This window comes from Somniosus microcephalus, chromosome 2 (assembly GCF_052327205.1).
Source record: "Somniosus microcephalus isolate GS21.2 chromosome 2, FLI_Smic_1.0, whole genome shotgun sequence".
Taxonomy (NCBI): Eukaryota; Metazoa; Chordata; class Chondrichthyes; order Squaliformes; family Somniosidae; genus Somniosus; species Somniosus microcephalus.
In genome coordinates this window covers 88108136-88252314 of record NC_140988.1, presented here as the reverse complement: position 1 = coordinate 88252314, position 144179 = coordinate 88108136, and the positions used below count along the sequence as shown (strand labels likewise).

Genomic DNA, 144179 nt, shown 5'->3' with positions numbered 1-144179 from the left:
GGGAGAGGAGCTGGAGCCGGCGGCTGTGGAGGAACCACAGGCTGTGACGGTGACAGTCCCAACCCCCGGTCCATCAGCCCCGGGAGCCCAACCCAAAGCGGCCCCTCGTAGGTCGGCTCGAGCGCCCCAGCCCAGAAAATTTTGGCCAGATTCTCCCCATTTTTCCCAACCACGGTTTAGAGCAGCCCCAGGAAGGCATGGTCCCCGTTCAGCAGCGACAGGCTGCGGGGGATCAAAGCCAAAGATCAGTGCAGCCCCACCGTAGGGTGTGGCGCACGACAGAAGTCACAGGGATTAGGCAAGCTGCCCCGCGGAGGGCGGCGCTGTACATAAGTTAAGTTAGATAATTATGGCGATAATTTAAGGAAATGTATATAGCGTTAAGATGTGTTGAGTACAATTTTCAAAGTCTGCCCGATATGTGTGTTTGTTTGGGAGCGGGGTCCAGGAACCCGCGCGTCCATTTAATTAGGCCAGCACCTATTGGGAGCCCGGCTACATCATTTTATTGGTTACAGAAACCTGGGATATGATGGAAAAGATTCTCATCGCGTTCATGGCGATCGGGTGCGGGTGGGCCTACCGAGGCCGCACCAAGGACGTCATTATTTTCGGGTGCTCCGGGGACACGGCCCCCATCGCAACGGATGGGACAGGGGAGCGAGAGGTTGAGGAAACCGCCACCTACTTCCACCAAGGGAGATGGCCAGGTTGGCTGGGAACGAATTCTACGGAATATTCCAGCAATTTCGGTTTTGCCTACCAAGAGACTTCGTTAACGTGCCCTCGGGTGAGGATCCTTGCACCCAGAGTCAGCGTTACCGTGGGAAAGAGGATTTGTCTGGTGTGCAATGGGAACGTACCACTAAGGCGATGGTGGTGGCTACGAAAGCTGGGAAAGGACATGAGAAACTCTACGGTCGAGTGGGAGCGACTGGGTAATAATACCCATCGGACTATTACGGGGACTCACGGACAATTGCGTGTGTGTTGGGACAAATGGTGGGAACCAGATGAGGGAATATATGTCTGTATGTGGGGTTCGAGACACGTGTGCCCCAAGGGCGTATCCATCTTCTTCCAGAGGCAGTGGCAGGATGAAGGAAAGGGGATGAGATGGGATGTCAGCACTCGAGCGTGCGGAGCACCATACTCCCCTATTCCGGTAAATGCCACTGAACTTATCACCCGCCCACGCAAGCCCCTACCCATGCTTCCGGTAGCACTAGCCCAGAAAGAAGGGTGCCCAACCACCACCAAGGGACCCGGGAACGGTTTAGTATTGGTACCCACCGGCCAGGTGCTGTACCAAGGGGTACACTACGTGGTGGCCTCAGTGATTTTAAATCTCACTGAGGTACGATTGCCGGAGTGGTGTCCCAAAGAAACGGAACAATTATACCAGGTCCTGTTAACCCGAATGTTTAGACAATTTTACGAATTTGACTTTGCCGACATCGACAAAGACAAATTATACACCACACCGCCAGAAGTTTTGGATCGAGTCAGGAGGCAAAGAAGGGGTACTGTAAATGATATATTCACTGCTTTTAATACCGGGACATCTGTCGTCAACGCTCTAGATAACGTGGAGCTGCAGACACAGATCAACGGTTTAAAAGCCCAGTTAAGGAACATACTGACAGACGAAAATAAGGTAGTGGGTTCTGAGTTGCATGAGGACCAGGCCATGACACTACACTTTAAGGATATAATAGCTGAGCTGGAAAGACACGCGAGAACGGTAAATGCACTCATTAAGGAGGATCGGAATGCGTCCGATCAAGCTGCGCAAAACGAAGCCTGTGTGCTGTACGGGGCGTGGTTACTGGGCGAGGGCCGCAGTAATCTTGAGGATTTTAAACAGGGTTTGGTCCCGTCCTGGATCAGCAACAAGCACTTGCTAGCGCTTCACCCTTTTGAGAATGCATTAAGCCCGTGCCAGCTCAGACTAGCTGCAGAAGCGTACCCAGTCCCAGTGGACTGCGGACATTCGAATCATACTATCATGGGAATAGTAGTAAGAATGCTGGTGTTGGGTCCTGCAGCAAAGCCCGCCCCGGTATACAGAGTAGAGAACATTGGAGTCATTCAGGGGGGCGCACACATTCGTTACGCAGTGGTCCCGCCTTACGTCATCAGATGGGAGCGTACGATGACAGGCACCGACCTCTCGGGATGTCGGAGCCGGGGAGCACACATCATCCTGTGTCCCCAGCACTTGAATGCCTTTTTGAAACCACAGTGCGGGTTCAGAACTGCTAGCGCGAAGCCGGTAAATTGCACCATGGAGGCAATGGCAGAGGACCATGTGCCCCCGCAGGTAGCATATATCGGGGGTGGGACATACTGCGTCACCACTGCAGCGCCTCAGTACCGATACGGACAACACGAGTGGTGTTCGATCGGTGATAGCAGTTTCTGTTTCAAACCCACGGCCGTGGTTCAAGTGGCACAACAACAAATTGTCCCCATTCCTGCGCCCTCCACCATTCACATCACTATCAAAGAGAATTTCGCAGACTTGCAACGATTTGTCGCGCATTTTGGTTATGTCATTCCCCCTCTGCCCGAACACCTCACAAAGATTTTAAAAGCCGTTATAGTTTCACAGAAACATTTCTACACACTGGAGCAGAAGACTTTAGAGATAGGAAAAGACATATTGGACATAACCATCCCACCATGGTGGGACTTGTTCACCAACATAGAGGTCCCAGCCTGGATTAGAATAGCATCCCACATCCTAGTAGTGTGTCAGGTTTTAATTGTGATATTTTTGCTCTTCGTGCATTGCAAAAGAGGCAAACGCCTCCAGAGGCACGAGAACACAGGAGAATGGAGAGAACGCTATGTGCGAATGGGGGAAGAAGACATCCCACTTTAAGCTGCTAGTATAAGATTAAGCGTCCCTCCATTTTTAAAATTTTTGACCATTCGCATTTTTTGGTGTTTGTTTTGGGTTATAAGGAAATAAGTATTGTTATGTTATTAGTTGTTCTTAAGTTTTTTGGATTAATAAAAGGTGTATGCAGATGGCGCAAGAGGGTATCGACCCCTGCACATCTGACAGATGAATGTGTTATAGTTTAAGATGTGCTGTCTGTGATTATCCAAATGTGAAAAAGGTAATTTTTGTTTTCTTCGGAAATGGGAACTGCATGTGTCGTAAGGGTCATAGATAGTTAAGTGCCAGGAATGTTTGGATGTGGGGAATCGGGGAAAATTTGCTATCAGTATCACAGGGGGGCCTGTAAGATTCGAAATTTTCAGCAAAAATCCCGCAAGAAAACTGGATAAAATAAGACTGTTTATTGACCAAAGTAAGCTTGCACAGAATAACCTTTGATAAAAGGGCATACAAAATGGCCGCCAGGCCCCGTGATCAGTTTCTGAACCATTTTATTTCTGTTACTGCAAGCCAGACAGGCTTGTGGATTGAAGACAGTAAGCCCGCGAAAGCCAATATCTGGGAACCGAAACTCAGAGAAACAGCATACATATTCAATGAATTCTAAGTACAGGATGGGGCCCATCAAGATATGGGCGGACAATGCAAAAACACTTATACCCATTTATTGTACAAAGGAAAAACCGTTTAGCGGCCATCAAGGAAAATCTCCGGACCGATCAATATGCGAACCGAGCCGCGATGACAATGTAAAAGACATTAAAAGACATTATCGGCCAGGAAGGCCAGTTTAAGTTATCACCGGCTCCGTTACAAGACAAAGCGCCCCTGCAGAGATTTCTGCCCGCCAAAATTAATACAAAGACAGGACTATGATTTGGCGGGAGATAAGACTGTCCCAAAAGAGTATAACTATGGATTGAAAGTCCATCTAGGGGTGGGCAACAACTTCGAACTTGACTTCACGGCTGCTTCTTCTTGGATGACTTCAGACTTCCATTTTCTTCAAGAACTTCTACAAGGGACGAACGAAGGACGGACGGTGCCAGGATCGGCGCCACTTCCACTTCGGTAGATGCGGAATCGATGAAGACGTTTCGTTTTTTTAAAGACGGACGACTTCGGTAAAAAGACAACGTGGTCGGTGTTCAGCCGAACAAGGCTCGGCCACGACGAGAAGACGACGAGGGTGGCCCGGGTACTGGGGTCGGGAGATCATCGACGACCCAGGCCGACGGAGAAGAAACCCTCTGGAGAACCGGCGATCCAGGCCGGAAAGATTCTTCCATGTGCATGCACTTCTTCAGCAGCCTGCAACTGAGGTCTGCTCCATGAACCCAAATCCACGATAATGGATCTCAACCTTGACGAGCGCTCATCGAGGCTGTGTCTACCCCACCGCCTCGAGGGAGAGAGAATATCGACTGCGCCAGAAGCTTCCAAATCCACGTGACGACGGAAAGCGGTGCCAAAAGGCTGCGAACCCCCTTTTTCGCGATTTCGAGAGTGGTGAGCATGATCCCAAGTTCCCCAGGTCGAAACTTAGTTTAGGTATAGGGGAGGGAGTTAAGGGTAACCGTAATGTGTTTCCCCTTTTACGATGTGCCGTGTGTTCCCCATTTCCATAGAGTTAAGTTCATAAATTTGTGTATGATTGTAGTAACTTTAATCTGTGCCTATGACATGTATATTGTAATGCTTCAAACTGTTTAAAAATAAAAGCATCCATTTCGTGCTATTCAACCTGGTCTATTGAGTTCTTTCTCTACACTACTGTTCTCTGCATCTAAGTCCAAGGTCTAGAACCGTAGGGGGAGTGGGTCGAACCACTCAAGGGTAATTATTGCACGAAACCTGGCAGGAGACCAGAACGAGCAAGAGAAACCCCCTACAGGTGTCCCTCATGAATCCTTTTGAGCATGTCTTGACGTAGAGCCTGTTCTGTTTTAGTAATAGTCCACTTGCGACACTCAATTCTGACCTGATGTGAAAGTACTTTGGACAGGAACCTTTTGGCCAACCATGGTGAATATTCTCTATTACTGTTTGTAACACTGTATCTTTTACTGTTTCTTCTGCTATTTGCTTTGATTTTGTGTCTGACACAGGCAGTGCAGCAGTGACCATACTCACATGAACATCCATGTCTTCTTCAGTAGAGCTCACACGACTCATTTTGGGTGCTCGGGATAGTGCATCTGCTAACGCTATGTGTTTGCCTGGTGTGTAGATCAGTTCAAAGTCATATATTTGCAGCTTCATCATGAGTCGTTGAATCCTTGGAGACATCTCATTCAGGTTTTTTTTGATGATGGCAACCAGTGGGCAGTGGTCTGTCTCAACTGTGAAGGTGGGAAGTCCATATATGTAGCCATGGAACTTTTCTAGTCCAACTACCAAGCCTAGACATTCCTTTTCAATCTGGGCGTATCGACACTCAGAATCAGTCATAGACCTGGAGACATAGGCAACAGGCTTCCAATCTTCACCCTCTGCTTGTAGCAAGACTGCGCCTAGCAAGACGATGCATCCATTGACACTTTGATTCTCTTTGTTGGGTCAAAGAAGATGAGTACAGGTGTGGTTGTCAGCACTGTTTTGAGGTTCATCCACTCTTGTTCATGTCTTTCTGTCCATGCGAACTCATTTGTCTTACGTAGCAGGTCTCGCAGACAAGCTGTCTTGGCTGACAAGTTAGGAATGAACTTTCCAATGAAGTTTATCATCCCCATGATGCGTAGCACTCCTTTTTTGTTAGTGGGTCGGGGCATGTTGAGTATGGCGTTTACTTTTCCCATATCTGGCTCTATTCCTTTACCAGATAGATTATCCCCTAGGAAAGTGACTTCCTGGACGCCAAACTGACACTTGGCTTTGTTGAGCTTCAGTCCATTCCGGCGTATGCTCTGTAGCACTTTAGTCAGTCTCTCATTGTGTTCTTTCAGTGTGGAGCCCCAGATGATGATGTCATCAACATAGACCCGAACTCCTTCCAGACCTTCAATTATGTGTTCCATCGCTCTATGAAAGATTTCAGATGCAGATATTATCCCGAAAGGCATTCTGAGGAAACAATACCTGCCAAATGGTGTGTTGAAGGTACAGTATTTGGTGCTCTCTTCATCCAGTTTTAGTTGCCAAAATCCTTGTGAGGCATCGAGCTTTGTGAAGTATCTGGCACCTGACATTTCACTGGTGATTTCTTCTCGCTTGGGAATCTGGTAGTGTTCACATTTTATGTTTGCATTTAAGTCCTTTGGATCCATGCATATTCTTAGATCATTGTTCTTTTTCTTTACACATACCATGGAGTTAACCCAGTCTGTTGGCTCTTCAACTTTCCTGATGACTCCTAGTGTGGTCATTCTGTCCAATTCTTTCTTGAGCCAGTCACGCAGGGGTGCTGGAACTCTCCGTGGAGCATGTACCACTGGCTGAGCATTCTCCTTTAGCTGGATCTTGTAAGTGAATGGTAGAACTCCAAATCCTTTGAACACATCCTGGAAATTACTCACTACAGAATCCATTGATTCATCTGGTCTGCTTATGGCACAGTTTATACGGTAGACTCTCTTGACCAGTTCTAAGTCCTCACAAGATTTGTCATCTAGTAGTGAATCAAGTCCCTCAGCCACAACAGAAAACATGAGATGATGCACTTTGTCGTTGACTGTCACTTTAAGTCTGCATACACCTAAGCTATCTATTTTCTGTCCATTATAGTTCTTCAGTAGTACTGACTTTTTCTGTATTTTGGGCTTTTCTTTCATATTTTTTATGTCACTCATACTGATTAAGTTTGCTTTTGCCCCAGTGTCTGGTTTCAATGTAACTAATGCTCCATTTACCTGCAGTGGGATCATCCATTTGTCCTCTTTTACTGCATTAACTTTATGTTCAGCATTGTCCATTCCTGAGGGCTGCACATTTTCTGTATCCTTTTCTATATTGTCACTTGACACCATTCCTACAGAAAATGTCTCACTTAAATCAGTGTCCTCAATCACATTGACTTGTTGCCCTTTCTTTGTTTTTACTTTTGAAAAGCATTGTTTGGCAAAGTGATTCTTTCCATGACATTTTGTGCACATTTTCCCAAACGCTGGGCATTGTCGTGACTGGTGTTTGTAACCATAGCATTTACAATAAAAAAATTCCTTCCTCCGATTGCTTTTCATTTCTGTTCTGCCCACATTTCTTTCCTTTGTAGGACACAGCACCGACAGCAGCACTATCACTTACTATAATCGCATTATTATTAATTTCACTGAAAGTCTTCGTGTGCTTTTGAGCTAGCTCACTGGCTTGGCATATTTTCACAGCATTTTCCAATGTTAGTTTGGTTTCTCTCAACAGATATTCCCTGATGTTTTTATCATGAACACCAAACACAATCTGGTCACGAATCATGGATGATTTCAGTTCAGAGAAATTACATGTCTGTGCTTTCAGTTTTAGATCGGTCACAAAGCTATCAAAAGTTTCATTTTGCTGCTGTGTCCGTGAACAGAACACGTATCTCTCGTAGGTCTCGTTCTTTTTGGGAGAACAATGTGTATCAAATTTCTTTAGCACATCGTCCAGTTTTTCTCTGTCTTCCTCTTGATCAAATACAAACATATTAAATACCTCTATCGCCTGCGGGCCTGCAACCTTGAGCAGCAACGCTATTTTCCTTGTGTCTGGCATCGTACCGAACCCGATGGCAGCAATATAGAGTTCGAATTGTTGTTTGAAAGTCCGCCAATTGCAGTCGACATTCCCCGTGAGTTTCAAACCCTCCGGTGGCTTCAAATTCTCCATGTCGCGTTTCACAATATTCAGCAGATTTTTACCAATCCTGGTACCATGTTATGTTCATAAATAAATAAACATTCTTATTATGAACAGCTAGCTTCTAGCTAGTCACTTTATTCATGCCATGTGGACTTGTACAGCATCCATCTTGACTACTGCCTTCTGGGTAGCCTAGTGCATCATGGGTAGTCCACTCTTATATACATACAGCTAAACATACAGCAACATACAGCTCCACCTAGTGTACCATTGTAGAATGACAGGTTACTGATCATTACAGCTGAGCTGCCGCCAAATTCGACGAGACGTCACTCCAGACATTCGTGGATGGGGTAAGGGCCCACAGGGATGTCCTCTTCCCTAGCTCAGGGAGGAAGAGGCCTCCCAAAGAGACCAGGGCTGCCTGAATGGAGGTGGCTGCAGAGGTCAACTCTCTGGGAGTCACCCGTCGGACCTGGATACAGTGCAGGAAGCGCTTCCATGACTTTCACCGTACAGGAAAAGTAAGTATGAAGTCTCCATCACCCTCAACCTGATCCACATTGCCTTTCCCCAACAGCATTCCGCTTCAGCAATCTCTTCCTCCGCATCCCACTTCACAGTCACATCCATGCACCCTTACCCATTCCCTATCTCTCTATGCTCACATTCACATAACTATTCCACCTTGCAGCCCTCACACTGCCTCTCACTCTGATGCTTGGAACACAACTGACAACACACAGGGAGGGCCCTTGGTCTTGCAGCCTCACACCATCTTTGTCTCCTTCTAAGTATCTATGCTATGCAATCTCTACACTCACTCCTGCACTCTCACTCAAACTCCACTTGTCTCCCTCATTGCAGGAAAAGAGAGCTCACAATAGGAGAGAGCATGCAAGGACTGGAGGAGGATCACCCTCAATCGCCCACCTGAGCCCCTGGGAGGAAGCTGTGATGGAGATTGCTGGGGCTGACGTACCTGTGGAAGCTGGGGCAGGAGAGACAGGAGCAAGCCCGCAAGCTGGTGACAGAATAGTTTCCCATCTCTCTCATTGACATAGCATGAGTTGCTGATATGATTCTGAAGCCACATCATTTGGACTTATGAGTATCTGCCAAATCCAATGTACAAGTAGCCTTGGCATCACATCTCTAAATCTTTCCTTTACTCCCACACAGGACCACCCGGAGCCCTCGTCACCACTGCCGAGGAGGAAGAGGCTTTGCAGCCAGACTCCTCAGAGGAAGCTCCAGCCTCTGAGGGTCCAGCGTCAGCAGAAGTAAGCACACCCAGCACCAGCGCAGACACTCACACCTCGGTGGGACCTTTGGGACATAGAGTAGTGTTGTCACCTGGTGTTGCACAACTCACAAGTGAGCATCAGCAGAGTGTGGAGACAGGGACAGCAGTGGAGAGTCCTCGGAGGGCGCAGGCCTCCGCCAGCTCAGCTCAGCTGCATGTCAATCCTATGCCTCTGGGTCCATCCGCAAGAGAGGAGGTGATGGATTTCCATGCACAGATGCAGGAGTCTCTGGCAGGTTTTGTCTCCAGAATCGCTGCAAGTGTGGAGTGAATGGAGGAGTCCATGGCGAGCATGAGCAGAGCCTTATTGGAGTCATTGGCGCATGAAAGCATCACCACGGAAAGGATGGCTACCTCCGTGGTAAGGCTGGCTGCAGCCGATGAGAGGAGGGCTGCAGCCGAGGAGAGGAGGACTGAGGCCGAGGAGAGGAGGACTGCAGCCGAGGAGAGGAGGGCTGCGTCCATGGAGGAGCTTAGTCGCCAGGGTATCGAAAACATAGTGAGTGCTCTGAATAGAATGGCATCTCTTGAGGAGCGATGGGCATCTATTGAGCACCGAAACCAGACCTTCATGGAAGTCCCTCTGAGCAGGACTTCCAGTGCAGAGACGGGTCCCCATGGCCCCCCTGATGTGTAGCAAGGTGCTCTCCAGCCACTTGCAGGCACTGAGGGGGAGCTGACCCATGAGAGGGAGGTTGTTGGCACACCTCAAGGAAGTGGGGGCTCCTCTCCACGTTCTCACATTTCCATGCCACTTCAGAGCCCTCGGTCAGAGCCCCGCCGGAGTCCACACCCCAGTGAGACAGGAGTCTCGAGCCCTGCACAGCCGCAGGAGCAGCAGACTGCTGGCGAGCCCTCATAGGCTCGCCACCCCAGAGGACGCCCGCCAAAGGTGTTGAGACAGGCGCAGCAGGAAAGTGAGCAAGGGGCCTCCACATCTGCTGAAGCCACAGGGGCACCACTAAGTAGGAGCATGCGCAAGAGAAAAATAAAGCACCACTAATCACAAGGCTAGTCACTTGGGTGAAAAGTCTTGTAAATAGTTTTAATGCAATCAGTTTCCTGTACATTAATAATCTGGTGGCAACTGCTGCAGTAATGGCATCTGTCATTTGGCGAATGGGAATATCACATAGAGGCCTTAGGATAACTTGCAGATGTCAGCAAGCTGGTCAAATAGGTAGGAATGCGTAGGCATGGGCCACTGTCCATGGTCAGTTAAGAAGCAGTGAGGCTGCAGTGTTTGATGTACCAGGCTACGCAAATCTGCCCAGGATGAGTGCGTTCCTTGCATTCCGCCCAGCAATGTTCTCGCGCACTGGTGCCGCTGGTTGGCGGGCCTCTGCAGGATGCTCGTTTCCGTCCTCCTCCTCCTCCACCTCCTCCTCCTCAGCGGCTCTGTGAGGAGCCTCTCGGTCCTGCGGAATCGGCAAGCCACGACGCTGTGCCATGTTGTGAAGCACACAGCGTACCACGACGATTTTGGAGATCCTGGCTGATGAGTACTGTAGGGCTCCACCTGATCTATCGAGGCATCTGAAGCGCATCTTCAGCAATCCAATGGCTTGCTCGATTATTATTATTAATTTGGTGGAAATGTGGCTGCAGTTGTAGCGCTCCTCAGCTTCGTTGGCTGGTCTCCTCAACGGCGTCATTAGCCAAGAGCGCAGGGGATATCCCTTGTCTCCAAGTAGCCATTCTTGAAGTTCGTTTGGTGGACTGAATAGCGGAGGCACAGTAGACTGGTGCAGTATGAAGGAGTCATGGCAGCTGCCAGGGTACTTGGCACAAACATGCAAAATCACCTTGTGGTCACACACCAGCTGAACGTTAAGGGAGTGGAAGCCCTTGTGGTTGACAAAAACTCCTGGATTGCGGTGGGGTGCCATAAGGGCCACATGTGTGCAGTCAATGACACCCTGCACCCTTGGAAAGTCTGCCAGCTGAGCTAATCCAAGCGCTCGCGCCCTCACACTTGCGCGATCCCTGGTGAAATGGATGTGATTGTGCACGAGGGCAAAGAGGGCATCAGTTACCTGCGTGATGCAAGTGTGTGCGGCTACCTGGGAGATGCCACTGATGTCTGCTGCTGATCCCTGGAAGGAGCCTGAGGCATAAAAGTTGAGTGCGGTGGTGACTTTGATGGCCACTGGTAAGGAGTGTCGACCTGGTGCTCTGGGCTCCAGGTCTTGCTGCAGCATTGTGCAGATGTCAGTCACAACCTCTTGCGAAAGTCGGAGCCGCCTCTGGCACTGCTGCTCAGTCATGCTGAGGTAGCTGACCCTGTGTCTGTAGACCCTGTTTGGTGGGTATCTCCTGCGCCGACGGCCTTCCATGCGCTGGCCCCTTCTGGCCTGTGCTGCCTCAGGTGGCTGAGCCGCAGCCTGTCGCTCCTGCTGGTGCTGCTGTTGTTGCTGGAGCTGCTGCTGTTGCTGGTGCTGCTGCTGTTGCTGGAGCTGCTGTTGTTGCTGGTGCTGCTGCTGTTGCTGGAGCTGTTGTTGCTGGAGTTGCTCCAGCCTCCTCTGCTGTTGGAGATCCTCTAATGCCAGGAAGGGAAGGAACAAAAGGCCTCCCGTGCTTCTGGCAGATGCCTCCATTGAGGAGGCGCTGAGTTAGGGTGGTGACAGGGGCTTCCCAGGAGCTCACACTGGAGAAGTGTTTGAGGCTCCAACCTTCCACAGCTGTGCCTAAGCCTTCAACAAGTTGCCCCAAGCCTTCAGCAACAAGGTCCTGCAGCCTACAAATGCTGGCTGATTAAATCGCTTCAGTCCTGATTGACCTGCAGCTGAAAGCAAGCAAGCCAACTTTGTTCATGCCAGGCTTCATCAGCGGTGTTCCCACCAGGCGTGTTTTATGTGGGGAAAAGCTGAAAATTCCAAGGGACCCTGAAAATAGGATTAAGCATGCCAATTATTGATCATTAGGCTCCCGCCGACCATTCCCGCCTGCTGCGGGCAGGACTGATTTGGGTCGCGCTGAAACATGGGGGTGAAAGTCGGGCGGGGCGGGGAATCGGGCAGGGGGGGGTCGCGACCCCCTATTTCTGTGATTTTCAGCCCCCGCCCGCCTGAAACCCCGCCCGACGGCTCAGGGAAAATCGGGGCCTTTGTGTCCTCTTCACAACTTGCTTTCCCACCTATCTTTGTATCATCAGCAAACTTGGCTACATTACACTCGGTCCCTTCATCCAAGTCATTAATATAGATTGTAAACAGCTGAGGCCCCTGCACTGATCCCTGTGGCACCCCACTAGTTACAGTTTGCCAACCTGAAAATGACTCATTTATCCCGACTCTCTGTTTCCTGTAGCCAATCCTCTATCCATGCTAATATGTTACCCCCAACCCCATGAGCTCTTATCTTGTGTGGTAACCTTTTATGTGGCACCTTATCGAATGCCTTCTGGAAATCCAAATACACTACATCTACTGGTTCCCCTTTATCCACCCTACTCGTTACATCCTCAAAGAACTCTCGCAAATTTGTCAAAAATGATTTCCCTTTCATAAAACCATGCTGACTCTGCTTGACTGTATTATGATTTTCTAAATGTCCTGCTACTACTTCCTTAATAATGGACTCCAGCATTTTCCCAATGACAGATGTTAGGCTAACTGGTCTATAGTTTCCTGCTTTCTGTCTCCCTCCTTTCTTGAATAGGAGTGTTACATTTGCAGTTTTCCAATCCGCTGGGACCTCTCCAGAATCTAGGGAATTTTGGTTGATTACAACCAATGCATCCACTATCTCTGCAGCCACTTCTTTTAAGACCCTAAGATGCAGGCCATCAGGTCCAGGGGACTTGTCCACCTTTAGTCCCATAAGTTTGCCTAGCATTTTTTCTCTGGTGATAGTAATCACAGAAACCCCACAGTGCAGATAGAAGCCATTTCGGCCCATCGAGCCTGCACCGACACATATCCCACCCGTTCCCCGTAACCCCTACACCAACACATATCCCACCCTATCCCCGTAACCCCACGTATTTAATCCCCCTAACACTAAGGGTCAATATATCATAGCCAATCATCCTAACCCGCACATTTTTGGATTGTTTTAAGCTCCCCCCTCCCTATCGCCCCTAGATTATCTATTATTATTGGGATGCTTTTCTACCGTGAAGACCAATACAAAATATTTGTTCAAAGTCTCTGCCATTTTAAACATTCACTCCCTCCACCACCAGCGTACTGTGGTTGCAGTGTGTACCATCTACAAAATGCACAGCAGCAACTCGCCAAGGCTTCTTTGGCAGCACCTCTGAAACCCATGACTTCTACCACCCAGAAGGACAAGGGCAGCAGGCGCATGGGAACATCACCACCTCCAAGTTCTCCTCCAAGTCGCACACCATCCTGACTTGGAAGTACAGCGCTGTTCCTTCATCGTCGCTGGGTCAAGATCCTGGAACTCCCTCCCTAACGGTAATGTGGGAGTACCTTCACCACACGGACTGCAGCAGTTCAAGAAGGCGGCTCACTACCACCTTCTCAAGGGCAACTAGGGATGGGCAATAAATGCTGGCCTTGCCAGTGATGCCCTCATCCCATGAACAAATATATGAAAAAAGGATATAACAAGAGGTAAGCAGGCAGTGGAGACTTTATAGGTAGAATTAAGAAATAGGAAAGGATTTAAGACTGTAGTGGGAGTTGTGTATAGGACCCTGGTAGCAGCGGTGAACACCCACATCCCATGAACGAATAAATAAAAAACATAGGCTTCCATAGAGTTGGCTGAAGACCCTGTTGAGGAGAATTTGGGAGGATCATTTAGTGGCGCTGTGACTGATAGTTTACTTCATCCAGGGAGTTATCCTGCAGAAATAACTTCACTCAAGCTTTCTGCCACAGCTCTTAAGTATTGTTATGTGAACAAGGCTATTCATTTACCTCACAATTCTTGTTATGTACTTACATACTGAATTTCATATTTTCAACTGTGACATTGCACTGATTTCTATAATACGTTAGCACTTTAAAATAGTGTTGCTCCGTTGAGGTCTTTCTTGTGGATATTAACATTTGTTTTGACAAACCTTCAATATGTGTGATATTTGTTGAGGAATTTTCATAATCAAAACTATAGCTTGGAACAAAGTCAGATGGTGCAACTAATTAAGGAGCATAGTAATAGAGTTAGAGAGGTTTCAATTTGGAGAGGACAAATCTTGTTTGCTGGTTTTTAAATACCACACAAGAATAATCTTGCTTTTTTCTTTGCTGAACTGTTTTTATAGATTAACATGGAAGATGGATGAGATATTTTGAATTTTGCTTGATCACTTCAGCACTATTAAATCATGTAATCACATAATAGTAAACCTATATTAGTTTAGCTGGCAATTTTTTTCACAGATCAGATTGGTTAAGACTCACTTCCTCCAAACAGTATGTTACTATTTTTGTTGGCATATCCTGTTATCGTCATTTGTATTTACAGAAGATATTTGTGATTATTTATTTTAGCAATTGCAATTACGTTACATTCTCATTGAGATAATGGCGCAGAAAGTCGGGTCCCAACGCGTGAGTACGCACGGGGTACTCACACGTAGGCCCAACGAAAGTGCCGGTTTCGTGCATGCAGTGCGCATGCGCGGGAAACTGGCACTTCCGTTCCCCTGAAAGAAGGGGTTGACAGGTGGAACGCGTGCGCGGGAGAGGCAGTGCGTGCGCATTGAACTTACGTTTTTTTTCCAGGTTTCTCCGGGAAGGTAAGTCTCCAGAAGTTAGACATGTAAAAAGCAGTCGCAAGGCTTGCTTTTAACAAGGTAAGTGGTGAATTAATTAAAATTAAAACATTTTTTCCACAGGTTTATTATTTTTAAATACTTTAAAGAAAGGTAAGTTTATTTTTAGCCCTGTTAGAAAATGTAATTATGTTTTTCAAAAATGTAAATTATTGTTTAAAATAGTTATTTCATGTAATTAATAGTTTATTTTAAAAATGTGATTTGTTTTTAAAATTTATTTGAGGTTTTAGTGATGTTTTGGGGCTTATAGTATTTATAGGTTTGACAGATCCTCCTGTCAAACTTATGAATGAAGCATTCCCTGCAACCATTGGCTCTCCATGGCCCACGTGATCCCAGGGGGCGCATCGAACTAACTGCGCCCCTGGGATACGCAAGCACTGTGCGCCGGCAGTTGGAGGAGGCCCAGGATCGCAATTCCACGGGAGCCCACAGCTCAACGGCCGGCGTGCAAGGTAAGTGCAGGTCGGAGGCTTGCACCCGCGGGAAGCCCCCGACCCGAATTTCTGGGCCATTGTTAAATTGTAAGAAAATTATTTTTACGATATTGATTGCTATAAGCAGAGCCAGATAAACCTTAGGTACACTGCTGCAACCCTCATTGTGTTAAAATTTAAAGGATGCTTATTCGATAAAACAGGCTTAGTGTAATTTTTTTTAAAACACCCACTGAAGAAAGGTGTTGTAGTGACTAAGTACTGGGCAAATATTGGCATGTATGTAATGAATCAACATTGAATTTTATGTTATATGTAAATTAGAAACTTGTGAATCAGAAACTATTGACTGAAGCAGTGAGAATTTTGAAACCGATGTCTTGTCACATGTACATTTGAAGTTTAATCAAAACAAATGCTGGACTGACCTTTGCAGAATTGATGTTTGAGGGGGAGTTGATGGAGTCAGTTGGCCTGTTCCCAGCAGAATAGGATAAGTGGTTAATATATCTTGATTCTCCCAAATTGGTTCCAGATTGCATCCAGCAATACTAGTGCAGATAAAACAATATTTTAAAATGATCTCCAAACATTTCTAAACTGATTTACTTCTCTAGCTTTTTCTCCAATATCTGTTGCATCAGATACGTAATTACATTCCTTTGATAAATAGAGGGCCTGGAAGCATTGCTCACTCCCATGAATTCCAAAAAACCTTCAAAGGGAATGTTTATGAAGTCACAATCTAAATATTTTACTTTTTTTCTACTTCTTGCATTTTATTTCAAGAAACTAAATGTTACAAACAAACAGATTCCAATTTATGCATCTACAAAAATTGACAGAAAAGAATATCTGGTCCAGCAAGCCTTATCTACCTTCCTAATCATGCAATCTCCTAACTCAGAGGAAATAAAACTGAGGTCAATTTAGGAAAAACTCTGAGAAAATTATCTCCAACATCCTGTAGCAATTAAGAAAAGCTCCAGGAGACTAGTAACCTATAATGCCAGATAGCCCACAGCCGGAAATATCCTCCTCTCTCAGGAAGTTGTCCGGCTCCATTTTGAAACACTGCAGGGAATCCATATTCACTGCAGCTATGCCAGAGGACAATGGCTGTGTGAAAATAAATATTTCCTAACATCTAACCTGTGCCTAAGGATTTTATATACATGGGCCCTGGTCCTTCTATTGTTATTCATCTCAATAACCTATCCTAATAAAGAGAATCATTCTTATAAAATTCATTTATATCCCTTAGCTTGTGTTTCTCTAAAGAAAATAACCCCGTATCCTGGAGCCCATCCTGAAAACTAAGAACCCAATGTCTGGCTGTCATTTTGGTTGCCCTCCTCTGTACATTATTCATGGTTTGATATTTCCCTACCATGTGTGGGGACCAAAACTAGACACAATGATCTGTGCAACTGTATTAAATGCTTATACAGCTTAAGTATAATGTTCTAGTAATACAACCTAAAACATTATGGGATGGAAATTGCACAGCGCCCGCCTGTGCCGGAACAAGTAGGCCCAAGGCCCAATAGAAGTTGGGCCTCAGGCCTCATATATTAGACTGGCGAGCTGCTGATGCCTGCTGCGAGGCCCCATGCAGCTCGCCAGTGAACAGGACATCAATTTCAAGCCGCTGCGATGCTAGTGCAGAAAAGTACTTCATTGGCTGCAAAGCGCTTTGGGATGTCCCGAGGTCATGAAAGGCGCTATTGTGGCGACACGCCACCACTGGACATAATCCGCTCACGGCGGCACAGACAGTCTAAGCAGAAGCCCCCAGCCGGGGGCCCTTTCCTCCAGCAACTTGTTTCCCGCAGGGACAGGCTGCCGGGAGCACTTCCTGTCTGGGAAGTATTTAAGTGGATGCGCGGGCTTTTCTAGTTCCTGTTTGTCATGTGGTTGGAATAAAGCAGTTGTGTTTTCAATAGCTCTGGTCTCGACTCCCACGTTTGCCGCGGTATCTCAACACTGGTGACCCCGACGCTCAGGACGAATCCTAAGCTAGCATGGCGGATACAAACGCAGTCACGGTTAAATTACCAGACTTTTGGGAGAACCTCGCTGAAGCCTGGTTCGTTCAAGCTGAGTCCAGATTCCGGCTGAAAGGCATTACAGTCGACGCCACGAAGTACGACTACCTCGTCGCCTCGCTCACCTACGCTACAGTCCCCAAGGTTTGGGCAGCGCTGCAGAATCCACCAACAGAGGGCAAGTACGAACATCTGAAGGCTGCGCTACTTAAAAAATTTCAAACGTCCTCTTACCAGCGCCACTGCCAACTCCTGGACCTCCCCGGCCTTGGTGACGCTTCACCATCAGACCTGCTTTCCCACATGCTGTCCCTCTCAGACAACAAAAACCCCGGCGCCCTTTTTCGCACGCTTTTCATTCGGCAGCTCCCCGCCAGCATCCGCCCGCTCATTGTGGAGTCTGACTCCACGGACCTGAATGATATAGCCGAAAAGGCCGACCGGCTGCTCTCTGCACAGGCTGCTCGCGACGTCGCGCCCGACCTCACGGCAACGACCACGCGGTCTTCCCGGGCCGCTAGGCCCGACCGCCCTACCACTCCGGGTCACTGCTACTACCACACCCGTTTTGGCGCTAGGGCTCAATGCTGCATGCCACCGTGTACCTTCAAACCCCCCCCCGCACCAGCCCCCGCGATGGCCGCGGGGCAGAAGGAGCCCCTACTGTACGTCACTGACGACAGAACCAACCGCCGATTTCTGTGCGACACAGGGGCCCAGCACAGCATCACCCCCGCCTCCGCCCTCGAGATCCAACGTGGCACACGGGGTATCACACTGGCTGCAGCCAACGGCTCTGAAATCCGCACATATGGCACCCGCATGGTCACGCTCGACCTCGCGGGCCGCCGCTACCGCTGGGAGTTCCTCACAGCCAAGGTCCTCTGCCCACTCATCGGCGCCGACTTCCTACGCGCCCACGGCCTCCTTGTCGACATTCCGAGGCACCGCCTCGTCGACATCAACACTATGGACCCCATCCCCGGCGCCTTTACCCCGGCCCGTTCGGCCAGCCTGACGACCTACTGCCTCGCCAGAGCCACGGACGACTACTCGGCACTCCTAGCTGAGTTTCCCACCCTCACTAACCCGACCTTTTCGGCCAAAGCCGCCAAGCACGGTGTGGAACACTATATCCCCACCACCGGCCCCCCAGTTTCTGCCCACGCCCGCAGACTCAACCCGGCCAAGCTGGAAATCGCGCGGGCCGAGTTCACCACCATGGAACAACTCGGCATCATCCGCCGCTCCAGCAGCCCTTGGGCCTCGCCCCTCCACATCGCCCCCAAGCCCGGCGGAGGCTGGCGCCCTTGCGGGGACTACCGCCGCCTCAACGACGCCACCACCCCCGAGCGATACCCGGTGCCACACATCCAGGACTTCTCGGCCCGACTGGCCGGACGAACCGTCTTTTCCAAAGTCGACCTGGTGCGCGGTTACCACCAAGTCCCCGTACACCCCGCGGACATCCCCAAAACGGCCGTCATCACCCCATTCGGCCTGTTCGAGTTCCTGAGGATGCCCTTCGGCCTCAAGAATGCAGCACAGGCTTTCCAGCGCCTTATGGACTCAGTCCTCCGGGACCTGAACTTCCTATTCATCTATCTAGACGACATTCTCGTGGCCAGCTCCTCCAAACAGGAACACCTCGAACACCTTCGCATCCTGTTCGGGCGCCTAGCCCAACACGGGCTCATCCTCAGCCCGGCGAAGTGCCAATTCGGCCTAACCGAGATCGATTTTCTCGGTCACCACATCACCCCTGCTGGGGCCGTCCCCCTGCCCAACAAGGTGCAGGCCGTCCAGCAATTCCCCCGCCCCACAACCATCAAGGGCCTCCAGGAGTTCCTCGGGATGGTGAACTTCTACAACAGGTTCATCCCCAGAGCCGCAGCTCTCATGAAGCCCCTATACGACTCCCTCCGAGGAAAATCCGGCAAGATGGACGTAGCCTGGACCACTGACACGGCAGCCGCCTTCGACGCCACCAAAAACGCGCTCGCCGACGCCACTCTGCTCGCGCACCCGAGGGCCGATGCCCGGGTCGCGCTCACCACCGACGCCTCCGACCACGCGGTCGGGGCCGTGTTCGAGCAGTGGGTCAATGGCGCGTGGCAGCCACTTGCCTTCTACAGCCGCAACTGCGCCCCCCGGAGGTCAAATACTCCACTTTCGACCGCGAGCTTCTCGCACTCCACCTGTCGGTCCGCCATTTCAGGTTCCTCCTGGAAGGCCGCCCCTTCACCGCGTATGTGGACCACAAGCCACTCACATACGCGATGGCCAAGCACACCGAACCCTGGTCCGCTAGGCAGCAACGCCAGCTCGCGGCCGTCTCCGAGTTTACTACGGACATTCAGCACGTCTCCGGTAGAGACAACGTGGTCGCCGACTGCTTTTCCCGTCCTGCCGTCTGTGCGAATCACCTCGCGGTCGACTACGCACAACTAGCAGCGGCCCAGCTCACGGACCCAGACCTCCTCTCGGCGGCTACCAGCCTGCCAGGGTTACGCCTAGCCAAGGTCGCGCACGGGCCCGAAGCCACGGCAGTCACGTGCGACGTCTCACTCGGCCAACCCAGGCCGGTCGTCCCTGAGACCTGGCGCCGCCGCGTTTTCGACGCGCTCCACGGGCTCTCTCACCCGGGTTCCCGCGCATCCGTCAAACTCCTCTCCAAGCGCTTCATCTGGCGCGGCCTCAGCAGAGATGTTCGGACTTGGGCCACCTCCTGCCTTGCCTGCCAATGGGCTAAGGTACAGCTGCACACCAAAGCACCCCTGGGAGACTTCGAGGTACCCAGCCGCCGCTTCGACCACGTACACGTCGACATCGTCGGTCCCCTGCCACCATCGCAAGGCCAAACTTATCTCCTCACGATGGTCGACCGCTACACACGCTGGCCTGAGGCAGTGCCGCTGACCTCCACCACCACAGCCGACATCGCCAGGGCGTTCGTTAACACCTGGGTTGCGAGGTTCGGCGTACCGGCCGACATAACCTCCGACAGAGGCGCCCAGTTCACCTCCGAATTCTGGACGGCCACAGCACGCAACCTCGGGGTGACGCTCCACCGCACCACGGCGTACCACCCGCAGGCCAACGGACTTTGTGAACGCTTCCACAGGTCACTCAAGGCCTCACTCCGCGCCGGCCTGCAGGACAGTACCTGGACTGACCGCCTACCGTGGGTGCTACTCGGCCTACGCACCGTGGTCAAGGAAGACCTCCAGTCCTCGGCAGCGGAGTTAGTCTACGGACAACCACTGCGCGTCCCAGGCGAATTCCTTCCGGAGCCTACCAAGCCTTGGTCGGCCGAACAGCAGCGGCTCGACTCTTTCTCTTCTGCTCAGCAGTTCGCCCCACTTCCGGTCAACCGACACGGCGAACTCGCACCTCACGCCCCGCCAAATTTACAGCAGGCGCGCTTCGTCTTCGTGCGACACGACGCGCACCGCGGGCCCCTGCGACCCCCGTACGACGGTCCGTACGAGGTACTACAAACCGGGAACAAGGTCTTCAAGCTGCGACTCGGCGACAGAGTCGAGACAGTCTCCATCGACCGGCTCAAACCAGCACACACAGAACCAGGGGAACAGGTCCCCGTGGCCCAGCCTCCAACTAGAGGCCATCCCCCCGGCAAGCCAGCACAGCCGGCGGCGAACCGCCCGACCCAACCAACCAGACCGGCGACCACTCAGAGCCGCTGCGGCAGAACCATTAGACCACCGTCACGACTCGTCCACTCCTCCTAAGCGGATTCTGGGGGGAGCTCTGTGGCGACACGCCACCACTGGACATAATCCGCTCACGGCGGCACAGACAGTCTAAGCAGAAGCCCCCAGCCGGGGGCCCTTTCCTCCAGCAACTTGTTTCCCGCAGGGACAGGCTGCCGGGAGCACTTCCTGTCTGGGAAGTATTTAAGTGGATGCGCGGGCTTTTCTAGTTCCTGTTTGTCATGTGGTTGGAATAAAGCAGTTGTGTTTTCAATAGCTCTGGTCTCGACTCCCACGTTTGCCGCGGTATCTCAACACTATATAAATGCAAGTCTTTCTTTCCTTCTTAGGTAAGTCCTGGGAGGGAGGGAAGGTGATCATAGTGCGGCCATCAATGGTCTTTGGGACTGCTGTGGAGCCAAGAGGAGCACTCCTACTTTTTCTAGCTCCACAGGAATTTTTTTTTAGAAAACATGTTTTTTATTTAACGTACCTCTCACTGGCAGCTGCAGGAGCTGCTAAAGAATCTTGAGCAGGGCAGGCCCGTCATCTGCCTCGCTCATCTTTGATGAATTTATGAAAGCAGTCCTTTACCAGGCGTTAGGCTCCTAATTCGCATATTCAAGGGTCCTAACGACTGTTTTAAGCACCTGCCTGGGACGCCGAAAAAATGGGGCCCACAAATTCCACAAATTTAGCAGTGGGACCAATGCCTGCACAAATTGAGCACAGGCTGTCCCACTGCTAAATTGATATGCTTTGTGCCCACTTTACACCCGAAAATGGGCACATACCAATTTCTATCCCTATTTGCCCTCCCAATGGCCTCATCATAGTGTTTCCGCACCTCTAATAATGTATCAACCATAAACCTCAGATTCTTCTCTTGATCCATAATTTTTAGTGGGTACTCATGTGTGGCTGGTAGGAACAGGAAAACTAGCAAACAATTAACTGTCCAAGTGCAACACGTTTTAAAAAAATGTTTTACGAAAGAGAAAAGTTGTTTATTGGTTTTCACGCCAATTTTGTAGTGGTGTATATTCTCAAAATGACCTTTAAAGAGAGATACTCTGATAGCCTCATTATGCATATTTTTGCAGTCATTTGACATGGTTCAGGTTCAAGGCAGACACAGAGAAACAGCATCACAGCCCACCACTCCAGGAGCTAGAGTGAGCTTAGTGGGAGCATTACTACCTCTGGGTCAGAAGGTGCAGAGTTCAAACACTCGCAGCAAGTGGAGACTGAAGCTCTGGCTGTGAATTCTGGGATTCACTTTCAATGGGATACTTGTGTTCGATGGGTGTGTGTGAGCGCCCGCCCCGCCACATCGCATGGGTTGTTGGGAGCCCATAAAACCCTCCTGTTATATAGGACTACCACCCTATCGGCTGGTATAAAGATGGTTGTTGTTTGTCAGACTGTTAATCAGCCTGTGAATCGTTCAACTACTTCACATTATTCTCTGGGGAGGAGTGTGAAACTACAAAACAACAACTCCAGTAGCCATTCCATCCCCTCCTGTTTTTGGGTTGGGTCATTTTTTCTGTACAGCTGGGTGTACAGTTCTGTGGGTTGTCAATGACATTTACACCTCTGCAAGGTGTGTTCTCACTGCCTTCGAAAGCGGATTATCATATTAATGTTGGTGCCTGGCTGAAAAGCCTGCCGATCATCTGAAAACCTTAGGCAGCTGTTTGAAAATGTGTTTTCATACCATGATTGGCTCTGTTGTTGATCTATACATAAGTAAGGAAATGTTACCATCACTCATGGATGCCTTTCCTTACTGCCAAAGCCATCTGTAATTTTGGCACAGTATGTTGATGTTTTGATGATTAAAATCCTGCTGCATGTTAAGGTTCCTGTGATTTATATCAAGTCGTTACATTGCTCCAGAGCTCCAGTCTGTCACAGACCTGAAGGGATGAGTTATCCTGATTGAGAAGCAATCCATCACTTCCAAGCCAACCAGGGTATTTCAGCTGATTTGATTACTGATTTCAGTAAAAAGAATCTTACCAGAACTCCTTTTAACTTACCAATATTTACTCAGTATGAATTCGATAAAAAATATAATTTTATGTTCTGTTATGGCATTTTTCATTCCCTTTTAAGTGGAATCACAAGATAAGTTAAATGTAAACCATTTAATATTATTATCTTGACATTAACTCGTATTGCATTAGGGGAGCCAATAGTAACAATTGTCATGCTGGGCATGATGAAGTTTGGGATGTCAATGTGTAAGATGCTGTACCACCAAGGGTCAATTTTGTAGGCATCAGTAATGCTTCGGAATGTTTAACAACTAGGGCTACCAATTAATCATAGTTAACTTATTTTTTTATGCAAAAGTTATTTTAATATTCCTTTCCTCCTGTCATGTAAGCCACGCACTAACATCAGTCAGGTGGACGGTCGGTGATCTGTTGTCAGGCTTCAGCCAATATCATTCTGCCGATCACTGTGAGATCTGCGAAAGCAGTCTATTGGTGACATTCCTTTACATTTCCCTCCACTCTCCATGGGGAGACACTTGGCTTTGGCTTGCCACTTCCGTAACTTAGGAACATAGGAGTAGGCCATTTAGCCCCTCGATCCATTCAATTAGGTCATGGCTGATCTCCAACCTAATTCCATATACCCACCTTTGCCTCATATCACTTAATACCATTGGTTAACACCAATCTATTAATTTCAAATTTGAAATTAACAATTGACCCAGCAGCAATTACCATTTGGGGAAGAGAGTTCCAAACTTTCTACAACTCTTTGTGTATGGAACTGTTTCCTAATTTCACTCCTGAAAGGTCTGGCTCTATATATAATTCCTAAGGTGTGGTGCCCAGAACTGTGCACAGTACTCCAGGTGTGGTCTAACCAGGGCTATGTATAACTGTAGCATAACTTCTACCCTCTTGTATTCTAGTCCTCTAGATATAAAGGCCAACATTCCATTAGCCGTTTAGAAAGTACCCTGTTCTATCCTTTTTAGGTCCAAAGTGGATGACCTCATATTTGCCTACATTGAAATCCATTTGCCACAGTTTTGCAATTCACTTAATCTATCAATATCGCTTTGTAATTTTATGCTTTCATCTACACTGCCTACAATACTGCCTATCTTTGTGTCATCAGCAAATTTGGCTATGTGGCTTTCTATCCCATCATCTAAGTCGTTAATAAACACAGTGAATAGTTGAGGCCCCAACACAGATCACTGTGGGACGCCACTAGTCACATCCTGCTAATTAGCGCACCTGCCCATTTTCCCACTCTCTGTCTCCTGCCGCTCAGCCAATTTCCTAACCAGGTCAATAATTTGCCTTCAATTCCATGGGCTTCAACTTTAGTTAACAGTCTCTTATGAGGGACTTTATCAAATGCCTTCTGGAAGCCCATATAAATAACATCCATAGATAATCCAATGTCCACTACTTTAGTCACCTCTTCAAAAAATTCAATCAGGTTTGTCAGGCATGACATACCCTTTACAAATCCATGCTGGCTCTCTCTGATCAGCTGAAAATTTTCAAGGTGTTCAGTCACCCTATCCTTAATTATAGACTCTAGTAATTTCCCGACAACAGATGTTAATCTAACTGGTCTATAATTCCTTGGTTTCCCTCTCTCACCATTCTTAAATAGCGGAGTGACATGCCCAATTTTCCAATCTAAAGGAATAGTTCCTGAATCGAGAGAACTTTGGAAGATCATAGTTAGGGCATCTGCAATGTGCTCACCTACTTCCTTTAAAACTGTGGGATGGAAACCATCTGGTCCTGGGGATGAGTCACTCTTTAGTGTCATTATTTTCTTCATTACCGTTATTTTGCTTACATTAATTTTGTTGAGTCCCTGTCCCTAATTCAATATTAGTTTTCTTGCGATTTCCAGCATGCTATCCTCTTCCTCCACTGTAAATACTGACACAAAGTAGCTATTCAATATGTCCACCATTTCCCTATTATCATTGACAATATCACTGTTATCAGTTTTCAAGGGGCCCACATTGCTCCTGACCACCCTCTTTTCCCTAATATAATTGTAAAAATTCTTTGTGTTGATTTTGATTTCCCTTGCAAGTTTCTTTTCATACTCCCTTTTTGTAGCTCTTACTATCTGTTTTGTCACCCTTTGCTGTTCTTTGTATCTTTCCCATTCGCCAGGATCTGTGCTATTTTTTGTGTTTTTGTATGCTTTTTCTTTTAGTTTTATGTTGTCCGTTACCGCGTTAGTCATCCATGGCTGTTTTTGGTAAGTAGAACTCTTGCCTCTTATAAATACAAGCTGTTGCTGTTTCTTAGGGGTATAAACAGGTTCTGTATCACATTAAATTATTTTTTGAACACCGCCCACTGATCTTCTGTCATTTTACCCGTTAATAGATTTGCCCAGTTTACTGTGGACAGTCTCCGTCTCATCATATTTAAGTTGGCCTTACATAAATCTAGAATCTTAGAATTTTCCAGGGGGTCAGCAGGCGTGATGGGTGGATGAAGTACAAACAGAAAATGCTGGAAGTACTCAGGAGGCCAGGCAGCATCTGCGGGGAGAGAAATAGTGTTAATGTTTCAGATCGATGACTCTTTGTCAGAACTGGAAAAGTTGGAGATGTAACAGGTTTTTAAGCAACTGTAGGGGCAGGAGCGCTAAAAGTAGCACCCCAGCGACGGTAGCGTGGCGCTACTCAATTTTTAGCCTTTATTCTTCAAAGATTCAAGCTGCTACATTTGGTAATATTAATGGGGGCTGTACTGGCATGCCACCTCAACCTCCAGGATCTACGGCGGAGAGAGCATAGGCAGCGAGAAATACGGGAACATGTGCGCAGAGAAATGAGGAGGGACATCAGGGCTCTCACCAGGAGGTATTACCCTCTAAGGGTATTCCAAGAGCACTTCTCCTACCTTCAATGAAGCGAGGAGCAGTGTATTAGACAGCTCCGCTTCACCAAGGAGATGGTCACAGAACTCTGCCACTTCCTCCAAACAGATCTCCAGCCTCACACCAGGATGATTTGAACCCCAGATCCCCTTTGCTCACCACATCCCATCATTCCATCCCTCTCGCAGTCCATTTCCCATCGCAAAGCTGAAATGAGAGAAACCACAAAAGAATGGTAAGTGAAGTAATAAATGTATCAAAAAGTAGTGACCACATACTTACACCAAAAATAATTACTTTTCACCCTTGTGCAATCCCTTCGTGCCTGTCATTACTGTGCCTTTGCCTACTTTAGTGCTCCTACAAAGTGTTGGCCCAGTGGCTGCAGCACGGCTGGTGGAAGCCTGTTGAGTGTCCGTGCGGGAGACTTCAGATGGCTTTGCAGGACATCCTCGACTAGCTCTGGACCTGGAAGGCCCGGCTGTAGACTGCACCACCTCAGCATAGGCGGCAGCAGTCTGGGCTGGTTGGATGACAGGTAGCGACAAGGGCAATGGCGAAGTGGCAGTGGTGGGAGCAGGGATGTTCTCATCCTGAGAGAGGACAGCAGCTTTCTGTTCCACTGACCCACTGCCACTCCCCTGGGGCAGCACCTCAGCATCACTAGCAAACTGTTGGCGCACAGATTGCTGGCCTGCTGCAAAACCGTGAAACCCCTGGTCGATGGTGGTAGACCCAGCCACGATATCAGCAGTCAGAGCTTGCGTGGAATCAAGCTGAGACTGCATGAGAGCAGTCTGAGATTGAATGGCACCAAACATAGACTCCATTACAGCACTATAACGTTGCGTCACTTCTGCCTGTGCTGCAATGGAAGCTGCCAGATCACACGTATCATCAGGTCTGGGTCTCTACGGTCTCTCTGGGAGCTTACCATCCTTTGCAGACTGGTGTGCGCAGAGCCTTGTGCAATGTTGGAGGCAGGTTCCTTCACGCTCCTTACCATTGCCGACAGGCTCTCGGGTGTAGTGTATGTACCTTTAAGGGGAGAACTACTTTTTACAGCTCCTGTATACTGTAGTACCGGCAGTGACCACACCTGTATATAAACCCTGAGTAGGGATCTGTACTGTAGTTTTAGAGTAACCCTCATCCAGTAAACACCTGTTGATTGTTCCTCTGCAGTCTCTGTCTATTTCTTGAAGGACACCATACATCAAGATTCACGGATTTAACATTGGCGACGAGGCGATTCGAACCTACCTGCAACTCTGCAGAGGAAGGCCGATTCCAGAGACACAGGCGTCGACCATCCGGCGGAGACTCCAGTGAGGCGGGATGGCAACAGGTACGGCGCAGACCCTTCCCGCACAGCGGCGGCTAGAGCCGACCGACGGCACAGGAAAAGGCCAAGCAGCGTCGACGGGAGCAGAGAGAGAGGGTAAAGCGCACAGGGTGCAGCCGGGCTTCAGGACCGAGCGGCGTCAACGAGAGAGGCGCGCAGGAAAACGTGCAGAGCGCGGTCGGTGTTCAAGGGCTGAGCAGCGTCTGCGGGAGAAGAAAGGAAAGCACGGGAGACGCCATTTGAGCCGCAGCGGAGAAGAAGGGAGAGCGCGGGAGACGCCATTTTTAGCCAGTCTAACCACACCCAGGGATGCCGAAGAGTGGCAGTGTCACAGCGTTCGACAATGAAGTCGAAGATTGGGCGACATATGTAGAACGCATAGAAGTGTACTGCAAGGCGAATGAAGTGCCAGATGCCAGGAAAGCACTGGTATTGTTGAATTCCATGGGTGCAAAAAGTATGGCTTACTGCGAAACCTAGTAACCCCAGAGAAGCCAGTGGAAAAGGATTTTGAAAGCATAGTGGCAATCCTACAGGACCACTTAAACCCCACACCGCTGCTGATAGCAGAAAGATTTAAGTTTCATAAAAGGAACCAGCATAAAGACGAAAGCAATGCTGAGTATTTAACGGAACTGCGCAAGCTATCAAAACACTGCCAGTTTGGAACGGGACTAGCAGATACTTTAAGGGACAAGTTTGTGTGTGGGCTTCAAAGTGAAGGAACCCAGAAACGGCTTCTATCAGAAAAGGATCTTACGCTGGACAAGGCTTTCAGCATGGCAGTATCACACGAAGCAGCCGCACGGGGTGCTGCAGAGATACAACGGAGACCACAAGAATATGGCACAAATGAAATGTCATATGGAGCAGTGAAGTGTTATTGCTGCGGCAGAACAACACACGACCATAAGGATTGTTGGTTCAAGGACCAAGTGTGCAGACAGTGTGGAAAAGTAGGACACATAGCAAGAGTCTGCAGGTTGGGAAAGGAAACCAACAGCAAGAAATCTCCACAGGAGAAGTACAAAAGGTACATAAGGTGACGGAGAGTAGTTCAGATGAACAGAAAAGTGATACAGACTCCGGAAGCAAGGAGCTGGGTTGTCTGAAACTACATAATGTAATCAAAATGGAGGATCACCAAACTATCTGGGTCACGCTCAAGATAGACAGAGTCCAAGTGAAAATGGAATTGGACACAGGATCAGCCCTAACAGTCATAAACCGAAGGGACTACAAGCGGCTATTCTCACATATACCCTTGAGAGATACAGAGATTGTCTTGAAGACGTAGACAGGGCAAAAAGCCTACCCCAAAGGAAAAATAAGGGTGAACGTTATATATAACGGCAAGAAAACACCAAAAATGGACCTATATGTATTGCCAGATGGAGGACCACCACTACTAGGATGTGAATGGATCCGGAAGATACTGCTAGATTGGCATCCCATAAAAGCACTGACTGTAGATGCCAAAAAGGATGACGACGTCACACCTGGACGACTGTCAAAAATGCTAACTGACGCACAAGAAGTATTCCAGGAGGGACTCAGAACACTAAAAGGCATAACAGCGACGATCAAAATAGAGGAAAATGCAAGTCCAAAGTTTTTTAAGGCCAGACCGGTGCCTTATGTGATCCGCCCAGCCGTCGAAGCAGAGCTGGAAGGTTTGGAACATTCTGGAGTACTGTCCAAAGTGGACTGGAGCGAGTGGGCTACACCCATCGTTCCTGTAATGAAGAAGTCGTTGAGTAATACGCCTGGGGACCCAAAGAAGGTTCGCATCTGTGGGGACTTTAAGGTGACAGTGAACCCACTCCTTCACACGGTACAATATCCGCTTCTGCGGATTGAAGATATTTTCGCCTCGCTATCTGGAGGAAAACACTTCACTAAGATTGATCTGGCCCAGGCGTACCTGCAAATGGAGGTAGAAGAAGTCTCGAAACAGTACCTCACAATCAACACTCATAAAGGTCTCTACCAATACAATCGGCTGGTGTTCGAGGTAGCATCAGCTCCGGCTATTTGGCAAAGGGCAATGGATCAAGTCCTGCAAGGGATTCCAGGGACCCAGTGTTGTTTGGACGACATCCTGGTCACGGGCGAAAATGACAGTGATCACCTCGCCAACCTGGAGCAGGTGCTCACTAGATTGAAGGAATATGGGCTCCAAGCTAATCGCCACAAATGCGAGTTTTTCCAGAAGCAGATCTCGTATTGTGGCCACGTTATTGATGAAGAGGGGTTACATAAGTCCCCTGAAAAGATTGAGGCAGTAGTCAAGGCTCCAACACCGGAAAATGTGTCACAACTGAGGTTGTTCCTCGGGCTGGTGAACTACTACCATAAGTTCTTGCCGAATTTGTCTACAGCACTGCACCCACTGAACACCCTACTGCAAACGGGGGTACCATGGAAGTGGAATGACGAATGTAAACGAGCTTTCCAGAAGTGCAAAGAATTGATCACATCAAAAGAGGTGTTGGCTCATTTCAACCCAGCACTACCAATTCGGTTGGCGTGTGATGCATCACCCTATGGTATTGGAGCGGTGCTGTCGCACAAATTCCCGGACGGCTCGGAGAGGCTAGTAGCCTTTGCGTCTCGGTCACTAACCTCAGCCGAGCATAACTACGCCCAGATTGACAGGGAGGCCCTCAGCCTAGTGTGGGGAGTGAAAAAGTTCAACCACTATCTGCACGGGCAGAAGTTCACCTTGCTGACTGACCACCAACCACTTGTCTCCATCTTTAATCCAAAGAAGGGCGTTCCGGTGATGACTGCGCAACGGCTACAAAGATGGTCCCTTTTTCTAGGGGCGAACCAATATGAAATAGAGTATAAGGGCACAAAACAGCATGGAAACGCTGATGGGCTATCACGCCTGCCACTGCCTACTGCGGAGGAAGCACCAGCAGTGGACCCTGTCGAAATATTTTATTCGACTATAATTGAACGCTTGCCAGTAACAAACGCGGATATAGAGTAGACCCGAAATGACCCGACACTGTCTCGGGTATATGACTTGACGGTGAAGGGATGGCCAACACATGGCGACTCACTGTTGCCAGCATTCTCATCCAGAAGAGAACAGCTGTCAGTATGCCAGGGGACCTTGATGTGTGGATCCCGAGTGGTAATTCCACCCAAGTTAAGGGAGAGAGTGTTCAATGAGCTTCACGAAGGCCATCTGGGAGGGGTGAAAATGAAAAGCCTTGCTAGGGCTTATGTGTGGTGGTCGGGGATCGATCAGCAAATCGAGGACCTGACAAAGAGCTGCTCAGGATGCCAGAAGGTCCAAAATGCACCACCACATGCCCCTCTACACCCATGGGAGTGGCCCTCCTCTCCATGGCAACGGGTGCATATTGATTTTGCTGGTCCATTCATGGACACAATGTTTTTAATAGCCGTGGATGCGCACTCGAAATGGCCTGAGGTGATCAAAATGTCCTCCACCACCACGGAGAAAACGATTGCAGTCCGACGGACCATATTTGCCAGGAACGGCTTGCCAGAGCAGATTTGCTCTGATAACGGACCACAGTTTGTGTCCGAAGAGTTTCGGAAATTTATGAAAAGGAATGGGGTAAGGCATTACACATCCGCCCCGTATCATCCAGCCACAAATGGATTGGCTGAGAGGTTCGTACAAACCTTTAAAAAGGCAGTAAGGACCATGTGTGATGACGACATTCCACTGCAGCATAATGTGGACAATTTCCTGTTAGCCTACAGAAATGCGACACATGCAGTTACCAACCAGACCCCGGCCATGATGTTCTTTAACCGAAGGTTGAGATCTCGTCTGGATTTGCTCAGACGAAATGTACGAAGAAATGTTGAGATTAAGCAATTCCAGCACATCAATGAGAAGCCGACAAGGAGCTTCAATGTAGGGCAACCAGCCTTGGCCCGCGACTACCGAACAGAGAAATGGCAACCAGGAATGATATGCACACGGCAGGGGCCATTAATGTACACAGTGAATGTTGGGGAGAACATTGTGAGACGCCATGTCGACCAGATCCTAGCGTCACAGGAATGAGTCAACCCCATGTCTCGTGTACCTGGTAATGAACCCGACATACAGGTAGCATCTACCCCAGAAACAGTAGTATCGGAAGCTGATGAACCAACCAACGACAGGGGGGCAGAATCGCCTCCGCACCAAGAGCAAGACACTCAGGAAAGGCGCTATCCAGAAAGGATCAGGAAGCCGCCCCAAAGACTGAATTTATAAATGGACTATTTTCAGTTAATGTTGCATGTTAAAAGTGTTAATTGTTAAATGAATGTTATGGTACTGTTAATCTAAAAGGGGAGGAATTGTAGTGTTTGTACCTTTAAGGGGAGAACTACTTTTTACAGCTCCTGTATACTGTAGTACCGGCAGTGACCACACCTGTATATAAACCCTGAGTAGGGATCTGTACTGTTAGTTTTAGAGTAACCCTCATCCAGTAAACACCTGTTGATTGTTCCTCTGCAGTCTCTGTCTATTTCTTGAAGGAATGAGAGTGTGAAAAAAGCAAGCCTGAAGGCTTTGTATCTTAATGCTAGAAGCATTAGGAACAAGGTGGATGAATTAGTTGTGGAAATAGAGGTAAACAAGTATGATTTGATTGGGATTACAGAAACGTGGCTGCAGGGTGGGCAAGGCTGGGAACTTAACATCCAGGGATATACAATATTTAGGAAGGATCGGCAAAAAGGTAGGGGAGGTGGGGTAGCATTGCTGGTAAAGGAGGGGATTAATGCAATGGAAAGGAAGGATATTAACTCGGATGAAACGGAATCTGTATGGGTAGAAATGAGAAATAGCAAGGGGAGGAAAACGTTAGTGGGTGTGATATATAGGCCTCCAAATAGTAATATGGAGGTGAGGGAAGGCATAAAAAGGGAAATTAGAGAAGCGTGCAATAAGAGCACAGCTGTCATCATGGGTGACTTTAATTTACATATTGATTGGACTACCCAAATTAGTAAAAATTCTGAGGAGGAGGAATTCCTGGAATGTTTTCGGGACGGTTATCTGGACCAATATGTCGAGGAGCCGACTCGAGATCAGGCCATTTTAGACTGGGTATTGTGCAATGAGAAGGGACTTATCAGCAATCTTCTTGTACGAGGCCCCTTGGGTCAGAGCGATCATAATATGATCGAGCTCTCAGTCGAGATGGAGAGTGAGGAAATTGAATCAGAGACTAAGGTCCAGAACTTAAATAAAGGGAATTACGAGGGTATGAGACGGGAATTGGGTAAGATTGATTGGGTGGTGTTTCTGGGGGGATTGACAGTGGATAGACAATGGCAAGCATTCAAAGATAGAATGGAAGAATTCCAGAACATGTTTATACCGGTTTGGCATAAAAATAAACCTAAAAAGGTGACTCAACCGTGGATAACGAGGGAAATTAGGGACAGCATAAAATCAAAAAAAGGGCATATCAACTGGCAAAAAAAAGCACCAGACCGGAAGATTGGGGGCAGTACAGGATACAGCAAAAGAGGACAAAGGGATTAATCAGGAAGGGGAAAATAGAATACGAAAGTAAACTTGCAGCAAACATAAAGACAGACTGCAAAAGCTTTTATCGGTATATCAGGAGGAAAAGACTGGTAAAATCCCAAGTCGGTCCCTTGCAGTCCGATTCGGGAGAATATATAATGGAGAATAAGGAAATGGCAGACCAATTAAACTCATACTTTGGTTCTGTATTCACAAAGGAGGACACAAATAACCTCCCAGGAATATCGGCAAACATAGGGACTAATGAGAGGGAGGAGCTGACAGAAATTAGTATCTCTAGGGATATGGTGTTGGGTAAGTTGAGGGGACTGAAGGCCGACAAATCCCCGGGGCCTGATAAACTACATCCTAGGGTACTTAAGGAGGTGGCCCTGGAGATAGCAGATGCTCTAAGGATCATCTTCCGGAACTCCATTGACTCGGGAACAGTACCCGTGGATTGGAGGGTAGCTAATGTTACCCCAATATTTAAAAAGGGGGGTAGAGAGAAAGCAGGGAATTATAGACCAGTAAGCCTTACATCGGTTGTGGGCAAAATGCTAGAGTCCATTATTAAGGATAAAATAGCGGAGCACTTGACAAATGGGGAAAGGATCGGACAGAGTCAACATGGATTTACAAAGGGTAAATCGTGTTTGACTAATCTGCTGGAATTTTTTGAGGAAGTAACTGGTAAAATAGATGGGGGAGAGCCAGTGGATGTGGTGTACCTTGACTTCCAGAAAGCCTTTGATAAGGTTCCACACAAAAGATTATCATGCAAAATTAAGGCTCATGGGATTGGGGGCAAAGTATTAACGTGGATAGAGAACTGGCTGGCGGATAGAAAACAGAGAGTTGGAATAAACGGCTCGTTTTCGGAGTGGCAGGCAGTGACCAGCGGGGTGCCGCAAGGATCTGTCCTGGGACCCCAGCTGTTCACAATATATATAAATGATCTGGATCAGGGAATTGGATGCAATATTTCCAAATTCGCTGACGACACTAAACTAGGAGGAGGGGTGGGCTCTGATGAGGATGTCAGGAGGCTACAGTGCGATTTGGACAGGTTGGGGGAATGGGCGGATACGTGGCAGATGCACTATAACGTGGATAAATGCGAGGTTATCCACTTTGGGGGTAAAAACAGGAGGGTAGATTATTATCTAAATGGCAATAGATTGGGAGATGGGGAAGTGCAGAGGGACCTGGGTGTTCTTGTGCACCAGTCACTGAAGGAGAGCATGCAGGTGCAACAGGCGATTAAGAAGGCAAATGGTATGTTGGCCTTCATATCAAGGGGGTTCGAGTATAGGAATAGGGATACCTTACTACAGCTGTACAAGGTGCTGGTGAGACCGCATCTGGAGTATTGTGTACAGTTTTGGTCGCCCCATCTGCGGAAGGATGTTCTTGCCATGGAAAGAGTGCAACGGCGATTCACCAGGCTGATACCTGGAATGGCGGGAATGACCTACGAAGAGAGATTAAATAGTTTGGGCTTGTACTCACTGGAGTTTAGAAGATTGAGAGGGGATCTCATCGAAACATATAAAATTATGGCAGGCCTGGACAGGCTGAATTCAGAGAGAATGTTTCCAATGGCCGGGGAGCACAGAACCAGGGGCCACAGTCTAAAAATAGCGGGCAAATCATTTAAAACAGAGATGAGGAAGAATTTCTTCACTCAAAGAGTGGTGAGCCTGTGGAATTCCCTGCCACAGAGGGCTGTGAAGGCTAATTCAATAAATATTTTCAAGAGAGAATTGGATATATTTCTGAAGGCTAAGGGGATTAAGGGTTACGGAGAAAAGGCGGGGACGGGGTACTGAACTGGTAAGATCAGCTATGATCTCAGACGAAGATCAGCCATGATCTCATTGAATGGCGGAGCAGGCTCGAAGGGCCGAATGGCCTACTCCTGTTCCTATCTCTATGTTTCTATGTTTCTATGACACCATACATCAAGATTCACGGATTTAACATCAGGCACCCTTACCATTGCATCTCTCATCTCCGTGTGCATGCCCATCATCCTCCTTCTAAAGGCCACCCCATCGAGGTCCTCATCTGAGTCCTGTGCAGCAGAATTTGCGCGCGAACTCACCCTCCGGGGAGCTGGACCGGGAGCTACCCTTTCCCCCTGGACTTGCTGCAGGCCACTCGTCCCCAGTGCCTCACCCTGTACAGATCCTGTTACGATACTAGCCTCTAAAGAACGCGTAGTGCCAGTATCTGAGCTGGTGTCTGCGGGTGAGAGATATAGTGACACTGTGTGTTCTTCCTCCTCCTCTTCTCCTCCCTCACTTGCTATGGTGCCCTCAGGGACAGGATGCTCTGGTGTTTGCTCATTATCTGAAAGCATAAAGGCGCAAGAGTCGGGGTAAAGTGAGGTATGGGGAGGGAGGCCGGAAGGGAGAAATGCATGCATACAGCATGATTAGCTGGAAAGTGCGAAACGCGTGTGGGGTGAGGAAGAAGTAGGATGTGAGTAGAAGGAGTAGGGATGAACATACTGTTGTTGTCTCCAAGAGGTTCAACGTCGCCGGTGGCCACAGCGCCCACCACCTGGCGCCAAATGAATTGCAGCACTCAATTCTCCAGTGCAGGCAGTGACTGGGTGTCGGCCTGTGCACTCCTGCTCCCTCCTGTTGTGAGCCACCTTGGTCTGCAAGAGAAAGGAAAGTGTGTGAGTGAGTGTGGAGCAATGTGTTTGGGTGATGTGCCTGCCAAAGTTGAATAGCTGCCATTGTGTGCAAGGTGTGAGATGTGGGTGTGAGTGTTGCTCAGTAGAGATTGTTGGTGGGTGAGCGCTGAGGGTGTGGTGCTTTGGGCAGTGTGTGAAGATTGTGGTTCAGATGGTGGTTGTGTAGCATTCGTTGAAGCATTGACTCACCCTGACCTCCCGAGTGAGCTTGTTAAATTTCTTCCTGCACTGTGTGTGGGTCCTGGGGACCACAGAGCTGCCCGAGATATGCTGTGCTACCTCCCTCCACATGATGTGGAAGACTTGTGGCAAGGGCCTCCTGCCACTTGCCGGGTAGAGCACCACCCTCCATCACTCCTTTACGAAAACCAATGCCTCCAATGGTTCATCGGAGAATCTGTGGGCTCTCTCCCTGGGGCATGGACCTGCCATGAGCACACTTGGTTCAGTTCTCCAGCTCCTTCTCCTTGTCCTGCTTCTGCTTGCTGAGGCAGCTGCACAGCCAGCAATGCTGAGAATGAGGTGCTGCAGCTTCAATGAACCTCCACTTTAAGTAGTGAAAAAAGTCTGTGGCAATGATAATTTGTGATTAGACTGCATCTGATATTGGTCCACCCTTTAAATCTAACGCCAATGAGCTTAGGTTTTAAGACTTGATTTGGGACTCCAATCATTTTATTGAGCAGTGAGCATGAATTTTTCGTGCAGTCTAACGCATTTGCGTCTGACGCTAATTCTCCAATTTTTGGGAACTAAGGGACTTAAGGGATATGGGGATAGTGCGGGAAGGGGGAGTTGAGATAGAAGATCAGCCATGATCTTGTTGAATGGTGGAGCAGACTCAAGGGCCAAATGGCCTACTCCAGCTCCTATTTCTTATGTTCTTATGTAACTTTTCTACTGATACCGCCCATTCCTCGGCTATAATGAATTTCTAGCCCCTTATGCCTTCATTTATCACTGTTGGCCAGCCAATCAAAATCATTTGATTTGAATCAACCATGTATGACTTACCAATAAAGACCAGCGGTTTAACTTTGCAGCATAGTTCAAGGTAATTAGTTCTCGGCCTCTGCACTGTTGAATATTTCAGCTGCTTTTGGGCAGATTCACTGCTGTCATTCTATGAGAAGCATCTGCATTCATTTCACATTATCTATATCACTGTACCTGCCTTTACTTATTAAGAGCAAACATACTTTCTGTTTGTTTAGATGTTATCTATTTCCCTAACTGCAAAAAAAGGGATGTAACCTCCTTCCAAGTCTCTGCCACAAAAGCAAAATACTGCGGATCTTGGAAATCTGAAATAAAAATAGAAAATGCTGGAAATAATCAGCATCTGTGGAGAGAGAAATAAAGTTAATGTTTCAGGTCAATGACCTTTTGTCAGAACTGGAAAAAATTAGAGATGCAACAGTTTTTAAGAAAGTATAGAGGCAGGGAAAGGGGAGGGGGAGGGGAGGAAAGAATAATAGGGAAGATCTGTGATAGGGCAAAGGGATTAAGTGAATAAAGGGATGATGGTGCAAGGCAAAAGGGGTTGGTAATGGGACAAGTAAAGAAACAGAAGGTGGGCCTAGAGCTGTAAATGGCAGCAGAACCATTACCAACACCTGCTGTCTGAAAAATGGGAGCATTGGTTATGATCTGAAATTATTGAACTCAATGTTGAGTCTGTAAGGTTGTAAAGTGCCTAATCAAAAGATGAGATGTTGTTCCTCAAGTTTCCTTGGAACAGTTTAGGAGGCCGAGAACAGAGAGTTTAAAGTGGGAGTGGGAGAGAGAATTAAAAGGGCAAGTGACCGGAAGCTCGGGGTCACACTTGTGGACTGAACAGAGGTGTTCAGCAAAGTGATCACCCAATCTGCGTTTGGTCTCCCCACTGTAGAGGAGACTGGATCATGAGCAGCGAATACAGTATACTAAATTGAAAGAAGTACAGGTAGACTATCCTTTATCCGAAAACCTTGGGACCAGCCGTGTTTCGGTTTTCGGAAAATTTCGGATTTCAGAAGGTATTTTATAAGACTGGGAAATTTGTCGGGGGTGGGGGTCGGTGGGGGGTCGGGGGTGGGGGTCGGCGGGGGTGGGCGTCGGCGGGGGGGTCGGCGGGGAGTCGGGGCGGGGGTCGGCGTCGGCGGGGGGGTCGGCGGGGGTCGGTGTCGGCGGGGGGGTCGGCGGGGGGCCAGGGGTGGGGGTCGGCGGGGGTCGGCGTCGGCAGGGGGGTCGGCGGGGGGTCGGGGGCTGGGGTCAGCGTCGTGCGCACGACTTACGCTGAACGAAAAAACTTTCGGTTTTTAGAGGTTTTCGGTTTTCGGAAGTTCGGATAAAGGATAGTCTACCTGTACAAGTAAATCGTTGTTTCACCTGGAAGGAGTGTTTGGGGCATTGGGAAGGGAGGAATTGGTAGGGCAGGTTTTGCATCTCCTGCACTTGCACGGGAAGGTACCGTGGGAAGGGGAGGGGGTGTTGGGGTGATTGAGGAGTGGACCAGGGTGTCACAGAGGGAATTGTCCCTTCGTTGCAGTCTTCACAGATGGAATCATTCGAAATCACTGATTTGTGGTGAACTTCAACTATTTACACACTATTCTCACTGTAAAAAACAATGAAAATGTTAAGCCTTGTTCAGTCACAAGTAACTGAGTTTTTAACAGCGTGCTAAGCCATAATTACTGCTGAACAACCATTCTGGCACTGAAAAATTATTTTTACAAGTGTGGACCTCATTCTCACAGAAGAACATAAAAAAATTACAGATTTTTAATAAAATAAATATATTTAAAAACATTTTTTTTCTGATATTTACATTTCTCCCTTAACCCCATGTATATGTCCCAATCTTTATTTCGCTTTCTGTACAATGATTTAAATGCGATCTATATTCCCTGTTTTTTACTTCCTGCTTTGTTGTCTGTGAGAATTCTCTAATCTGATTGGCTGATCAGCCTGCCTGCTGCCTGCCCTGTTGCTGGATGCCACAGATCCCCTATAGAAGGCACCAAATTGAAACTGACATTGGAAAAGAGGAAATCTACACTCTAGAGCCCGCTAAATCTTTGTGGGCAGCTTTTTTCGAGGTCAGCGGCGAGTGCCTTTCCTTCACCACTGACTGCAAAATCCAGATCATTGTGTTAGTTCCTAATATTTTAGAGGGAAATACTTACTAATTTTTATGTATTAGAAACACCAAAGATCAAAATAAAGTGACAATATTATTCTATTATATACAAAACACCTAAAATTCAATTTCAACACACAAATATAAAATATTGCTGCAGAAATATTGGAACAGCATTTCAAAGAAGCAGTTTCTAATTTATGAGTAGCCATAAATTTCCTATGACTTAACCAAACTTTTAATGAACAAGTTTTCATTTGGAACAGACAGTATTTATTAACACGTCTTATGCATAATCAATAGTGAGGGCTTCACAAATGTGTGGATTTCATTTTATGCCAATTAGAGTTCAAATGCTGAGTTTTTCCAGCATTTTCTGTTGTTATTTCAGAGTTCAAATAGTGGCTGCTAAGCAAGAGAGCAAAAGGGACATCTAATCCTCGGTCAGATTGGCTCACTGACTTAAATTGCTTTTGGCTGCATTTATATAGATAATGGCCCAAACATTGCTGTGAAAATAACAGGAAGGCTAATAGCGCTCGTTATTTATGGGCAAATGCCACAGCAACTTCAGACAAGAGCAGATGCACAATTAAACGCAGAAATCGAAAAGTTGCTGTAGGGATGCACAGCTCTGCTGTTAGCTTTGCATTGAGCAGCGTTAAGTTCCTGTTCTTGCATCGTAGATATGATCTAAATCCGACACAGAAAGTTAAGTCAAGTCATTTCAAGTCTAATTACCCTTTTAACGAGATAAGTGTTAATAGAATTTTTTTTTAAATTTACTTTTTCTTTCTGTCTTTTTTCTCTCCCTCTTAATCCAATCTTTTTTCCCTCTCTTTATTTCTCTTTCTGTGCCTGATTTGATATTGAATTCACCCATTCTAATTTATACTTCTCAGTTAATTTCAGAATACTTCAATCTGATTGGTTAAGGAGATGCAGTTGCTTGCCCTGTTCACGCATGTCCCAGATGCCCTGTAGAGGGCGCCAAACCATTTCCATCTCGTACTTACAGCACCTTCCAGTGCTAAATATTTTCAACGTTAAATGGGCAAGGGCAAGTCTAACTAACACTGGGTGCCATTTGTTGCCCTGCCACAGGAAATTTTGGGGCCAATAGGATTTCCTGTATCCAGATGAGCTGATTGCTTATCCAGTCTGAATTTCTTGTTAAAAAACATGCCTGGACACATGTATATTAAATAATCTTTGCTGATGAAAATGGATTTTTCTGTAAGAATTGTGTAAGTTTAATCTAGCTTCTAAATATATTCATATATTTGCATATATAGTATTTCTTAATTACATTTATGAAAGAAATATCATAACGTTCATCTGATAACCTGACTTTACACAAATTGATTAGTTAAAAATAGAACTCTGAAACAGTACCAGAGTTCTTCTAAAATTCTGGAGACTGATTCTGATAGGAACTCATAGGATCCTATTTGAGGGATACGGTATGACACACTGGGGGTAATTTTCAACTTCACTGCTTGGGTGATAACGTGGCAAAGCGGATTTCTTGCTCGTTGTAGAACCTGCCCGAGTTTTATTCCATTGAATCGGTGGGTCTACATTGGGAAGATGATCCACTCCACCACATGACCGCCCAGGTGGTGAAGTGGTCACTGGCCGATGGGAGCCCACCTGGGAATCCAAGCTGGGATCGAGACCTGGACCCCTGAAGATTTGGCCATAAATTTTATAAGTAGTATTCTTTGTAAGGGGACCATCGGAGCACCTACAGATTTCTTCTGATTCCAAGACCAGCACTAGCACTCCTCAACCACACTTTTTGGACCCTTTAGTGAGGGAGCGAGCCCCTGATATGCTGCAAAAGCTTATAAATTGTGGGACCTCCCTCTGATCCTGCAAACTTTGATGGGGACAGTAGCAAAGGTCCAGGACATGTGCATCTTGGTATTCAAACTGAGGTGCTCTATCTTGTGGATTTTCAGGGCCATTGTAATCTGCATTAGCTAAAGAGTATCAGATTAATCTTTTCCTAACATGTTCACAAGAGAATGCTGGTTCGGGATCTATCTAAGGTTCATAAGGTATCTAAATTAGCTCACATTTGGAATTTCCCATATGCTGAACAAGAAAAATGTATCTAGTGCAGACACAAAATTTATAATAGTACAATTTAAGATAAAATTGTAAATTATAAAGCAAATTCAGTTAATAGAAGTGAATGCCTATGCGATAGAAAATGGAGCCAGCACATAGTACATTTAAAGAAAGTTTTCACAAAAAAGCTACATTGAAATAAATGGGAAAATTGTGAATGAGGAACAGGAGGTTGTGCTGACAAAAAGAGCAGGCAAAAAGAAACAAAAACATTAACAGACAATGGAAGCAAAAATTCTGAGGGAAAAAAGTGAAGGGAAAGAAAAGGCTTTTGCTTTGGAGAGTTGAATGAAAGAGTCCTTCAAGACAGGCTAATGAGCTATTCCATTTTCCAAATACATGAGACTTGTACTCACTGAGGACAACTGCAGCATTATACCAACTATGTACTGCACACAGGGCTACACTTACATTTTCAGTGTACCAGTTTCAAACAGACATTATAAACCTCTCAGTGCAGTCTGGCATCAGAGGAGGTAAGAGTATCGCCGAGCAGTGGTTGTGAATCATCTTCTCCCACCTTATTGCCAATAAAACTGACACCAAGACAAAGGCTGATCTTTAACTTACTAATTTTTACTAATTGAAAATAGCTAACTGTAACAAGAGCTGTTCTCAGTTGAAAGAAACTTACAAGATTGGAGGCTGAGTCATTTTCTGTACATACTTTTGAGATTTGAGTGCACCCAGAGATAGCTCTGCCTCTCCCCGCTTGCATTGCTGATGAAATGTTGTCTATACATAAAGTATATAATGTATCAAAATTCAGAAACAGAAGTCATCAGTTTTTCAGTTTATTCACATAATACCATGATGAAGAACTGCTTAGTTTAAAGATTTACATAATATCATTCTTCATTACAAGACAGAATTAATGTGCACAGTTCCATCGCAATTCAATATTAATATGTGAAAGCATTGTATTTCCAAGTCTACATCCATTTGACATTTGATTGACTTCAATAACAAAACTAGTCCTTACTTGTGAGTTCACTTTGAGACTGCTTGCCTTTTCTTCTGTTTAACAGAACACACTGGAGCATAACACACAGGAAAACGTTTAGCAGAAGACACTGGAGCATAATAAGGACAAATAATGCCTGAATTAAGTAATAAAACAACAAGAATGCTTATTACTTGAACATTTCAGGCATTATTTGTCCTTATTATTGCCCCCCAAACAGCCAGTAATTTCACTGCTGCAAGCCACTGTCGTCAGTGTATCAGCAAACAACAATCTACTACACAAGGTGGAATTAGCCCTCGACAAATCCATCAAAGTCATGGAAGCTAAATGAGACTGAATTAAATCATGAATTCCACATTTATTAAACGAATACATGCAAATTTCAGTTTAATTTGTGGTATCTATAGAAACATGAAAGGATATAATATTCTGAATGCATCATTCTGTTCTCATTTTGTTACATATATTCCGTTTTTAATAATTTTATATTTATTGTGGCTTGATCCAATTCACTTCATTATTTTGCTCTGTACGGTATTTCACTATCAGAACTACGTAACGGAAAGTTTTGAAAGTGAAATTTACAATCTTAACACTCCTTTGGACAGGCTGCTGAGGTGCTATGTCCCATTGTGACTGGTTTTAATAAAAGTATCACCTCTAAATGTCTGATTAAGCCTAACAGTCCAGAAAGCTACAGTTATTCAAAATAAATTATACTTTCGACTGAAACAATTTTTTCCCCTTTACAGACATTTAACAGAAGAGCGATGAAGTCATCAGTGATTGCATAATGTTTTGAGATATAAACATTAAAGGAGGCACTGCATCTGCAACAAATCATTTTCCGATTTTTATTCTGCTTGAACAGAGTAAAAAGCAAAGAGCAACGTATCATTTCCATCATAATTCTACCACATACAAGTGATGTGATGGTACATTTCAACATGATTTCTATCAACACTGTGTATTCCTGTATAAACAAAAAAAATGTTTTCCTGGATGAATTTTGATACAGTACTCCCTTTAACAGTGTTATCATTTAATATGATTATAATACAAGTAATGCACAGAACATTTCAACAGCATATAAAACATTATTTAGACTGTTTATATAAGATATTTTTCAAGCAATTTATTCTAGTGGAGACTTTAATTTGCAAATATCAATTTTAAGAGCATGGTTGAGGCCATTGTATTTGAAGGTGAATTAGGGACGGGATATATATTAACTACTGTCTGAATTTGTGACTTCTCTTCAGGTTTAGACAGTGTACCAAGGCATGGGAGGTGGAATATATATTGATTGTCTGCATTAGTGATTCCTCTTTGGTTCAGACAGTGTGAAGTCAAAAATATGCTTTAAAGAAAAGTTTTTTGATAACATTAGAAGGCTTAAATAAAATTGGGTCACTAAGCTATTTGGTACAGTCCATAAGATACAAGAATATATTGTGTAGATGAGGTTCACTTTTAATATCAATAAATATCCGTGAGATTGAATCAGTGGATAAAAATTTCCCTTTCCTACATTAATGCACTTTCAGAAAATAGCTATGACCAGAAAATGTTTTCATTGATTGTAAATTAATAACAGCACAAGATAATATAAACAAACACCATTGTTATTTTCTGTTTATGTTCACTATACAACAGAGCAGAAACCTTTATTTAATTTCCTATTGAGATTTCAATAAGTAGAAGATAAGGTGAGTATTTTTAACAATACTTTTAGAATAGAACTTCAGGGAATGAGTTAGAATGACTCAGGAGCAGATATTGATCACAGTCCAACTGCCACAGAGAATTTAGTGATCTGACGTAAGCTGTACTAATGACTGGCAAACTTGTTCAATATGTGTCTGAGGTGCCAAACCCCAATATTGCCCTCTGTAGGTATTATTCTACCCAAAAGCATTTGACCAAGGATTGTAAACTGGATTTGATACCATTGTTCAAGAAGCCATACAGTATAGGATTCAGGCAACAGGACAGCAGCCCCAGCAGGTGACAGATGCAATACACCAGCTTGAAGTGCCTGTTGGAAATCAGATTGGCATTGAAGTCAGTTAAAAGGTGAAAAATGTGCAGAGGCATCCAGCTGACAGTAAAAGCAATGATTACTATGGTCAGTTTGTAGAAAACACTGCGTGATCGTTTCCTCAACCTGGAGATAGATTTTGCTGTAACAGGAACATTATATGAATTGGTGGCCTCTTCAGGTTCCATAGCTTTCACTTCAAAACATACAGGTACACCTGGTAGAAAAGAAGTGGGTAAAGGCTGTGTACTCTCTGAACCATGGGTTACTAAGAGATCATTGTGAGTCTGGTCATTGTTGTGGACTTTGAGCGTGGCAGGCGTGACGCTGGCACACTTCTTGCTGTATCTCCTCTTGTGTTTTCTCAGAAAGGAATAGCTCCATCCTTGCATCTTTGAGTGTTGTGCTTGCTGCTGTTTGTTAGCTGGCTGGTGTATAGTTAAATTTATCATTTCATTCTCCTCGGATCTGCTTTGCCTGCTGGGCACAGTGGCACTTATCTTCCTGCAAACACTAGCATGGCTGATTGTTAGACAAACTATTGGCAAAATATACTGGATGAATAATAAGGACAATGTGTAGGCGATTCTGTAAGAATCAGATGGCCATGATTCGATACATAAATATTTATTTTTTAAGGACTCTAAGTGAACAGTTTCACTTAGGTCTATGATTTTATGAAAGATGGGTAATGGTGAGCAAATAGTAAATCCAATAATCCACACAGTTCCCATTAACAAATATCCCGTATTTATGGTAAAATGGTTGGATAATGGATTGTTTATCATATGATACCTAACCATGGCAATTGACATCAGCATTAGTATAGAAACCATGACAGACACACACTGAACAAATGGTACTATATAGCACATGATCTCCCCAAAGATCCACTGGTCCAGAAGAACATAAGTCAGTGTAAACGGTGAACAAAACAACAGAATTAAAATGTCAGATAAGGCTAAATTTCCAATCAGAAAGTTAATCATTGATTTCTGTTTTAAGTTTTTACACAGTGCAATTACAACAAAAAAGTTACCAAGAAGCCCCAGAACAGTAATAAATGTATAAATTCCAACCAGTAAATATCTTATATCATGTATACTTCCATTATAGTCATCCCAAGAAGGGAGACCTAGTCCATATAAGGTAGTACTATTACCATTATCCAAAGTAACAGTGATATTACTTTTATTTTTATCTTCACGGTCCATTTTGGGCTGCTGAATTTATATATCTTCAGAAAAAACTAGTGTTTGCAAAAATGCATGTGATACCTAATTAGGAAGAATCAGTTAAAATGTGAGATACGAAGGATAAGAATGTGCCATCCGAGAAAATGGAAAGTGTGCACGCTTTAGATTGTCATTACTCCTGTAACATGCTGTCAATGGCCAATAACACCAAAAATATTAACTAACACCCCAATGCATGTGATACAACATTCCCATATAACATTATGCAATCACAATCCATATCAATGTGCATCAGTGGAAAGCATACATAGTGGACATTGCAAGGTTAAATACTACAGGTATCCGGTGATTATGAACATAGAACAAGTTATAAGTAACACGTGTCAGTTACAACACATTTGCCACAACCAAGTAATTTAATTTCAAAGTGTTAAAAAGCTCATTCAAAAAGGTAAGCAACTTGGTTGCAGTTGTAATTTTGCACTGGTGCTGTAATGAGGAAAGTCTCCTTATTCTTGCAGTGTTTTATGATCTCCCAAGCATACAGGTGAGATGAAATTATGAAATGACTTCTTGCCCCATACTGGTGAGTTTTCTGGAGTGGCAAGAAATGCTGCTTACTGCTGTCGATCTGTAGGTTTTCAGGCACAATATTCTATTAACCATTCCAGCCTTAGTGCCTTTTACAGCATTCCAAACAGAGACTATAAGAAAAGAAATCAGAGGAATTTAACAATGTAATGAAAGAATTATCATAATAAAAATTGTTAAACTGAAATACAAATATATATATATATATATATATATATTAAGTTGCCTCTTATGTATCCTGCTTACATCAGAACATCCCAGCAGTAAATAGTGGTGCTGAGAAAAGCTAACATGCAAGCAAGACTCCCAAGCTGAAAAAAATCAACCAATTCTACAGAAACCCATGTTCCTGTCTGAAGCATTGATCCAAACTCGACCATTCTAATCCATTGTAGGGTGAGATACATGATGCTTGATAAGTTTCACTCTGCATGATAAACTAGGGAATTGAACTTTGTTTCTATTCCCTATAAATAACCCATCCTATTATTTTAATATTTGTTTTAGCTAAAACGCATCTTTTTATAGAAAGGCAAATGTCCATTGCATAGCAACATAATTTGGGAATAAATAACCTTATTTTTGGAAGCCTGGTAGCTGCAGCACTAGAATGTTGCATTACTTCCTGGCGTTGTTTTCAAAAAAGAGCAGGGAGTTCTCAGTGTCAACATTACTCCCTCAAACAACATCACCAAGAATAGATTAATTGATCATGTACCACATTGCAGTTTTTATAGGACCTTGCTGTGTGCAAAATGGATGCTGCATTTGCCTACGTAACCATAGTCAATGTGCTATTCACCAACAGCAGAGAGAAAAAGATTTGCCTACGTAACCATAGTCAATGTGCTATTCACCAACCGCAGAGAGAAAAAGATGATTATTGCATTGCTAAAATTTAATTTTTAATTTCTAGTTACAGAGCTGTGTCAGCACCAGTTTTACAGCAAGTAAAGGTTACATTACATATAGTTGTGTGAATTACTCTGTGTTTCTTGGGTTTTATGTAATTAGCACCATAAATATAGTTTGCATATTTTGTTTATTAATAATTTAGCTGTGAAACATTTTTGTATTTTTGAGTCCAATGAACAGACATCATCTGGATAAATTTAAGTCAATTATAGGCTGACTGAATAAATTCCCTCATGAATGATGAGAGATGTGTAATCGGAGTAGGTTAACAAGTCAAGCAACCACAAAACCATATTCCCCTGGTTGATTTTATTAAATATATATGAAACTGTTTTGATGCTGTTACACTGTCCCTGTATTACTCCTAATAAGTTATTATTCCAATTCAGCTATACTCAATTGATTAATATTTGGGAAACAAAATTTGAGAGAAACTCTTAAATGGTAGTTGTTATTATCTTCCGGCAGAATACTATTATCTTCCAGTGCAGTCTAAAGTTGCAGCGCCCATTTAAATAAATGGAGCATTCCCTCAGTACTGCACTGAAATGTCAGCCTATATTACATGCTCAAAGAAAGACTTGCATTTATATAGCACCTTTCACGACCACCAGACATCCCAAAGCGCTTTACAGCCAATAATGTACTTTTTGAATTGTAGGCACTGTTATTGATCAGAGAAAGTTCACATGTTCCTTTTATGGGCACAGAATACACTGAATCTGAAAACTCACTGCAGAAAATGACATCAGCATTAACTGGGGTTGATCTATCAGACACCGTCACCCAAAACCACCAGGAATTCACAGCCAAACACACCTGGATGCTCAGATGGGGGGCATTCTCTGCTTAAGGCTGCTACTTTCACATCAAATGCCTTTTCCACTAAGCCTTCATAATAAGTGACCACTTCTGCTTTCCTAAGCAATCCAAAGCAGGAATGAAGGAGATATGCAACAAATTGCTTGCTAGAATATATTTATTTCTCAGTTAACTTTTCTTACAAAAAAAATAAATCATCACATATTTAACGTCTGTATATTTATTTCATGTAAATGTATGTAACTGAACCGACCAGGGGGCAAGCAACCTTAGATCTGGTCCTGTGTAACGAGACAGGATTAATTAAAAATGTCCTAGTAAAGGATCCCCTTGGAATGAGTGACCATAACATGGTTGAATTCCATATTCAATTAGAGGGTGAGAAGGTTGGATCTCAAACAAGCGTGCTAAGCTTGAATAAAGGAGACTATGAAGGTATGAGAGCGGAATTGAGTAGAGTGGATTGGGAAAATAGATTAAAGGGTAAGACGATACATGATCAGTGGTGTACATTTAAGGAGTTATTTTACAACTTCCAAAAAAAAAATATTCCACTGAGAAGAAAAGGGTGTAAAAGAAAAGACAGCCATCCATGGCTAAGTAAAGAAATTAAGGATAGTATTCGACTAAAAACAAGGGCATATAAGGTAGCCAAATCTAGCGGGAGGATAGAGGATTGGGAAAACTTTAAAAGACAGCAAAAAATAACAAAAAGATTGATTAAGAAATGGAAGATAGATTATGAAAGTAAATTAGCAAAAAATATAAAAACAGATAGTAAGAGTTTTTATAGTTATATAAAAAGAAAAAGGGTGGCTAAAGTAAATGTTGGTCCCTTAGAGGATGAGACCGGGAAATTAATGGTGGGAAATATGGAGATGGCAAAAACACTGAATGAATATTTTGTATCAGTCTTTACAGTAGAAGACACTAAAAATATCCCAACACTGGACAAACAGGGGGCTAAATGGGGGGAGGAGCTAAACACGATCAAAATCACTAAGGAAGTGGTACTCGGTAAAATAATGGGACTCCAGGCGAATAAATCACCTGGACCTGATGGCTTACATCCTAGGGTCTTGAGGGAAGTGGCGGTAGGGATTGTGGATGCATTGGTAATAATTTTCCAAAACTCCCTGGACTTGGCAAAGGTCCCGGCAGACTGGAAAACTGCTAATGTAACACCCTTATTTAAAAAGGGCAGTAGACAGAAGGCTGGAAACTATAGACCAGTTAGCCTAACATCTGTGGTAGGTAAAATTTTGGAGTCCATTATTAAGGAGACAGTAACAGGACATTTGGATAATCATAATTTAATAGGACAAAGTCAGCATGGTTTTATGAAGGGGAAGTCATGTTTGACAAATTTGCTGGAGTTCTTTGAGGAAGTAACATATAGGGTGGATAAAGGGGAACCAGTGGACGTAGTGTATTTAGACTTCCAAAAGGCATTTGACAAGGTGCCACACAAAAGATTATTGCTTAAGATAAAAAATCACAGGATTGGGGGTAATATTCTGGCATGGATAGAGGATTGGCTATCTAACACAAGGCAGAGAGTTGGGATAAATGGTTCATTCTCAGACTGGCAATCAGTAACTAGTGGTGTTCCGCAGGGGTCAGTGCTGGGTCCCCAACTCTTTACAATCTATATTAACGATTCGGAGGAGGGGACCGAGTGTAACATATCAAAGTTTGCAGATGATACTAAGATGGGAGGGAAAGTAGTGAGTGAGGAGGACATAAAAAACCTGCAAGGGGACATAGACAGGCTAAGTAAGTGGGCAGAGATTTGGCAGATGGAATACAATACTGGAAAGTGTGAGGTTATGCACTTTGGCAGGAAAAATCGTAGAGCAAGTTATTATCTTAATGGCAAGAAACTGGAAAGTACTGAAGTACAAAGGGATCTGGGGGTCCTGGTGCACGAAACTCAAAAGGTTAGTATGCAGGTGCAGCAAGTGATTAAGAAGGCCAATGGAATGTTGGCTTTCATTGCTAGGGGGATAGAATATAAAAATAGGGAGGTATTGCTTCAGTTGTACAAGGTATTGGTGAGACCGCACCTGGAATACTGCGTACAGTTTTGGTGTCCATACTTAAGAAAGGACATACTTGCTCTCGAGTCAGTACAAAGAAGGTTCACTCGGTTAATCCCGGGGATGAGGGGATGGACATATGAGGAGAGGTTGAGTAGATTGGGACTCTACTCATTGGAGTTCAGAAGAATGAGAGGCGATCTTATTGAAACATATAAGATTGTGAAGGGGTTGGATCGGGTGGATGCGGGGAGGATGTTCCCGATGATGGGTGAAACTAGAACTAGGGGGCATAGTCTTAGAATAAGGGGCTGCTCTTTCAAAACTGAGATGAGGAGGAACTACTTCACTCAGAGGGTGGTAGGTCCATGGAATATGCTGCCCCAAAAAGCTGTAGAAGCTACATCATTATATAAATTTAAAACAGAATTAGACAGTTTCCTAGAAGTAAAGGGAATTAAGGGTTACGGGGAGCGGGCAGGAATTTGGACATGAGACTAGGTTCGGATCGGTCATGGCCCTGTGGGTAGCGGAGCGGACCCAGGGGCCGTGTAGCCTGATCCTGCTCCTATTTCGTGTGTCTAATTCTGTTAGATTCAGGAGATGGTTCTATGATAGTGGATTGGCGGTTAGGATCAGATCAGCCATGATCTTATTGAATGGCGGAGCAGGCTCGAGGGGCCGATTGGTCTACTCCTGCTCCTATTTCTTATGTTCTTATGTTCTTATGTTTATTTTTGAGTAAACAAACGTTAACATCCAAAGGTGTTTTTTTTTAATGTTGCTTGAGTTTTAAAGCCTTAAAAATGTCCTACATTTTTTAAACTGAAGCCAAGAGGAAGATGATGATGTGCTGCAGCTTTGCGAAAGGTGGACTATTGACAAACGGATTGTCCCTCGATGTTTCAGAACTTTCCCGATCTCTAGACAGAGTGTCCTGGTGAACCTCTTCAGGCAAACTTTTATTTTATGTCTCATGTTCAATTCATGCAGTGTAATGCAGACAAAGTGAGCTCTGGATGTGTAACCCAACAAGACAGTCCTGAACTGGAAATGTTGATGTGAATGAGTGTCTGATTAAAGCTGAACAATACCAGGGCGGGAGGGGGAGGGAAGCACTTTTTAATCTATAATTAGGCCGTAGTTCTACAAGCACTTTTGCTCCCATGGAAAGTGATTTTGGGTGCACGTCAATGAAAAAGTGGTGGTATAACCTAAGAGATAATTCAGGGTACTAAAGGTGTGAGACGCAAGTCTCGTACAGGTTTATGTTTGTACTGAGTGCACGTTAACTCCAGCTTTAGTTTGTCACCACCTCCCAACAAATGTTGGAAACAAAGTTATTGCTAATGTCTGATGTAATGATAAGAAAACTTAGCAGAACAAGTCATTTGGTTCATCAAGTGTTTTCCTTCCACCAACAATATCCAGTCTATTTGTTTTTGGGATGAGACGGTAACTCTGCTCCTGTGGTTCAGATGGATTGATAAGGGACAGCCAGCACGGATTTGTTGATGACAAATTGTGTCTGACTAAACTGATTGAGTTCTTTGGTGAAGTGACAGAGAGGTTTGATGAAGGTAGTGCAGTAGATGTATTTATGGACTTTCAAGAGGCATTTGATGAAGTATCACATAACAGACTTATTCAAAAATAGAGGCACATGGTATTAAAGGGACGATGGTAACTTGGGTACATAATTGGCTACGGGGTAAGAGGCAGAGAGTAGTGGTGAATGGATGTTTTTCTGACTGGAGGGAAGTATGCAGTGGTGTCCACCAGGGGTCGGTATTAGGACCATTGCTTTACTTGTTGTATATAAATTACCTGGACTTGGGTATAGAGAGTACAATTTTGAAGTTTGCGGATGATACAAAAATTAACAATGTCGTAAATCGTGTGTAGGATAGTAGCAGAGTAAAGGTAGAATGGAATGTTTGAGTAGAGGTAGAATGGGACCAGTGAGCGGAGAGATAGAATGAGATGTGTGAGTGGAGGTAGCATAGGATGTGTGAGACTTTGGCCAGAATGTATGTTGAAGCAAGGTTCCTTCTCACCAAACCTCCACACCTTGACATAATGGCCATCTTGATGGCTTAACTGCAAATCAATTTAACCTGATGTTTCCTGTCTGCATTTACAAAGGAATAGGAGATGTCCTGGACAATCCCAGATAACCTTGCTAATAGTTGCTATATGTTAATTTTGGTGCCTCCACTGTTCTGGCCAATTTGCTATTAACATGTCATATGGGATGTTGCCGACCCATTTGCTTCTTCCTACCTCCCCATTGCCCCGACTAACCTCCAATATTAGCATATCCTAAATGGTCAATGACCCCGAGATGTTATTAACTTTGATGGGACACCTGACAGAGCAAATTCTAACACGAGACTCATGTAATATAGTTTTTTGTAAGAGCTGTGTCATGTTAGAGATTAAATAAAGCCACTAATGAGGTTTATAAACCAAAAAGGAGCAACTGATTTCATGACTTTTAAGAGTTTGTCTGATTGTCTCATGATTTAAGACAGAGGGGTGGCAATATGGTTTTTAAGTGGTTGCTGTTGTTGTTGTTGTAGTAAAATTTGCCCATGGACCAAAAGGTCGTGCTGAAAGGAGTTTGTGGCCCACTCGGTACAAAGAAATCTGGAGGGAACATTGATGCACAGTAGTCTAGATTTAGAAGGGAGTGGTTGTGTTGTGAGCTGAGTAGAGTAAAAAGACCCAGCTCTCTAAGCCTATTGTGATAATGAAGGACTTTTAAACTAGTTAACAATCTAATGGCCCTCCACTGAATCTTTTCATAGAACAATACAACACAGAAGGAGGCCATTTGTCCCATCGAGTCTGTGCCAGCTCTTTCGAACAGCAATCCAGTTAGTCCCACTCCCCCGCTCTTTCCCTATATCCCTGCAAATTTTTCCTCCTTCAAGTATTTATCCAATTCTCTTTTGAAGGATACTATTGAATCTGTATGCACCACCCTATCAGGCAGTGCATCCCCAATCCTAACAACAACAACTTGTATTTATATAGCGCTTTTAACGTAGTAAAACATCCCAAGACGCTTCACAGGAGTATTAAAAGACAAAAAATTGGACACCGAGCCATGTAAGGAGAAATTAGGGCAGGTGATCAAAAGCTTGGTCAAAGAAGTGGGCTTTAAGGAGTGTCTTAAAGGAGGAAAGAGAGGTAGCAAGGCAGAGAGGTTTAGGGAGAGAATTCACTCATTGCATAACATTTTTTTTCCTCATGTCGCCTCTGGTTCTTTTGCCAAATCTCTGCCCTCTCATTATCGATCCTTCAGCCATTGAAAACAGTTTTCTAGGACCTCTATAATCACCTACCATGTGAGGGGACCAAAACTGGACACAGTATTCTAAATAGGTCTAACCAAGGTCTTGTACAATGACACTATATACATTTTGTTTCATATTGGATCATCATTGCATTACATCCTAATACTTTACTTGCTTTTGCTGCAGCCTCATGGCATTGGTTGTGAACTAAACCTACTCCATGCTGCCACCCACTTCATCCAATTTGAGGGTTGTTCTCGAGGCCCATTCTAAGCCGCTCCCACAGCCTGCTGCTCAGCTGCTTTATGGATGGTTTTGCCATATAATATTTCTAGTCCTCAATCCTATGCAGCCCATGCTCAGTTACTAAATCCCCTATTAACAAAAATCTTGCAGCACTTATGCTTTTCACACTATTTTATTTGCTGGGGGCAATGCTTGTGTTATTGGGTCTTTATATAGTATTATATATTCATGGGAAAGTATTCTTTTTTATATTGGCTCTGTATATCTTGGTTCAGGAGGTAATAATCTAAATAAATAGTTACAGGTTCTTTATATATTTCTGTGGGAGCAATTATTTTCATTTTTTGTTTATGACCCTTTATATCTTCTTGTGGGGTGATAATTTAATATTTTTGTTATAGAGTAGAATTTCCTGGGGGTTCTCTGAATCTCCTACTATAGCTTTGGTGGAAACCCTGGAGAAATTATGTAAATGGCCATTCATGTGGTTTCTCTTGGTTTCTGGCAATTTTCCACTGAAGTTACAATGGAGGACTGGGAGAACCCCTGCAGTAATTTTACTCCTCTATATCTCAGTGTGAGGATAATAATTTAGAATTGTTGTCACAGACACTTTATGTATTTTTATATTTGTATTTTATTTAATCTTACATATCTTTGCCCTGACTCCTTGTGCCTCGCCTCATTACCTTTCCATCACATGGAGATCATATATGGTCTTGACTTTTCATGTGTACACGTGTGCATGCTTGTGAAGGATTTGTCAAGTCAGGATCTTGTGGTGTGTGAATGTTAAAAATAACATTGCTGATCTGTTATGAAAAGATTAACTCAGTTTTAAGCAATGTTTCACATTACAATCTTTTTCTTCAGGGTGATGATTTAAGTCCTTGATTTAAACCATTGTACAGAAAGTGTATGCTGTATAATAACCTATTATTAACATGTGCATTATCTCTGTTAGAACTGCATTACAATTATGGAATATTGAACTTAGTATAGAACTAAGGCAATTCAATTGCTCAAAATTTCTCATGTAAACAATACAGGTAGCTACCAGTCACTGAAGGTAAGCATGCAGGTGCAGCAGGCGGTTAAGAAGGCAAATGGTTGGCCTTCATAGCGAGAGGATTCGAGTACAGGAGTAAGGATGTCTTGCTGCAGTTGTACAGGGCCTTGGTGAGACCACACCTTGAGTATTGTGTATAGTTTTGGTCACCTTATCTGAGGAAGGATGTTCTTGCCATGGAGGGAGTGCAGCAAAGATTCACCAGACTGATACCTGGGATGGCAGGAATGACGTATGAGGAGAGATTGGGTCGATGGGCTTATATTCACTGGAGTTTAGAAGAATGAGAGGGGATCTCATTGAAACTTATAAAATTCTAACAGGACTAGACAGACTAGATGCAGGAAGGATGTTCCCGATGGCGGGGGAGTCCAGAACCAGGGGTCACAGTCTAAAGATAAGGGGTAAGCCATTTAGGACAGAGATGAGGAGGAATTTCTTCACCCAGAGAATGGTGAACCTGTGGAATTCTCTACCACAGAAGGCAGTTGAGGCCAATTCATTAAATATATTCAAGAAGGAGTTAGATATATTTCTTAAGGCTAAAGGGATCAAGGGATATGGGGAGAAAGCAGGGACAGGGTACTGAATTTGGATGATCAGCCATGATCTCATTAAATGGCGGAGCAGGCTCGAGGGGCCGAATAGCCTACTCCTGCTCCTATCCTCTATGTTTCTATGTTTCTGTATTAGCAAAAGAATGGATAGGTTGGAATCATGAGTGGAGCAGGTCACTGATTGGAAATATTAATAGATGGGGATCTCCTGAGTTAATGAAAAAAGGGCATAGGATGAGCCAACAGGTACAGCACAGACAGAGCAATTTACCCATTATGTGTCAAGTCATTATTTGTTAGCAGCTTTTTTCTAATCTGAAGTGGACATGCATTGATGTAAGGGCGGATGATCCTCACAGATTCTGTCCTTGAGTGATCACTGATTGGCGCAACTATTTTTTTGCAGACCAGTTTGTAGTAGGTTTTCTTCCTCGTTCTTTCGAATGTAGTTTCTGCAGAATTTTACCATCAACCTTGAAAAATTCTGCCAAGAGTATGTTAGCAAGAAAATAAATGAAACTATTAGTGGTCAGAAACTGGACACTGTGAGAATACCATCACATACCTTCACATACTTACTTCAGATTAACTGACATTTCTAGACTCTACATGGACACTTTTCAAGTAAGGATTAAACTATAATTGAAACCGTTGTTAACCAGCAATGTTCTGAAGCATACAGAAGGGTCAAAATTTCAGCATATCCCTCCCTACCTAGTTATTTTGTCCTGTAACATTTGCTGTTGGTTTTATGGGGAACTTACATACTCACTGTGATAAAGCTAGGGTGAGCATGACAAACAATTATACAGGCAGGATCAGTGTGTAAATAATATCAATTAACATGATTGTGCAAGGTTATGGGCATTGTTGAGTACTTTTAGAGCAATCGCAGAAAATGTAAATATAGAGAGAGATATTAGGCATCATACAGTACAGATGATTTTTTAAATAGCTGTAGTAGCGTACTTACTGCATTGGTGTTTCTAAAGCAATTTTTGCACAAAGGTTTTTACATTGTAACACTTCAGCAGTAACATGTTATTACAGGATTGACTTATTCTGTGCTGAGTGTCATTTAAATAAAATATTATGAATGCAATTGTGTTTATGTATTCTAGCATCTGTTAAAACATTCAAGCACATTATCTTCCCCTTAAATAATCCTTTTCAGACAGTTATTTTGGAAAATCCAGGATCCTTTCAAGGTTCTACAAATAAAATTTGTAATGGAAGTCTTGCATTTGACTTCAATTATTGGAGAAGATTTTTGCAGTATAGGAAAAGATTATTAGTCTGGCTATGGAAACATGATCTGTGTATTCACATGAAGGGTCATCAATATAGCTATACTTTAACCCAGCTCGTAAATAAAATTGATCATAGACTCATCATAGATTTGGGATTATCACTAAAAGAGCAAAGTGAGAAGTTAGAAGATTTTTTTTCATACGTATTAGAACATGCTTTACCACAAGTGATTATTGAGGCAGAGACTACAATGTTATTTAAAAAGTAAGTGGATAATATTTATAAAGGAAGAATATAAAAGGATATATGGAAAGAGCAGGGAAATAGGTTTCGAGTAGATAGCTCTTGTTAAAGACTAGGCACTGGCACAGGTTTGATGGGCCAGATAGCTTCTTTCTCTGCTGTAATTTCGCTTATTCTATGGTTCTGTTTTGTAAGTTTAAAAATAAGCAAAATGTTAATATAAAAAGTAATGGTGGTGTATCATAAAAAGGTAAAACAGTTTTAACAGACTGTCTCATTAAAGTTTTTCGTTACTTGGTGGCCAAGTCCCTGTTAATCTGTCAATAGATCATATATGGTGCTTCTGTTGCTGTTGAATAACAACTATTGAGCATGTGGACACACAATATTATTTTCACAAGTTATTTGCTCCGCTGATCTCTCTATGTAATGAGATTTGTGACTGAGATTGAGGCCAACGGTCTCTGGCCATATATGGTGCACTAGCACATGTACAAGACCAGGGTTAGCTTTACCTCTGACTTTCCTATTACAAAAAAGCTGGCTTTCATACTCCACTTTCTCACAGCAACATTGGTGGGATTAATGATTCAATTGTGTGGGGCATTTCAGTCTCAAAACTACATTCCAGATGTTGGTGCTCCAGTGGCCAGTGCTGGATGGATTATAGAAGTCTCATACGAATCACTGATAAAATAGAAATCTTATGTAGCATAATTTAAGAATTACAACATGATCATAGAATCTTACAGCACAGAAGGAGGCCATTCAGCCCATTGTGCCTGTGCCAGCCTTTTGAAAGAGCTGTCCAATTAGACCCCTCCCCTGCTCTTTCCCCATATCCCTGCATTTTTTTCCTTTTCAAGTGTATATTCAATTCCCTTTTGAAAGTTACTATTCAATTTGCTTCTTACCCCCTTTCAGGCAGTGCATTCCAGATCATAACAACTCATACAATCATAGGGGGCGATTTTCCCACTGGAGGCAGGATGGAAGTGGGTTTCGGTTTGGGTGGGTTTGAAACCCGCCTCCACTGATAGTTTTGAAAAAATTGCGTTTTTCCCCTGGTTGGCCACTTGATTTCAGAGGTGTGGGATGCCCTTGGTCAATTAGTGTTTTGGGACTGAAACTCGCCTCTGCTGACGTCACTGTTCCAGCCTGATTTTATGGCTTCTTGCTGCCTTGGATCATTCCACTGGATTTCTGCCAATGCTGCACCACCTGCAACATAATCTGAGAAACCACTATGTCCAATTCCAAGGCAAGGGCCTCCCCGAGGCTCTCGGATGAGGCACTGCAAATGTTGTTTGAGGGGGTGACAGCTAACAGGAAGGTGCTCTTCCACTCATCTGGGAGGAAGAGGCCTCCCAAAGAATCCAAAGTTGTGTGGGTCCAGCTGGCAAGGGATATAACCTCCAGATTTGTGTGCAGATTGGGAGAATGTTTCTGTGTATTGATGAAATGCCATCCCTGTTGGAAAGCATTAAAATGATTTGATGCCAAAATGTTGGCGTTATGGCATCTGTTCTTTCACCTTAGGCAGCTCCACATTGTGGGCTCCACCACACTTGTGTTGTCAGGTTGGTGGCCTGAGTGAAAGGAGGCCAGAGAGTCATGTCCATTGTCAATAATGTCTTAGGATGGAGCCAAGGACATGTGCCAACTTGGGCAACCTATGCAATTCTGGCCAGATTAAGTTCATCCCTTGCATCCCGGGCAGCCATGTGCTCGTGTGCTGCCGCTGCTGCTGGTCAATACACCGGTGCTCTGACCTCCTCCTGCTCCTCCTCCTCCTCCTGCTCCTCCTCCTCCTCCAGATCCTCCTCCTCCTCCTCCTCATCTGAATCTGAGGTCCATGGTGAAAGAAAATGAATGGTTCCCATGCTGCTTGCAGATGCCTCCATTGAGGAAGCGCTCATTGCAAGCGGGAAGAGGGTCTTCCAAGGAGGTCCCACAGTTGATAGATTCAAGCTGCAGCACCTCCCACTTCGGAAGGCCTTCTAAAAGTGCTCAAAGACCTTTTAAAGCAAAGTTCTTCCCCCTGCAACTAATCCCTGATGAAATAAACGATTTAATGTTGGACCTGTAGCTGTGAGGAGACCACCCACTAGTCAACCCGCCAGGTTTAGCTGGCGTGGTTTAGGAGGGTCATGGAACACGCCGAAATAGTTGAAAAAACACGAGGGCCTCTCCAAATAGGCTTAGAGAGGCCCTTAATGAACATTTAATCCTCTTAACAAGTGCTCTGGCCAGCTGGAGGCAGGACCGTTTCCCGCCCTGCAAAGCCAGCACCGGCAAAATCTAACGGAGGCGGGTTAGAGGCGGGTTCCGAATCCGCCCTCATTGTTTCAGATTTTCCGGCCTTTCCAGCCTCCAAACCTGTAGTGTATGTAACCGTCTACCTTTAAGAGACTATTGTATGTAACCGTTCACCTTTAAGAGAACTATTTTAGGTGTGGCACTACTTGTTTGGCTTCTGTATACGGTAGTACCGACGGTGACCACACCGGTATATAAGTGCTGTGGCATGATTTATAGGGCAGATTCGCCCTGACCTTCGAATAGTAAAGTCCTGTTTGTTTGTTACTCCTGAAGTCTGTGTCGTTATTAACTGCACAACCCACAGACTTTACAGTGGCGACGAGTCCGATCGTACCCTGCGGCAAGACTACCAAAGCAACTAAAGAGCGTCGAAGAGAGGCAACCGCCCTCGTCGTTCTGCTGGGAGAAAACACGAGGCTGCAGCAATAGAAAGGAGGAAGACTTTAGCAACAAAAGCTTCCATCAGCAACAGGCACTGACTGTCCCTTCTGCCACGGTGCGGAGTGAGCCGATCAGCAGGAAGCAAGGCGGCCACGGAGACTGTGAGTAAGGGAAAGTGTAAAGAATATCCGGAGGATAAGGGCTGGGCACTCGACCACGGTCGAGGGGGAAAAGGAGCCGGACAAAAAGTCGGGTCCAACGGCTCGTGAGAGACCGCGACCGGCGGGAAAAGCCGGGCGGTGACCGAAGCCACGAAGCGCTGCGACCGGGAGCGTAGGCGCGGGAAGAGAGAAACTCAGCCGCAGCCGGGGAGAGAAGCACCGGACTGCGAGAGGGCTGGGAGGTGCGATTGGGAACCGAGCGTGCGGGAGAAACAGAGCCGACCAAGGGAGACTGCGCGAGAGCCAGTCCAGCGGCTGAACTGTTCTCCGCCAACGGGAGTACCCAGCGCCGGTAGAGCCGAGCGGGCGGGGGAGAGAGAGACAGAGCCGAGTAAGGGGAACTGTGCGAGAGCCAGCCCAGCGGCTGAACCTGTCCGCTGTGGGGAAAGCGTACCCCTCCCACCAGGGAAGAAACGCGGGAAGCCGCCATTAGGCGGAGAAGACGACAGACGCGGGAAACCGCCATTGAAGGGGCGGGGAGAGAAGGAAAGAGCGGGAAACCACCATTTTCGCGGGAAAAGCCGCCATCTTAGAGAAAAAAATAATAATAATTTAAAGAAATACTTGTGTTGTTCCCAAGGAAAGGAAGATGCCTGAGCGTGGGGACATCAACAATTTTAATTCTGAGATAGAAGACTGGACCACGTACGTGGAACGTATTGAGACACATTGTAAGGCTAATAAAATAGCAAAGGATGAAAAAGCTTTAACCTTACTTAACATAATGGGTGCGAAAACATTCGGGTTGTTGAAGCATCTTCTCTCACCAGCTAAACCGGCGGATCAGACTTTCGATGATATTGTAGCAGTGCTGAAGGATCACTTGAACCCCGCACCGTTGATGTTGGCTGAACGATTCAAATTCTATGCAAGAACGCAACGGAAAGACGAAAGCACCGCGGAATACTTGGTCGAACTGCGTAGGCTAGCGAAATACTGCCAGTTTGAAGGGAATCTGACAGAGGCATTGCGAGACAAGTTCGTATGCGGACTGTCCAAGGAAGGGACGCAAAAGCGACTACTCGAAGAGAACGACCTTACACTTGACAGGGCTGTCCTTATAGCAGCATCGCACGAAGCCGCAGCGAAAGGAACTGCGGAAATGCAGCTAAAGGCAGCGGCACTCGGTGTGGACCAAATTACCTCGAGTATAACAAAATGCTATCGCTGTGGGAAGACAACACACGATCAGAACCAATGCTGGTTTAAGAACCAGGAATGTAGGAAATGTGGCAAACTGGGTCACATCGTTAAGGTATGCCGGTCAGGGAAGAAGACCAACAACCAAAGGAAGCCATCACAGGAAAAGTACAACAAGGTACACAAGGTGGCTGAGAAGAGTTCAGACGAACAGAATTCAGACTCAGACCCAAACGGCCAGGAGCTGGGTAGTCTGAGAATTCATAATGTGAGTAAGGAAGCTGACCTACAAACTATCTGGGTCATGCTAAAAATAGTTGGAGTCCAAGTGAAAATGGAGTTGGACACTGGATCAGCTGTATCAGTCATAAATCGAAGGGATTACCACAGGCTATTCTCACATATACCCTTAAGAGATACCAAGTTCGTATTGCAGACATACACGGGGCATAAAGTATACCCCATGGGAAAGATAAGAGTCAAGGTGAGAGATAGGGGTAAAGAACACCCAAGAATGAACTTATACGTACTACCTGAGGGAGGACCACCACTTCTAGGACGGGAGTGGATCAAGAAAATAGACATGGAATGGCACTACCTACAAGCAATGACGAGTGAGGACTCGGTGCAGACAAGCAGCTCAGACTCTGAGCCGGAAGACGATGGCCTAGAAATTCGGTTGTGGGTTCGCCAGGGCTTTAGCGCCGGAAATTTAGCGCCGGCGCTAGGTCCCCCTGCGCGCGCCAAAAATTCAGTAGCGCCGCGCCCAAACAGCTGCCGGCGCTACCAGAGGGTGTCAGCGCCTCGAAATGGGCGCTGAGTGCCGCATTGCGGCGCAATTCCGGCGCTGCGGCACCCGATGCGGTGCGGCAGGCTGGGGAAGTGCAGGCCTCCTCCTTCAGTTAAGGAGGAGCTGCCTGCACCCGCCCGCTGGCCGTTCAAATGGTCAGAAAAATGAGCCCGGCACCTCGGACAAGTGCCGGGCTTGCAGGCCAGATGCATCTGTTCCGCGGGGGGGGGTGGAGGAGTCCGGGGACGGAGGTGCGGGCAGGCGGCCGGCGGGAAAGCGGCCGGCCACCGCGCGACCTTAATGCGCCGGCGCTAACTCCTGCAAGACTCGTTTGCCAAAGTCTTAGTTGCGGCTGCCACGGGCGAGGCGGCCGCAACGCAATTTCGGCGCTGGGGCCCGTCACCACGGCAACCGGGACGCTGCGCACACCGATGACGTCATCGGTGCCGGCGCAGCGCAACCGGTGTAACGCCGACGGAAGGGCCCCACTGAATTTGCCAACTGGCCATAACTCCGGCGCTAGGCCCTCCAGCGCCCCAAATGGGGCGCAAAGCCTACTGAATTTCTAGGCCGATAAGTCCAGCCCAAGTATGAAAAGCAAGGTTAACATGAACTCACTGACTAAGGTTGGAAAAACGATGGCGTGTATAAAGACAGAGAATTCTGAGTCTGTTCAAGTTACAGACATATGCATTACGGAGGAACACCGGGCTCGAACTCAACGTTATCTCAAAGTACGACAACAATTAGAACAATTGAGTTACCATCTCGTACAAGAGATGAAAACAATGAAAAAGTTCTATGACACCGAATGGGAGAGTCTGGAAAGACAACAGAACCTGCTGGCTCAAGCAGAGAGCGACCATAGAGCCATCGTGACCAATTACCGATCACATCTCCCTTATGATGTTCAGGAGTTAGAATATTTGCATGATCTAGAGATACAGCATAAAGGCAAACCACGCTACACTGAGGATTTTGTCCTGCAATTGGAGACGGAGCTAGTGCAGGCAAGGTTAAGAGAAGCTGAATCGCAATGTGCACTTAAAGAGATGCAGAAAAAAATCTTGGACATAGAAAAGAGAAACGCTTCTTTACCTGATGAGAATAATGTGGCCATGTTGCAAGAGGAGCTCATAGGGGCGAAACTGAAAGAAGCTAAGCAAAGGATGTTGGAACTTGAAACACAGAACCAAATCAGCAGTAACCAGCTATGTCGAGCAGAGAAGGAGTGCAATGGTCTACAGGAGAAGGTGCAATATCTCTCAGCCCAGAATAAGGGACTACTCACTCAGTTAAATGAAAGTAAAGGGAAAATGGCTGAGATAGACTGCAAGAATAAAGAAGATTTGATGGCAGTGAGACTTCGAGAGGCAGATAGCATAGCAGCCTTGGCTGAACTCCAACAGAAAATTGCGAAAGAAGCAAATGAAGAGGAATCTTCAGGAAGCCAGGATTTTATTCCAGTTCTTCTCTACGACTCCTTACAAGCAGAGTGTGAGAAGTTGAAAGAACAGTATGAACAGGCCCAGGCTATAATTCTGGAGGGGGTTAGCTCGGCCCCCTCCGAAAAGCTAGTTTCAGTAGAAGCATATGAGCAACTAAAGGTTGAACATGAGCAAGAAGTCCAAAGGCTGCAGGAAATTCTTGATGAGCTCAAGGCCAAGACAGACTCATCGGTAGAAGTTCCATCCATAGATGAGAAATTAGAGGTGAAAGACATGGCAGAACATGAAAGACAAGATGTCCAAGAACTCATAAAAATATTGAAGGAAACCCAAGACAAATATGAGGCGGCAATGACCGAGGTTCAACAACTTGAAGAACAGATTCAACTGGGAATCCTTTCAGTGGAAGAAAAGGAAACTGTAAGAAACACAGAGACTGTAAGAATGGCCCCTGAACATGAGCTAGAGAGCATCAAGGCGCAACTTCTCCGAGCGCTGAAAGCCAAAGTACAAGAGGAAAAAAAGGTGGATGAAATGGAGAAGACTCTGATCCACAGTGTTCCCGTGGAAGAGTTAATGGTCAGCCAACTCCTTCATATGCTGAGGGACAAGACTCTGCAATGGGAACAATCTGAACACGAGCTTCAATCTTCAAAGGGAAGGAGTTCGGAGCCCTCAAAAGTTATGGAAATAGCTGAGGTTGCAACACAGATTTTACTGGGATGCCAAAAGTACGCTGAATCACGTCTATGTGAACAACAGAATGTTGAAACAGCTGCTCCAGTAGAAGGATTGAATAGCCCGATCAATCAATCCCCGATGGAAGGGGAAGTATTGAAATCACAAATGAGGGCCTTAGTGAAGGATTTGCAGGAAACCCAGGAAGAGCGGGATGACTATGAACGCATGAAGAAGTCCCTTCAGGAAAGATGGCTAGGGAGGGAACAACAGTCGGCTAACGTCCAGTTGGGTAAGGAAGAAGTAGCAGGCCCTCTCGCTAGACTAGCTCAGGATGACACCGAGTATTACCATGACCTGTTGAGTGACACGGAATATTACGAGGACTTGGTCTGCCCAGCTTGTGATGAAAACTCCCAAAGTGCAGAAATCAGGATGAAGCACTTAAAGTCTAAGGAACATAGGGAGATGGTGGCGCTACAGCTGGCAGCTGAGAAGGGAGCCCCGAGAGTCTCCAAGAAGCAAAAAAGGAAAAGACGAAGCCGAAGATGATAACCATCTAAATCATTATCACTTCTAATGGGAAAGTAGGGAAAAATTACTAAGGCAGTCCAGCTGTTTGTAAAAGTCAGCACTGCTGGTTCAGCAGGACGGAAGTTCAAGCTGTTACGTCAAGGGAAAGACTATTGGATGAGTCACGCTAGCAATGTGAACCGGCTACACCACAGAGATGTTGGCCTAGAAATTCAGCTGTTTGCGCCAGACGTTAGCGCCAGATTTCCGGCGCTATCCACTTAGCGCCCGGGCACCGCCGGATCTGCGCCTACGCCGAAATTCAGCTGGGCTTTAGCGCCGGCGCAAAGTGTTAGCGCCCGGTCAGCTGCGCGCGCATCTTATGACGTCATTCCGTCGTGCAACGCCGTTTGTGCGCCCCAAACCGGAAATTCAGTGGCGCCCGGCCGATGTTGGCGTGGCGCTACTAAGAACTGTGAAATGGAACTCAACAGAGGCCCTGTGGGATTCGGGGAGCGCTAATTAAAGGGCACATCCACTCACCCATAAAAGCTAGCCATTTCGCTGCAATGACTTGACTGGTTTGGATTTCTGCACAGAGAGCAAGGCACAGAGATTACTGATTTCGGACACCATAGGAGAGGTCTTTTTGGCTTCTAGCCAGTGCTTTGACATTTGCATCCTTGTGATTTTGCTGGTTGGAACTTTGTAATGGGGGCTGCATGGGGGGCCAACCCTCAGTTGCGACATTTTCTGCGAAGGGCTGGCATACGCTTTGAGACAGGCCCAGGCATGGCTAGACGCAGAGGGGCCATTAGGCGTCGCCAACGTAGGCCTTACCCAGTCAGGCAATACCGGGAGCAGGTCTCATATCTCACCATGACTGCGGCGCATTGTGTTAAGAGGCTGCGCTTCAGAAGGGAGGTGGTTGAAGAGATCTGCCAGCGGCTTCATGCAGATTTGCAGCCACAGCTCATGTCCAGGGCGTCTCTCTCGGTGGAAGTGAAGGTCACGGTGGCTCTCAGCTTTTATGCAAGCGGCTCCTTCCAAGCCGCTGCTGGGGACATCGCGACCATCTCCCAGTTCGCCGCGCATCGCTGCATCCGACAGGTCACCGAAGCACTTTTCACGAGGAGCCACCAATTCATCTCCTTCCCCATGACCCAACACAAGCAGGAGCAGCGTGCATTCGGATTTGCCAGGATCGCGGCCTTCCCCATGGTGCAGGGCGCCATTGACTGCACGCATGTGGCTATGCGGCCACCTATCCGCAATGCCGAGCAAGACCGCAACCGGAAGGGCTACCATTCCCTAAATGTGCAGCTGGTGTGTGACCACAGGCAGCGCATCCCAGCTGTCAATGCCCGCTTCCCAGGAAGCATCCACGATGCCTTTATCCTGCGACAGACTACCGTGGCTGACATGTTCCAGGCACAGCCTCAACCAAGGGGATGGCTTCTCGGGGACAAGGGCACCCTTTGTGCACATGGCTCATGACCCCGCTCCGCGCGCCCAGGACCCCAGCGGAGCTGGCATACAACGAAAGCCATCAAGCCACAAGGAACCTAATAGAGCAAACGATAGGCGTCCTCAAGCAACGGTTCCGTTGCCTGGATCGTTCGGGCGGGTCTCTTCAGTATTCGCCGGATAGAGTCTCCCAGTTCGTCGTGGTCTGCTGCATGCTCCACAACCTGGCTATCCGCAGGACTCAGGCACTGCCACCTGACATTGGGCCACCACCTCAGGAGGACGAGCAGGAGGACCCTGAGGAGGAGCAGCACCAGGCCAGGAGGGAGCGACAAGGTCCAAGGGCCGTCCGCCGGGGGCTTATTGCTCGACACTTCTAGGCCCCCTGTCAGGGAATGGCCTGGCCCACTGAACGCAGCCGCTTCGCAAGCCCTCAGCCGGTTAACCCAACAACCACTTGAAACATGACACCTGCACATGGTGAATAAATAAACATCTTTATTTGAAAACCTCAGGGCCCTTCCCACATGGAAGAGCAAAACAGAGAAGACCCCCAAAAAACAGTAACAAACTTCTGTCACTCCCAAAACCTGGAGAGGACTAACATAACATCAGCATCCAAATGGCCTCGTCACTGGCCTAACAAAAACAAGCCCCCCCAACAACACAAAGACCCCCATAAAACAAAAACACATAATGCCCCCCAGAACAGAAGCCCCCGCATCACCCAAACCCTCGGTGAACACACTCTATTCGGTGTGGCGAGAGGGCGAGTGTGTGGACAGGCGTCTTTTGTCCCGGCCCGTCCTGCTGCTGCGCCTCAAGCTGGGCCGTGAGGCTGTGCCGAGGCTGGGGGAAGGATCCTCAGGGCGACAAGGCGTCTCGCCAGATGCCCTTGGGGGTCGGCCTACACGAGGGCGGGCCCGGGAGGGGCCGGCTGGTGGCTGCTGCAGCTGTGGGTGGCCCTCTTCACTGGCTGCAGGAGCTCCTTGCACCGTGGCTGGGGGAGTGGCAGGCTCGCCTGCACCAATGGGTAAAAGGTGGGTGATGCCAGGCGCGCGCTGGTCGCCAGACACACGTGCACTCGGGCGGCCTGGCCGGGGAGCAAGCGCGCCAAACTGTGGGTGGCCAGACCGGTGTGCGGCAGCAGGGCGGCGCCTGGCCTGGCGACGCCTCCCCGCCAGTGCGAGGGTCGCAGAAGTCAGTGCCCCAACTGCGCCGGCATGTCCCCGCATCTGCAGTCCCATTGTCTGGACAGCACCTCTCAGCTGGCGACTGGCGTGCTGCGCTGCCTCGAGTTGCTCGACCCCCCTCTCATGCGCTGCCACAAGGAGCTCCACCCCCCTGGCGTGCGCTGCAGCGAAAACCTCGAGGCCCCTGGCCTGGGCTTGGCCGAAAGCCACCACACTTTGAGAGAGGCTTTCGATGGCCTGAGGCATCTGTGCCAGCACCTCCATGATTTCCACGTGGCGGCGCTCCGACGCCGCCGACATCTCGTCCAGGAGGCGCACCTCCTGGGCGACGTCCGAGTCCGGACTGGAGGGCGCCTCCACCCTCTGGCCAGAAGGCTGGCGTGCCGCCGGAGCGCTGCCGCGTGCGGCCACGCCACTGACACCAGGTTCTGCCCTCCCCTCCACCGCCTCCCCCCTCTGGGCAGAAGGGTCGCGTGCCGCCGGAGCCTTGCCGCGGGCATCCATGCCACTGGGACCAGGTTCGGGGCTCCCCTCCCCCGCCTCCCCCTGGCTCTCCGGCACGCCAGACGTATCCCCTTCATTGGCATGTCCTGGAGCGGAGGAGGGTTCCCCCGAGGTGGCGCCTTCCTGCTGCTCCTCCACGTCCTCCTCCTCCGAGGGCCTGGCTGTGTGGGCTTCAGGGAGCACCTCCTCCTCACCAGCTGAAAGCAGGAAGGCACAAGTGTAGCTTTAGAGTGAGGACAGGCCGACAGCGAGGGAGGCCGCACTGGTGCATTATGCGCATTTATCGGCCACTGGGGAAGGATGTAGATCTGATGCGCGAGGGCAAGGATAGAGGTGCAGCCGGTCCTGTCCTTACCAGTGGGCTCCAGTATAGGGTCGGCGTCGCCGATCGCCACAGGCCCAATCACCGGGTGCCGCAGCAGTCGGGCCACCCTCTCTTCCAGAGGCGTCAGCTCCTGGAACTCGCGAGGGCCTCCACCAGTGACACGGAGGCTCCTGGCGTTCCTCACCAGCTTGGCCTGCAAGAGAAAGGAGGGCGTCTAAGTACAGTGTGGTGCCCTGTAGCTGTGTGTGAGGCCTCCCATGGTGGAATAGCTTGCACAGTGTGGTGCCCTGTAGCTGTGTGTGAGGCCTGCCATGGTGGAATAGCTTGCACAGTGTGGTGCCCTGTAGCTGTGTGTGAGGCCTCCCATGGTGGAATAGCTTGCACAGTGTGGTGCCCTGTAGCTCTGTGTGAGGCCTCCCATGGTGGAATAGCTTGCACAGTGTGGTGCCCTGTAGCTCTGTGTGAGGCCTCCCATGGTGGAATAGCTTGCACAGTGTGGTGCCCTGTAGCTCTGTGTGAGGCCTCCCATGGTGGAATAGCTTGCACAGTGTGGTAAGTGCAGAAAGAGCTCTTGATTAACATGCAAGTGCCATTGCAGCGGCAGCAGGGCTGGCCATTAGACCTTGGATGTCCCTTTGGCCCTAATGGGAGGTGCACATGCAAGGATGAGGGGGACATTGGAAAGGGTACTCACCTTGACCAGCCGACATAGGTCGTTGTATTTCTTGCGGCACTGGTCCGCACTCCTGGGAACATCTGAGCTGGAGGAGACCCTCCGCGCAATTTTGGTCCAGGCCTCCCTGAACTGGCTCCTGGGAGCCTTCCTGCCACTAGCCGGGCAAACGACCCGCCTTCTTTTGCGCACCCCATGAAGGAGCACACCCAGCGCATGCTCAGAGAAGCGTTCGGCTCTTTCACGGGCCCTCTCCATGTCCTCCAGGCGTTGATATGCCACACAACCACTCCTGAGGCCTAGTTGCAGGGCTACAGCATGCAGGGCGTGGCTGCAGTCAAAGTTGACCCTTCCCCCTTTAAGAGCTGGCCGGCGTCAGGGTGTCTGCTGACACTCACCACATGATCGCACCTGCGCTGCGCCCGGAATCGGCGTTATTAGGCTGCATCGCCGGATTAGCGCCTGAACACAGGGTTCCAACGCCTTGTGCAGCGCTCGGCCAAAAAGTTGGCCAAATCTACTGAATTTCGGCGAGCTCGCCTGCACTTTCCGGCGGGCGCTAAATTTGACGAGCACCCGACTTTAGCGCCGCAATAGCGTCAGAACTGAATTTCTAGGCCGTTGTTCGGACCGAGTCAAGACCAGAGACTGAGGCCTAGAAATTCACTAGCCTTAGCGCCGCTTTTGAGGCGCCAGAGGGACTAGCACCAGAGTTATGGCCATTTGAAAAATTGAGTGGGGCCCTAAAGCGGCGTTGCACCGGTAGCAGTGCGCCGGCACCGATGACGTCATCGGTGTGCGCAGCGTCCCGGTTGCCGTGGTAACCCGCCCGAACTCCGAAATTGAGTTGCGGCCGCCTCGCCCGTGGCAGCCGCAAGCAACGTTCTGTAAAAGGTGCCTTGCTGAAGTTAGCGCCGGCGCATTAAGGTCGCGCGGCGGCCGGCCGCTTCCCCGGCGGCCGCCTGCCCGCACCTCCCTCCCCGGACTCCTCCAAGACCCCCCCGCGGCACAGATGCGTGTGGGCGCGAGCCCGGCACTTCTCCGAGGTGCCGGGCTCATTTTTATTCAGCCGTCAACGGCCAGCGGTCGGGTGCAGGCAGCTCCTCCTTAACGGAAGGAGGAGGCCTGCACTTCCCCAGCCTGCCGCACCGCATCGGGCGCCGCAGCGCCGGAACAGCGCCGCAATGGGGCAGGTAGCGCCCATTGGGAGGCGCTGAAACCCTCCAGTAGCGCCGGCAGCCGTTTGGGCGCGGCGCTACTGAATTTTTGGCGCGCGCAGGGGGACTTAGCGCCGGCACTAACTTCCGGCGCTAAAGCCCTGGCTGCGCCAAAACCCAATTTCTAGGCCTGAATCTGTGAACTGTTCCCACAGAGACTGAAACTGTGAACTGTTTTCCGCAGAGACTATGGCCTAGAAATTCAGCTGTTTGCGCCAGCCGTTAGCGCCAGATTTCCGGCGCTATCCACTTAGCGCCCGGGCACTGCCGGATCTGCGCCTACGCCGAAATTCAGCTGGGCTTTAGCGCCGGCGCAAAGTGTTAGCGCCCGCTCAGCTGCGCGCACATCTTATGACGTCATTCCGTCGTGCAACGCCGTTTGTGCGCCCCAAACCGGAAATTCAGTGGCGCCCGGCCAATGTGGCCGTGGCGCTGCTAAGAACTGTGAAATGGAACTCAACAGAGACCCTGTGGGATTCGGGGAGCGCTAATTAAAGGGCACATCCACTCACCCATAAAAGCCAGCCATTTCGCTGCAATGACTTGACTGGTTTGGATTTCTGCACAGAGAGCAAGGCACAGAGATTACTGATTTCGGACACCATAGGAGAGGTATTTTTGGCTTCTAGCCAGTGCTTTGACATTTGCATCCTTGTGATTTTGCTGTTTGGAACTTTGTAATGGGGGCTGCATGGGGGGCCAACCCTCAGTTCCTACATTTTGTGCGAAGGGCTCGCAGACGCTTTGAGAGAGGGCCAGGCATGCCTAGACGCAGAGGGGCCATTAGGCGTCGCCAACGTAGGCCTTACCCAGTCAGGCAATACCGGGAGCAGGTCCCATATCTCACCATGACTGCGGCGCATTGTGTTAAGAGGCTGCGCTTCAGAAGGGAGGTGGTTGAAGAGATCTGCCAGCTGCTTCATGCAGATTTGCAGCCACAGCTCATGTCCAGGGCGTCTCTCTCGGTGGAAGTGAAGGTCACGGTGGCTCTCAGCTTTTATGCAAGCGGCTCCTTCCAAGCCGCTGCTGGGGACATCGCGAACATCTCCCAGTTCGCCGCGCATCGCTGCATCCGACAGGTCACCGAAGCACTTTTCACGAGGAGGCACCAATTCATCTCCTTCCCCATGACCCAACACAAGCAGGAGCAGCGTGCATTCGGATTTGCCAGGATCGCGGCCTTCCCCATGGTGCAGGGCGCCATTGACTGCATGCATGTGGCTATGCGGGCACCTATCCACAATGCCGAGCAATACCGCAACCGGAAGGGCTACCATTCCCTAAATGTGCAGCTGGTGTGTGACCACAGGCAGCGCATCCTAGCTGTCAATGCCCGCTTCCCAGGAAGCAGCCACGATGCCTTTATCCTGCGCCAGACTACTGTGGCTGACATGTTCCAGGCACAGCCTCCACCAAGGGGATGGCTTATCGGGGACAAGGGCTACCCTTTGTGCAGATGGCTCATGACCCCGCTCCGCGCGTCCAGGACCCCAGCGGAGCTGGCATACAACGAAAGCCATCAAGCCACAAGGAACCTAATAGAGCAAACGATAGGCGTCCTCAAGCAACGGTTCCGTTGCCTGGATCGTTCGGGCGGGTCTCTTCAGTATTCGCCGGATAGAGTCTCCCAGTTCGTCGTGGTGTGCTGCATGCTCCACAACCTGGCTATCCGCAGGACTCAGGCACTGCCACCTGACATTGCCCCACCACCTCAGAAGGACGAGCAGGAGGACCCTGAGGAGGAGGAGCACCAGGCCAGGAGGGAGCGACAAGGTCCAAGGGCCGTCCGCCGGGGGCTTATTGCTCGACACTTCTAGGCCCCCTGTCAGGGAATGGCCTGGCCCACTGAACGCAGCCGCTTCGCAAGCCCTCAGCCGGTTAACCCAACAACCACTTGAAACATGACACCTGCACATGGTGAATAAATAAACATCTTTATTTCAAAAACTCAGGGCCCTTCCCACATGGAAGAGCAAAACAGAGAAGACCCCCAAAAAACAGTAACAAACTTCTGTCACTCCCAAAACCTGGGGAGGACTAACATAACATCACCATCCAAATGGCCTTCGTCACTGGCCTAACAAAAACAAGCCCCCCCCACAACACAAAGACCCCCATAAAACCAAACCACATAATGCCCCCCAGAACAGAAGCCCCCGCATCACCCAAACCCTCGCTCACCACACTCTATTCGGTGTGGCGAGAGGGCGAGTCTGTCGACAGCCGTCTTTTGCCCTGGCCCGGCCTGCTGCTGCGCCTCAAGCTGGGCCGTGAGGCTGTGGCGAGGCTGGGGGAAAGATCCTCAGGGCGACAAGGCGTCTCGCCAGATGCCCTTGGGGGTCGGCCTACACGAGGGCGGGCCCGGGAGGGGCCGGCTGGTGGCTGCTGCAGCTGTGGGTGGCCCTCTTCACTGGCTGCAGTAGCTCCTTGCACCCTGGCTGGGGGAGTCGCAGGCTCGCCTGCACCAATGGGGACAAGGTGGGTGATGCCAGGCGCGCGCTGGGCGCCAGACACACGTGCACTCGGCCGGCCTGGCCGGGGAGCAAGCACGCCAAACTGTTGGTCGCCAGACCGGTGTGCGGCAGCAGGGCGGCGGCTGGCCTGGCGACGCCTCCGCGCCAGTGCGAGGGTGGCAGAAGTCAGTGCCCCAACTGCGCCGGCATGTCCCCGCATCTGCAGTGCCATTGTCTGCACAGCACCTCTCAGCTGGCGACTGGCGTGCTGCGCTGCCTCGAGTTGTTCGACCCCCCTCTCATGCGCTGCCACAAGGAGCTCCACCCCCCTGGCGTGCGCTGCTGCGAATAGCTCTAGGCCCCTGGCCTGGGATTGGCCAAAAGCCACCACACTTTGAGCGAGGCTTTCGATGGCGTGAGGCATCTGTGCCACCACCTCCATGATTTCGACGTGCCGGCGCTCCGACGCCGCCGACATCTCGTCCAGGAGGCGCACCTCCTGGGCGACGTCCGAGTCCGGACTGGAGGGCGCCTCCACCCTCTGGGCAGAAGGCTGGCGTGCCACCGGAGCCTTGCCGCGTGCGGCCACGCCACTGGGAGCAGGTTCTGCCCTCCCCTCCACTGCCTCCCCCCTCTGGGCAGAAGGCTGGTGTGCCGCCGGAGCCTTGCCGCGTGCGTCCATGCCACTGGGACCAGGTTCGGGGCTCCCCTCCCCCGCCTCCCCCTGGCTCTCCGGCACGCCAGACGTCTCCCCTTCATTGCCATCTCCTGGAGCGGAGGAGGGTTCCCCCGAGGTGGCGCCTTCCTGCTGCTCCTCGACGTCCTCCTCCTCCGAGGGCCTGGCTGTGTGGGCTTCAGGGAGCACCTCCTCCTCACCAGCTGAAAGCAGGAAGGCACAAGTGTAGCTTTAGAGTGAGGACAGGCCGACAGCGAGGGAGGCCGCACTGGTGCATTATGCGCATTTTTCGGCCAGTGGGGAAGGATGTAGATCTGATGCGCGAGGGCAAGGAGAGAGGTGCACCCGGTCCTGTCCTTACCAGTGGGTTCCAGTATAGGGTCGGCGTCGCCGAGCGCCACAGGCCCAATCACCGGGTGACGCAGCAGTCGGGCCACCCTCTCTTCCAGAGCCGTTAGCTCCTGGTAATCGCGAGGGCCTCCACCAGTGACACGCAGGCTCCTGGCGTTCCTCGCCAGCTTGGCCTGCAAGAGAAAGGAGGGCGTCTAAGTACAGTGTGGTGCCCTGTAGCTGTGTGTGAGGCCTCCCATGGTGGAATAGCTTGCACAGTGTGGTGCCCTGTTGCTGTGTGTGAGGCCTCCCATGGTGGAATAGCTTGCACAGTGTGGTGCCCCGTTGCTGTGTGTGAGGCCTCCCATGGTGGAATAGCTTTCACAGTGTGGTGCCCTGTTGCTGTGTGTGAGGCCTCCCATGGTGGAATAGCTTGCACAGTGTGGTGCCCTGTAGCTGTGTGTGAGGCCTCCCATGGTGGAATAGCTTGCACAGTGTGGTAAGTGCAGAAAGAGCTATTGATTAACATGCAAGTGCCATTGCAGCGGCAGCAGGGCTGGGCATTAGACCTTGGATGTCCCTTTGGCCCTAATGGGAGGTGCACATGCAAGGATGAGGGGGACATTGGAAAGGGTACTCACCTTGACCAGCCGACATAGGTCATTGTATTTCTTGCGGCACTGGTCCGCACTCCTGGGAACATCGGAGTTGGAGGAGACCCTCCGGGCAATTTTGGTCCACGCCTCCCTGAACTGGCTCCTGGGAGCCTTCCTGCCACTAGCCGGGCACACGACCCGTCTTCTTTTGCGCACCCCATGAAGGAGCACACCCAGCGCATGCTCAGAGAACCGCTGGGCTCTTTCACGGGCCCTCTCCATGACCTCCAGGCGTTGATATGGCACACAACCAGTCCTGAGGCCTAGTTGCAGGGCTACAGCATGCAGGGCGTGGCTGCAGTCAAAGTTGACCCTTCCCCCTTTAAGAGCTGGCCGGCGTCAGGGTGTCTGCTGACACTCACCACATGATCGCACCTGCGCTGCGCCCGGAATCGGCGTTATCAGGCTGCATCGCCGGATTAGCGCCTGAACACAGGGTTCCAACGCCTTTTGCAGCGCTCGGCCAAAAAGTTGGCCAAATCTACTGAATTTCGGCGAGCTCGCCTGCACTTTCCGGCGGCCGCTAAATTTGACGAGCGCCCGACTTTAGCGCCGCAATAGCGTCCGAACTGAATTTCTAGGCCTCTATCTGTAAATTGTTTTACATGAAGTTGAATATATGTTGGCCTAGAAATTGGGTTTTGGCGCAGCCAGGGCTTTAGCGCCGGAAGTTAGTGCCGGCGCTAAGTCCCCCTGCGCGCGCCAAAAATTCAGTAGCGCCGCGCCCAAACGGCTGCCGGCGCTACTGGAGGGTTTCAGCGCCTCCCAATGGGCGCTACCTGCCCCATTGCGGCGCTGTTCCGGCGCTGCGGCGCCCGATGCGGTGCGGCAGGCTGGGGAAGTGCAGGCCTCCTCCTTCCGTTAAGGAGGAGCTGCCTGCACCCGACCGCTGGCCGTTGACGGCTGAATAAAAATGAGCTCGGCACCTCGGAGAAGTGCCGGGCTCGCGGCCCACACGCATCTGTGCCGCGGGGGGGTCTTGGAGGAGTCCGGGGAGGGAGGTGCGGGCAGGCGGCCGCCGGGGCAGCGGCCGGCCGCCGCGCGACCTTAATGCGCCGGCGCTAACTTCAGCAAGGCACCTTTTACAGAACGTTGCTTGCGGCTGCCACGGGCGAGGCGGCCACAACTCAATTTCGGAGTTCGGGCGGGTTACCACGGCAACCGGGACGCTGCGCACACCGATGACGTCATCGGTGCCGGCGCAGCGCTACCGGTGCAACGCCGCTTTAGGGCCCCACTCAATTTTTCAAATGGCCATAACTCTGGCGCTAGTCCCTCTAGCGCCTCAAAAGCGGCGCTAAGGCTAGTGAATTTCTAGGCCGTTATGTTTAATGGGGAATACGTATGTTGTAAGCTAAAAAGGGAGGATTGTAGTGTATGTAACCGTCTACCTTTAAGAGACTATTGTATGTAACCGTTCACCTTTAAGAGAACTATTTTAGGTGTGGCACTACTTGTTTGGCTTCTGTATACGGTAATACCGACGGTGACCACACATATAAGTGCTGTGGCATGATTTATAGGGCAGATTCGCCCTGACCTTCGAATAGTAAAGTCCTGTTTGTTTGTTACTCCTGAAGTCTGTGTCGTTATTAACTGCACAACCCACAGACTTTACAAAACCCACCTCCTCAGATGTCAGAAAATCACCCCCATAGAATGGTTACAGCGCAGAAGAAGGCCATTCGGCTCGTTGAGCCCGTGCCGACTCTCAGCTAGTCCCACTCCCCCGCCCTTTCCCCGTAGCCATGCAAATGCTTTTCCTTCTGATACTTATCCAGCTCCCTTTTGAAAGATAAGATTGAGTCTGCCTCCACCACCCTTTCAGGCAGTACACTCCAGATCTTAACCAGTCGCTGCGTAAATTTTTTTTTTCTTACATCACCTTTGGTTCTTTTGCCAATCACCATAAATCTGTGTCCTCTGGTTCTCGACCCTTCTGCCAATGGGAACAGTTTCTCTCTATCTACTCTGTCCAGACCCCTCATGATTTTGAACACCTCTAACAAATCTCCTCTCAATCTTCTCTGCTCCAAGGAGAACAACCCCAGCTTCTCCAGTCTATCAACATAACGGAAGTCCCTCATTCCTGGAATCATTCTCATAAATCTTTTCTGCACCTTCTCTAAGGCCTTCACATCCTTCCTAAAGTGTGGTGCCTAGAATTGGACACAGTACTCCAGTTGGGGCCGAACCAGTGTTTTATGCAGGTTCATCATAATTTCCACACTTTTGTACTCTATACCTCTATTTATGAAGCCCAGGATCTCGTAAGCCTTTTAAATTCCTTTCTCAACCTGCCCTGCCACCTTCAATGATTTGTGCACATATACCCCCAGGTCTCTCTCTTCGTGCACCCCCTTTAGGATTGTACCATTTAGTTTATATGTCCTCTCCTCATTCTTTCTACCAAAATGTATCACTTCACACTTTTCTGCGTTAAATTTCATCTGTCACGTGTCCGCCCATTTCACCAGCCTGTTTATGTCTTCCTGAAGTCTATCACTATCCTCCTCACTGTTCACTATACTTCCAAGTTTAGTGTCATCTGCAAATTTTAAATTGTGCCCTGTGCACCCACGTCCAAGTCATTAATACATATCAAGGAAAGCAGTGGTCCTAGAACCGACTGGTGGGGAACACCACTGTATACCTTCCTCCAGTCCGAATAACAACCATTCATCACTACTCTCTGTTTCCTGTCACTTAGCCAATTTCGTATCCATGCTGCCACTGTCCCTTTTATTCCATGGGCTTCAACTTTGCTGGTGAGCCTATTATGTGGCACTTTGTCGAACGCCTTTTGGAAATCCATGTACACCACATCAACTACATTACCCTCATCAACCCTCTCTGTTACCTCATCAAAAAACTCAATCAAGTTGGTTAAACACAATTTGCCTTCAACAAATCTGTGCTGGCTTTCCTTAATTAATCCACACCTATCCAAGTGACTGTTAATTTTGTCCCTGATTACAGTTTATAAAAGCTTCCACACTACCGAGGTTAAACTCGCTGTGTAAAAAAAAATACTCCTCCTCTCTCCCCTGGTTCTTTCCCAATTATCTTAAATCTGTGTCCTTTGGTTACGGACCCTGCTGCCAGTGGGAACAGTTTCTCTTTATTTACTCAGCTACTTTGGCTCACCTAATCCATGTCTTCTTCTGGAAAACTGGTTGTAACTGCTTCTAATGGCTGGCTAAAGATCAAATATGGAAATTTGTCATTAATAGTAGGAATTGTTCTAGTGCAGATTGCATTTTAGTAATGCCACAATAAGGTAAATCATCTCACAATATACTACTCTTAAATGAAACTATCCCTGCTTACTGCCCCCAGTTTGAAATCCTATGATATAAAATGCAGAATGATTATGATTTATGAAGCCTGGGCATAGGATAAATTATAGATCGGGGATATCTGGGATTATGTACGGTCTTGAAATCAATCTATAGTATCTGTTATCATTTATAAGATATCCAGAGGGCTAAATTTGATAGCCCCCGAAAACAGCCGCGGGCATTGCAATGCGCGATTAACCAGCGGGCAGTACGCCAACTTCATGCTGCCTGCTGATTAACATGATTGCACCATGCAGCCAGTGCTAACCACCCTTTTGATTGGTTGCACGCATCAACAGGGGGCCCAAAATTGAACCTTGCTAGCACTATTTAAAGCTAGCCTGCACTGCTTAAAGCTAGTCTGCACCTCTTAAAGGGGACGTGCATTGTGGCTGGAGCAGGTGCTGGGACTGGTGATTGAAGAGATTCTGACCTGGGAAAGAGTGAGGAATGGTACAACAGGGGAAAGAGTGGGCTCCAAGTTTTCACAATATTGCACTGGAGGTCTTGATGGAAAGGAGGAGAGATGTGCTGTATCCACAGGGGGAGCAGGAGGCCCTCCAGACACACACACAGAAGGGACCGGTCAATGCCAGGAGTCAAACCCTGAAGACCTGGATGCAGTGACGTAAGAAGTTCAATGACCTCACACAAGTGGTCAAGGTCAGTGAATGTATCTGCAAATGTCATATCCTACCAACTGCACCACTAGCCTCAGTCACTAGTAAATGCATCACACCCCCATCACTCACCTACCAACAATCTCTATCAATCAGGACTCATATCTCACAGTCATAGCTTCACCTCACCCTCACACACTTAGCACTGCTGCAAGCCTCACACCCACATCTTACAGCTTGCACATACTGCCAGCTATTCAACCATGACAGTCACATCACCCAAACATATTGCACAACACTCACTGACACACTTCCCTCTCTCTTGCAGGGTAAGGTGGCTCACACCCGGAGGCAGCAGGAGCTAACCAGCGGGCCAGCGCCATTCCCATGAAGGAGACATTGCTGGCCATTATTTGAATGGCCATTGCTGAGGCCATGGCCAGCAGTGGGGTTGAAACCATAGAAGATGACGGTATCCTCATACCTAACCCTCCTTCTCACATCCCACTTGCCCTTCATCCCACAATCTCTTCTGACTTACAAGCTGCAGAGGGTTAGGCATGCTCCTCCTGCACCCCGCCCCCCACCCTCACCACAACCTTACCCTTGTGTCTTTCAACTTTCAGATAACCAAGAACTGCAACCTGGCCAGGCAGCGGTGGAAGAGCAAGAAGATAGTGAAGATAAAGACACACTGTCACTCAATTTCACACTCGTGGCCATCAGCTCAGATACTGACACTGTGCGTAATTTAGAGGATAGCATAGAGGCGGGATCTGCACATGGTGAGACACTGGGTACAAGTGGCCTGCAGCCAGGGAAGGGGACAAGGACAGCGCAGGTGCTAACTCCCTGGAGGGTGAGGTTGCATACGAGTTCTGCCACAGAGGACTCAGATGAGCACTTCGATGGGGCAGGCTACAGAAGAAGGCTGATAGGTATGCACAATGAAATGCTTGGTGCATTGCGTGCAATGTCAAGGAGTATGGAGGAGTCCAGCACCAACTTGGCACAGGGCTTTGCGCAGAGCTTGGAGCCCATCCTTTCCAGTATGGAAGTGGTGGCTAACTCCATTCGCACACTTGTGGATCCAACCATGACGTAGTGTCTGATGGCCGATGTCTCAGCTTCCATTGCAGCACAAGCAGAAGCCACTCAATGCCTGAGTGATGCAGTGGAAGCTCAGACTGCTGCCATGTATCCACAAACTGCTGCCTTCATGGCTCTGGATTATAGTGTTCAATAGGGCTTGTAGGGTGTTACAACAGTCCAGTAATCTGTCCTCCAACAGATTACTAGGATTACTGAGGTGCCACCCCCAGGGGAGTGGCTCCATGGAGCACGAACCTGCTGTCCTCTCTCAGGAGGACAACATTCATCCTCCCACCACTGCCACTCTGCCAATACCCTTGCTGTTGCCTGTCAGCCAGCCAGCCTAGACTGCTACCACCCATGCTGATATGGTGCAGTCTGCAGCCCGGCCTTCTAGCACAGAGCTGCTCGAGGTCATCCTCCAAGTCCATCTGCAGTCTTCCCCACTGAAAGTCAACAGCCTTCCACCAGCCCTGCTGTAACCACTGGGGTAGCACTGCGTAGGAGCACTAGGATAGGAAAAAGCACACAGAAGACAGACACTAAGGGAATGTACAAGGGTGATTAGTTTACATTTGTATGCAATAAGACATGATTTGATTATAAATTTGGTTTGGAATGTTTATTTTGTGGAGACTTTTATTTTTGCATTGTGGCCAAGCAGACGCTGTGATTGTCAGTAACAGAGGGAAGGTATGGTGTGGGACTGTTTGTGAATGGGGAATTGGGGTTGCGGTTACTGGTATCGCACTCAGATGCGTTCTTCAAGGACAGCCCAGTCTCCTCTCTTCCTCCTCCTCCTCTTTTTCCTCTTCCATCTCCTCCTCCTCCTCAGCTGCTTGTCATATAGCTGGTGGCAAGGGCTGTGCCCTCATGATGGCGAGGTTGTGCAGCAGGCCACTACAAATCTTGATACCCACTCTGCCAAGTACTTCAGGGCTCATCCAGACTGGTCCAGACAGCGGAAGCATTGTTTCAGCCCACCAATTGTCTGCTCTATCACATTTCATGTGGCAGCATGGCTTTCATATTATGAATGCTGCCCATGTGTGTGTGTGTTGTGCACTGGAGTCATCAGCCATGTCGTCAATGGATAGCCCTTGTCGCCCAGTAGCCAGCCTTTGGTTTGGTATGTTGGCTCAAATGCAGATGGCACAGCGGAGTGCCACAGAATGAAAGCATCATGACTGCTGCCAGGATATCGGGCATTGACCTGCATGATTCTCTGCCTATGGTCGCACATCAGCTGGACGTTGAGGGAATGGAATCCATTTTGGTTCTGGTACATGGTAGAGTTGACAAGTAGCACCTGCAAAGTGATGTGCATGCAGTCAATGGCACCCTGCAGCATGGGGAAGCCTGCAATCCTTGCAAAGCTGCGAGCGAGCTCTGCCTGCTGCTCTCTGACAAGAGAGACTGAAATGTAGTCAGCTCTCTTTGAATAGAGAGCCTCAGTGACCTCTCTTACGCAACAGTGGATGGCAAACTGCGAGATGTTCCAAATATCTTCAGCTCCAGCCTGCAAGGAGCCCAAAGCAAAAAAGTTCATCACCACGGTCACCTCCACAGCCACTGGCAATGCGGTCCTTGCCCTGCTCTGAGGTTGCAGTTGTGACTGCAGCAGGTGGTAGATTTCAATGAGGACATCCTTAGTGAAGCGCAGACGTCTCACACATTGATGGTAGGAAATTTGGTCCCTGAACACCCTGGGCAGATATGGTCTCCTGCTGCGAGCCCATCTCCTCCTCCTCCTCCTCCCTCTTGGAATACAGCATAACTTGGAGAATGAGCAGAGGGCACACAGAGCAGGACAAGCTTGTCCTGCTCTGTGTGCCCTCTGCTCATTCTCCAAGTTATGCTGTATTCCAAGTGGAATTCCTATTACTACAGCCATGTCTTGAAGCAAGTGGTTTGTGCAGAAGGCTTGAAGTCAGGGAAAAGTCCTTCAGCACCTGGCACACCACTCCCTGTAGACAGTGGCAACTTTACACAACTATAGGAAGCACCAAACACTTGTAGACACATAGCAACAGCCAGAGGAAATCAACTAACCTAGAAGTAGTTGATGATCCCTTTAAATAGCACTGGTGGCAGAGGGGGAGGTCCTTCCTGCTGCTGAATGCGTGTTCAGTTGTGTGAGTGTAAGAAAGGGTTGAGCGTTGAGCTCCAAAATGGCAGCACTGGCGTCAAATCAGCATTGCACGCCATTTTGGTCCTCTAAGGGCACTGGTAGTGCCCAAAAAATGGGCGCTACAGATCCAAATGTTATGCCCACACTGTTTTCATTTGATTTGTGATCAGCATTGGGCCTAGTATTTGTGCAGTAGACAGCTGTCTCTGTGGATGTGGACTGCCCAATGTGTTCATTCTTGTTGACATATGTTAAGTTTGTGCAAGTGTAATGATGTGACATAACTGGTGCAAGTTTATAGGAAATTAATGCGCAAGTGTATGACCCGCATAAATATTATTCATGGAATACACATATAGTGAACTTAAACATAATTGCTCATAGTGAGAAATATCTAAAGACACAATTCACTTACCATGTAGCTGAATGAAATGATATTCATTTTAGTGAGAATCTGAACACTCCAATAATTTTTTGTATTTATGCAGCGCTGGGGCTCATGTTTCACTATTATAATCCTATTTATCAGGCAGAGAATTAATATGGTACAAGTTATCTTTGGGAGCAGTGGCAAATGCTGAATATCAATGCACACATATTCAAAAGGATCTTGACCAGCTCAATCAGTGGGTGGAGAAATGGAAGATGCAATTTAATGCGGAGGAACATAGGATTATCTGATTTGACAAAGGGAAAGTTGATGTGGATTATGTGCTAAATGGAAATGTACTTGAAGTATCAGAGCAGGAGAGAGATCTGAGATTAGCTAATTAGGGATCAAACTTGTAAACTTCCTGTAATGCATGGCTCAGCTATTCACTGGATAAATTCTCAAAGCCAGTGGGCAAGTCCAGTGAATATATGTGACAAAAATAATTATATGTATTGGTGGCAACTTGCCACATAATGTTGTTATTGTTAATAATCAGAAATAAGTGGTCTGGAGCCATCAGAGAAAAACTTTGAACTATTATTTATGGCAGGCCTTGCTCTCTCCCTTTCTTTCTCCTCCAGGTCAGTTCTCTCTCACTCTCTCTCTCTCGCTATATCTTTCTCTGTCCCTCTCACATTCTCTTAGCTCAGGTCTTATTTTTTCATCTGTCTCTTGCCCCAATACTTGCCTCAGGTCTCTCTGTCTATCTCGTTCTCTCTATGTTTGTCATCATTATATTTAATGGCTAAAAGGCTGCGATAAGTAACATGAAGGAGGACCAAATATAAACACTTGATCCTCAATAGGGACCAAGATCAAAATTGTACAATTACTTTATTTGAGAAAGAAAATTTAGAGCGGGATCACTTTCCTTGAACTATTAACTTATCCTGTCAATAAGTCATTAATGGCAAAATAAGTCTTTGGTGCATTTTAAAATGACTCTGCATATTTAATTAGCTCATAAAAAAATACTGTATTTTTTTCAAAGCTGAAATAAAGGCCAGGTTTTATCAATGTTATCAATTCTTTTGTTCATTTTTTCAGTATTTCGCCTGTCCTTTTTTCTCCCCTCATTAATCCCTGAAAGCATGCGCAGGCAATCGATGCCAGTGTATCTCTAGGGATGCCCATTCGGATGTGAATGAGAATAGTTTTAGGTGACTCTGGTCAATTTTCTGTCCTTCCTTCCAGCACTGAATAGAAGCTATTCATTTACGCTGGGCTTTCTCCCCCTGACAGCTCAGCTGACGTTGGGAGCCCACGTGTGAGGAATCATGGGATCCAGACATTTCCTAAAGGGAATACTGTCAGAATATTTACACGGGAATTTATTTATTTTGCTTCTTTAAAGGGGGCGAGCTGTACATTTCAGATCGTTTGTGTCTGCTTATCAAGGTCAGAGACCAATTATTTTGTCACTTGACCATTTAAAGCATTATCCGATCAATATTTAAACAAATCATTTGGTCACCTACAGTTGTAATATAGCTATGGTTAAGACATATTTATTATCGTTTAATTTGGCCGTTTCTATTATTTATTCTCTTGTATACTGATGTGTATAACTTATGTAATATTCTGGCAGTGTTAGTGTTAACCTCTCGTCCTGGGCACATTATTAATCACGCACCTGATCCTGTTGTCAGAACCTCAATATAAACGTATGATTTTAGCTGAATCGTGTTGTTGGACAAATCATTTAAACAAAGAAATCTTAAACTTTTATTAAGATACAGAACTTAGACAAAGGTGGAAGCGATGCATTTGTTTCTGTTTCCCTGTTAACGCCCAGGCTCGCAGTCAAACAGTGTAGGTGCCAATGTTTGATTATTTCCCTCGAATTACCCGTTTACAATATTGTCTGTGCGCCAATCCTTTGTATCTGTCCATCTTTGGCCAGAAACACGTTAAAAACAGACAAGTGGATGCGTGCATTCGTCATTACTGAAATATATTTTGCAATTTTCTTTCGTGTTTTTCTGATAAGTAACCACAAAAAAACCGGCTAGTACACGAATTATTTATTGTAAGCTTGCTCTGGTCCAGGAATAGTATAAATACTTGCTTAAATGTTACGAAAAATAAGGTACAAATTATACGAACAGAAACTGCTTTCCTTGCTGTGCAATTTACTAGTTGTTACTGTCGCCTTTATATAGGGCAGAGATAAATGTAAAAACGACACATTTTAGAACAAAATAAAGATACAAAAGTACAAAGTAGGCAAAATAACAATGCATTCCCGATTGAATGAAATCAAATTGAGAACCGAACACGTAAGCATGTAGCATTGATGAAATGACTTCTCTACCCAAACAGCCGGAGTTCAAAGACCGCATGCATATATTGTTTAGAAGCCCCAACAGAAGAGATCGAATACCTGTGATCCGGAGCGGAACGGACAATTGCTTCATGTGTTAATCGGCATGTTCCTTGCTCCTGGTCCGAGCCCAGTGATTATATGGGGGATAGTTAGATTTCGTGCTGGGCGATGGATGGGCTTGCCTCGGCTTGAGCTACTGGCACACGAATGCTGCTTTCAGTGATTGTTTTCCCTGTCCCCTTCCTCGGTTTAATTCGCTCATACATCCCATCTCTTCTCATCTCCCTCCACTCGCCGTCCACTGGGACTCCCGCCTACGTCCTGCTTTGTAATTTCTTCGCTCTCCAGAAGCTGTGCAGACTTCTATGTCTTGCTGGCCCCTGGACTACGGACAGTTAAGTAGGAAAATCGCACTCGAGCGATTTATCTCTCGTTTGTTATTTTAGAACTGTGGTAAAAGAAGCCTCTTTATTATAAGGGTCTATCAAAACACCCTGGCCGCTTAACTTCATTTAACGAGGCAGTGATGTATATGGCGGAGATATATATATAGAGAGAGAGGGACACGCGTACTAAGAATGTGTCAGAGGGTGAATAACGACCTTCCACTCTGGTTTTAATGAGCCGCTGGATTATACCATCATTGAAGCTCCTCTTTTGACAGCAGTCCTGGTTCTCACTCATCAAAGCCAATCGGGACTGGATCATGGATCAGCCAGTGCTAGCAGCGCCTTCTCCTGCAGGCGGCAGCAACAAGCCAGAAGACAGAATAGACTCGCCTGACAGCAGTAAATAAAAACTGGGAATTCAAGGGCTGGTCTGGGCACTTGGGGAATCCTTTTGTACTCTGGAGTGTGTACCTTTTCTCAGTTTAACGGGGATTCTTTGCTCTTGTAATGCAGACCACCCCTGGATCAGCCTGTAGAGCCCAGCCCACCCACCAGTGACTGAGAGTGAACAACCATCATTGAAGCTCCTCTTTTGACAGCAGTCCTGGTTCTCACTCATCAAAGCCAATCGGGACTGGACCATGTGATTTGACAGCAGCAGAGCTCGGAGATCCGCCTCCACTGTAAGAAATAAGGCAGCACCTCGCATTGATGAATTATTCACTAAAGAGCAGGGTGCAACAGCAAAAGGCACGTTCAGCACTCTCTGTCTCTAGGTGGGTTTAGTTTTTTCTTCTTCACAGTCGGGTTTATTCGTGTCGCTTCGCTATTAAAAAGTACAACTAGATTTGGAAAACGGTCTTATTAAGTATTGATCCTGCGTCTGTTATCAGAAAGCTTTCGAAAGCAACGGTTCGCTTCCCGGCAGAGGAGGCAGCCCAATATTCTGGGGCAGACTCGGTCAGAAGGTATATTTTCTGACTCTGGTCTCAGTCATGGTCCTGCCAGCCCAGCAAGTGTTCAGAGCGGTGACCTGTCAAGAGTCGACCAACCTGATGTGACGTTTGTTTTTTTGAGAAGTTGCTACTCCTGAATCGAGAGAAAATGCCACATAATCAGTGTGTGCAAAGCTTTCAATTCTAGAGCACGTCACACGAACTTTCAGAGCGCACAGCTGGGCTGTAGCTTTTCATGAGTACAGTAATTGGAATATATCTTTAAAATAAAATGCACGCAGCGATCTCTGCCGCCGCGCCTGTGCTTGTAACCCCTTTATTAAATTGCTTTGTATTTCATTCTGGCACGTTGTTAAAATGATGTAAAATATTAGCAATCGGTTTACTTAAATATATTAAACCATTATCACGGTTTAAAGTTTTTCTCTAATATATGTTGACACAACTTTTATGCATTTTGTTTGGTTTCATGATGTTTGCATTATTGCAGGAACCGTAATGTAAAAGAGATTCGATTTCCCCTCAAAAATGTAGCCTCCATCCTGTGACTGACCAGGCACATTCACGACTACTAATGCAAAGCTGTTGTGTTTGTGCCTGCTTGTTCTTGTAGTAATGCTGCCTCCTTCGTCAATCTCTCTATACGGTGGGTGTCAGTACTTTAGGTAAAAGATCAATATATGAGAGAGAAGGAGAGCTGGCTGAGAAAGTGATGAACGAGAGGTTAAGCCAAGATGAGAGGGCGCATGAATAGAGCAGTGAGAGAGGGAGAACGGTGAATGAAGCAGAGAGGGAGAGAGCTGAGCCAAAGGGAGATGGTGTTGAGCTGGACAAGGGAGAGGTAGATGAGCAGGAGAGGAAGAAATCGGAGTCAAACAGGTAAAGTGTGCTTGTAATAAAAACAGAAAATGCTGGAAATACTCAGCAGGTCAGGCAGCGCCTGTGGAGAGAGAAAGAGTTAACGTTTCAGGTCGATGACCCTTCGTCAGAACTGAGGAAGGGTCATCGACCTGAAATGTGAACTCTGTTTCTGTCTCCACAGATGGTGCCTGACCTGCTGAGTATTTCCAGTATTTTCTGTTTTTATTTCAGATTTCCAGCATCCGCAGTATTTTGCTTTTGTAAAAGTGTGCTTGTATGTGTGTTTGAGAGATACACAGAGAGAGATCATTGACGAGGAGCAGTAAGGTCAGGTCAGTTCAGCGGAGGGGGATGCGGGTGGGGTGGGCGGAAAGGGGAAACTTAGATTTGAGTTTTATCACAGTCATGAATAACACCGCAGCTGCACAAAGAGCTCTATTTGACTGTTGCAGTCAGTGAGTGTGCTAATGACTGCGTTTCATTTCTGTAGATATATTATTAACGGCCTGGATTTATATGTTGCTTCAGTTTTACTAGCTCATCAGCAAAGCTTGAGACTTAATTAGTAAAGGTCAAAACTAAACTAAACCAAACCATGTAACAGAAGCCTGAGTTGTGAATGAGCAGCAAGGCAGTGCCGGCTACTTAACCGGATCGTGATCGCCAGGCTTCAAATAATTAGCTTGCTACCTTTTTATGCATACATTTATCCGTTGAAAATATATTTAAAATATTCAGCTCCCCCACATTGTTGGGTTCAGAAACCCCCAATGATATCAGAACTCAATTTTAAAATAAATGTAACATAAAAATAGAAAAAACCCAGAAGGATGAAGTTAAAACATAATTTTTTATAAATGTATTTTAATATTTAATCAGGATCATGGTGCCGAGGTGCCCCCTTCCAGGGACTGTTGACTCTGTTGTCATTGTGCAGCGCACACATCTTTTCCTCCGCTGTTCTTTCTCTTCCTTGCTGTTTCTTATTCTTGTAGGCATATGCAGGTTGTTTTCTTACTCAAACACTTCCTTTATTTTTAATTCTCGCCTCCTCTCATTTTCACAACCACTTACTTCTTGTTTTGCTCCCTTTCCTCATTCTTCTATTAGAATATGTACTTTGCTATTAATTTAAAAAAATTCAGCTTTAGACTCCTAACCCCCCCACTATACTGTAGACACTTACCTGTCTCATCTTCAGTAATATATTTTGTAGTAAAATAGTAATATATTATTTAGTAAAACTAATGTGCTGAAGAGCGGTGTAAATAAATCTAGCTTTGGTTAGTTCTCATGGATAAATTCCAAAATTAGAATTAAACCGGATAAAACCCAATGCATCAATGTAAACCTATCTTCAGTTGCCTCTATTGTGTGCTGATAGCTGAAGGAAGTTGATTTTGGAGGGAAAGGTAACTAATGATGCACGTAAGCCTTTAGCATTACACTTTGTGAAGATGGTTGTCAACATTTAGTAAGCACTTAAATGGATACATTTTGAAGGTCAAGCTCCAGTGCGGAGAGTCACGTGCTCGGAGGGCTTTTCAGGAATTCAGATGGGAAATCAGCCCCACTGAATCTTCTGTTCATTAAAATTAATAGATTGAAAATCTATTCAAAAGTACTTTATTCCAAATGTCAATTCAATCTGAGATTTTCTGATTAGAAATACTTTGTTTTATTTTTTGACTTGAAAAAAAATGTGGCATCTAATTTGATCTTTTAAAAAAATATGAAATCAAGAAAAAGATTTGTAGAGTTTTTATCTTTCCTCGAAGAATTATTATCTAAATACTGAAACTTTTTTATTTTAAAAAACTCTAAGGATTCGCGTAAAAAGCATGTTGAAATACATGGGCTAATGCCTTTGTTTTTTTTAAAAAACCAAAGATTATAGCAGTTGAAGACTTTGGGCTGAAATCATACTATTTGATATTAACACTTGTTATTTCAACTAAAGAACACCATTTCAGCAAAAGGGAACATACAAAAGTCCTCTCATTTTAAATGTATATTTTATAATAGAGAGAACAAGAAATAATCCATGAAAACCTTACCTAATATTTAGCATCACTCCATACTGTTTACACCAGCCATCACAGCTTTACAAGGAGCTCACAGCCTCATCATAATGCCCCCACCAGCAACCTGTGCTGACTGATGAGTAGACTAACTGGTACTGTGGCCTTTATACTGGGTGGGTAGACTGGGATGCTCCGGCTCCTTCCAGAATTATAAGAAGCAGTTGCAGAAGACATGCACAACTTGTGGTAGTAAACAAGACCCAATCTATTGGAGAAATTCATAGTAACCAACTCATACCCTGTATGTATCCTATCTGATTTGTACCTTTGGTAAATCAATGCATATGTACAAATTATGAATAAAACATGTTGAAATATGGAATGATTTACATTTTTAATGACAATATGGTTATAGAAAGTTACAAGGAACCAGGGAAGATAGCAGAAGACATTGTGGGGAGTTACTGTGGTTGGTTTGTTAGACTGAAAGGCTATAATGTTACAGCACTTTGTAAATGTCTATCTACAACCCACAGAAGGAAGAAAGCAACAGCATAGTACAGAGGTGCATTCAGACTTTTAATGCTGTATTTAGGTTATCAAAGTATGTTTAACACAAAGACTATGATATCAAGAATATAAGATACATGGTTTGCTGAAAAATCCCACTAACGAGTTAGGCTTGCATAACTCACTCTTATAGATCATGCGCCTAATGTCACTTGGTAGTTTTGTTTCACTAAATTTTTAACAACAACAATAACAACTTACATTTATATAGTGGCTTTAACACAGGAAAATGTCCCAAGGCAATTCACTGAGGTGTAATTAATCAAAAAGGGACACCGAGCCAGAGAAGGAGGTATTAGATGGGGTGACCAAAAGCTTGGTCAAAGAAGTGGGTTTTAAGTAGAGTCATAAAGGAGGAGCGGGAAGTGGAGAGGTAGAGGGAGGTGGCAAGGCAGAGGGGTTTAGGAATGGATTTCCTGACCGTGGCACCTAGGTAGCTGAAGGCATGGCAAATTGTAGGGTGAAGGGAGAGGATGCACAAGAGGCCAGAGTCAGAGGAACAGAGGGTTCTGGGTGAATTGTAGGATGGGTTACAGAGATAAAGAGGTGTAAGGCCATGAAAGGATTTAAACACAAGGATGAGAATTTTAAATTGAAGGTGCTGAGAGATCAGGAGTCAATGTAGCTCAACAAGGACAGGAGTAATGGGTGAGTGGGACTTTGTGTGGGATCGTTTATGGGGCGGCAGAGATGTGGATGTGCCGAAGTTTATGGAGTGTGTAGGATGGGAGGCCGATAGGACAGCATTGGAATAGTTGAGTCAGGAGGTGACAACAGTAAGTGTTTTAGCAGAAAATGGGCTGAGACAGGGGCAGAGGCGGGTGATGTTATGGAGGTGGAAATAGGCAGTCTTTCTGATGGAGAGAATGTGGAGTTGGAAGTTCAGCTCAGGGTCGAATAGCACCTGAGGTTGTGAACAATCTGGTTCAACCTAAGATGGTGGCTGGAAAGTGGGATGGAATCGATGGCAAGGGTACAGAGTTTGTTGTGGGGCAGAAGAATTTGGCTCATCCAAGACAAGCAGTCTGAAAGCACAGAGGCAATTTGAGGGGCCGAGACAGGTGGTGAAGAGGTAGAACTGGGTGTCATCAGCGTACACATGGAAGCTAACCCCATGCCTTTGAATGATGTCACCAAATGGCAGCATGTAGATGAGGAAGAGGAGGGGCCACGGATTGATCCTTGTGGGACTTTAGAGGTAATGGTATGGGAGCATGAAGAGAAGCCATTGTTGGAGATACTCTGGCTATGATTGGGTAGGTAAGAGTGGAACTAAGAAAGGCAGCCCCACTAAGCTAGACAGTGGAGGAGAGGCATTGAAGGAGGATGGTGTGATCGACCATGCCAAAGGCTGCAGAGAGATCTGTATAAACCAAGCCCACAGATGGAAACAACAGTTAGAAATGTCATCTTTCAGGAGACATATTCACAAGTACCTTTTGTCTACGTTTTCCCAGAATCCCAGTTGACAAAACTTTTGTTATCAACTAACACCTAAACCAGGTGTATGAAAAACACTGATTGGACCTGATTGGAATATCAGACCAATTGGTCAGAACCAAAAATGTGCTGTGTAGATTTTAGTCCCAACTATTTGGTTACATTAGATTCTAAAAAGCAATCAAATGACCCAATGGCTGGATTTTCTCAGTGTGTTGCTAGGTGGTTAGATTGCAATAGTTTTTTATGCACTGTATATATTTGTGAATTTTTTATTCATTGTAATCATGGTAACATTTCTTTTCAATTATAGGAAGATACTTATATAAAAGAAAAACATGGAGTGGTGATTAATAGTGAATCTATATTCTGACCAGATGTAAGTTGAAATGTGAAAACAACACTATTTTTCCAGAAGACGATTTGGTCAAAACATTTTATTCTGCAAAGGGGAGAAAACAAATTGTTGTTGATCCTGCAACAACTTGCACTGTGAAAAACTGTCTGGAGACAGAATGGATGGGAGAGCTTTCGCTTATGCTGGATATCTTTCCATTCCCTTTAACTCTTCTGAGAGAAATTTTACCTTGGACAATTATGAGCAGTGTTATTCTCAGACTGCCATGATTTTTACACTAGCACTGATTTACAGTGCCATCATCATCCTCGGAGTATCTGGCAATCTGCTACTGATCACTATCATCATGAAACAGAAAGAAATGCACAACGTTACAAACATTCTGATTGTCAACCTGTCAGTCTCCGATCTACTCATCAGTGTCATGTGCCTGCCCTTCACACTCGTCTACACTTTCATGGACCATTGGATCTTTGGTGAGGCCATGTGTAAGCTAAACTCCATGATCCAGTGTATCTCCATCACAGTCTCCATCTTCTCCTTGGTGCTGATTGCTGTTGAGCGCCATCAGTTGATAATCAACCCCCGAGGCTGGAGACCCAATAACAAGCATGCCTACCTAAGCATTGCCATCATGTGGGCACTGGCACTGCTTACATCTCTGCCTTTCCTGCTTTTCCACAATCTGATCAATGAGCAGTTCCATCATGGGTACTCACCGGAATTTGCTGGAAAGTACATGTGTTTAGAACAGTGGCCATCGGAAACCCAAAGGCTGGTCTATACCACATGTCTCCTGGTAATGCAGTACTTTGCCCCCCTCTGCTTTATATTCATCTGCTACTTTAAAGTAAGTGGGAAGAAGTGTTTAGATGCTATGATGATCTGGTTAGTTTGCATGTGATCAAAGCCGATTTTGAATCCTGTGTGTTTGCGTTTTAAACTATTGATTCACGGCTTAATCGATGTATTTCAATACCGTGCAACCCCGATGCAGTTTCAAAATAATGATATAATTTTAAAGGAACATCATTAATCTTTGAAGAGAGTGGCAGGTAGTTATTACAAGTGCTGCCAGGACAGAGTAAGCAGTTATCAAAAGTTGGCAGTATCCAATCAAGAATTTTAAATAAACTGAGCTTTATGTTTTTTTTAAGTCAAGATTGCTTTGTTTAACCACTATTTAAATAATTATAGTAGACATGCAAACTTGGCACCATTGGATACTGGTGGTTGCATGGTTTGTTTACATTGAGAGTATCTGGTATACATGTCACAAGTGATGCTAATTCTCCTTCATTGGGTTCACATGCTTTCCGAAAAACTGTCATAATACTACAAGTAAGAATGTTATATAAAAGACATGTAGATAACTATTATGTTGGAGCATTCAGTTCCTAATCTGAGTTGGAATCTCAATCCTGGCTGACATTTGAGTGTCCCTAGATGCAGCGCGGTCATTTGCAAGAGTGGAAGAAATCTGTCTGTAATGATTCTTTCCTTCACTTGCCAATTATGCCTTCTGATTGCTTCCAGCATTTTCAGCAAGTAAATGTGATTAGGACTGTTTGTTTGCAGGGAGGGAAATACCAACATGGTCTGGATGGGCCGGAGAACCTCTTTCCATGTTGTAATTCCCATGTGTTTTTGTTTTCTTTTCAATCAGCATCTGTGGAGAGAACAGACAAGTTATTGTTTGGGTGTACCTTTTCCTACAAATGCTAACTTGTCTGCTGTCTCCACAGATGCTGTTTGACTTGCTGAGTGTTTCCAGCACTTTCTGTTTTTGTTTAATATTTCCAACAATGCACTTTAAAAAAAAAATGTCATAAGCTTTCTGCTGGGTTGACCGAGGAACAAGAATAAGATATTCACTGAGATCATAACAGGCTTGGCCATCTCGTCTGAGTAGTTGGTGCCAGAATGTAAGGCTACTGGGGGGAGGGGATAGAAAACAATATGAAAATAAATTAAATAGTTGTAACTTCTATAGTTTTTTTAATGAAAACTGCTTTAAATTCTCACAGAAAAATAATGATCAAAATCTATAAAGCAGATTTTATTCATGTAGATAAAATTCAGCTATTCATATTGCTAAATAGTCATTTGCTTTTTTTTTCAAAAGTACTTTAAATACACATATCCTTTATTATATTTGTTTATTACATCTAGCACAACCATAAACATTGTCTTGACAAACAGGTTTTACACGTTAGCACATCCAAGAAATTCTCCCGCAGTTGTTGCCAATCCCTCTAATATGACATCTCTTGCTGTAATGTGTTTTTATACAGCTCCCACAGACAATCTTAGAGCGAGAAGGGATTGTAACTTTGTTTTCTCAAAAGTAGTCAGTGACGCAATGCTGGGTTTCAACATTGTGTTCGATCTACAGGGAGCTCTTGAGATCAATTTCCATCTGTAGGAAATCATATAAGCCTGGAAATTACTGTGAGTAATGTGATCATATGAATGCTTAATATGCTTGTATCAAATTCCTTTCTTAAAATAAACGGGTTAATACTTCTATTAAAAGAGCAGAGACCGGAATTTGATACATACCCGTCTAAGTGTTTGCAGTGAAAAAATTGTTCATGGTAATTCCAGGCTACAGTGTTTTTTTCCAAAAAGATGCCACTAAATGTTGCCAATCCACACAGTACAGGGTAGATTTTTCAGATTGTGCTTCCTAGCATGGAGCTCCGCACCCTGGGAGTGCATACTGGACATTCAAGTGCAGAAATAAATCAAACCTTACACGATTTACTGGCCTCCGTGTCTAAATTCCTGATGTTTGCTCCTGGCATGCAAATCTCTGCACCAGGAGCATGAATCAGTGTGAAATCCACCTTTCGTTGTAGCCCTGTAGGACATTTTCAGGGTACTAAAGATATCCAGCACCAGTTAAAAGGGCACAACTTTTTTTTTAGCTTTTTGTTAAAGATTTGATTAGCAATCATTAAGATCCTATTCATAACATAATTTGATGAAGATATTGAGATGCAGAAAGGCTAGCAAGGAATTTCACCTTAAATAACCATGTATATTTTTTTGATCATATAATCATAGAAATGACTGCAGAGAATATTATTCTACCCATTGTGCCCGTGCCAGAGCTAGCTCTTCAAGAGGAGCCATCTACTCGAACCCGTTTCCCTACCCTTTCCACATTTTTTAAAATAATCTGAGCTGACATATGATTTAATTTTGCAGTATGTGGTGTTTTACATTGCAGTGAATGAGCAAGAAGAGTTCATTTGATTTGAGTTGGTTAATTCACTGTAACAGACATTTATTGTGACTTTTGACTCGAATATCTAACACAACTCATTACAATTCCTGCCAACTCTCTTGACTTGGAGTGGCACCAGGAGGAAAAACAGAACAAAAATCTTTTGACTTTTGTGTCACAGTGGAAACTCTCTGCTCCTGGTATTTACAATGTACAAATACTGTACAAACACCACCGAGAGCTGCAGTGCCAAACTATTGTCAAAGCTTTAAATTTAGTATGTTTTGGTTTTACAAAACACTGATTTCTTATTTTCATTTTGAAAATTGAAATACCATTCTTCTTATGGATTACTGCACAATTCTTAAATTATTTTGCTCAGATGTGATTAACTGAAGGGAATGTAATTAGAAACAGAGGCCGGAATTTTCCGGGGTGGTAGCGGGCGCGATCAGTGGTGGGTCGGGTGGGAAAGTTGTTATTTTTGACAGTGGGTCAGGAACCCGCTGTCATCTCACTCCCATGTGCCTTCCCCTCAGGCGCGTCTGTCATCACGGACCCAACCCGACTTGCAGAGGCGGGTGACCCAATTTAAACAATTATTAGCTTGTTGTCAAACCCTTAAGAGTGTTTTTAACCTTACCTTTTAAATTTAACTGGAAGCATGTCTGTAAACCTGAGGTGGGAGTTGAGTGGCCATTGCTCCAGCTGATTAGTAGACAGGATGAAATGTACTATAAAAGCTCCCACCTGACAGCTGATCACTTTCCTCAGGCAGAAGCTGTTTCTCACTGCATTTGGAACACAGATTGAGCTTTCTGCAGGCTGCAAGTCTTTCAAGCAAAGTCTCCATCCAGTATCACCTCATTGTAAGAACCTCTCTCACCACTGACAGATTGCTTCTGTCATCTCTACTTCACCTGCCATCTATTCCATTAACATGGGTGCCATTTATACTGTCTCACTTTGGTCCTCAGAATCTGACCACAATGAGCCCCAACACCAGCAGCACCAGGCACACCAGCAGCACCAACAAAAACATCAAGCTTCTCTGCAATCACCTGATGCTGCACAGGACAGAGGGCATCAGCACCCGACCACATTGCTGCCCGGGAGGCCAGGGATGGCATCACCATGGCCAGATTTAGTTAGCTTTACGCTGTACACCCATATGGCTGCTATATGATGCGCCAGGTTGGCACCACCCCACGGCAACACCATAAAGCATCCCTACAATGACCAAGCAATTCCTTTCACACTCATCACCATTGTGGGGGGGGGGTACCGTTATGTCTCACTTTTCACTGCAACTTACTAAGCCATTTTCAGAAGTGTTGAAAATAAAGATTTTTATGTTTGACACCCTATTAACAGAAACTTGACATAAACATTGGATAAAGCACCCAAGTATGATTGCACTAGGATGAGGGTGAGTGTGAGGGGTGGCTAGCGAGATGGGGATGTAATAATGTAGATAGAGAGAGATGGGTGGGTGGAGATGCAATGTATGTTGGTGTGAGTAAGGATGTGCAGGAGTTTGGTAGGGAAGGCAGAGTGATGGGGATGTGATGAGAGGCACAGCAGGATGCAGTTGAGTGTGGCTTTGTACTAACGTTTCCTGATGAGATCATTGAAATGTTTGCGGCACTGCACCCAGGTCCTCCTGACCACATCCCTGCTTGTGACCTCCTCTGCAATCTGCAACCAGGCTGTCTTCTTCTCCTGGTGAGTTCTCTTCCGACCATTGGAAGGAAAGAGGACCTCCCTTAGTGCTCTGACTCCCTCCATAAGCATATGGAGGGAGTCATCGGAGAACCTGGGTGCAGCCCTCTGCCTCTGTGCAGTCATTGTCAGTGTTTGCAGCACTCCAATGCTGTAGATCACTGACAGCACTATGTTAGTTGAAACTTCAAGTGTAATGTGGCCATGGTCCCTTTAAAGATCCCGGATGAAACCGCGTCAGGAATGATGTCACCAGACCCGCTCCATCTCATTGGGCCGGGTAACATACTGGGCAGGCTTAATAGGCCCCATTAAGGTAAGTTTATTTTCAACAGCGGGATGGAGCCTGCAGTGGGGTCGCAACCTGCCATGGACACTGGCTACACCGGACCCACTGAGGTAGGCAAAATTCCAGCCATAGTCTCACAGAATGTACTTCAGGAACAGAAGTAAATCATTTTCTCAATTGTTAATAAAAGTAGTAAAGACCTCAATTAGTTGCTTTAATTTGTAAGTAATGTGCATCATGAAGAATCAGTTGAAACACAGGCCGGAATCTTTACCTTGGAGTCGAGTTGTGTGCGTGCGGGCTGCATAGCAGGTCAGAAACCTGAAGATGTGAACAGCGCATTCTGCAGTGCTACTTTTATTTAATGGCCCCAATTAAAAGAGTCAGGCGCGTTTCCCGGTCCAATTAAATGGAGCGGGTCTGATGATATCATCGATGACTCATTTCCAGTGTGGATATTTAAAGCAGCCTTGCACACATCTCATTTGAAGGTTGCTAGAGGAGTGTTGAAGGTGATTTCCAGAGGTATAAATTGCTGCATAACTGACAATTCTGTCGGTCATGGAGACACAAAGGCAGAGGGCAGCCCCAAGAGTCCCAGATGCCTCCCTGGAAGTGCTGGTCCAGGGAGTAAGAGCATGCAGGGAGGTCCTCTTCCCTGCGGATGGCAGAAAAAGACCAGCAAAAGACACAAAGAGCGCATGGCTAGACATCGCAGGGGAGGTCAGCAGCAGGGATGTGGTGAGGAGAATGTGGTTCAAGTGCAGTAAGAGATTCAATGATCTCATGAGGTCAGGAAAGGTGAGTGCAATGCCTCATTGCCCTACATCCTGATGTGCCTGCCACCCCAACCCCATCACTCTACCTTCCCAAGCCAACTCCTGCACATCGGCTGGAGTCACAGTAGAGCATCCGCGAAGCTGAGATCTTCATGGATAGCATGTTTAACGAGGTGGTCACACCGCAGGTAAAGAGTGCACAGGCAGACAGGAAATGGATGACTGCCAGACAGAGTAAAAGAACTAGGAAGGTAGTGCAGGAGTCCCCTGGGTCCATCTCCCTCTCCGACAGATTTTCCGTTTTGGATACTGATAGGGGAGATGGTTTCTCAGGGGAATGCAGCAAGAGCCAAGTCCGTGGCACTATGAGTGGCTTAGCTGCACAGGAGAAGAGGAAAAAGAGTGGGAGAGCAATAGTGATAGGGTATTCTATCGTAAGGGGAACAGATAGACATTTCTGTGGCCGCAGATGTGACTCCAGGATGGTATGTTGCCCCCCTGGTGCCAGGGTCAAGGATGTCACTGAACGGCTGCACGGCATTCTGAAGGGGGAGGGCGAACAGTCAGAGGTTGTGGTTCACATTGGTACCAACAACATAGGTAGAAAGAGGGATGCGGTCCTGCAACAAGAATTTAGGTAGCTAGGTAGCAGATTAAAAAGCAGGACCTCAAAGGTTGTAACCTCTGGATTACTCCCAGTGCCACGTGCTAGTGAGTATAGGAATAGGAGGATAGAGCAGATGAATGCGTGGCTAAAGTGTTGGTGCAGGAGGGAGGGCTTTAGTTTCCTGGATCACTGGGTCTGCTTCTGGGGAAGGTGGGACCTGTACAAGTCGGACGGGTTGCACCTGAACTGGAACGGGACCAACATCCTAGTGGGGAGGTTTGCTAGTATTGTTGGGGGGGTTTAAACTAACTTGGCAGGGGGAGTGGAGCAAGAGTAGGGGGCCATGCACAGCCAAATATAGAGGAAAAAACAAGTCAGCCTGGAAGGCAGAGCAAATATGTAACGGCACAAGGGAGTATGGCAAGGCTGGATGACATTTATTTTAATGCAAGGAGTCTTGCGAGTAAGGCAGATGAATTGAAGGTGTTGATGAACACATGGGAGTATGATATTGTTGCTATCACAGAGACATGGTTGAGGGAGGGGCAATATTCTCAATATTCCGGGATATAGAATCTTCAGGCGAGACAGAGGGGGGTGTAAAAGAGGAGGGGGGTGTCGCAATATTAATCAAGGAGTCAATTACTGCTGTAAGGAGGGATGATATCTTAGCAGGTTCCTCTAATGAGGCCATATGGGTAGAACTTAAAAACAAAATGGGGGCAAGCACTTTGCTGGGAGTGTACTATAGGCCCTCAAACAGTCAGGGGAGATAGAGGAACAGATATGTAGGCAAATCTCAGAGAAGTGTAGAAATAATAGGGTAATAATATAGGGGATTTCAACTTCCCCAATATTAATTAGGATAGTCAGAGTGTGAAAGGCTTAGAGGGTACGGAATTCTTAAAGTGCATCCAGGAGAGCTTTTTGAGCCAGCATGTAGAAAGTCTTACAAGAGAGGGGGTGTTACTGGACCTAATTCTAGGGAATGTAGCTGCGCAAGTGGTAGAAGTATCAGTAGGAGAGCATTTTGGTGACGGTGATCATAATTCGGTGAGATTTAAGGTAGTCATGGTAAAGGACAAAGATGGACGGGAAATAAAGGTTCTAAATTGGGGGAAGGCCGATTTTAATATGATAAGGCAGGATCTGGCCAAAGTGGACTGGGACCAGCTACTTGTAGGAAAATCCACATCAGAGCAGTGGGAGTCTTTCAGAAAGGAAACAGAGAGAGGACAACACCAACATGTTCCCGTAAAGGTCAAGGGTGGGACCAACAAGCCCAGGGAACCCTGGATGTCAAGGGATATACGAGAATGGATTAGGAAAAAAAGGGAGACTTTTGGCAGATACAAAGGACTAAAAACAGTGAAAGCCCAAGAGGAATATAGAAAGTGCAGGGGGGTACTTAAAAAAGAAATTAGGAGAGCGAAGAGGGGGCATGAAAAAACACTGGCGGGCAAAATAAAGGAAAATCCCAAGGTGTTTTATAAGTATATTAAGGGCAAGAGGATAACCAGGGAAAGAGTAGGGCCCATTAGGGACCAAAGTGGCAATCTGTGTGTAGAGCCAGAAGATGTAGGTGAGGTTTTAAATGAATATTTTGTATCTGTGTTCACTATGGAGAAGGATGATGTAGGCATAGAAATTAGGCAGGGGGGTTGTGATATACTTGAACAAATTAGTATTGAGAGGGAGGAGGTACTAGCGGCTTTAGCGGGCTTAAAAGTGGATAAATCCCCAGGCCCAGACAAAATGTATCCCAGGCTGCTGCGTGAGGCAAGGGAGGAGATCGCAGGGGCTCTGACACAAATTTTCAGAACCTCTCTGGCCACAGGGGAGGTGCCAGAGGACTGGAGGACAGCTAACGTAGTACCATTATTCAAGAAGGGTAGTAGGGATAAACCAGGGAATTACAGGCCAATGAGCCTAACATCAGTGGTAGGGAAATTATTGGAAAAAATTCTGAGGGACAGAATTAGTCTCCACTTGGAGAAGCAAAGATTAATCAAGGATAGTCAGCATGGCTTTGTCAGGGGGAGATCATGTCTGACCAATTTGATTGAATTTTTCGAGGGGGTGTCTAGGTGTGTGGATGAGGGTAGTGCAGTTGATGTGGTCTACATGGACTTCAGTAAGGCTTTTGACAAAGTCCCGCATGGGAGACTGGTCAAGAAGGTAAGAGCCCATGGGATCCAACTTGGCACATTGGATCCAAAATTGGGTTAGTGGCAGGAGGCAGAGGGTGATGGTCGAAGGCTGTTTTTGTGACTGGAACCCTGTGTCCAGTGGTGTACCGCAGAGATCGGTGCTGGGTCCTTTGCTGTTTAAGTGTACATTAATGATTTAGATATGAATGTAGGAGGTATGATCAGTAAGTTCGCAGATGACATGAAAATTGGTGGAGTGGTAAATAGCGAGGAGGGAAGTCTCAGGCTACAGGACGATATAGACGGGTTGGTTAGTGTGATGAAATATTCCATTCATCACTCATCAGTATTTCTCTGCCTGTGACTGTGGTTGGTTTCAGTTTCATTTCCATTGTATTGTACTGTGTGTAGGGCTCCGCCCATACCTGGCTCCTATGTAAGCTGGCCCAGCCTGCAGCACATCCAGTACGGCAGACCTCTGGATGGAAGATACATTCTCCTCTGTGTGTTACCTTCTAAGTCAATAAAAGCCTTGTTTTGTTTCGCTAACATCGAGTCTCGGATTTATTGAGGCACATCAATTTTATTGACTTAATTTTCAACACAATGGATCAACTCTTGAAACCCGAACGTTTGGATTTGGACCAGCATGCTTCGGACGCATCGGCACACTTCGGACACTGGTTTATGTGTATGGAATTCTTCCTGGAAAATTCCGCAGCCGTCAAAGATGCTACGGACGCTGCGAGTATGAAACTCGGAATTCTGCGGAATTGGGTAAGCCACCGGGTTTACCCCCTCATCCAAGACGCCGACACGTACCCGGCCGCCTGCGACATCTTAAAGGCGCATTACCAGCAGCCTACGAATGAGGTGTATGCTAGGCATCTGCTCGCTACTCGCGCACAGCGACCTGGGGAATCGGTGGAGGAGTTCCTAGGCACCCTGAAAACGCTTGGCAAAGACTGCAAGTGCCAAGATGTAAAAGCCGCAGTGTACACTGACGAGCTTGTTCGCGATGCCTTTATCACAGGCCTCAGCTCCACTTACATCTGGCAGAGACTGCTGGAAAAAACGGGATTGGACCTGAAACAGGCTGCGGACACAGCACGATCCCTGGATGTGGCCCAGAGAAACTCGGACGCCTACTCTTTAGCCCACGCCGTCCACGCCGCCACGTGTGCACCAAGGGCGCCGCCATCTTGGAAGGCATCTTCCCCGCCCGGCAGCCCGACACCGTCGGGGCCCCGCTCTCCCCCCAGAAGCCCTACGACAGCCGCGACGCGTCGGGGTCCCAACTGCTACTTCTGCGGGCAGCCGAAGCACACCAGAAACCTGTGCCCGGCGAAAGGCACCACCTGCTTTAAGTGCGGTAAGAAGGGGCACTTCAGGAAGGTGTGCAGAGGGAACCCCACCGGAAAACCCGCCACTGCCGCATGTGCGCCGTGGGAGCGGCCATCTTGGACGCCATCTTGCCCGACCTCGTGGGGTCCACCATCTTGTGAGCAGACAGCGTGGACGCCATCTTGTCTCGATCAGGGCCCTACAGTGGCATCGGTCACAGTGGACCAGACCAGGCCGCACCCGCTATCCAAATCAATGGTGGACATCGAGGTAAACGGGTGCAGGGTTAAATGTTTAATTGACAGTGGAAGCACGGAGAGTTTTATCCACCCTGAACTGGTACAACAACTCTCCCTAAAGGTGGTCCCTACTCGGGGTACCATCTCTATGGCTGATAAAACCCAGACATCGACCATTATGGGTTACTGCACGGTACAATTGTCCGTTAACGGAACTGTATACGATAATTTTAAAGTATTAATCATGAAGAATCTATGTGCGAGCGTAATCTTGGGCCTGGATTTCCAGTGCTACCACCAAAGCATCACGCTCAATTACGGTGGGTCCCAGCCGCCCCTCACAGTGTGCGGTCTGGCTACCCTGAAGGTAAAGCCGCCTTCGCTATTCGCGAACCTTACCCCTAACTGCCGGCCAATAGCGAGCAAAAGCAGGAGGTACAGCTGGGAGGATAGGCGGTTTATCGCGACCGAGGTAGACAGGCTCCTGAAAGAGCGCATTCTTGAACGCAGCAATAGCCCGTGGCGCGCCCAAGTGGTGGTGGTAAGGGGTAGCGAGAAGAAACGGATGGTGATCGACTATAGCCAAACGATCAACAGGTACACCCAACTAGACGCCTACCCGCTACCCCGCATATCAGAAATGGTGAACCAAATCGCCCAATACCGGGTGTTCTCCACCATCGACCTCAGGTCAGTGTACCACCAGCTCCCTATCAGACCAGAGGACCGCCCGTACACCGCCTTCGAGGCGAACGGACGCCTCTACCAATTCCTCAGAGTCCCCTTTGGGGTGACGAATGGGGTCTCGGTCTTCCAGAGGGAGATGGACCGCATGGTCGATGACCACCACTTGCAGGCAACCTTCCCCTACCTCGACAACGTCACCATCTGTGGTCACAACCAGCAGGATCACGACTCGAACCTCGAGAGGTTCCTGAAAACTGCACAAAAACTCAACCTCACCTACAACGAGGACAAGTGCGTTTACAACACCACGCGCCTCTGCATACTAGGCAGCGTGGTGGAGAATGGGGAAATCGGACCAGACCCCGACCGATTGCGCCCCCTACGGGAGCTGCCCCTGCCCAACACTCCCAAAGCCCTGAAAAGGTGCCTGGGGTTATTTTCTTATTATTCCCAATGGGTCCCCAACTACTCCGACAAAGCCCGCCCCCTCTTGAAAGCATCCTCTTTTCCGCTCTCTGCTGAGGCCCATGCCGCCTTCAAAAGCATTAAGCAGGATATTGAGCGGGCCACGCTACAGGCAGTGGACGAGAACACTCCCTTTCAAGTGGAAAGTGATGCATCTGACTTTGCCTTGGTGGCCACCCTCAACCAGGCGGGGCGGCCCGTAGCTTTCTTCTCGAGGACCCTCCAAGGGCCCGAGATCAGACACTCCTCCGTAGAAAAGGAGGCCCAAGCCATCGTGGAGGCAGTGCGCCACTGGCGCCACTACCTAGCCGGCAAACGCTTCACCCTACTTACCGACCAGCGGTCGGTAGCGTTTATGTTCAATAATAAACAGAGGGGGAAGATTAAAAATGATAAGATTCTTAGGTGGCGGATCGAGCTCTCCACCTTCGATTATGACATCATTTACCGGCCAGGGGCCCTTAACGAATCCCCCGACGCCCTCTCACGAGGGATGTGTGCCAGCGCCACCGGGGATCGGCTACAGACCCTCCACAATGACCTCTGCCACCCAGGGGTCACGCGGCTGTTCCACTTCATAAAGTCCCGCAACTTACCCTACTCGATTGAGGAAGTTCGGTCTCTGACCAGGAACTGTCGCACTTGCGCTGAGTGCAAGCCTCGGTTCTACCGCCCAGATAGAGCCCACTTAATCAAAGCTACACGGCCCTTTGAGCCGCTCAGCTTAGATTTCAAGGGCCGCCTCCCGTCCGTCGACCGCAATGTTTACTTCCTGAACATTGTGGACGAATACTCTCGTTTCCCATTCGCCTTCCCCTGCCCAGACATGACCAGCGCCACGGTCATTAAATGCCTCAACAGCCTGTTCTGCCTGTTCGGTATGCCGAGCTACATCCATACGGATAGGGGGGCGTCCTTCATGAGTGAAGAGCTACGCCAGTACATGCTGTCCAGGGGGATCGCCACGAGCCGTACCACCAGCTACAACCCCCGGGGTAACGGTCAAGTGGAGCGAGAGAACGGGACAGTATGGAAAGCAGTCACTCTAGCTCTAAGGACCAAAGGCCTCCCTATCTCCCGCTGGCAGGAAGTCCTCCCAGATGTGCTCCATTTGATACGGTCGCTATTGTGTACTGCCACTAATGCCACGCCTCACGAGCGAATGTTTGTCTTTCCCCGGAAATCCACCTCAGGCGTATCCATGCCGTCATGGCTCTCCATCCCAGGTCTGGTATTCGTGCGAAGGCATGTGAGGGGCCACAAGACGGACCCTCTCGTGGAGTCAGTGCACCTACTCCACGCCAACCCCCAATACGCGTATGTCCGGCACGCCGATGGAAGGGAGGACACCGTGTCCATAAAAGACATCGCCCCAGCCGGTAATGACAACAACCACGACAACAGCAGCAACAACGACCACAGCAACTCTTACCCACCCACTACTCTTTCATCACCCCCGGAAGAACATCGACCAACGGTACCCCCACCAACTACCCCTTCAACAACCCTGGCGGCACCCCCGGCAGAGACCCAGGAGGCCACCGGGGACACCCAGCCGACACCCGCGGCACCACAACAGCCACGTCGGTCGCAGAGGACTATCAAACCCCCGAACAGACTAAATCTACAGAAGGGGTGAATGTGATGAAATATTCCATTCATCACTCATCAGTATTTCTCTGCCTGTGACTGTGGTTGGTTTCAGTTTCATTTCCATTGTATTGTACTGTGTGTAGGGCTCCGCCCATACCTGGCTCCTATGTAAGCTGGCCCAGCCTGCAGCACATCCAGTACGGCAGACCTCTGGATGGAAGATACATTCTCCTCTATGTGTTACCTTCTAAGTCAATAAAAGCCTTGTTTTGTTTCGCTAACATCGAGTCTCGGATTTATTGAGGCACATCAGTTAGATGGGCAGAACAGTGGCAAATGGAATTTAACCCTGAAAAGTGTGAGGTGATGCATTTTTGGGATGACTAACAAGGCAAGGGAATACACAATGAATGGTAGGACCCTAGGAAGGACAGAGGATCAGAGGGACCTTGGTGTGCATGCATGTAAATAGATCCCTGAAGGCAGCAGGACAGGTAGATAAGGTGGTTAAAAAGGCACATGGGATACTTGCCTTCATTAGACGAGGCATAGAATATAAGAGCAGGGAGGTTACAAAACGCTAGTTAGGCCACAGCTGGAATACTGTTTGCAGTTCTGGTCGCCACATTATAGGAAGGATGTGATTGCATTGGAGAGGGTGCAGAGGAGATTCACCAGGATGTTACCTGGGCTGGAGCGCTTCAGCTATGAAGAGAGACTGGACAGGCTGGGGTTGTTTTCCTTAGAGCAGAGAAGGCTGAGCGGGGACCTGATTGAGGTGTAAAAAATTATGAGGGGCATAGATAGGGTAGATAGGAAGGAACTTTTCCCCTTAGTAGAGGGGTCAATAACTAGGGGGCATAGTTTCAAGGTAAGGGGCAGGAGGTTTAGAGGGGATTTAAGGAAAAACTTTTTCACCCAGAGGGTGGTTGGAAACTGGAACTCACTGCCTGAACAGGTGGTAGAGGGAGGAACCCTCACAACATTCAAGAAGCATTTAGATGAGCACTTGAAACGCCATAGCATATAAGGCTACGGACCAATTGCTGGAAAATGGGATTAGAATAGACAGGGCTTGATGGCCAGCGCGGACACGATGGGCTGTAGGGCCTCTTTCTGTGCTATATAACTCTATGGCCTAGAAATTCGGTTGTTAGCGCCGGCGATTAGCACCTAATGAGTCCGAAATGTGGGGCGTTACCCAATGGTCGGGCGGGCGCAATGAAGATAGCGACACCTCCCATATTGACTATACATTTAACGCCTGTGCTAACTGTTAGCGCGCGCCCGCGTGCGCAGGCAGATCATGACGTCATTTCAGTGTGCAACGCCTTTTAGGCGCCCCTGACCGGATATTCGGTGGCGCCCGGAACCTTTCCGCCTAGCGCTATTAGTGACAGTTCGATGGAACGTTACCAGGTCCTTCTCGGAGTCGGGGGGCGCTATTTAAAGGGGACAGCTCTAGTATAAAAGCTGCAGCCACTTGGCCTGTTCATTGTGATCGTTGCTGGAGAGAGTTGGTGAGCTACTGTTGAGCAGATTTTTTTGGATTTAGCCTTAGAATACTTGGGACCTTCAGACCTGTCCGGAGCAGTTGGAGCGCTACACCTAACAGCGTTTTGCCCGACTGGCATCGGAATGGGAGCTGCTTTGGAGGGCCACATCCTCATGGCCGGACACTTTGAAGGGGCACAGAGACGGCGGGAGAGAGAGCCGGGATTGGCCAGAAGGAGGAGGGGCAATGGTGGTCGGCCAATCCGAGGGTACGCTGCGAGGGTATTCAGGCAGCAGGTGTCATACCTTGCCATGTTGGAGGAGCAGTGTGTTCGAAGGCTCCGATTCGGTAAGGAGGTTGTAACTGAGCTGTGCCACCTGCTTGCTGAGGATCTGCAGCCGCGTCTACAGTGCAGGACCTCTCTGTCGGTGGCCGTCAAAGTGACTGTTGCCCTCAATTTCTATGCCAGCGGATCCTTTCAGTCAGCCACTGGGGACATTGCGAATATCTCTCAGTTTGCAGTGCATTGTTGCATCCGGCAAGTGACAGCTGCCCTTTATAGAAGAAGGCATCAATTCATCACCTTCCTTCTGACCCTGGAAAAGCAGGCGGAGCGCGCACAGGGCTTCGCTGCTATTGCGGACTTCCCCATGGTGCAGGGGGCGATTGATTGCACACACGTGGCTTTGCGGGCGCCATTACTGAATCCTGAGGACTTCCGCAACCGCAAGGGGTTCCACTCCCTCAATGTGCAGCTGGTCTGTGACCACCGCCAAATGATCATGGCAGTCAACGCCCAATTCTCAGGGAGCAGCCACGATGCGTTCATCCTGCGGCAGACCTCAGTTTGTGACCTTTTTGAGGGGCCGGCTCACCCACGAGGCTGGCTTCTTGGGGACAAGGGCTATCCTCTCTGCCCATGGCTCATGACACCACTCCGTTTGGCCGCCACCCCAGCAGAAGAGCTGTACAACAGCAGCCATCAGGCGACCAGGAACATTGTGGACCATTCGGGGGGAGCCCTGCAGTACTTGCCGGAGCAAGTGGGTCACATCGTTGTCGTCTGCTGCATGCTTCACAACTTGGCCATTCGACGCACCCAGCCAATGCCAGCTGTCCCTCAAGGTCCAGCAGAGCAGGCGGCCGAGGAGGAGGAGGAGGAGGACGAGCAGGAGGACGAGGAGGAGGAGGAGGAGCATGCGGACGAGGAGGAGGAGGAGGAGGAGGAGGAAGATGGGAGGGCTCCTGAAAGTGGAAGGGCCATCCGTCAGAGGCTCATCAGGACTCGGTTCGAGGCACCTCTGACGGAATGATGGGTGTCATTCGTCCTGCGCACTTCGGATCTTTCAAAGCCTCTGAAGGCCAGCATGACTGTAAATAGTAACGTGTACCATTGCAAAGTAAAACTTTTCTTTATTGTCAAAAAAGCCCTTCCTTCCAGCATAACAACGCCATGTCAACAGAAACCATAACTAACAAAATAACAGTTAACTCTTCGGCAAAGCCGCAAAACTAAACAAACCATTTCCAACAATCACAACAGGTGAGGGAGTCCTTGAATTTGGCCAAAGAAACATCTCAGCACTTCCCTCTACTGCTGGCCCCTTGATGGAGAACGACTTCTCTTTCACGGTCGGCCCCTTCCCTCCCTGCTGCTCCTACGTAATTGAACCCCAGTGGCGGGGTCAAGGCTGGGGGACGCCTGCTGACTGTGTGGAAGCGCAGAAGCCCCTGAGGGACGGCCTGGATGACCTCTGGTCTTGGAGGGTGCGGAGGCTGGCTGCTTGATCTGGGCATGGCTGGAAGCAGTGTGCCCTGCAGGTGGTGGCAGCTGCACTGCAGACGTACCAGCGGTGGCATGAGCAATGGTCACCTGCCGAGAGAGGACACCTGCACCATGGTCGGATGACACACTGGCTCTCTGAGGGGACCAGTTCGGCTCATCCGCCACAATCGACTGCTCCACTGATTCCTGGCCTCGTATGGTACTGGAAGGGCCCGGGGTGCTCCTAGCTGATGCAGATAGGGTGGCTGCAGTGAGAGTTCGCGTTGCCTCAATCTGGGTGTGGACGAGGCCAGCAAGTGACTGCATGGCAGCAGTGAGGACCTGTGTGGCAGGTGCCAGTGCTTCGGAGAAGCCCTGGACAGTTCTTTCCATTGCTTCGGACAAGGCCGGAGCAGTCCGTTCCATAGCAGCCTCAAAGCCCTGGACAGTCCTCTCCATTGCTGCCCCGAAGCCCTGGACAGTCCTCTCCATTGCTGCTCCAAAGTCCAGCACACTCTTTGCCAGTGTTTCTGTCGACTGAGGCATCCTCCCCACTGCAGCCATCAGCTCAGTGTGCCTGAGCCGGGCCTGGGTGCTCATTTCAGCCAGGCTACGCACCTCCTCTGCACTCTGCGCAGCAGTCATCGCTCCCTGCCTTTCCCTCCGGGGAGCCTGTGGCCGAACTTGCCTACCCCCCTCATGTTGCTGCAGGCCGCTTGCTCCGGCAACTGGCTCATCATCAGAGCCCCCCCCCCACTCCCCTCCAGGGAACTACTATCCCCAGTCTGCAGATGTGTAGGCTCCCCTGAGGCTGGAACGGATGCTCCGGCTTCCTCCTGATCCTCGCCTCCGGAGGCACTGGCACTGGCAGCTTCAGGGCACAGATCCTGAGTTGGTGATGCAGCATCTGAAAGCAGGGAGGTCTAAGAGTGGCTTTAGCAAAAGGACAGGTTGGCGGCAAGGCATGCCAGATTGCGGCAAGGCTCTGACATGGCTGCACACTGAGAAAGCATGCTGGCGGGGGGACCAAGTGGAAGGAGACAGCTGAAAAAGGTGAGAGCCTTACCCTCGCTGTCGACAATGGGGTCGGCAGCTGCAGTGGTAACAGGACCACTCAGACGTCCTCCAAGAATCTGGTGCACTCTCTCCTCGAGATCCGTGAGAGTGACCACTTGTGGAGGTCCGCCACCGGTTCGAAGCTGGTCCTTGCGGATCGTCACCAGCTTGGACTGCAGGGGAAAGAAGGGGAAGTTCTGTTACATGATGCCCTGAGTGATCATCTCATGCCCCCCATGGTGCAAGAGCTCTTACATGATGCCTTGAGTGATCATCTCATGCCCCCCATGGTGCAAGAGCCCTTACATGATGCCTTGAGTGATCATCTCATGCCCCCCATGGTGCAAGAGCCCTTACATGATGCCTTGAGTGATCATCTCATGTCCCCCATGGTGCAAGAGCCCTTACATGATGCCCTGAGTGATCATCTCATGCCCCCCATGGTGCAAGAGCCCTTACATGATGCCCTGAGTGATCATCTCATGCCCCCCATGGTGCAAGAGCCCTTACATGATGCCTTGAGTGATCATCTCATGCCCCCCATGGTGCAAGAGCCCTTACATGATGCCTTGAGTGATCATCTCATGCCCCCCATGGTGCAAGAGCCCTTACATGATGCCTTGAGTGATCATCTCATGCCCCCCATGGTGCAAGAGCCCTTACATGATGCCCTGAGTGATCATCTCATGCCCCCCATGGTGCAAGAGCCCTTACATGATGCCCTGAGTGATCATCTCATGCCCCCCATGGTGCAAGAGCCCTTACATGATGCCTTGAGTGATCATCTCATGCCCCCCATGGTGCAAGAGCCCTTACATGATGCCTTGAGTGATCATCTCATGCCCCCCATGGTGCAAGAGCCCTTACATGATGCCTTGAGTGATCATCTCATGCCCCCCATGGTGCAAGAGCCCTTACATGATGCCCTGAGTGATCATCTCATGCCCCCCATGGTGCAAGAGCCCTTACATGATGCCTTGAGTGATCATCTCATGCCCCCCATGGTTCAAGAGCCCTTACATGATGCCCTGAGAGATCATCTCATGCCCCCCATGGTGCAAGAGCCCTTACATGATGCCTTGAGTCAAATGTGCATGTGTGTGCCCAGAAAGGGCCATGGGTGCTTGCTGACAGATGGCCATTGGGGCATCATGGCTACAGGGTGCGCGAAATCAGGTGCAGATGGAGGGAATCAGAAGTTTGCATAAACAACACTCACCCTAACGACCCGAGTGAGGTCGTTGAATTTCTTCCTGCACTGAACAGGGCTCCTGGTCGCCATGCTGCTGGAGTTGACCCTCTGACAAACATCCCTCCAAGCTCGGCGGTACTCCTTTTGATTCGGCCTCCTGCCATTGTCAGGATAGAGAACATCTCAACGGCGCTCCACTGCGGAAAGCAACTGGTCCAGAGCCTCAGTGCTGAAGCGCTCTGCTCTCTGTCTTACCTTCTCCATCTTGACCAAGTTTTTTGCGCCAAAGAAGGGCGAGCGCCGATTCTGAGGCCTACAGGGCGATGAGAGTGGAAGCTGAGGCTGACTGACCCACCCCTTTACGAGCCGGCCGGCGCCTGGAAGTCTCGTGGTTATCGGTAATTGAGATCACCTGCGCTGTGCCTGTCCGCGCCGATATTGGGTAGCGCCGGAAGTTTTGCGCCTTAGGAGGCCCGTGCAACGTCTGAATTCGCGCCTCAATCCCCTTTGGGGGAGATGCAACCCAATATCGCGCCAGGCGGCGATAAGTTTCGTCTGGCTATAAACTTTGCGCAGCGCCATTTCTAACGCCTCAAGCGGGGCTATACCCAATTTCTAGGCCTATGACACTAAGGGGGAAAAGTTTGGTTGGTTGCGCCACCCATTAGTGCCTAAAGAGGTCAAGAAGTGGGGCGCTAACCAACTAGCGCCTGGGCGCAGCGAACCCTGCGCCTCTTCCCAAATTGAGTGGAAATTTAGCGCCGGCGCTAAACCGTAGCGCCCGCTCACCGGCGCACGCAGATCATGACGTCATTTCAGTGTGCAACGCCCTTGGGGCGCCCTGGACCGGAAATTCAGTGGCGCCCCCCCTCCGTTCCACCTGTCGCTACCAACGGCAGGTTACCTGGAACGTTTCCCAGTCGCTGTCGGGCTGGGGGTCCGCTATTTAAAGGGGACTCTTCCTGGATTGATAGTGGTAGCCATTTTTGGACCACACCTTCTGTCAGGGAGAGAGAGAGTTGCTCAGAGACAAACGGAGAGCCATTTCTGCAGTGAGCCAGCGCTGGCTGAGGAACTTTAGCCTTCTGAACATAACTTTGCAGTTGGTAAGCTTCTCAACCGGCATAACTTTCAGTGTGTACTTACTATGGGGGCTGCATGGGATGGGAACGTCGTCCTTCTCAATCATATTGACAGGGCACAGAGATGCAGGGATAGAGTGGCAGGCATGGCCAGACGGAGGAGGGCCAACAGACGTCGGCACACGAGACCTTACGCTGCCAGGGTTTTCCGCCAACAATTTTCGTGTATCAACATGTCGGAGGAGCAGTGTTTCCGAAGGCTGCGCTTCAGTAAGGAGGTGGTCACTGAGCTCTGCCACCTGCTTCAGCCAGATCTGCAGCCTCAACTAAGGTGCAGGACGTCTCTGTCGGTGGCTGTGAAGATCACTGTGGCTCTAAACTTCTATGCCAGCGGCTCCTTTCAGGCCGCTGCTGGGGACATTGCCAACATCTCACAGTTCACGGTGCATTGTTGCATCGGACAAGTGACTAATGCCCTCTTCAAAAGGAGACGGCAGTACATCTCCTTCCCAATGACCCCGGACAAGCAGCGAGAGCGCGCAGAGGGCTTCGCAAGGACAGCGGGCTTCCCCATGGTGCAGGGCGCCATTGACTGCACACATGTGGCTTTGCGGGCGCCTCTAGAGAATGCGGAGGATTTCCGCAATCAAAAGGGGTTCCATTCTTTGAATGTGCAGCTGAAGAACGATACAACAAGAGCCATCAAGCGACCAGGAACATTGTGGAGCACACATTCGGCATGCTGAAGCAACGGTTCCGCTGTCTGGACCATTCCAGAGGAGCCCTTCAGTACTCACCTGAGTGAGTCTCCCACTTTGTGGTTGTGTGTTGTATGCTGCATAACCTGGCAATCCTTAGGACCCAGCCAATGCCACCAGACATTGAAGCACCAGCAGAGGAGGAGGAGGAGGAGGAGGAGGAGGAGCAGGAGCAGCACCAAGACGGGAGGGAGGCACAAACTGCAAGGGCCGTCCGTCAGAGGCTTATAGCAAGTCGCTTCTCGGCCCCTCTGAGGGAATGCTTTCTGCCATTCCAAGAACATGAATGGAACCGTTCTGCTACCCCTAAGCCGGTCAAGGCAACAATTTGTGCAAAGAACAGACATGGACATTGTGAATAAATAAACTTCTTTATTTAACAAACCGTGTATTCTTCCCGCATGACAAAGCAATGGAAACAAACACCAAAACAAAAAAACTGCCAAATAACTGGCTCTCACATCCTGGAGACAATGTCCAAAACATAACCGGCTCTCACATCCTGGAGACAATGTCCAAAACATAACCGGCTCTCACACCCTGGAGACAATGTCCAAAACATAACTGGCTCTCACAACCTGGAGACAATGTCCAAAACATAACCAACATTCAGACCAGCATGCTCGGCCTTGAATGAAAGAAATAACATAATTTAGCAACACCTCCTACTTTTTGCCCCTCGATGGTGATCTGCTTCCCTTGCGGAATTGCCCCCTTCCCGTCCTGCAGCTCCTCCATAATGGGACCCCAGTGGCTGCAGCAAAGCTGGGGGAGGCCTGCTGACTGTTCGAAACTGAGACCGCAGATGCCCTTGAGGGATGGCCTGGACCAGCTCTGGGCCTGGAGGGCCCGGCTGCTGACTGCTCCAACTCTGCATGGGCAGCAGCAGTCTGTCCTACAGGTGGTGGCAGCTGCAGTGGAGAAGTGCCAGTGGTGGCATCAGGAATGCTGTCATCCTGAGAGCGGACAGCAGCTCCCTGGTCGGCCGACACACTGGCACTCTGACGGGACAGCACCGCAGCATGCACAGCAATCGGCTGGTGCACAGATTGCTGGCCTGCTGTGGCGCGGCGAGGGCCCCGGGGAATCCTGCCTGATCCAGCGAGGGTGGCAGCAGTCAGTGCTCGCGTGGCCTCAATCTGCGTCTGCATGAGACCAGCCACTGACTGCATGGCAGCACTCAGCACTTGCGTGGCAGGTGCCAGTGCTTCGCCGAAGTCCTGGAGAATCCTTGCCTGTGCTGCGCCAAAGTCCTGCACACTCCTTGCCAGTGTCTCAATGGAATCGGGCATCCTTGCCACTGCAGCCATGAGCTCAGTGTGCCTCTGCCCAGCTTGGGCACTCATTTCTGCGAGGGCACGCACCTCTTCTGTGTTCTGTGCAGCAGCACTCGCGGCCTGACTCGCCCTCCGGGGAGACGCGTGCCCCCGAGCTTCCCTACCCCCCTCGCGTTGCTGCAGGCCGCTGGGTCCTGGAGCTGCATCTTCCTCAGACCATTCCCCCCGCTCCCCTCCAGGGAAGGCGTCTCCTCAGTCTGGACATGGGCTGGCTCGCCTGAGGGTGGCACGGATGGTCCGGCTTCCTCCTCCTCGTCGCCTCCAGAGTCACTCGCACTGGCAGCTTGAGGGCCCGCCTCCCGAGCTGGAGATGCAGCATCTGAAAGCAGGGAGGTTCAAGAGTGGCTTTAGCGAAAGGACAGGGTGGCAGCAAGGGATGCATGAGTGCTGCAATGCTCTGAGTTGGCTCGAGAGTGAAAAAGCATGCTGGTGTGGGGAACAAGTGGAAGGAGAGAGGTCAAAATGGTGATGACCTTACCATTGCTGTCCACAATGGGGTCGGCATCTCCAGAGGCGACGGGGCCAATCATCCGGCTTGCCACAATCCGATGGATTCGCTCCTCCAGGTCTGTGAGGCTCTGCAGGTGAGGCTGGCCTCCTCCGGTCCGATGCTGTTGCCTTCTATTATGGGCCAGCTTGGCCTGCAAGAGAAAGGACAGGGTGTGAGGAAACCTGCAGCCCTGATCTGGGATGACATGCCTCCCATGGTCGATTAGCCCTTACATTATGCTGCCCTGATCTGGGATGACATGCCTTCCATGGTCCAGGAGCCCTTACATTATGCACAGAGCTGAATGTGCGTGTGTGTTTCCAGAAAGGGCCATGGGTGCTGGATGACAGCTGGCCATTGGGGCTTTGCGCACCCTCTGGCCATAAAGTGAGGTCCAGATGGAGGGATGAAGATGATTCTGAAAAAGGCACTCATCCTGACGACCCGAGTGAGGTCGTTGAACTTCTTCCTGCATTGCACAGGAGTCCTGGGAACCATGCTGTTCGAGGTGACTCTGTTGGAAATCTCCCTCCAAGCTCTGCGATAGTCGCTGTGCTGAGGCCTCCTGCCATTCTCTGGGTAGAGTACAGATCACCTGTGCTCCACCGCGCCAACCAGAGCATCCAATGCCCCCTCGCTGAAGCGCTGCGCTCTCTCCCTGGCCCTCTCCATGTTCAGGCAGTTGTCGACGCCACAGGTAGGTTACCGCCGAGTTTGAGGCCTCCGATGCGCAGGGTGTGGCTGGAGATAATGATCAATCCACCCCTTTAAGGCCTGTCCGGCGCCAGCGTGTCTGGCTACAATCGATTATTGACAGCACCTGCGCTGCGCCCGCCCGCGGAGATATTGCGTCGTGCCGCCGGGTTAGCGCCTTAAGACTGTCGTGCAGCGCCTGATTTAGCGCCGCAATCACCTTCAGGGGCACAGGTACCCAATATCGCTGGAGGTGGTGATAATTTGCGCCTGGCGCTAAACTTTGCGCACCGCCAATACTAGCGCCCCAAACGGGGCGATACCGAATTTCTCCCCCTATGACTCTATCACTCCTCACACCAACCTACCTTGCAGGTCCACCCATCCCTCTCTGTCTCTGTTCCTACTCGCATCCCTATCTGACTAACCACCTCTGGACACTCACCCTCATCCTAATGCAATCATAGCAAGCAACCCCACAGAAGGAGGCCATTTGGCAATGTCACACCACTCCCTCATAGTCACCCTCTACAGATGTAGCCCATCCATTCCTTACACTCATTCCATCACTCTCACTCAAAGTTCTCTTCTTTCTCTCCTTGCAGGAGAAGAGAGCGCAGAACAACAGGGAGAGACAGAGAACTGGAGGTGGCCCCCCAATCTTCACTCAATTGACTCCAGCAGAGGAGGAGGCCCTGGGGATCTCTGGAGTTGCAGAGCTGCTGGCAATGGGAGAGGAGAGAGCGGGACATCCCAGCAACCTGGTGACAGAATTACATCTCATACAGCCACATGACATACAATAGTCATATGGTGACCGATGTCAGCAGCCAGTGAAATGTCATCATGTGCATAATGGTAATGTTACCCATTCTTACTATAACATTTCTAATTCATCTCTTTACTCTCCCACAGATCCATCAAGTGCCCCCCCCCCCCCGCCACTGTCCAGCCGGAGGAGGAAGACAACTCCTCAAGGGAAGCTCAATTCTCTGAGGGTGCACCATCAGCAGACCCATGCGCACCCAGCACCAGCGCAGATACACACACCTCGGTGGGTCCTGTGAGAGATAGAGTAGTGTTGTCACTTGGTGTCTCACACATCACAAGTGAGCAAGAGCAGATGGTGTTGACAGGGACAGCAGTGGAGAATCCTCGTCGGAGGGCGCAGGACGCTCCAAGCTCCGCTCAGCTGCATGCAGATGCTGAGCCTTGGAGGCCATCGAGAAAGAGGGTGATCTTGGAGGGGCAGCAACAATTGCATGAGGCTCTGGCATCTTTTGCAGCCATGATGACTGCAAATGTTCAGAGAATGGAGGAGTCTATTTCCAACATGAGCACCACCATCTCGCAGGCGATGGTGACGATGTGCTCTTCCATGGAAAGGATGGCCACCTGCATGGAGCAGCAAATGCGCCAGACACACGTGCTTGCTGTGGACAACAGATGGCAGATGCTCATAGACCTCATCTCGAGGAGGGATATAAATGTCGACTTCGGCGTTCTTTGCCCCACTGATGTGCAGCAAGTGCTCTCCAGCTCCTTGCCAACAGGGAAGTGCGAGTGGCCCATGAGAGGGATGATGGTGAGAGGGGATATGGAAGTGGGAGCTCTTCTCAGAGCACTCACACTTCTCCTCTGTTGCCTTCCCCTCAGTCAGAGCCCCACATTCTTCCTCGGATCCCGATAGCTGAGTCGGTCCCTGCACAGTCGCAGGAGGAGCAGTCTTTGGAGGGGCCCTCACAGGCTCCAAAACCCAGAGGACGTCCACCAAAAGTGTCTAAGCAGTCGCAGCAGGGAAGTGAGCAGCCTGCCTCTACCTCTGCTGAAGCCACAGGGATTGCACCTCGTAGAAGCACTCGGAAAAGAAAAAAGACACAATCCTAGATGCACAAGGGTATGCACATGGGTGATGAATAAATGTTAGTGATAAGTTTCAGTTATATTTATGACACAGATAAATTTATTCTTTGCACCACTTTCTGGTCTTGTCCATTTTTGCCTGCTACCTGCCTGCCTTGTCACTTGGAGTGAATAGTGAGACATTACTTAACCTCAAGTAATGGAGGTTTGGGTGAAAGGAATGGTTTGTTCATTGTAGGGCTGCTTTGTGGTGTTGTTGACGGGAAGGGGGGAACTTAGTACAGCATGTGGCAGCCATATGGTGCAAGTTAAGTAAATCTGGCCATTATGAGGCCATCCGGGCCTCCCGGGCAGCAATGTGCACCACTGCTGATGCTATCTCCACCTCAGGTTCCTCCTCCTCCTCCTCACCATCTTCCACCTGTTCCTCCTCCTCCTCCTCAGAAGAGGCTGTGCGCTCTGCACCTTGCTCCTCCTGCAGCTCAGCAAATGGTGGTGATTCTGGAGATCCTGGCTGGTGCATACTGAAGCGCTCCTCCAGATCTGTCAAGGCATCTGAAGTGCATCTTCAGCATGCCTATTGCTTGCTCTGTGACACATCTGGTGGACATGTGGCTCTCATTATAACATTCCTGGGCCTGAGTACTTGGCCTCCTCAAGGGTGTCATGAGCCACATCTTCAGTGGATAGCCCTTGTCACCAAGCAGCCAGCCGGTAAGTCTGTTTGGAGGTGCGAAGAGCTGAGGGAAGGTGGAATGGCGCAGCACGAAAGAGTCATGACAGTGCCAGGGAATGGTGTACACATGCATGATGATCTTTTAATGGTTGCAGATGAGCTGCACATTGAAGGAGTGGAAGCCCTTGCAATTCACAAGCACTTCTGGCTGATGTGGGGGTGCCTTGATGGCCACATGTGTGCAGTTGATGATGCCCTGCGTGTGGGAAGCCAGCCAGAACCACACAGTACCCACTCAGTAATATTGGCTTCATTAATGACAAAGTTGACATAATTGGCTGACATGTCAAATATGGCATCGGTCACCTGGATGATGCATCTGTGGGTGGCCGACTGCGAGATCCTGCAAATGTCTGCTGCAAAGTCCTGGAAGGAGCCTGAGGCGAAGAAGTTGAGGGTGGTGGTGACTTTGACAGCCACTGGTAAGGCATGTCCATCAGGTCCTCTCGGCAGCAGGTCTTGTTGCAGCAAGCTACAAATGTCTGCGATGACCTGGCGCGATAGCCTGAACCTCCTGAAGCACTGCTGCTCCGTCATGTCCAGGAAGCTCATCCTCTGCCTGTATACCCTGTGTTGGGGGTATCACCTCCAGCGAGGTGCAGCCCTGTGGTGACCCTCCTGTGGAGCATTAGGTCGTTGAGAAGGCTGCTGTTGTGGTTGCTGCTGCTGCTGGTGTGGCTGGTGTTGTTGGTGGTGGGGCTCACCTTGGCCAGATTCTGAGGTCCAAGGTGAGACAGTATAAGTGGCACCCATGCTGATACAGTAGATGGCAGGTAAAGTGGAGATCAGAGGTCTAATCACTCATGTTAAAAAGCCTCTTAAGGGTCTCTCAACAAGCATTTAAGTACTTCAATGAGGTTGCCTGCCTCTGCCGAGCGGTTCCATGGTGTGCAGGAAAACACGCCCGAGTTAAATGCAGAAGTCGGCGGGATGACGGCAGGCTCCAAGATCCTGGCAATTTTGGCAATTTTTATTGCTCACCTGCCCCCAAACCCGCATGCTCGGGACTGGGAAAGTTCCGTCCACACAGAGCTTCACTCTAACTGTTATTGTAAACTTTAATTTTTCTTCACTTTGCCAAAATTCATTTAGGTAATTTCAGTGGAGAGAGTAATTCAGTTCGTGATCCAAATCAAGTCTGTGCAATACTCATAATGAACTCTCTTACTGCATTGAATTAGATTTTAAAAATCATCAGGGGAGAAATTCAAGTAGCTCTGGTTGCCAGTGCAAAATGGGCAGCATGATGTGCCCGTAGATGTCAACCTGAGGCCTGATCGAAATTGAGCCTTGGGTCTCATCTGCATGAAACCAGCGAACTGTGGACATCAATCGGGATTCAAGAATTTAGGTCAGCTTTGATGCCGAGCCAGCCCACAGATAGTTCCTAGGAGGTGGAGGGGGGAGGCAAACTAGGGTGGGAAGCCTGAGTTGGATCGGCCTGCAGTGTTTTGGTGGAGCCATAAGGAGAACTCCTGCAGCTCCTAGCTCCACAGAAATTAAACAATTAAAAAAATTTCCTACCGTTTTGTGGACATGACGCAAGCTCCACCCAGTTGATGACCAATTTCAATTGGGGGTCCTACAACTGGCATTAGGACCCCTATTTGCATATGCAGCGCCTAATACCTGTTTCAGGTTTGCGACCTGCACACGTGTAAATTGCCAGCTTCCAATTTGGCAGGTGCCACATTTCTGGGGGCGATTGGATGCGAGATATTGTGACCCGAAATTCATTCCCCTAACCTCAATTTTTCGCCCCAAAACAGGCGGTTGATGTTGTTTATCTGGACTTTCAAAAGACGTTTGATAAAGTACCACATGATAGACTTGTTAGCAAAGTTGATGCCCATGGGATTAAAGGGGCAGTGGCAGCGTGGATACCAAATTGGCTATGAGACAAAAAGCAGAGAGTAGTGGTGAATGGTTGCTTTTCAGACTGGAGGGGAGTACACAGTGGTGTCCCCCAGCGATCAGTATTAGGACCACTGCTTTTTTTGATATATATTAATGACCTGGACATGGGTATACAAGGGCATAATTTCAAAGTTTGCAGATGGCACAAAACTCTGAAAAGTAGTAAACAGTGAGGAGGATAGCAACAGACTTCAGGGGGACATTGACAGACTGGTGAAATGGGCAGGCACATTGCAGATGAAATTTAATGTAGAGAAGTGTGAAGTGATTCATTTTGAAAGGAAGAATGAGGAGAGGCAATATAAACTAAATGGTAGAATTTTAAAGGGCTGCAGGAACAGAGAGAGCTGGGGGTTTGCATATAGAAATCTTTGAATGTGGCAGGACGGGTTGGGAAGGCTGTTAAAAAGCAAATGGGATCCTTGGCTTTATAAATAGAGGCATTGATTACAAAAGTTACATAAAACTCTCATAAATCACTGGTTAGCCTCAGCTGGAGTATTGTGTCTAATTCTAGGCACCACACTTTAGGAAGGATGTCAAGGCCTTGGAGAGCATGCATAGGATATTTACTAGAATAGTACCAGGGTTGAGGGACTTCAGTTATGGGGAGAGATTAGAGAATCTGGGGTTGTTCTCCTTAGAGCAGAGAAGGTTAATAGGAGATTTAATAGAGGCATTCAAAATCATGAAGGGTTTTGATAGTAAATAAGGAGAAATTGCTTCCACTCACAGAAGAGTTGGTAATCAAAGGACACAGATTTAAGATAATTTCCAAAAGAGCGAGGTGACATGAGCAGAATATTTTTTACGCAGCGAGTTATTATGGTCTGGAATGCACTGCCTGAAAGGGTAATGAAAGCAGATTCAATAGTAACTTTCAAAAGGTAACTGGTTAAATACTTGAAGGGGTGAAAATTACAGGGTTATAGGCAAAGATCAGGGGAGTGGGACTATTTAGATAGCGCTTTCAAAGACCAACCGGCATGGGCACGATGGTCTGAATGGCCTCCTACTGTAGGATTTTGAATTTCTCCCCCATAGTGTTTTCACTTTCAGCAACTGGTCAACATACACCTAAGAACAGCACTGGCCAAAATAGCTAGCATGGAGCACATCAAATACTAATCAATTTTCAATTATGCATTTCATTAGTGTTCTCATGTATTTTTTAGGTAACTGTTATAGTAATATTTAAGTTTACTTTCATCTCTTCATTGTTAATCAACCAGAGTCACAAAATTCTCAGTGAAGAGGAATATTTCAGAATTAATTACATCTCTATGTGTTATTGTTTATTGGAGTGCATTTAAATTAAGGAAAGTAGCACAATTCAAAATATATTCAGTAACAACACCCTGGTCCTTGGTGGTGGGGGTGAGGTGACTCCCAATTATCCAGTATTTAAGCATTATAAAATCAGAAAGGATGAGATGACCACCTATTTGTGTAACAAATTGTTAAATACATTTTTAATATTACTATTTCTTCCTGGCCACAGTTAAACTCCTCTCTGCCTGTCTTCATGTGTTGCACTGAAAATGAAAGCTAATAGGAGCCTGCACTTTGTTTTTTTAGTCTAGCTTTAGCATGGGTTTCAACAATTAAGATCTTTGATTTTACATCAGCAAGTACTATTTCAGATTACTTAAGGATGACAAAGCTATGTCTCACGGGAACTTGTAGCAAGAATTAAGTAATGTGATGTAAACAAGATATTTTGAGTAAAGTGAACAAGAAAAATATTGATATTTTGGCAATGTTTCCAAAATATGTTATTGAGTTAAAATAAATCATATTTTCTAAAACTCAATGTATAAGTTGCATCTTTAAGTACATTTAAATTTGAGACAGACAGGAGGTGTGGAGGGTAGAACAAAGCAATTGAGCATTGGCAGTTGAGAAATAGAATGCTGCCAAGTCACTGGATCCCTTGACAATTGGTTAGTGTTCTCGAGTCTGGCTGCATTGAAGAGGGAGGAGGAGAGCAAGCATGAGAAGAAAGAGGGAACAGAAGGAAACTGAAGGAGAAATGAGAGCCATGAAAATGGTGAGCAGGGGGAATTGGGTGGTGCAGTGGGATAGCACACTGTTGAAACAATTTTCAAATTCAATCCAGACAGGTGTTATGACAGTCTCCAGAGATCTTATGCAAAGTCTATTTGGGTTTTATTTTGTGCCCAGCCCCCGCTGTTGCTGATTGCTTAATGCTGGCACTGATTGTAATATGACAAATGTTCCGTTGCCCAGTACTAACATCCTTCAGCATGAAATTGTAGAAGAGAGGGAAAGAGATAAGTCAGGTTATGGCAAGAGAAAACAAGAGAAAATGCAGACATGGGAAAGAAGGAATGTGATAAGAATTCCTCTGCTTACTGTTAGCAAATTCATAAATGTGCTTGTGAAAATTTCTTCTGTTTTTCATTTCCAGTGATATCACAAACACATGCTTAAAGGACATGTTTATGGTTTCATTAGAAACACTGAAGAGATAGACTTGAGGAATACAAATATAATGTTGCTACATATAGAGATCAGAGTAATTCTTATACCACACAGAGAAAGAACATAGAAATGGCCCAGGAATTCAGGTCGGGGGCTTCCCGCGGGTGCAAGTCCCCGATCTGCACTTACCTAGCGCACCGGCCGTTGAGCTGTGGGCCCCCGTGGAATTCCAATCCGGGGCCTGGTCCAGCTGCCGGCGCGCAGTGCTTGCGTATCCCAGGGGCGCAGTTAGTTCAAAGCATCCCCTGGGATCACGTGGGCCATGGGGAGCCAATCGGAGCAGGGAATGCTCCATTCATAAGTCTGACAGGAAGTGCTGTCAAACTTAGAAATACTACGGGCCCTTTCTTCTTACAAAACATCACTAAATCTTCAAATAATTTTTTTTTTAAATCACATTTTTTAAATAAACTATAAATTAAATGAAATAACTATTTTAAACAATTTAAATTTTTGAAAAAATAATTTTATTTTCTAACGGGGCTAAAAATAAACTTACCTTGCTTTAAAGTATTTAAAAATAATAAACCTGTGGAAAAAATGTTTTAATTTGAATTAATTCACCACTTACCTTGTAAAAAGCAGGCCTTACGCCTGCTTTTTACATTTCTAAATTCTGCAGGCTTACCCTCCCGGGAAAACCTGTAAAAAAAAACGAAGTTCGATGCGCACGCACAGCCTCTCCCGCGCACGCGTTCGACCTCTGAACCCCTGCTTTCAGGGGCGCGGAAGTGCCGGTTTCCCGCGCATGCGCAGTGCATGCAGGAAACCGGCACTTCCATTGGGCCTATGGGTGAGTACCCTGTGCGTACTCACCCGTGGAGACCCGAATTTCTGGGCCAGAAAGGGAAAAAAGAAAAGAAAACGTAAGTAATTAAAAAATAGGAGGAGACATATACAGGAGGGTTCAAGGCTGCGATTTTTCAGTGCTCAGAGTGTGGGTTCAGAGGCGGGTCCGCTGCCAAAATCGAAATGATTGACAGCAGGTTGGGAACCCGCTGCGAACCCACCTCCATGTAAGTTTCCAAAGTGTCAGGTCTGCGAATTCAGAACAGACCCAACACCAAGCGGCGGGGGAGGCATTTAAGATAGTTAACTGCTTGTTATATGCTTGTTAACCACTATTTTGCCAGCCTTTTTCTATTTTCCCACATTTTTAACAGGGTTCACATCGTTCGGAGATCATGTCAGGTAAGTAGGTCGGGCTCTCTATGTCTCCCCATTGCTATGAATAGGTGACAGCTGCAAAAGTGGTATGAAAGCCACCATTTCACAGCTGGTCACTTTTTAATGTCAGAAGCTTGAGTCTTCAGGACTTGGAAGACACTTTTGAGCTGCATGCAGTTTGGAAGTGTTTGGAGTAAACTTTATATCCACTGTCACCTCCTTGGAGCAAGCTCTCTCACCATTGACAGATCACTTCTGTCATCTCAACTTCAGCTGCCATCTATTCCAGCAACATCAGTGCCCTTGAAAAAATCTCACCTTGGTCCTCTGAATCCCTCCACGATCAGCCCCAACACCAACATCACCAGGCACACCAACATCACCAACAACAACACCAACCTTCTCCACAATCACCTGATGCTGCACAGGACACAGTGCATCAGCACCCGACAACATTGCTGCCCAGGAGGCCAGTGATGGCCTCACCATGGCCAGATTTATGTCATCCTGGCTGCCACATGATGCGCCTGGTTAACACCACCCCACACCAGCACCATAAAGCATTCCTACAATGCCCAAGCCATTCCTTTTACACTCATCACCATTGCGGGGGATACCATTATATCTCATCATTCACTGTAACTCACTAAGACACTTCCAGAGGTGAGCACAGATCTGTACAATAAGGCAAAAAGTTGAAAATAAAGATTTCAATATTTGACAACACATTAACAGGGAATTTACATGAACATTGCATAAAACACCCAAGTGCATACCCTTGTGTGATGTTAGTTGGTATGATTACACGAGCATGAGGGTGAATGTGAGGGATGGCTAGTGAGATGGGGAAGTGATAATGTAGATAGAGAGGGATAGGTGGAGGTGCAATGTAAGTTGGTGTGAGTAAAGATGTGCAGGATTAGGGTAGGGAAGGCAGAGGTATGGGGATGTGATGAGTGGCACAGCAGGATGAGGTTGAGTGTGGCTTTGTAGTAACGTTTTGTGACCTACTGAGATCATTGAAAGGTTTGCACCACTGCAGCCTGGTCCTCCTGATGACATCACTGCTTGTGTCCTCCTGTGCAATGTGCAACCAGGCTGTGTTGGTGTCCTGGGGAGGTCTCTTCCACACATTGGAAGAGAAGAGAACCTCCCTGTGTGCTGTGATTAAGCATTTGGAGGGAGTCATGGGAGAGCCTGTGTGCAGCTATGAACCTTTGTGCCGTGCTTGTCAGTGTTTGCAGCACCTCAATGCTGCAGAACACAGACAGCACAAATGTCAAAATTAATTTGGGCATGGTCCCTTTAAAGAAACAAGCTAATGAAACATCGTCAAATGGCGTCATCAGACCCGCTTCCTTTTAATTGGCCGGGAACCCCACAGGGCGGGCTTAACAAGCCATATTAGCCTTTTGAAAGAGCGGCTGCAGCCGGGAGCGGGACTGGAACCCGCCAACTACCTCTCCCGCCGCAATCCCGCCTCCACTGGGAAAATCCAGCCCCAAGCCTCTGTACCAATTTAATTACTGGTTCTAATTTCAACTGATTTATCCATTATACCTTTTTATATAATTTATACTTTAAAATACATCGAGGTAAAAATTGGGTAGCGCACCCTTTGGCCTCGAAAACATTAGCGCCTCCATGGCTGATTTTCCCAGGTAGCACCCCGAGAGGGAGGAGGGGCACTACTGGAAGTGCCTCGCGTTCCTCTTGGGGCACTGCGAGCCAATATCGCAGTGCTATGTGCCGCAGCGCCATGATGGGCCACCAGGGATCGGGAGTGCCGGCAAATGAGCCTGGCACTCCTCTTGAGCAGCCAGCACCCCGCGGGGGGGCTTCACGGGAGCTGGGGACAGCAACGGGGACAGGTGCTGGCAGGCGGCCAGCAACAAAAATGGCCGCCCCCCACCTCCCCTTTAACTAGCGCCGCCTCGGCTGCAGGTAGGCCCCCCTGACCCTGGCGGACATAGTGTCCGGCAGTAAGTATGGGGCGCCACCCAATGATACAGCTAGGGCGTGAGCGGGGTGCTGCGCACGGCAATGATGTCATCACCGGCGGCACAACGCTGCCCGGTGCTAACGGTTAGCGCAGTCACTAACCTCCCGCTGAATTTCGCAGGAGGCGTTAGCGGTGCCTCACTCAGGCGCTAGTTGATTTGCACCCCATTAGCGCCCTCTTAGGGTGCTAAAAGGAGGCGCAAATCAACCAAATTTAGCCCCCATAGAATAATAGGATGTTGTCTGCATGGATTTTCGGAAGGCATTTGACAAAGTACCACAGAAAAGGCTGGTTAACAAAATTGAGGCTCATGGAATAGATGGGTCCATGGCAGCTTGGATGAGGAATTGGCGTAAGGACAGAAAACAGCGAGTTGTGGTAAATGGCTGATCTTCAGACTGGAGGATGGTAGACAGTGGTGTTCCCCAAGGGTCAGTGCTGCGGCCACTGCTTTTTTTATATATATATATATAAATGACCTGGATATTGGAATACATAGTAGAATTTCTAAATTTGCCGATAACACCAAACTTGGGGGTGTGGCAAACAATGATGATATACCAATTGACTGCAACAGGACACAGAAAGGCTAGCAGAATGGGCAGACAAGTGGCAGATGGAATTTAATACAGAGAAGTGTGAGGCAATGCATTTTGGCAGAAGGAACAGGGAGAGGTAATATACACTTAATGGCACAGTTTTAAAGAGTGTACAGGGACAGAGGGACCTGGGAGTTAACGTGCATAGGTCCCTGAAGGTGGTGGGACATATTGAGAGAGTGGTTGACAAAGCATATGGGATCTTGGGCTTCATAAATAGAGGTATTGAGTACAAAAGTAGAGAAATTATGCTGAACCTTTATAAAGCGTTGGTTAGGCCACAACTGGAGTATTGCGTCCAGTTCTGGTCACCACACTTTTGGAAGGATGTGAAGGCACTTGCGAGGGTGCAGAGGAGATTTACCAGAATGGCTCTGGGGATGGGGGATCTTAGCTACAAGGATTTGCTTTCATTAGAGCAAATGAGGTTGTGGGGTGATTTGATAGAGGTGTACAAGATTATGACGCGTTTGGATAGGCTAGACGGGGAAAGGCTGTTCAAACTAGTTGATGGTACAAGGACTAGGGGACACAGATTTAAGGTTTTGGGCAAGCAATACGGGGGGATGTGAGGAAAAACTTTTTTACGCAGCGAGTGGTGATGACCTGGAACTCGCTGCCGACGGAAGTGGTGGAAGCGGAGACACTCAATGTTTTCAAGGGGAGACTGGATAGGCACTTGAGGGAAATAAACTTGCAGGGCTACAGGGATAGAACGGGGGAATGGGACTGACTGGATTGCTCTACAGAGAGCCAGCATGGACTCGATGGGCCGAATGGCCTCCTTCTGTGCCGTTATGACTCTATGGGGGTGATTTTCATTTAGAAGTCTGGAAGGAGACAGGACTACAACTTCCAGGGTTGTAGTCCCGCCTCCATCGAGATGCGGCCAATCCACGCGATTTTAACTTGATTGACCTTGTTGAGCCCGCTGGGTGGGCTCAGCAGGCCAATTAAGGGCCAGCCGGCAACAGGTGATGTCACAGACTGAAATTTCATCTGTCAAGACGTTTTGACAGATGAAATATCAGCGTTTCACAGCTGTTTGAAGCTGTCAAACACTGACAGTCTTACTTCTAACCTGAGTCCTGCTACACAGACTCAGTTAGAAATCTCACTGGCACAGAAAGCTGCAGGCTGTCACTTTTGACAGTTCGCAGCCATTCTGCTTTCTGTGCCGGTTAGATGATGGACTCCCGAAACCTAGAGGAAGGAAGGCTGTAAAGGTAAGTACAGGTAATTTAAACTTCTTTACACACTTTAGACACACCAAACACACTTACCTTTGCATTCACGCACACATCACTCACCTGAACACCGACATCTCGACCCCTCCAAGTCCTTCAACCTGACGGTCCGACTCCTCTAACTTGGCTTGGTTTGGAGCCGTCGGGAATCCCACACTTCAAGCTTTAAAATAGGGATTATGTTAAAAACTGCCTGTTAACTACCTGTTAACAGGTAGTTAATTGGCACTAATCCCTTCCCGCCTCAGGTAGGCGGGTCCCAGTGCGGGGCAGGTACCCGCCTCCTTTGAAACTTACATGGAGGTGGGCTGGGGGCGGGATGGTGTCGGGACCCCCGAATTCGGGACTTTCACCCCCCGCACGCCTCCAATCCCGATTCCACGGGTCAATGAAAATCGACCCCTATGACTCTATGTGAGGATGGTTTCTAAGGCAGTAATCTGATCAAGTGGTTTAATTGATATGGTAAACAGTGAGCATTTAAATTATTTTAACTGTCACCTGAATCTGAGATTGCAGCCTTGAAATCACTCCAAGGTATTTGTTTTTTTTTTAATATAATCCACTGGTTGATCTCCTGTGGTGTTGCTCAATGATTTACATGAACCTTACCTCTCTGATTGATCAGAGTTCGGGGACATGATTTGGTTATGCAATCTAATTGGTTGAATTGCCAGACATGGCTTAATAACATAGATCCTATGAACTATCTGGGATGGTTTTACTCAGTCATGGGTTTCTCTTTTGCTGATAGTTTCTATGACCTGTGTCATTAATAGATGTTAATGTTCACACTGAAATTATACAATGGCAGGCGAAATTTTAAAATAAGTTGAAATAAACTAGTGCTAACAACACTTCTAAAATTAGAGATGCATTTTAGAGAAACATATGATGGTTAATATCCCATTGTGTATTTTCATTGCCTGAAAGAGTAGCAATTGCGAATATTGTAAGTTTTTGTCTTTTATTAGAACCAGTTATCTCCTCTCCTCTGCGTCTCTCCTGCAGGGCTTGACTCCTTGATGGGTATGGCTCCAGTGGAACCAGGTGCCCTTTGACACCTTGCCCATGTGGCCATTCTTCATGTGTGAGCATAGACAGTGACCCTACTCAGGCTGTTCAAACACAAGGCCATCATAGCTGAGCCTGATCTTGTCTTCTCCCAACACAAAGACTTTCAGCAAAGGTCACTGGATAGCAACCAGGAGCGGGAACCCTGGCTGATGTTTCCCTCCATAATCTAGGGTACTGAAGCCAATTGTAGCACTCCTACTGCCACCCTGGCAGAGATCAGTCAACTCAGCAGAGACTGGAGATCGAAGCTGAGTATTTCCTGGTCTGTATGGCTTAGCTTATAGTTCATTAACCAGCTGAGTGATCAGGGAGCTGTAATGCGATTGCTGATTTCGAGAAAAGAATATTGCCTACAATTGTAATACAAAGAAGCTTGAATGTCTAAAATTAAACTGAAAAAATGATCTTGTTTTGTCTTCAAAAGATATATATACGCCTAAGGAGGAGAAACAACACGATGGACAAGATGAGAGAGAATAAATACAGGGCAGATGAGAACAGAAGAATCAACATTATGCTAATCTCCATCGTGGTAGCATTTGCAATCTGCTGGCTACCCCTCAACATCTTCAATGCTGTTTTTGATTGGAACTACGAGGTTATCAATAATTGCCATCACAATCTAGTTTTTTCCATATGTCATCTGACAGCGATGCTATCAACCTGTACAAACCCCATCTTTTATGGATTCCTCAATAAAAACTTTCAGAGGGATTTGCGTTCAATTCTCCATTACTGCAAATGTAGCCCCAGAGAGGAGGACTATGAAGCTATTGCCATGTCAACCATGCAGACAGAGGTTTCCAAGAGCTCTCTGAAACAGGCAACACAGATTGCTTGAGATATATTGATTTCAGAATCTTGCTTTAGCAGAATAAACAGCAATTGGTCCACCTGGCCTATGCTGCCAAATGTCAGCAAGGATCATTCCATTATCCACTGGCAAAGTCTCATCGAAAAATTATATAAGTTTAAGAACCATAAGATTTTAGTATGACTATTACACAGGAGATTCCTTCTAACTTGTTTCTTGGTCTATACTCCATTGTGGGTAAAACTGACCTTACTCTGGAGAAGACTTTACAAAAATAGTTAGAGTTCAGAAACTTCATTACATGTAACTTCTAACTTGTCTTTATTTGTTCTTGGGATGTGGGCAAGGCTTCATTTTATTGCCATCCAGTAACTTTAGTTAAATCATATTTATGTTGCATGTGTTTTATTTTCAAAGTGTTTGGTAGTATAAAGAAAGTTGTCTACAGTGATGTCTGTTTGAGCCAAATTGTCAGGGAAAGGGATGAAGTGGAAACTATTCATTTTCCTCCAGAGAGGGAAGGAAAATCAAAGGACAAGCTAACTCATTTTGCTCTCATGTGCCTCCCATCAGCAGAGAACTGGAACGTTGTGTTGTTTCTCTTGAGCAGATAATAGTCCACGATAGAGGGAAGTCTAAAGAGGGAGATATTTGGTTTTTGAGAAAGCACTTCATTTTACAAATAACGTGTCTTTTCTTTTACAAGTTTGACTTTACAAGTTCACTACCATTATACGCAGAGCAGAATTTGCAGCAGGTATTTTGTTCCAATAAGTTTTACAAGTTTTGTGTGATAACCACATTCTCTTTGGATTATACGAGTAAATGTTATAATTATAATGTCAGTGTTGTTCCGTGATGCATGACAATGTTTGGCAAGAAATACTGTATTAGCCAATAACAAACACATTTTTCAAAAAGTGCTACTTAATAAGAGTTAATTCTACCACTGCCAGAACAAACCAGACTTACAAATACTTACACTGAGACCAAAGAAAAACACGACTCACTAATACCTAATTCTGACAGTGAAATGGTGCCAAATCATGATGCACCAAAATAAAGTTTATTTTGTTAAATTCATGTATAATTACATGACTCTTGGGTGGGTTATTTTACATTGTCAGCTCAGTGGAAAGTCTTCGGTGTATCGAAGTCTGTGCATGCTTGATGCTAGTATATTGATGGGTAAAAGCTATACAAGAATCAACGTTTTCTGGTTGTATAAGTACAATTCTAGGAGACAGTTAAGAAACAGGGTGTTCCATATGCTGTTCAGGTAATGTACAGTTATCTTCAAGAATGGGTGATTCTCCTATTCCAATGGCACAGTTAAAGTCTGTCTCCGAACCCATGCAGGTGAGGAAGGTTTGATCCTCTTTCTGTGTTGAGTTAGCAGATTTCAGTCAAAGCAGCAGTAAAAGCACCCCTGAATTAGTGTGGGGGAAATCATCCAAGTTTCCCCACATTACAACAGTGACTACACTTAAAAAAAGTACTTCATTGGCTGTAAAGCACTTTGGGATGTCCCAAGGTTGTGAAAGGCACTATATAAATGTAAGTCTTTCATCTTTCCTTCTGATCTGCTGGAAATCTGTGTCTGGTTGCTCGGTGAGGACAAGATTAGATTCATCTGTTGTGTGCACAGTGGGGTCGCTTTTTGAAACTCACCGTCGTCTCAATGATGAATAATGACCACTTAATTAAGGTACCAGAGGGTGAATACTCCAATGGATCAATCTATATGAATCTGTGGCTCTGTGATCCATTAGTTTTCCTTGTAAATAACATGAGGTGGTTCCTGTAGTGATGTTATGTACAATGAGCCTGTGTGTGTGTGTATCACTGAATCCTGAAAAACTGTGGAACTGTTCGAGGAGTCAACAAAGTCAGGAGAGGAGGAGAGCAAAAGTGGAGGGAATAAAGTGAGCAACTTGTCATTTCAAATAGAACTAAATATAATGCCTATAGTATTTGTTAAATCCAAAAAGGCTTTGCTATTTCCTTGATGTAATGAAATAAAAATGTATGTCAGTATGTTCACCAGCACAAAATATAAAATGTCATAGTGTCAGCTTTGTTCAGTTGGTAGCGCCCTTGCCTCTGAAGCAGAAGGTTGTGAGCTCAGCCTCCACTCCTGGATGTAAAGATATAACCTAAGCTGGCACTTCAGTGCAGTACTGAGGGAGTGCCGCATTGTCAATGATGTTCTTTGAATGAGGCATTAAACAAAGGCCCTGCCTACTAAGTCAGTCACCATTAAAGATCCTATGACACTATTGAAGAAGGTCAGAGAGTCCTCCTGGTGTCATGACCAAAAATCCTCCCTTAGCCAACACCACCAAAAGCAGATTAGTTGATTATTCATCTGATTGCTGTGTACAAAATGGCTGTCAAACTTGCCTAAATAACAATAAGGACTGTAATTCATTGTATGTGAAGTGCTTTGGGATGTTTTTGAGTGAGCTGATCAAGCACTAAATAAATCCTTAATTTAAGTGACAATATATAAGAGAAACAAATCATTGCATGTTGTGGATACATTGTAAATGATCTAGTTTGAGGGTTTCTGAAATATGTCTAATTAATATTAATTAGCCTTAGTGCCAGTTATTTTTCAGTAGTTTCATGTGCATTGTGTTTAGGAAGCATAAAACCGTGGAAACTCCATTATCCATCATATAGAAGGGGAATATAAATTGGCAATCAAGAGCCCCAAATTTTGGTTTTACACAGACATGACCTACAATATTGTAGACACTATTGAAGAAGGTCAGAGAGTCCTCCTGGTGTCATGACCAACAATCCTTCCTCAGCCAACACCACCAAAAACAGGTTAGCTAATTATTCATCTCATTGCTGATTGTACAAGTACAATACAAATAAACATAGATTGAGTTTCGTATTTCTTGGGCTATACGGTTGATTTAGATTAGGCAGAAGAGAGTCGGTGTTAGTGAGCTGTGCAATGAAGCAATGTTTGACACAAGGCTTTTTTCTGCCAAATTTCTAGCAGATAATTGAAAAGGTGGATAATTGGAGCTCAGATAATAGGATTTCCACTGTTCCATTTTTTTTAAGAAACACATCTGTCCAACAGTAATTTTGTTTAAGTAAATTCCATTAAACCCTGACCAATTCTTTGATGCCATTCTCTCATCACTCACCTCTTCCTCTGCATTTTCATGCTATTTCTAGACAGTGCTGTAGTCCTGTTCATCCTCATTGTTTGAATGCATTTGTACTGCCACCTTCCTATCAATACAAAGTGGGTTTGGATGCGGATCAGTGATCTGACTCCTGAACTCACTGAAGCCGGTGTGACTCTATTGGGTGCAATTTAACTTCATCTTGATGCAAAGCTGCATTTTAATGGTGCCATTCTTTCCTATTTTAGAAATTAGCTGAATTGAGAGCAGAGCTCTGCCTGTGCGTCCAAACACATTTGCAGTCCTCCTTGGTCACTGACGTCCATGCATCCCATGGGGAAGTGGTGATGACAGTAGAATTCTGGTCTGCTTTGCTAAGGGTTGCTATCTGCAGATATCAATTTGAGATTATGTTTCTTGTACAATTGCAGCATTTAATATGATTCATAAATGAAACTCCAGGTAAAAAACTGACAAAAGCATAAATTGCTGATTTTGTTTTGCAAACATTTGCAAAAATTGATTGTGTGGCCTCCTTTTGCAATTTATTTCAAGTCATGTTCACAATGTAAAAAATTATATATGTGGGATTTGGTTTTTTTAATCACAAAATACATCAGATTGTGCTACCCAATGACTTCTGAACTATTGATTGTAAATACAGAACAAAATAATGGTAAGAAAATGAGTAAACAGGGTTATCAGACTAATAGATAAGTACAGATTAAAAGAGATAACATTTTGAATTTTTTATTGGTTAAATAACATTATACCATTTGCAGTTTAGGGAGCTGTTAACATTTTCAAGTGCTAACATAACATAGAATGTGACCACCTAACATAAGGGATAGCTTTCTGTTCACAATTAAAATGACTTAATAGAAAAGTCAGCACTACAACTGTATCTGTAATTGGTTTTCCTTTGTAGCCCTATCCTAACTTCAGACCAGTAAGTAATTCAACCAGTTTTTTCAAAATGGGAATAATACAACTTCTAATCTCCTTGTTTGCAGAGATAATGGTCAGAATTTTTCGGGGGGTTAGGGGGCGTGTTTGGTTCCTGGTCAGCTGGGAAAATTTGTTTTTTTTTACAGCAGGTAGGGAACCCACTGTCAACCCGCCTCCACGCTAGTCTCCCAGATGTCGGGTCTGTCAGTGCTGAACAGACCCGACACCAAGCAGCGAGGGAGGCAATTTAGATCATTAGCTGGATTGTTAAGAGGCAATTAAGTAGTATTTTAAACTCACCTTTAGAATTTTAAAGTTCGTCAACAGCTTCCCCGCTGCTTGGGGATCACGTCAGGTAAAGAGGTCAGGTGTTGCATCAGCATGGGATGATTTCTTAGCTTGACAGCCACAAATGGTTTATAAAAGCTTCCATTTCATAGGTCTTCACTTTGCACATTTAGAAGCTGTTGCTTACTGCATTTGGAAGACAGGTTGAGCTTTATGCAGCTTGCAAGTGTTTGGAGCAAACTCTCTATCCAGTGTGACCTCATTGGAACAACCTCTCTTACCAGTAACAGATCGCTTCTGTCATCTCAACCTCAACTGCCATCTATTCCATCAGTATCGGTGCCCTTGAAAATATTTCACCTTGGTCCTCAGAATCCCACCATGATCATCCCCAACACCAGCAGCACCAGGCACACTAGCAGCACCAACAACAACACCAACCTTCTCCACAATCAGCTGGTGCTACACAGGGCATCAGCACCCGACCACAATGCTGTCCGGGATGCCAGGGATGGCCTCTGGCCACATTTACTTCACTTGACACTGTACACCCTGGCTGCCACATGATGCGCCATGTTGGCACCACCCCACACCAACATTATTAAGCATCCCTACAATGCCCAAGCCATTCCTTTCACACTTATCGCCATTGCAGGGGGTACCGTTATGTCTCACCATTCACTGCAACTCACTAAGCCACTTCCAAAGGTGCACACAAATCTGTCCAAGAATGCAAAGTGTTGAAAATAAAGATTTCAATGTTTGACAGCACATTAACAGAAACTTCACGTGAACATTGGCTAAAACACACAAGTGCCTACCCTTGTGTGTTGTTAGTTGTTATGATTGCACAAGAATGAGGGTGAGTGTGAGGGGTGGTTAGTGAGATGGGGAAGTGATAATGTAGATAGAGAGAGAGGGATGGGTGGAAGTGCAAGGTAAGTTGGTGTGAGTAAGGATGTGCAGGAGTAGGATAGAGAAGGCAGAGTGTGATGGGGATGTGATGGGTGGCACAGCAGGATGAGGTTGAGTGTGGCTTTGCAGTAATGTTTTGTGATCTACTGAGATCATTGAAAGGTTTGCGCCACTGCAGCCTGGTCATCCTGACGGCATCCCTGCTTGTGTCCCCTGTGCATTGTGCAACCAGGCTGCATTGATCTCCTGGAGAGGTCTCTTCCACCCATGGGAAGGGAAGATGACCTCCCTGCGTGCTGTGACTCCCTCCATAAGCATATGGAGGGAGTCATGTGAGAGCCTGGGTGCAGCCGTGCATCTCTGTGCAGTGCTTGTCAGTGTTTCCAGCACCTCAATGCTGTGGAACATTGACAGCACAACTGTCAAACTAAATTTGGGCATGGTCCCTTTAAGGAAACTAATTGATGACGCGTCATCAGACTCGCTTCCTTCAGTTGGCCGGCAAACGCGCTGGGCGGGCTTAACAAGCCCAAACAGCGTAAAATTCTTTTCACAGAGGGGGATGGAGCCAGCAACGAGGTCGCAGCCCACCACCGACCCCGGCCACACCGTACCTGCCACGGTAGGTGAAATTGCAACCAATGACACAGTTCTGGTTAGAAAATCTTGTTGCATCACTTTCTGTGGTGGACAGGGAATCATATTACTACCATAACTCCAATTAATAATTATTTATGTAATCTATATCAATGAAATTCAAAAAGTAATCTGTTACCAATGGAGATGGTGATTTATCTTGTAGACAGGAAGTGATGGATTCTAGTTATCCTTTAATGACATATTAATGCTAAATCATTGTGCCTTTTATATTGTACATTGTTTTTCAGAAACAACTAAAGCGTCATGTCCAAATAAAATATTAGAATTCAGACATCTTTTTAAAATAAATAATGGGTCAGGAAGGACTTTAATTTCTCCTGTCATACATTTAACAATTGTTTTATGATTTTATTTCAGATTTTAAAAGTTGTATATCTTGAGGTTTTTTTGCAGCTAAACAAAACCTCCATATACAAAACAATTGTGCATTTCTGCCATATGTTTTATAGTGAATTATTTTGTGAGATGCAATATAATATATACCTTTTACCACCATTAGCCATTTTCTGGAACTCATGTTTTGAAAATGTGTAATGTAAGAAAAGAAAAACTTATAGAACCCAAGAATGGTAGCAAAGGGCCCATCAAATGTTCAATCAAACAGTTTGTAAAAATATATTTGTGCTATTTAGGGCTTGTATTTAAATATTTGTTATTGATGTGATGTTTGTTATGTACAATAAAGATGAATTATTTGAACTTATAAGAACTCCATATGTTATCATATGAAATTATTTTTGTCTGTATCTGTGCATGTAATAAGAGTTTTACAATGATGACTTTTTCCTACTTTGCATTTAGCACAGAGAACTGCCATTTCTAGTGCTAAGAAAGCCATCGGCACAAACTTGCCCAACAAATATCAGGGGGTGCAGGACTCCGGTGTGCTGTGCACCACCACTGGTGAGATTAGCAATGTGCTTACCCTGAACGAGGCAAAGGGAATCACCTCAATGCAGACCCCAAATTAATGGGGAAGCAGGGCTACACACCAGTTGCTGTTATACTGCAGCCAAAGCCAAGTCTGACAGCGCCTCATACAAGTGAATTGTGATAGGTGATTGACTGAATGTACTTCTTCCTGAAACTACCATGGCATGTGTCTTGGTTGCTCTGATGATACCTGATAAATATCAGTGGCTTAGAGCAACTGCATTAGCTATAATAGCCTTTCCCTTTTGAACAATGTGATGGATACAGTTTGCTTTGTTTAACCCTGATTATCTGGTCCTGTTGTAGGGCTCGCAGGACCAGAAAGCTTCATGCATATGGTGCACAAGTAGCAGAGAGATCTGACATGTGTTTGTGAGGTCAGTTCATGAAAATAAGTTGAATGTTGTACTTTGGGCCAGATGCAGGGAGTGTGTTTGATGTGGGATACCTCTAAAGACTGCTGGGAAAATTTAGAGGCATGTTGCCACTTATAGATAACTGGGCACATAATGGACAAAAATTCTTACTTTAGAAAGTTTCAAATTAGTGTTAAAATTTTTAGCAACTGTATCAAAGGCTGTATGGTGGGGAAAGAAGAGGCAGACCAAAAACAAGGGAAGACAAACTGAATGTAGAGATCAAATGGACTCTGTTGACAAATGGTGAAGTGGCACAGTGTCTGACTCCCCTCTTATTGATGGATGATGAAGTGGATGCGAGGGTGGGGTTGCCATATTTGGCACTCTAGGACACCTTGCCCACAAGTTAGTGGAGGAGTTGGGGACAAGGCTCAATGCAGTGCACAATACAAGCAGAATCTGGGAATAGATAAAACAGCTGGGGGGAGAAATTGTGCTCTGTAGCACCCGTTTTTTGGGTGCTATGAGGCTTCCTAAAGTTCGAAAATGGCATCCGCGGTGTTAAGTCCGTGAATGATTGAGACACGGACTAGCAGGAGAGAAACAAACAAGTCTTTACTGGTGAAAGGCATAAACGAAACTAACCAACAGAGGCTCTCTAGCGCCTTTTATACAGGGGTGGTCACTGCTGGTACTGCAGTCTGAGACCAGTTATTCTCTTAAAGGTACATACACAACAATTCCTCCCCTTTTAGATAAACAGTACATAACATTCATTTAACAACTAATGATAACGAATTACAATCACAATTACTGTTGCTAGATACATTGGTTAAGTTTAAGCAATTATAAATTCAGTCTTTGAGGAGGCTTCCTGATTCTGTCTGGATAACCCCTCTTTGGAGTATCAGGTTCTTCTGGCAATGTTGAGTCGGAATCAATGTCGTTGTTTGGTTCATCTGCTTCCAATATTACCGGTTCTGCGGTAGCTGCAATTGGAACGTCGATTTCATTACCAGGTGTATCAGATCGTGGTGTGGAGTTGACGTTTTCCAGTGACTCTAGAATCTGGTCAGCATGGCGTCTTACAATGCTCTCCCCAACGTCCACGGTATACATGAGAGGTCCTTGTCGTGTACAAATCGTTCCTGGCTGCCATTTCTCAGTGCGGTAGTCCCGGGCCAAAACTGGTTGACCTATCTTAAAACTCCTGGTCGGCCTTTCATTCATATTCTGAAACTGCCTGTTCTCCACATCTCTTCGGACGTTTGGCTTAACCAAATCCAAGCGGCATCGTAGTCTTCGATTGAAGAACATCATGGCTGGAGTTTGGTTGGTAACCGCATGTGTCGCAAGAAGTTGTCCACCTTGTGTAGTAGGGGTATATCTTCATCACATTGCCTTGATAGCCTTCTTGAATGTTTGGACAAACCTCTCGGCCAATCCATTAGTGGCTGGATGATATGGGGCAGATGTGTAATGCTTAACACCATTGTTCTTTAAGAACCTCCGGAACTCTTCAGACACAAACTGTGGTCCATTGTCAGAGCAAATCTGTTCAGGCAGCCCATTCCTGGCGAATATGGTTCATAAAACTGTGATAGTTTTTTCCATGGTGGTTGAGGACGTTTTTATTACCTCTGGCCACTTTGAATGTGCATCCACCGCAATTAAAAACATCGAGTCCATAAATGGACCAGCAAAATCAATGTGCACCCTTTGCCATGGAGATGAGGGCCACTCCCATGGATGCAGAGGAGCTTGTGGTGGGGCGTTTTGGACCTTCTGGCATCCTGCACAGCTCTTGGTCATCTCTTCGATTTCTCTATCGATTCCCGGCCACCACACAAACGCTCTGGCTAAGCTCTTCATTTTTACCGCACCCAGATGACCCTCATGAAGCTCATTGAGCACTCTATCCGTCAACTTAGGTGGAATTACTACTCTGGATCCACACATCAAGGTTCCTCTGCACACTGACAGCTGTTCTCTTCTTGGCGAAAATGCTGGCAGCAGTGGTTTGCCATGTGCTGGCCATCCCTTCACCGTTAAATCATAGACCCGTGATAGTGTCGGGTCATTCCGTGTGTCCTTTTCTATGTTTGCATTCGTCACAGGGAGACATTCGACTATGGTCGAGTGGAATAACTCCATTGGATCCACTGCAAGGTCTTCTTCTTCCACCGTCGGCAACGGTAGACGTGACAATCAATCAGCATTTCCATGCTGTTTAGTTCCCCTGTACTCGATGTCATATTGGTGTGCCCCTAGGAAAAGGGACCATCTCTGCAGCTGTTGTGCTGTCATTATCGGTACGCTCTTCTGAGGGTTGAAAATGGAGACAAGAGGTTGATGATCGGTTAGTAGAGTAAATTTTTGACCGTGCAGATAGTGATTGAACTTCTTCACCCCCCACACTAGGCTGAGGGCCTCTCCAAACCATCAAGGAATTTATGTGACAGTACCGCCCCAATGCCGTAGGGAGACGCATCACACGCCAGCCTGATTGGCAGTGCTGGGTTGTAGTGAGCCAATACTTCCTTTGAAGTGATTAAGTCCTTACTCTTCTGAAAAGCACGTTTACAATCATCGCTCCATTTCCATGCTACCCCCGTTCGTAGCAGGGCGTTCAGTGGATGCAGAATTGTCGACAAATTCGGCAAAAACTTATGATAGTAATTCACCAACCCGAGGAATGACTTCAGTTGCGACACATTTTCAGGCGCTGGGGCCTTAACAACTGCTTCAATTTTGTCAGGGGACTTATGTAACCCCTCTTCATCAATCACGTGGCCACAATACGATATCTGTTTCTTAAAAAATTTGCACTTGGGGCGGTTGGCTCGCAGCCCATGTTCCCGTAGTCTAGTGAGCACCTGTTCTAGGTTGTTAAGGTGTTCACTGTCATCTTCACCTGTTACAAGGATGTCGTCCAAGTAACACTGAGTCCCCGGAATCCCTTGCAGGACTTGTTCCATCGCTCTTTGCCATATCGCCGGAGCCGATGCTACTCCGAATACCAATCGATGATACTGGTAAAGACCTTTGTGAGTGTTTATCGTGAGATACTTCCTAGAGGACTCTTCAACCTCCATCTGCAAATATGCTTGTGCTAGGTCAATTTTTGTAAAACGCTTCCCTCCAGACAGTGAGGCGAAGATGTCTTCTATCCTTGGAAGAGGATATTGTACTGTGTGAAGGACAGGGTTCACCGTCACCTTGAAATCCCCACAGATGTGAATCTTCCTTGGCTCTCCGGACTTATTGCTTAACGTTTTCTTCATGACAGGAACGATGGGTGTCGCCCACTCGCTCCAGTCGACCTTAGACAACACGCCCGCCTTCTCCAGATTCTCCAGCTCTGCCTCGACGGCTGGACGAATTGCATATGGTACCGGTCTCGCTTTGAAAAACTTGGGAACTGCATTCTCTTCTATTTTTAACGAGGCGGTTACGCCTTTAAGCGTGCCCAGTTCTTGTTGAAATACCTCTTTGGCGTTAGCTAAGATTGTTGACAATCGTCCAGGAGTGACGTCTTCATCTTTTTTACCGTCCACCGTCATTGCATGAATGGAATGCCAATCTAAGTTTATCTTCCTGATCCATTCCCGCCCCAATAACGGTGGTCCACCATTTGGCAGTATGTAGAGATACAATTTCCGTATTTTCTTGCCATTGTATTCGACAGGCACCCTTATTTTTCCTCTGGGGTATACTTTTTGCCCCGTATACGTCGTCAAGACGATGGATGTCTCTCTCAAGGGTATGTGTGAAAATAGCCGCTCATAGTCTCGTCGATTCATGACGGTTAGCGCTGATCCTGTATCCAATTCCATTTTAACTTGGGACCCTGCTATCGTGAGGGTGACCCAAATGGTTCGGTGATCCACTTTTGCGATTACATTGTGAAGTTTGAGACAGCTTAGTCTCCTGTTCTCGGATTCACTATCGCTCATCTTTTGTACTTTCTTGTACGGTTCCTTAGTAGCCTTTTTGTTGTCGCTGGTCTTCTTCCCAGACCTACAAACTCGTGCAATGTGTCCAATCTTCCCGCATTGTCTGCATATTTTGTCTTTGGACCAGCAGTCCTTCTGGTCATGGTTAGTTCTGCCGCAGCGATAACATTTTGCAAATCCCCGTGTCATTTCGTGGGTGCCGTATTCCTGTGGTTTTTGTTGAATTTCTGCAGCTCCCCTGGCGGCTGCTTCATACGATACTGCCACGCTGAAAGCCTTATCTAGCGTCAGCTCTTTTTCTGCGAGTAACTTCTTCTGTGTTCCTTCACTCAGGAGTCCACAGACAAATTTGTCCCGTAGGGTATCTGCCAGTCCTGCTCCGAACTGGCAGTGCTTTGATAGCTTGCGTAGTTCCGTAAGATACTCAGCATTGCTCTCATCTTTGTGCTGAGTTCTCCTGTGGAATTTAAATCTTTCTGCTATCAACAGCGGTGCAGGGTTTAAGTGCTCCTGTAGAACAGCAACAATTTCGTTAAAACTCTTCACCTTCGGTTTGGCTGGAGTAATCAGATCCCGCAATAGGCCGTATGTTCTAGCGCCCATTACGTTTAGCAATATTGATGCCTTTTTCCCCTCCGCTATTTCATTTGCCTCGAAATATACCTCGACTCTTTCCACATACGTGGTCCAGTCCTCTAATGTATTATCAAAAGCAGTGATACAGCCAGTCTTCGGCATCTTGCAATTCTAAAATGGCGCCTCCCGCGCTTTGCCTTCTTCTCCGATTTAACAAAATGGCGCCTCCCGCGCTTTTCCTTCTTCCCCACTGTTGTTAGCGCTGCTTTCCACGGTTTCTTGCGCGTATTCTTTTTCTTTTATTGGGCCAGAAATTCCAGGCCAGAAGCGTGAGTACGGTCGGGTTACTCACGCATCTGGCCGTTGGAAATGCCGGCGTTCAGCAGGAACAGCGCATGCGGGGAACGCCGGCATTTCCAGACCCGAGGTCTATTCACAGCGCGTGCGACTGCACAGGCAGCGCTTGCGCAGTGAACTTTGTAGATTTCACTGATGGATTCAGTGAGGGTAAGTCCCTAGAACTTGCACTTGAAAAAAGCAAGTGTAAAGTTGTTCATTGGCTGGGGAAGGAGATATATTTTATGGAGGAGCTTATGAAATGCAATATTTAGGTTTGGGAAAGGGAGGGAAGTTATTTTAAGAAATTTTAACTAAGTTTTAAACTTTAATTTTTTTTTTTAAACGGGTTTTCAGAACGGTAGGTAGAAGGAGCAATTGTGGCTGTGTGAATGGAATGTGAGAATGAGTTATGTATGTATGTCCACATATATTCCTTTACGTATATGTATGTATGTTTTATATTCCTTTACTAATGTGTATGAATGTATATTTTTAATTATGATTTTCCAATAAGTTACTTTCTCTGAAAGTCATAATTAAATAATACATTCATACACATAAGTAAAGGAATATATACATAACACGCAAAGGAATATGTACAGACATACATACTTTCAGAAGCTCCACGATAATAAATATCTTCCTCCGCAGCCTCTGGAGCAACTGTACCCATGCTTTATTCATGTGTAAGTTGTAATGACTGGACCTCACTGAAAGCATTAATGAAAGCGGCGAATTATACTGCGCACGCGCTGCCTGTGCAGTCGCACGCGTTCTGCCTCTGAACCCCTTCGTTCAGAGGACAGGAAATGCCGGTTTTCCCCACATGCACTGTGCATGCTGAAAACCGACATTTCATCCGGCCAGATGCGTAAGTACCCCGACCGTACTAGCGCATTTGGAAGGGAATTACTGGGCCAACATTTTACATGTCAATAAAATAAAAAATTTAACAATTGCACAACTTGCCCCCTCGCATCTGCGACTGAGGGTCCAAGGAGGTGCATTGCGCAAGAGGTCATCATCGTACGTATCCTCACACTGTTCCCTTTGGGGAACTGTATGAAGTGGTGGAAGGATTTATGGCCGTGATTAACGCTCATTCCGTGACCGTAACCATCTTTGAACCAGCCATTAGGGTGGTTAGTCCTATGGCGGGCGGGTTTTACGGGCTCCCACAACCCATCTGAGGGGGGGGGGGCCACCAACACCCACGGACGCAAGCATCCCGCTGGATGTCCACCCAGAATTTAAAGTTGGAGCTCCGACTCCACTTGCCGGGACTGTCTGGAGTGGGGTTCAAAACCCTACTCCTTCTGGCCCAGCGGCGGGGATGCTTACTGCTACGCAAAAGGCCCACTCCGCACAAAAGGTGACACCCATACGTTTCCTGCGCCTTTTCCCTCCCCGTGACTGGAGCCCTATGCTGCCATTTCACGTTGCTAATTGGATTGGGCCTTTGTCATAGCGGTAGGATCCCCGCCGCTGGGCCAGATCAGGGTAGGGTTTCGAACCCTGCTCCAGACAGTCCCGGCAAGTGGAGTCGGAGCTCCGGCTCTAAATTCTGGGTTGACATCCAGTGGGATATTTGCGTCCGTGGGTGTGGGTGGCCCCCCCTCCTTGTATAGCTTGTGGGAGCCCGTAAAACCCTCCCGCCATAGGACTAACCGCCCTAATGGCTGGTTCAAAGATGGTTACGGTCACGGAATGAGCGTTAATCATGGCCATAAATCCTTCCACCACTTCATACAGTTCCCCAAAGGGAACAGTGTGAAGACACGTATGACGACGACATTGCTAAATAAATAAATGGAATTTAAAAAATTCTTTTAGGGCTTTTAAAAGTCTTTAAATTGCTTTAATTCTCTTTAAAACTACTTCAGATTACTCAAAATAATGTAAACATTTTAAAAAGTTTATAAAAGTTACCAAAATCTTCAAAAAACTTCCAAAAACCTATTTAAACTGCTGCTTTGCATGTAAAAATCCTTAGCAGCTTGACAGAAACATTGGGGGCGTGTCCAGTGAAACTGAGACCTCAAGGGGCGTGTCTCACTTACACTGCACGCTCCTGGCTTCGCGCTGGCTGCACTCCTGGGCGGCGTGACGTCATACGCTGCCCGGGAATGTGCTTTCTATTTCTGCAAGTTCAGGCGTCCCAGAAGCTGATCGGCACGAGCGCGGGGTAAGTGCAAATACGGGGCTTGCACGCGCTGCAAGCCCCGTTCTGGAATTTCTGGGCCAATATTTTCCCGTCGTGGAGCGGACCCTCTGGAACACTTCCCTCCCTCTTCTGAGGTCCGATCGCTGCCCAGCTTCGAAACACCGGCCGTGCCCTGTATGCTCCACCCTCTCTCTCTCTCCTTGCTTCCCGACTCACTGCCCGGCCCCGTTGCAGCCCAGGAAGGATCAGAGCACTACCTGCCACCAGCCCGATTAGCTGGGAAACCACGGACCGAGGAACCCAGCCTGGCTCTGGACAGTCTCTCCTGCAAGTTTTGAAATCGATGATTGATGGTCGACGCCCGTTTCTCGAGTTTCAATGGCCTATTTTTTTTTTTTTTCTTCTGGCTCCAACCTTCAACACGTCGTCGGAGCTGCTGCTGAGTTGCAGGTAAGTTCGTTTCTAACTCGTCGCCAGTGTTAAGTCCGTGAATGATTGAGACACGGACTAGCAGGAGAGAAACAAACAAGTCTTTACTGGTGAAAGGCATAAACGAAACTAACCAACAGAGGCTCTCTAGCGCCTTTTATACAGGGGTTGTCACTGCCGGTACTGCAGTCTGAGACCAGTTATTCTCTTAAAGGTACATACACAACACGCGGTGCACGCACACACTTCCGACAGGAAGTGGGACGGATGCCATATTTGTAAAGCGACTTGCTCACGCACCTAACGACTGCAGCCAGCAAGCAAGCAGGCAGATCATGACGTCCATCAGTGTGCAACGCTGATTTGACGCCAATGCTGCCATTTTCAAGCTCCATACTGCAGCTATGCCCTCTGTTAACCTCACATAGCTGAACACAACATTAAACGGCATGAAGGACTCCCCATCAGTGTTAGTTAAAAGGATCATAAATGACTTACAGGTTAGTTGCTGGATCATTTCTTCTGGCTGTTGGTGCAATTCTACATAATTTGTTGAGCACTCCTATACATGTCTAAAGTTTCAATACTCTACAGGGCGTGGTCTGGCTGGTGCTGAAGTATTTTATTGGTAACAAAGGGTTTTGCTGAAACCAGTTGCTTGCAGTAATGGGTGGCCTAGTAGGCCTTCCTCTTGGAATTGGGCATGACTGGGAGAATGAAGAGAGGCCATGCAGAGCAGGACAAGCTGCTCGGAGGAGGAGGAGGGAGAGAATGGCTCTCGGCAGGAAGCCATATCTGCAGAGGGTGATTAGGGAAAATTCTCTTACCTGAAGTTCAGCAATAACCAATGTTGAGACATCTTCGCTTCACTAAAGAAGTCGTGACTGAAATCTGCCAACAGCTGCAGCCATAACTCCAACCTCAGAGTAGGGTTGCCCGTGGCTGTCAAGGTGGCCGTGGCGATGAACTTTTATGCATCTGGCTCCTTCCAGGCTGCTGCTGGAGATATTTGGAACAGCTCGCAGTTTGCAGTACACTACTGTATAAGGGAGGCCACTGAGGCTCTCTATGCAAAGAGACAACCTCACCTCATTCCCTCTTGCCAGACACAAGCAGGCGGAGCATCCACTGCAGCACTCAGACCTTTGGTGGAACCGCTGGTGCTGCAATGGAAGCTGAGACACCAGCCATCAGACGCTCCATCATGGTGGGTTCCACAGGTGTGCTGATTGAAGTGACCACCTGTCAAATGTTGGAAAGGATGGGCTCCAAGCTCTGTGCAAAGCCCTGTGCCAAGTTGGTGCTGGACTCCTCCATGCTCCTTGACACTGAGCGCAGCATTTCCAGCAGGGTTCCCAGTGCACCAAGCATTTGGGTGTGTACACCCATAAGCCTTCTTCTGTAGACTGGCCCATCGAAGTCCTCAGCTGAATCATCTGCAGCAGAACTAGTGTGCGACTTCGCCTTTCAGCGAGCTGGCACCTGCGCTATTCTTTCCTCCCATCCTGGCTGCAGTGCACTTGTGCCCAGTGTCTCACCACGTGCATATCCCTCCTCTATGCTATACTCTAAAATATGCGCAGTTTCAGTATCTGAGCTGGTGGCTGCGAGTGTGACATTGAGTGACAGTGCCTCTTCATCTTCACTTTCTTCTTCCTCTTCCTCCACTGCCTGGGCAGGTTCCAGCTTTTGAGTATTTGAAGGGACAAGGGTTGCGGTGAGGGAAGAGGAGAAAGTAAGAAATGCATGCTTGCACCCTCTGCAGCTTCTCAGTCAGAAGAGATTAAGGAATGAGGGAGAAGTGGGATGAGAAAAGGAGGATTAGGTATGCAGATACCCTCATTATCAATCGTTTCAGCCCCGCCAGTGGACATGGCCTCAGCGATGCCCCTTCCCATGATGGCCAGCACTGGCTCCTCCATGAGGGTTAAAACATGCAGGCACGTTTGTCTTCCTCCACTTTATTCCTGTTGCCTCCTGTTATGAGCCACCTTCTCCTGCAAGAAAGAGGGAAGTGTGTCAGTGAGTGTCCTGCAATATGTTTGTGTGATGTGGCTATCATGGTTGAGTAGCTGCCAGTGTGTGCGAGCTGTGAGATGTGGGTGTGAGACTTGCAACAGTGCTAAGTGTGTGAGCGCAGATAAAGCATATGAATGGTAGGGTGGAGTCCTGATTGACAGAGATTGTTGGTAGGTGAATGATGGAGGTGTAGTGGATGAGGCTAGTGATACAGTTGGTAGGATATGTCATTTGAAGTTAAACTCACTGACCTTTACAACTCATGAGATCATTAAACTTCTTGCACTGCATCCAGGTTCTTGCATCTATACTCCTGGCATTGACCTCTGCCGCTATCTCTTCCCACTGCCTCCTGAGCATGTGTCTGGAGGGCCTCCTGCCCCCTGAGGATACAGACCATCTCTTCTCCATTCCACTCCACCAAGACCTTCAGTGCAGCATCGGAAAACCTTGGCGGATGCTCTCTACCATGTTCAGCCATTGTTGAATCTTCCACAACACTCTTTTGAAAATATTCTCAGCACCTCCAGCAGCCACAATGCACCTCCTCTTTAAGAGGTGCAGGCTGCCATTAAGTAGTGTTAGGCACTCGCGAGATTGGGCCCCCTACTGATGTGTGCAGCCAATGAATAATGCGGGTAGCACTGGCTGCATGCAGTAATCATGGAAATTAGTAGGCAAATAAAAAAATTTGACGTCCTGTCTGCATTGCAATCAACGGGCACAGGTAAATCGTGCATCGCGATCCCTGCGCCCATTTTTGGGGGTTATCCAATTGAACTCACTTAGCATTTATATTAGGCCTTTAATTAGAAAAACATCACAAAGTGCGTCATAGAGACATAACACTGAGCCAAAAGAAAAGTTACTAGAAGGATAACCAAAAGCTTGGCCAAAGACAAAGGTTTTATGGATGTTCTTAAAGAAGGAGAAGGAGGTGGAGAGGCAGAGGGTTTAGGGAGGGAATTCCAGAGTTTGTGGCTGTGATGGCTGAAGGTATGGCCATCAATGGTGGAGCAAAGGGAAAGGAGTCAACAAATTAGAAAACTCTATCCTCCTCCATTGTCTTTTACCTGTGGTCCTTCTTCAGGTTACCAGCTTCA

At 47.2% G+C, this 144179-nt stretch overlaps 2 protein-coding genes across 2 annotated transcripts; one reads left to right on the top strand and one right to left on the bottom strand.

Annotated features, from left to right (window-relative positions):
* Positions 1-41458: 41458 nt before the first annotated feature.
* LOC147122793 (neuropeptide Y receptor type 5-like) lies at positions 41459-83457 on the bottom strand. The gene is made up of 2 exons (XM_086010925.1): positions 82899-83457; positions 41459-45580 (listed from the first exon to the last, which is right to left on the bottom strand). The coding sequence occupies exon 2, from the start codon at positions 44892-44894 to the stop codon at positions 43539-43541; it is 1356 nt and encodes a 451-aa protein (XP_085867051.1). The 5' UTR covers positions 44895-45580; positions 82899-83457; the 3' UTR covers positions 41459-43538.
* A 202-nt stretch (positions 83458-83659) lies between these two features.
* On the top strand, positions 83660-133009 carry LOC147122792 (neuropeptide Y receptor type 1-like). The gene is made up of 3 exons (XM_086010935.1): positions 83660-84006; positions 89395-90289; positions 125952-133009. The coding sequence occupies exons 2-3, from the start codon at positions 89597-89599 to the stop codon at positions 126366-126368; spliced, it is 1110 nt and encodes a 369-aa protein (XP_085867061.1). The 5' UTR covers positions 83660-84006; positions 89395-89596; the 3' UTR covers positions 126369-133009.
* Positions 133010-144179: the final 11170 nt, after the last annotated feature.

Coding starts and splice junctions, on each gene's coding strand:
- LOC147122793 (XM_086010925.1), bottom strand. CDS start 44,894: ATGGACCGTGAAGATAAAAATAAAAGTAATATCACTGTTACTTTGGAT.
- LOC147122792 (XM_086010935.1), top strand. CDS start 89,597: ATGGATGGGAGAGCTTTCGCTTATGCTGGATATCTTTCCATTCCCTTT. Junction 90,290..125,951: donor TATTCATCTGCTACTTTAAA/GTAAGTGGGAAG, acceptor TGTCTTCAAAAG/ATATATATACGCCTAAGGAG.